Source organism: Sceloporus occidentalis, unplaced genomic scaffold, assembly GCF_023333645.1.
Source record: "Sceloporus occidentalis isolate IW3139 unplaced genomic scaffold, rSceOcc1.0.p SCAF_131, whole genome shotgun sequence".
In the NCBI taxonomy this organism is placed as follows: Eukaryota; Metazoa; Chordata; class Lepidosauria; order Squamata; family Phrynosomatidae; genus Sceloporus; species Sceloporus occidentalis.
Window position 1 is genome coordinate 2,654,452 of NW_028317111.1, and position 144,179 is coordinate 2,798,630.

General features: G+C 42.1%; 6 protein-coding genes and 3 pseudogenes across 6 annotated transcripts; 1 reads left to right on the forward strand and 8 right to left on the reverse strand.

Moving 5' to 3' along the window:
- Positions 1-14,420: 14,420 nt before the first annotated feature.
- LOC149281530 (squalene synthase-like) lies at positions 14,421-22,073 on the reverse strand. The gene is made up of 8 exons (XM_089499248.1): positions 21,975-22,073; positions 20,085-20,182; positions 18,269-18,452; positions 18,014-18,142; positions 17,597-17,788; positions 15,909-16,085; positions 15,520-15,672; positions 14,421-14,636 (listed from the first exon to the last, which is right to left on the reverse strand). Exons 1-8 carry the CDS (start codon positions 22,071-22,073, stop codon positions 14,421-14,423), a joined length of 1,248 nt encoding a protein of 415 aa, XP_089355374.1.
- Positions 22,074-37,915: 15,842 nt separating this feature from the next.
- LOC149281531 (squalene synthase-like) lies at positions 37,916-50,328 on the reverse strand. Its single transcript, XM_089499250.1, has 8 exons — positions 50,230-50,328; positions 48,264-48,361; positions 46,475-46,658; positions 46,237-46,365; positions 45,911-46,102; positions 39,058-39,234; positions 38,669-38,821; positions 37,916-38,104 (listed from the first exon to the last, which is right to left on the reverse strand). Exons 1-8 carry the CDS (start codon positions 50,326-50,328, stop codon positions 37,916-37,918), a joined length of 1,221 nt encoding a protein of 406 aa, XP_089355376.1.
- A 612-nt stretch (positions 50,329-50,940) lies between these two features.
- LOC149281532 (squalene synthase-like) lies at positions 50,941-70,239 on the reverse strand. Its single transcript, XM_089499249.1, has 8 exons — positions 70,141-70,239; positions 64,090-64,187; positions 54,720-54,903; positions 54,439-54,567; positions 54,093-54,284; positions 51,812-51,988; positions 51,425-51,577; positions 50,941-51,156 (listed from the first exon to the last, which is right to left on the reverse strand). The coding sequence occupies exons 1-8, from the start codon at positions 70,237-70,239 to the stop codon at positions 50,941-50,943; spliced, it is 1,248 nt and encodes a 415-aa protein (XP_089355375.1).
- LOC149281533 (5S ribosomal RNA) lies at positions 65,548-65,666 on the forward strand (annotated as a pseudogene).
- A 4,704-nt stretch (positions 70,240-74,943) lies between the features above and the next one.
- Positions 74,944-81,734, reverse strand: LOC149281534 (squalene synthase-like). Its single transcript, XM_089499187.1, has 8 exons — positions 81,636-81,734; positions 80,820-80,917; positions 79,369-79,552; positions 79,075-79,209; positions 77,705-77,896; positions 76,490-76,666; positions 76,262-76,414; positions 74,944-75,159 (listed from the first exon to the last, which is right to left on the reverse strand). Exons 1-8 carry the CDS (start codon positions 81,732-81,734, stop codon positions 74,944-74,946), a joined length of 1,254 nt encoding a protein of 417 aa, XP_089355313.1.
- A 1,264-nt stretch (positions 81,735-82,998) lies between these two features.
- On the reverse strand, positions 82,999-90,673 carry LOC149281535 (squalene synthase-like). Its single transcript, XM_089499188.1, has 8 exons — positions 90,575-90,673; positions 88,682-88,779; positions 85,482-85,665; positions 85,195-85,323; positions 84,894-85,085; positions 84,127-84,303; positions 83,786-83,938; positions 82,999-83,214 (listed from the first exon to the last, which is right to left on the reverse strand). Exons 1-8 carry the CDS (start codon positions 90,671-90,673, stop codon positions 82,999-83,001), a joined length of 1,248 nt encoding a protein of 415 aa, XP_089355314.1.
- A 9,797-nt stretch (positions 90,674-100,470) lies between these two features.
- Positions 100,471-111,923, reverse strand: LOC149281536 (squalene synthase-like; annotated as a pseudogene).
- Positions 111,924-118,073: 6,150 nt separating this feature from the next.
- LOC149281537 (squalene synthase-like) lies at positions 118,074-126,078 on the reverse strand. The gene is made up of 8 exons (XM_089499198.1): positions 125,980-126,078; positions 124,399-124,496; positions 121,595-121,778; positions 121,298-121,426; positions 120,974-121,165; positions 119,599-119,775; positions 119,246-119,398; positions 118,074-118,289 (listed from the first exon to the last, which is right to left on the reverse strand). Exons 1-8 carry the CDS (start codon positions 126,076-126,078, stop codon positions 118,074-118,076), a joined length of 1,248 nt encoding a protein of 415 aa, XP_089355324.1.
- Positions 126,079-133,879: 7,801 nt separating this feature from the next.
- LOC149281538 (squalene synthase-like) lies at positions 133,880-142,349 on the reverse strand (annotated as a pseudogene).
- Between the last annotated feature and the right edge of the window lie 1,830 nt (positions 142,350-144,179).

The following is a 144,179-nucleotide window of genomic DNA, read 5'->3' on the forward strand; positions in this document are numbered from 1 at the left end:
CCCACTTGTCCCCATTAAACCATTCCAAATACCATCCCTCTCCATCTCTCTGCCATGACAGCTATCCCAGTACCTCTACACTAATCTTTATATGTAAAACCTGCCTGTGTTTGCTCTGCTACTTCTGTCCCCCACATATTCCTCCCTATTCCTATCACTCGCAACCACCAAACTTAACCAACATGGTCAACCTAACCAATTTTATTCCTATCATCTCCAACCATAAACTCCCTCCAGTCCTTAACTGTTTCCTAACAAAGGCTCTCCTCCTCACTTATCACCTCTTCCTTTTCCCGTCTACAAGATTTCACTCAAGCTGCCCCCATATCTTATACCCCCCACGCTACCTCTCACCCGTCACTGATACCCCCCGCACTACCTCTCACCCTTTTTCTGTGCCTTATACCCCCCACACTACATCTCACCCGTCACTGATACCCCCCGCACTACCTCTCACCCTTTTTCTGTGCCTTATACCCCCCGCACTACCTCTCACCCTTTCTCTGTGCCTTACGTTTGTCACCCCATTCCCTCAAGATTGTAAGCTTGCGAGCAGGGCTCTCTCCACCTAATGTATCGGTTTGTCTTAGTCTGTCAATTCTCGTCTTGTCATACCCCTTGAACTTATGTATTGTATTAAGCGCTGCGTAAATTGTTGGCGCTATATAAATAAAAGATAATAATAATAATAATAATAATTAATGCCCAGGGCAACCGAATGAAAAGAGATGGATCAAATAGCTGCCAACGGTCTTTACAGTTTTGCTAACTGTAGTGTCTTCTGTGTGTAATATTTAACATGGAGAGCAGCAGCCAGCACTACTTGATAGAAGTTACACAGAGCAGTTCTTTATCCAGCTCAGATGCAAAACATAACATTCAAACTGTCAACTGAACTCAAACTTAAAATGGCTGCCGACCATAGAGTTCCCCACAAACAGTCCAGAGTGTCCTTTCTTAAAGCAACAGTATACCACTGAATATGTCACAGGATGGCTAGGCACTTACAGAGAGCTAATTTTCCTGCAGTTTAGGTCCCTCACTCGATTACTGATGTCCCACAGAGTCTTTGGTTTAAGATGATAACGATCTACTGCGCCAACATCCAACAAAGTCTAACACTCACTAAATCTCCATACACCGTTATAAGCAAGCTGTACACTAACACCCACTAACTGTAACAACGTGCACTAACACCCAACACAGTTTAACACTGACACAACCCAAAAACACACCTACTGACACACATACAGTGGCGTCGCTACAGGGGGCAATTGCCCCCCCAGGTTATTCTAAACAGATAAGTTTTTTCAGTGGTATGATTTAATGGTGGAAATTATTAATGCCCCCCCACCCAGTTTGACAGTGGTATCTTGTGTGCCCCCCCTATATATTGTTTCTAGAGTCGCCACGGTCATACTGCATGTGGTATACAATAGAATGGCTCAGTCTCAATCTCCCAGTCAGGCACTCTGACTAATTAAAGCCAATAGATGGACTTCATTTGCATTATTATAAAGAATAACTCACCAAACTGGACTCTCTGATTAATGAAAGTCTATAAAGGAATGGAATTCATGAGCATCGCCATAAAGCATCAGCTCAGTGGGGTGTTTGAGCCGGGAAAGTCACCCAAAATATCACATGACTGACAGCAACGGCAGCTCCGGGTCTGCAGATAAAGGGAGTTTATTGGAACAAAATAAATTTTCGTCAATGCCAATCAGCATTGCTGGGGGTGATATATTACAGTATACAGAGCTGGAAGGGGTGCTATGTTCATTTAAGCTGTGTGGGGGGCTGAGTGTATATACGGTATGCTGCGTGGGGGGCTGAGTATATATACGGCATGCTGCGCTGGGGAGCTGAGTGTATATACAGTATGCTGCGTGGGGGGCTGAGCGTATAAACGGTATGCTGCGCTGGGGGGCTGAGTGTATAAATAGTATTTTAACTTGCTGTTCTCAGTATCAGCTTCTACGGAGTGAAACGCGCAGCGGGCGGATTTTAAACTTTTAGCGGATGGATTTTAAAACTTCTAACGAATTGGAACAAATATTTATTTATCTTATTAGAGTACGGTCTTTTTCTTCCTTCCTATCACGGAGGTCTGGAGATGTGGAAAGCTGTCCTTTGAAACGGAGCCCGGAGTTCCTGTATCATTTACTGGAGACAAAATCCCCGGAAAAGATCTCTTGAGGAGCCTACTTTGATTATGAAGCATGAGAGTGCAATGGTTGTTTGATCAACATATTGTTTTCTGATTTACTGCACCATTATGTGCTTTTTGTTTTTTCTCTTATTTTAAGATATTATACACCAAGATACCGTTGAGAATCAAAACACACACAGGTTGTGTATATATATAATTTTTATTTTTGTCAATAGATACATGCTAAGCGTACTCTATATACAGTATTTTTTTTATTTTTTTTCTGTTTAAATTTCACATTTGCATGTGTATGGGAAATCACATAAATAAGGTGCTGCTGGGAAGGGGAGAGCGCAGAAACAGTCACTTTTTTTTTCTTTGTGACATTAAACTATAATGCGATGGATATGATGATGGTCTTTGTCTTCCTGTTATTTCTTTGACGTTGGATGAGAAGGTCGCGCCTACAGGAAGGTGATTGTGCCAAAGATGAAATCTTCCATCATCCATGCTATTCAAAGTTCCCAGGATCTGGTGGAGCATCGGAAGAACAGCTTTGAGTTATATGGAGCAGATTTCATGTTTGGAGAGAACTTCAAACCCTGGTTAATTGAGATTAACGCCTGTCCAACCATGGAACCATCAACGGCAGTGACCACCAGGCTTTGTCCTGCTGTTCAGGAGGACACTCTGAAGGTGGTGTTAGATCGGAGACGTGATCCAAAAGCGGATGTGGGGTCATTCGAGCTCATCTATAAACAGGTATTGCCCTAACCGAGCATCCTTTCTATATTTTGTTAACCCAACACTTGGTCTGTGGGTTAATGTGCTTTATAGGACAAACATGTTTTACAACACAAACCCCTTTAACATTCTTTAACCATCTTTTGCTGTATTTTGTTCTTGTAGGCTCCTGTAGATGTTCCCCATTACAAAGGAAGAAATGTACATGTGGTTGGATCCGCTATTAAGATGCCACGTCCCCCTCCTCAGAGACCTTCCCGTGGTGGCGTTAATAATGTGGGGATTGCTCAGAGGATAAGACAGAGTTCTCCAGCGATGGTGCAGGCAAGAGTCCCAACAGCTCCTTCTCAGGCCAGGCAAGAACCTAGAATTAGGTCAACGTCAATTGGGTCATCGAACAGGCCAAAGACATCGGTACTCGGGAGAGAAAACAAAACATTAACTCCGACGCCACCTAAAACACCTAGAATGGACCGTAAACATGAGACAGGACAGGTATACGGTGGTAGATTATACAGGAGAGGAGTATCTGCCTCCCATGGTCATTTACCAATTAACCTAAAACTGCCCCAGTCTGAGAAGCCGCTACGCCTGCATCATTCCACCGGAGATAGAGGCTGCATGGATGCAAAGAACCCCCGCCTTAACTCTAATGTCTTACCGATCCTTGGCAAAGGAGCAACAACAGGTAAGAAGACAGTAGCTTCCGTTATTTGATACATTTGTATCTAGAAGTCTATTCAAGACGTGTTAGAGAATGCTTCTCAATAGTTCAAGTTTCTTTAAAAGAATGAAGTGCTTTCCTAGAAAACGCTTCCTAGTTGCTACCCCCATCGTAACACTTTTTCACGATCTTCACAAACGTCACGTGAAGTGGTCCTGAAATCTTTGGGGTGTAGAGAACAACTTTAGGGCATAATTGTCAAGTATAACCAAATAAAAGTCACATGACTCAAGGTTTTGCTAAAAACATCCTTATTCCTTTTATCCACAGGTCCCGTTTACCAACAAAAGGCTCCACATCCCCCGAAGATCCCGCGTGCATCAGGTCCGAAAAGTGGCAAGCTACCACCTATATCCACCTCTAAAAAGAGCCACGGACGAACACCAGCGTATGCGCGGAATCCAGTGATCCCCGAATCCCTCTTTCTGTAAATGCCATGTTTCCTGATACTGCGGACAAGTCATCTACCGCAGAAAAAATTTGACTTTCCATCATTCATGTTTTCAGGACAAATACCTTATTTTACGGACTTGAATAACTTACTTGGGATATTTTCATGTCAGATACATTTCTATTATCGCTGCCATACAGGTAACCCTGTAATTGATGCCGGTGCTTTAATATCTTCCCCGGCAGAGGGACAAAAAACTCAACAATATATACCTCAGGTTTCTAGAAAATCATTTGTCGACGGGATGTCGGCGAGAAACAAGCATTTATGGGTAAGAATACTTATCGTGATAACCGTGTCTTCTCTGAATTATGATACGTGGGTCAGATCTGGATGTAATTCTAGAGCACCGATACATCGTGTAGATCACAGCCGCGTATATTGCTATTCATTTGTGAAAATCTATTTTTTTCCCCCATTAGACGACTTTTGGATAACTGCTGCCCAGAGTATCCTAAAGCTGGTTTCAGGAGGTCACCACAGGAGCCCCATCAGTCTGACCGGTAAGTGGGGTTTAATAAAATGTATGTTTGGTGGTATGTGATATTTACAATCATACGATACACCGCATCCCAGTGAACAGCGGGGTATCAGGGCGACTGATTTCCCGGTAGGACGATCCGTCCCTGGTCATCGTAATAAGTTGGACCTTTTATTAGACCAGCGTAGAAAAAAAGTAGTTATAAAAGCTTTCTGGAACTCAGTGGTCTCTTCTTCAATCCACGTGAAAAAGAGAGCACTAATGTTTCGAGAGTCTTTTGATTTTAATTGAATATCTAAGACTATTATAATGATGAAAATGCAAAAATCTCCAATTAATTCATTTAATTTTGCATTCCTTCTTCTACCCAGAAAACCGCGTCCCGGCTCAGGTTATCGTCACTGCCCTGCAGGCCTGCGAATCGTATCTCGCTACACTGGAACATCGAGATATCGATACAGAGACTCCCGCCGTCACCGAAGCATCGCGAAACGAGTTTTTACGCAGCTACTATCATATCATCCAGTAAGTGACGCCGCACGGCGCCGATCTATTACCTATTATCATAACCATAATAACATAACGAGCGAACATGTATTATCATAACCATAATAACATAACGAGCGAACATGTAGAGTTAAGACCTGATTCTTGTTTGTTTGTTGACTATGAGCTGTACCCTTTTATTGTTGCAGTGATGGGGCTGCGATTGAAGACTCGGATCTGTTTGTGATTCGGTGCAACGATGTGCTGCAGAAGTTAAAAGCAGTGAATCCACAGCTGGACATTGATGGCGTCCGGAACATCTGGATCGTGAAACCAGAAGCAAAATCCCGTGGCAGAGGTGAGAAGGTTCAGATTTTACTGATACAGAGACAGAGCCTCAGCTATTGCTGAATTATATCCATAAAAAGGGGATATACGTCCCTCTAGACCAGGGAATTCATTAACGGCCCCCATGGTTTTAGGATAGCTCCCCATATAATTGCATCTGAAATGGAACCCCTGCGCATTTCACACGTTCGGTTACATTGACCAGTGTCTGCTTCTACTGTTACTTTGAAGCCCAGCATGTTTCCCATCTGTGATGATTCTAAAGTCTACTGTTTGTCCCTGCGTAGGTATTGTCTGTATGGATCACTTGGAAGACATTCTAGAGCTGGATCAAGGTGATTCAATGACTGCGAAAGAGGAGAAATGGATCATCCAGAAATACATCGAGAGGCCGCTGCTCATTCACGGCACAAAGTTCGATGTGCGCCAGTGGTTTCTGGTGACCGACTGGAACCCTTTAACAATCTGGTTCTACAAAAAGTGTTACATTCGCTTCTCATCGCAGACATTCTCCCTGGAAAATCTCGACAGGTAAGTTAGCGATGGAATCAACGTTATTTAAGTCTTTTATTAACATATAGTTTCTTATAAAAATAGAGCATTTAAGGCATTTTGCTGTGAATGTTAGAGAAAGGTCGTTTCCAACGTCCCGTAACATACAGCCTAAACCTAAACATGTGTTTTTTCATTGACTTCAGCCTAAAAGCTAAATACCATCAAATGTCTTCTCTTGTTACTACAGCTCCATACACCTCTGCAATAACTCCATACAAAAGAACCACGAGAACTCGAGGAGCCGCCACCCGCAGATACCTGCGAGCAACATGTGGTCCTCCTACGAGTTTCAGAAACATCTGGAGAAAACGGGAGAAGGTCGCGCCTACAAGGAGGTGATTGTGCCAGGGATGAAATCTGCCATCATCCATGCTATTCAAAGTTCCCAGGATCTGGTGGAGCATCGGAAGAACAGCTTTGAGTTATATGGGGCAGATTTCATGTTTGGAGAGGACTTCAAACCCTGGTTAATTGAGATTAACGCCAGTCCAACCATGGAACCATCAACGGCAGTGACCACCAGGTTTTGTCCTGCTGTTCAGGAGGACACTCTGAAGGTGGTGTTAGATCGGAGACGTGATCCAAAAGCGGATGTGGGGTCATTCGAGCTCATCTATAAACAGGTATTGCCCTAACTGAGTATCCTTTCTATGTTTTGTTAACCCAACACTTGGTCTGTGGATTAATGTGCTTTATAGGACAAACATGTTTTACAACACAAACCCCTTTCACATTCTTTAACCATGTTTTGCTGTATTTTGTTCTTGTAGGCTCCTGTAGATGTTCCCCATTACAAAGGAAGAAATGTACATGTGGTTGGATCCGCTATTAAGATGCCACGTCCCCCTCCTCAGAGACCTTCCCGTGGCGGCGTTAATGTGGGGATTGCTCAGAGGATAAGACAGAGTTCTCCAGCGATGGTGCAGGCAAGAGTCCCAACAGCTCCTTCTCAGGCCAGGCAAGAACCTAGAATTAGGTCAACGTCAACTGGGTCATCGAACAGGCCAAAGACATCGGTACTCGGGAGAGAAAACAAAACATTAACTCCGACGCCACCTAAAACACCTAGAATGGACCGTAAACATGAGACAGGACAGGTATACGGTGGTAGATTATACAGGAGAGGAGTATCTGCCTCCCATGGTCATTTACCAATTGACCTAAAACTGCCCCAGTCTGAGAAGCCGCTACGCCTGCATCATTCCACCGGACTCAGAGATAGAGGCTACATGGATGCAAAGAACCCCCGCCTTAACTCTAATGTCTTACCGATCCTTGGCAAAGGAGCAACAACAGGTAAGATGACAGTAGCTTCCGTTATTTGATGCATTTGTATCTAGAAGTCTATTCAAGACGTGTTAGAGAATGCTTCTCAATAGTTCAAGTTTCTTTAAAAGAATGAAGTGCTTTCCTAGAAAACGCTTCCTAGTTGCTACCCCCATCGTAACACTTTTTCACGATCTTCACAAACGTCACGTGAAGTGGTCCTGAAATCTTTGGGGTGTAGAGAACAACTTTAGGGCATAATTGTCAAGTATAACCAAATAAAAGTCACATGACTCAAGGTTTTGCTAAAAACATCCTTATTCCTTTTATCCACAGGTCCCGTTTACCAACAAAAGGCTCCACATCCCCCGAAGATCCCGCGTGCATCAGGTCCGAATAGTGGCAAGCTACCACCTATATCCACCTCTAAAAAGAGCCACGGACGAACACCAGCGTATGCGCGGAATCCAGTGATCCCCGAATCCCTCTTTCTGTAAATGCCATGTTTCCTGATACTGCGGACAAGTTATCTACCGCAGAATAAATTAGACTTTCCATCATTCATGTTTTCAGGACAAATACCTTATTTTACAGACTTGAATAACTTACTTGGGGTATTTTCATGTCAGATACATTTTTATAATCGCTGCCATACAGGTAACCCTGTTATCGATGCCGGTGCTTTAATATCTTCAATGGCAGAGGGACAAAAAATTCAACACTATATACCTCAGGTTTCTAGCGAATCATTTTTACAGCCTACATAATGTGAGTAATTAGTGACATGACTTGTAAAATACACATTTTATGAATGTGAATCTTGTGGGTACTAAGTATCATCTATTAACCATTGTATTATCGGCTACATTGGACATTGACTTCTGTGACATGTGATATTATTTGTCTTTTATAAAATATACATTATAATTTACATGATATATTTCATTACATAAGTTATGGTGGGTAATTAAGGGGGTAGTAGAAGCATTTTGGGATAATGGATCTTCTAACATTTTTCAGTGTTGCTGTTTAGCTGTGCGTTTCTCATTTTGTGTACCCACACACATTATATATTGGGGTTTTTTTTTAAGGACAAACAGGCTTTCTTTATTATTTTCATCATATCATTTTAATTTTATCATATCATCTAATTTACTATAAAAATGATAAAATATGGTGATTTTTTTTTAAAAAATGACTTTTTCTCACTTTTCTTTGAAAGATATTTTACTCATCTGCAAAAACCAATAAAAAAACCTGCTAAAAGGATTCTACTATTTTTCCTGAGTTTAGAAATACCCAATGTTTTTATGTTTTTTTTCTGCACCTTATGGGGCAATAAGTACCAGTAGCGTTTTGCTATTTCAAAACCCTTTTTCCCCAGATCTGGTCATTCTGCCCCATGTGCTATTTCGGATATCTTTGAAGCCGGCCAATGCAATTTACTCCATCGAACCATATATTTTTGAATACTAGACACCCCAAGGTATTTCAAATGCTGGTTTTTAACCCTTTCAATGCACTAAGTCTCCTGGTATATGTCCGTGTCAAACAACACCCCAAACAACATCTACTGAGCGCAGTGATACCCAAATGCATGGGTTTGTTGCGTTATTTGGTAAAAGGCCACCTTTGTGAGGTGTGTATTTTTTTCCGTTTAGACATCTGGTCAGTCTGTAACCCCATGTCCAATATTTGGGACATCTTTGAAGCCGGCCAATTCAATTTACCTCATCAAATCATACATTTTTTAAAACTAGGCACCCTATGGGCATTTATAATACCAATATTTTAACTCTTTCCTTGCGGGAATTTTTTGGGAAGATATAGTGCTAATTGTAGGACTTGCTCATAAAAAACATTTTTACATGTTACTATATATATATATATTTTTTATTTTATTTTTTTTTATTTTTTTTTACTATACACTGAGGTTGTGTAGCCCCCTCTGGGGCATTGTAGGTTTGCCTCAATGAAGAGGCATCCTGGAATGCCCCTCACCAGATTTGCATCTGGCTGGGGAGGCGTGATTGACAGACCAGTGATCATGGACGGCTGTTTCATCCTTAATGGGACTCATCAGCATGAGCTTGTGATATTGGCTTAGTAGTTGAGGCTTGGGGTAGCACGATAAATACCATTACATAAGTTATAGTGAGTAAAGGTGATGGAAACCCTTCCACTTAAGGGGGTAGTAGAAGCATTATTACTCATGTACAGACACCAGACAAGCCAGAAGGCTTGTTTTTCCTTTAGAAATCTCATGGTGCTGCCACAACCACAACCACAAGGGATTCTGGGTAGGCACAGAATGGAGCTCCTTGTTCAGCTGCCAGAACCAATAGACACAAAGGTGAGGGACTATCTAGCTATCTATCAACTCCCTTACTCTCCCAGCCACTCCCTCGAGGGTCTGTTTTGACACGCCCCTTCCTTTCCATTCTTGCTTCCTGCTTTTGTATGTGCTGTAGATCCTAGTTCTGCTTAAGGTGAAAGGTAGGGATTGTGTGATGGCGGAATGCGATCGGAGTGAGGTGTAATATGTGTTGTGTAGGAGTAATGAGTGTCATAGGAGTGGTGTGTGAGGTGTGATGGTCTAGGTATGTGAAGGGTATGAGGTGTAATGAGACTCTAGTATGGTAGATATCAAGGAGTGAGTTGTGATGTGTGAAGAAAGAAAAAAGAAATCAGGGGAGATGTGATAAGAGAGAGAAAAGAGATAAAAAAATTAAAGTTACTGAAGAAAATAAGTTAAAATGAAAAATGAGGCAAAGACACAAAATAAATAAAAAGAAAAAGGAAGAAATGAAAAATGAGAGAAAGAGAAATAAGAATAAAAGAGAGAATAAAAAAAGTGTATATACTTGATGGGGACAGAGGACAACAGGAGTGAGGAAAAAAAAGAGAGAGATGGCCTTTTTATTAAATTCCGAAATAAAATTTCGTCACTCACCTTCCCCAGCCATTTTCTCAGCTCCGCTGACTTCTTGGCAGATGCAGAGACCAGAATGACAGGGAGCAGGAAGAAGTCAGTATGTGAGACAGCGTCTTCCTGCAAAGAAAAAAATCTTGTCTGCTTGTCTGTAGAGGTAAATAATGGGGAAAGAGAAAAAATGTCGGTGCGCTAAGCTAGTCTCAGGCTCAAATAATACAAATGTATAATATGAGGCCTACCAAACAGTGTGAGCATGCTGCAAATACAGTGTGTTGGCTGTACAATGTATACAAAAAACAAAATACTGTCTGTGCTTCTCACCCTAATGAAGTTGGCAACAAATATATAAACATAATATAAATGAGAGATTTTGGTTATAGGAATTGGCCAAAGCATAATTAAGCTCACCCGCCACGTCAAGGCACACTCTCAATAGGGTGAGATCCTACTCTCACCTCCTACATAGTGGGCACACAAAGCAGTTTATACTGCTACCAAAACCTTATTAATGTGTTGGGGGAGGTGCAATTAAACCTCCTCCCATTTAACCCCTGGACAGCAAGCTGCAACCAGACTGATGAGGAGCCAACAACCTCAAATATGTGCAAACAGGGAAAAGAAAAAATGTCGGTGCGCTAAGCTAGTCTCAGGCTCAAATAATACAAATGTATAATATGAGGCCTACCAAACAGTGTGAGCATGCTGCAAATACAGTGTGTTGGCTGTACAATGTATACAAAAAACAAAATACTGGTAAATTAATGCACAGCTTTCCTTACAGACATTGAAATGGTTTATTGTCATTTCCATATTAATTACGTTCCTCCTGAGATTTTTACTTCTATGCAATGTAATAAATTCTTCTTAATGTATGGAAGGTTTAGTTTACTGTAGGGGTGGCAGATAAGTGGAATAGCCTCCCAGTAGAAATAGCTTGAGGTCCACAGAATCCCTGAGATCTTTTTTTTGCTTTTCCTTATCTTTGTTCCTCTCTAAGATAACTGGTGTTTTGGTTTTGTGCTTTTAAAGATATTATTAAACTTTAATTTTACAGTGATCTGAGTTAAGATTAAGATTTCTCAGTATACATATATGTATATATATTACATATATAAACATACAATTTGCACCTTATCCCTGATTGTTTCCAGTGGAGCTTGCATTTGCTTATACTTTATAAGCAGGACCTGTTAGATTTATTGGACTCTGAATGCTTGATACATGTACCCACTTTCAACCTTTTCAATCTGAATGCTTGATACATGTACCCACTTTCAACCTTAACCCTTTTCTGGGAATACTGCCAAAAATGCTAAGTTTAGCTTTCTTAAAGCCTGTATGACCCCAGATAAAACGACTGTCCCAAATATATGCTAAGGGGAGAGAGGCATCTGTAGCAGGCAAACAAATTAAATCGAAATTTCATCCGTTTTGCAATTTGTTTTTGTGACTTTCGTCGGGGTTTCCACACGTTTTTGGAGATTCATACGAATGCCAATCTTCTTTAAAACAAGCCTGTACAAATCAGAATGCACAAGTCTAATACACATTATGAAAGACCAATCCCAATGAGCGTCTACTGTATCAAGGATGAGAAGTTCAAATCTTAAAGCCTCCTGCAAACAGGTGGGTTAATGAATACAGCCGTGGGACCCCGTCCCTTTTCTTGCTTGATGCCCCGAAAGTACATTGAGCCTACTGAGAAATACCCTCCATCAAAAATGAGGATCTCACACTATTGGATTGTTCAGGTCGCATATACCTCTGTGCAATGGACTTTTTTTTTTTTTTTTTAAAGTGCTTTAAAGGGGCAAAAATGCCTTTTATTTTTCCTCCTTAATCTGCTCAGTCCTCCAATCCAGAAATGTGGGGATGGGTGCAAAGCCTAAAATTGTGCTTGTCACAGCTTTTATAAATTCAGTCATGTTTACGTCTGGTATGGATGTGTACAACCACTTCCAACGCTGTTGACTATAGTTCAAGCAAAAACTTGGTAAATATTAACAGACAGGATATTCTATGTTCTATGGTATAATTGTGTATATATTTTTTTATCATACTGCCACACTTTAGCATTTTGGAAATCTTGAAATACGAAGAGCCACAATTTAAGATTAACAGTTTTATTTAATAAAAAAAATTAAAAACCACATTGTATAACAATGTCACAATACAGATCATTCTCATCACTCCTAAAACATATAGCGTTGAATGGATATCTGTAGAACTTTCCACGTCTTGAACGTAATCAGCACAAAGTTAACGCGGCACTTTGCAGGCCTCGCTCCCACCCGTTACTTATAATTATTGGAACAGGCTGATGTTGTGGAGAGAAAAAACACAAAACAAAAACAATGGAGATTCTAGAATGATTTATAAATATTTCCAGACATTTATTAAAATAACTTTTTCATTGTAAAAGGGACCTTTATAAGCTATAAGAGGCTAGCCATATTATAAAAATTGTGATGTCTCGATACGGCATTGTTTGTAAATTGTTGGTCATACAGGGTTCCTAAACTGCAATGTATGGTTTAGTGGACATTCCCTGGATCCCATAGAGGGTCCTAAGAATGATATAGTGAAAGTAACCAATTTTTATCAAAAACTAAATGAAAAGTGCCTTTAAAAAGAAAATAAAAAAAATATAATATATATATATATATATAATTAGTTGCTATATAGGGAACAAAGCTGTTTACGTTTGGCTTGCCAGGGAAAGCAAGAGCGTCAGCTCTAATTATTTAGGAAGTAGATAAACCGAAAAGGGTTTTATCTGCTAAACGGTATGGGCACGCATGCTTCTAAGAAGTCAGGAGAGTTGTGGTTCAGCTCCATGATGTCTCTTTTGCCTACATCTTTACAAGCAATGTTATTAGCAGAGTAACTTTCCGAAAAATAACGTCTGCTCTACGTTGCCTTATTTTTTTTTTTTTTCCCTTTCTAAATTTTACAAAAGTACCGAAAAACAACAAAATTACCAAACTTTTTTTTGAATGAACATTCAAACAGTTTGCTTGTCTGATCCCCGTCAAAGTAAAATCGAGCAGCGCTCCATTTTGTTTACATTCTTGGGGACTTCTGAACACGCGTGTGCAGGCATTTCCATCAAGCAGCTGGCTTCAGGAATTGACACGTTAGCCTGCCACGATCGTGCAAAACTCTGCAGGTCACAGGAAAGCTGCGTGTACAGAATACAGGAGCTGGTTTACGAAAGCAGGGACTTAAAAATCTCCAGGGGCGTAAGCAAGTTTCAAAATGAACAGAAATGCAAATTACAATCCAGTTTGTCACCATTCGGCATGGTGTGTGACCCAATTACGCAACAACCCTTAACTAGATCCGATAACAATGGTTTTACGAAGTCACATTTTCCTTTTTACTCATTCCTTCGGAGTATCGAGCTGATGAAAGGCTCAACAGATAGTGAGGTGGGCAGAGCAAACATGGCTCCTCCATCTCGCAGAACCCAAAGTGTCATTTATAAAAGTCTCTAAAAGGCTACTGCTTGTGTTCCAGGACACGGCAATAAAATGACTACATCAGGCTCCATAACAGAATCAGAGACATTTTCTAGTTGGGGAGACAAGAAGCAGGTATACGCCATTATTTGACCACAAATAACCAAGTGCTTCACGGCTGTAATAAATACCGGAGGTATATTACTGCAGACATTTCTGGGTAAGAATCTAGTAACTTTTCTATGAATTTCCCCCAAGCTCTATAGAAGGAGATCCTTATTACTTAACCAACATTGTATTTCTTTGATAATAATAATAAAAAGAAAAGATTTCTAAAAAGGCATTTTTTTTTCTATTTTGACCAAAAATGAGCTTAAGATCACCTGGTGCTATAAGCCTCGCCATTACCTGGCCTGACCAATGCATTCTGATTGACATGGTGCACTGGAATCAGGAGGACAGGAGCTAAACGGACGATAACCCAAATCATTTTGAACGCAACAAAGCGATAAAAGCGACAGTCCCAAAAGCAAACAAACAAACAATATCCTGTTTGATAAGACGCCTCATGCTTGAATCTTGCAGAACTAGTTTGGGATCTATGTGCTTAAAGTGCTGTGATCTTGTTCGAAAACGTTCTCCAGGAGGGAATCTCTAAGGTGTCATGGATCTCGTAGGATAAAGCAGATGGCATTTGGAACGTCCATAAAGAGACACTCAGTGAAGAAACGGAACAAGAAGTATCTGATAATGCCGAGTTCTCCGATACGTCACTAAAATCATCAGTTTACCTCCACCAGACCTGCGCGTCCTTAGATCACTGACTAGTGTGCACTTCTTCAGACACCTGGGACACCGTGCTCAGGTACTGATAACTGAGGGCAGCCAGAAGCATAGCACAGGACAGATAAATGGGGGACAAATGATTACGCGACACCACCGAACCGTTGGGTAAGCTCAGGTTGCGTATGGAGGAAATGATGTGCTGTGTCTTGCCCGACGTGGGGTCTGTCAGAGGGATTTTCTGATAGATCTGCAAACGAAAGAAAAAAATATATATATTTCAACAAATTAGGAAATAACGTTAGGATTTAAAAACATAGAAAGTGACAGCAGAAAAGAACCATTCAACCCATCTAGCATGCCCAACCTCTGAATACTTTCCTTAGCCTCTGCCCTTATCCCATCTCTAGCCCAGTCTCATGCCTATCCCATGCTTGCTTGCATTTAACATCTACCACTTCTATCTATCCCATACATCCACTACCCTTTCAGTAAAGAGATATCTCCTATTACTTTTAAATCTTTGCCCCTCTAGCTTAAGACTATGTCCTCTTGTTGTGGTGGTATTTCTCCTTTTAAATAAACTCTCATCCTTTGTATTTAAATGTTTCTATCATATCCCCCCTGTCACGTCTTTCTTCCAGGCTATATAGGTTAATATCCTTTAACCTTTCCTGCTAAGGTTTATCCTACAATCCATGAACCATTTTAGTAGCCCTTCTCTGCACTTTCTCCAACATTTCTATATCCTTCTGGAGATTCGGTCTCCAGTACTGTACACAACACTCCAAGTGAGGTCTCACCAGTGATCTGTACGACGGCATGAGCTCTTCCCTCTCTCTACTGCTAATACCTCTCGCTATACAACCCAGCATTCTGCTCGCATTACCTGCTGCTCTACTGCATTGTCTGCCTACCTTTAAATCCTCAGAAATAATTACCCCTAAACCCCTTTCCTTGTACATTGAGGTTAGGACAGTACCAAATATTCTATACTTTGCACTTATCCTCATTAGACATCAGTTGCAGCAGCTCTGACCATTTTTCCAGTTTACCTAAGTCATTTGCCAACTGTCTGGAGATGACCGTCTATGTGCTTGATTTTATATACCTAATAAATAAAAAGGTCTTACCTCTTCAATATACTGGTACATGATGGCCCTCACGGCGTCCATGTTGGTGGCGTCCATCATAAGCGTCACAGCCTGTCCCTTGCGGATTTTCACAACTCCTTTGAACACTTGCTGGTTGTTGTAACAGGCAGCCAAAGTGGCTATAGCCATTACCTTAAATACCGTAATAATAAAATTAGATTTTGTTTAAATTAAATAAAAGAATTACTACTTTGAAGACAAAAAGCTCACTAAAAGGGGCAGTAATTTCTATAAACAAACTTAGTGTTTACAGAACCGATTGTGTATTAGGAAGCACAAGGGAAAAATCATTTTAGAAAACCGAGGTATTACGAGAGAGACAACTGATCTTCAATGGTTAAACATCAGACATACAGCTAGGTACCCACCTGGGGGATGGCACAGAAGTTGAAGACGCTTTGGTTTTTAAGCCGTGACAGGTAAAGGAGGACGTCCGGCACATGGTTCAAGGCGTTGGTAATCAACTCGTTCAAACACTGCACAGCCGGGACGATGTTTTCCGGCTTTGCCAAATCTGAGAGCTTCTTTCCATATTTACTCCACGCCTGGTGAGCATACAAAGGGAAGGTTTGATCACTGCTTATAAGATGCATCAACTGAAGCATCTTCTAACCTAAGGATGCTGTTACGCAAACAGATTGCACTAGAGAGTGGTTCTCAGTTGCACCAAATGTGACCCCAGACGTGGCTCATCGTGCCATGCTCGCTGAAGAAAAAACAGGCTTGGCTTTGCCTCACACTCCTCCACTATGGATGGGCCAGGCCAAGCCAGGTGCTTGGCTTACCAAACTATACCAATGCATGTCCAGTGACAGGAACACACTCTACTCTTATGAGGTTACGAGAGTGCTTCTACGTGCCTCCCCAACTATGGTCATGTTTAAACTACAGTGAACATTCAACAGAGGACCAGTTCTATTGACAGGGACTGACTGATCTCATTCGGACTGGAGAAAAGTTGCAGTCTCTAGAGAATTAAGCATTTATTGGGTGTATCGATGAAATCCATGGGTTTACCAAAAATAGAGCTTTACCGTATTTTTCGCTCCATAAGACGCAGTTTTTTTCCTCCCAAAGTAGGATGAAAAATCAGCCGCGTCTTATGGAGCGAAGATGCATGCAGGCAGGCAGGCAGGCAGGCAGGGAGGGAGGGAGGGGGGCAACGATATACCGTATTTATCGGCGTATAACACGCACTTTTTTAACTAAAATCCGGAGCTTAAACCCTACCTGCGTGTTATACGCCGATAAATCCGGGGTCGCAACTGAGGCAGGCGGCGGCGGCCGCCAGCAGAGGAGTCCTGGATTTCTGCCAGTCAGGGGGGCCCAAGGGGTGCCGAGCGGTTGCTGAAGACAACCGCTCGGCAACTCTCGGGCCCCTCTGCCTGACAGATATACAGGAATCCTTTGCTGGCGGCAGCCGCCGCCACCGCCACCGCCGCCTGCCTCAGCGCTTCAACTCCTGTGTTGAAAGCGTTTGTCTCGGGTGCCGGCGCTTTACGCTGGGCGCCGGCATATGACGTCAGACGCCGGCGCTCAGCAGTGAAGCGCCGGCACCCGAGACAAACGCCTCACGCTTCCAACACAGGAGTTTAAGGTAAGTGACCGGGGCGGGGGGGGGGAGATCCTGAGAAGGGGGGGTTAGGGAGTTAGAGGGGAGATCCTGAGAAGGGGGGGTTAGGGAGGGAGGTCTTACTGTGTGTGTCTTACTGTGTTTGTGTGTGTGTGTCTTACTGTGTGTGTGTGTCTCACTGTGTCTGTGTGTGTCTTACTGTGTCTGTGTGTGTCTTACTGTGTGTGTGTGTGTGTGTCTCACTGTGTCTGTGTGTGTCTTACTGTGTTCATAGCTTATTCAGTTATTGTAATAAATATTTTAGCCCATTTTTTAGCTCAAAATATTTTTTCCTTTTTTTTCTCCTCTAAAATCTAGGTGCGTCTTATCAGCAGGTGCGTCTTATAGAGCGAAAAATACGGTACATTCCAGCAAAATATTAATGGCTAAGCATTTCCCTTTAACTCGTTAACTTCACCAAATGAACATGGGTTCTGTGCTGACCTCTCTTGGCCAGAACTCCCGACCTTCCAATTGATCTTCCAGGTAATCACGGATGATGTTGGTTTTCTGGAGAAATAGGCCCATGGAGTTTGCAAGGTGTGTGTCCAGGCCAACAATGGCATCTTCCAGCTCTGATGCCGAAAACAGACGGGACAAGCCAATTCCCACCAGACCGGCAACATAATGACAGTACTAAAAAAAAGTAAAAGTTACAACTGAGTATTTATGTGTACATAACTGCTAGAAACGGTTGGCTCATCAGCAGATGAAGAAAATTATGAAAGATGCTTATCAAAAGGTGGAGAATGTTAGAAGAGGAGACTAGATGGGGCGAACGGGTCATTTCTATGCCTTCCCAAAACAAATATTTGAAACATCTTGGAAGAGCATCTGAAATGTACTGTATGGATCTCTTACTCTGTCCCACTCCTTCAGAGAGTCCACCTTCTTCTCCAGAAAGTCCGCCATCCCCTCTCCCATCTTGGCGCATATGTCTGCAATAACCTCTTGGTAAACAGCTGCTAGATTTCTGAACTCCAGAGAGATCTGATAGGGAAAAAAGAAAAAAAAGACTTGAAATTCATTACTAGGTGTTAAAGATGCACAAACTTGAGCGTAATCTAAATCTCCCCCCCCCCCCCCCGTTTTACAGGCCATACAAAGAGCCTTTACCGTTGGGAAGTGTTCGAGAACCTGTCTGTCCTTCTCTTTGCTCTCGGTGAACTTCCACTTCGGGTCATACAGGTAGGTGTGGAAGTTATGTAGCATTGGGACCTTACTCTCAAGGCTAATGGTCATATCGTCTTCCACGGTGTCCAGAGCACGCAGGACCAGGTAAAATATACAAACGGCATGCCTGAAAACAGGAGAAAAAAAAGCAAAACAAAATAATAAGTCCGCAGCCATATTTAAGAAGGTACGAGGACCATATAGGACAGAGAGAGCTATAACGGCAAATTATAGGAATTTACTAGAAAGCCAACGTGTCACCAGCAAGAGAAGACTACCGGCAATGTGGTGTCCCACTGGGGGAGGCTGGTCCTGGCTCGTTTCCCCCCCACCCCCCCCCCATTACCACAAAGCAAGGAATCTGACCCAAGATCATTACACTGCCCCATCCGATTCTATTAAGAAAAACATAACCCTCTGAGTGGAGTGCCGGGCTTCTTCCCTAGGAGGCCAGACACATTTTCATATTTTTTGTAGCTATACAGGTTCCATAAACAATCTGTTTGTAACATTGTTACCTTATTATATATTATATTCTTTTCCACCAGGAAAAAGGTACCTATGCATAGAGGATAATCTTAAAACAAGCCATGCATCATATAATGGTGCAAAACACCTAAACAAAAAATAAAAACTAAAAAAAAAAAAATGAAAAAATTGTCCACTTTGTTACCGTGTATATAGGAAGCTAAATAATAAAAGCTATTAAATAATTTAATTTAAAAATTATCCAGTATACATGAGTTAAGTTGTGCTTGGATATCTGCCAATATTTCTACAGCGACATAAAGTACATCAATCATATCAGCGCTCTGTCAATAACGCTTGCCACGCATGCGCGAAAAAAAACACAGAAGGTTTTTGAGTTCAGCAAAAGTTAACTCTAGTGAATAAACCTTGATGGCGTTGTGCTCCCCGCTCTAAATCAACAGCTTCAATAAAATAGTAATTCCTATATTAAAATCGAAATGCGCAACTTGGTTTATGGAAGCCGTTGTAGTCGCCTACAGCACTGCCCAGCGCACGGTCAATTACATTTCTTTGGTTCCTTACTTTTTAAATAATTGTATCACTTAAAAAGTGTGATTTTCTGTTCAATAACAAAGATTAGTATTTTGGAAAATACAGACATACAGTGGGTTATTTGTTTTATTAGCTCTGTTATCGTGGCCCAATCTATTTGACACACCGAGTTCTTATTATACTGCCTTGTGCTAAACGCGACCTGAAGAACGCCCTGACTAATTTAATGACTGAAAGCCTATGGAGAGGACTTCATTAGCATAAGTGGTGACTGACCAGGGGAAGTCACACCAAAAATTATAGTGCACCGTAGGCTTTAACACTCAAAAACTATTTCATGATATTTTCTCACTTAAAGGGGAAGTATCATTAGGGAAGTTAAAGGGGCAGTCACTCAAACTGTCTCCTCGCCGTCCCCGTCGTTCTGCAATCTGATCGGTGTATTGAGAAGTTACGTTGTTAGTTACTCCTCCAGCAGCTGCTTCATGATGTCAGTAAGACAGCGCAGCTCAGCGTGCGTCCCCTGGATTCAGCAGCAAACCTACCTGCTGATCACATTCACGGAGTAAACCCCAAACCTGGCAGTTACTGATAATCCCCCACGCTGCCCAATCACATGCTTAGCGCATAAAGAAGCCACCTTACGTTTTTATTTAATCCATGTTTTTTGGGGTAGGATGACTTGTTCCACCAGAGCCGCCTGTTTGGAAAGAGTTAAGTCGTCGTCTTTTCTCACCTTAATTCCCCATCCAAAGCCTGGATGACGGCCGCGAAGCTGCGACTGGTTTCGTTCAGGTATCTGTAGCAGGTCTGCAGGCTGTCGCTCATGGAGTCCTGTCGGGGGAGAGAGACAGGATAAGATCTACATGCTGCCAAGTGCTGGGGGGCGAAGCATTTGTGTACGGTGCGGCCTTCCTTCAGCCCCCGTTCTTGGAGCCTAACGGTGAGCAGTGACCGCTGGCCGCTGGGCTTCTGAGCTGGGCCCAGTGACAAAGTCCTCTTGAACAGAGAGACCGCAGTCTTACAGTTCATGCTGGCCATCAGCCGAACGTGGAGTGAACTTTCCCCAGGGCTGGGGGGCTCCAGCGATCACAAAGAGCAACAAACTTTCCACACGTGCTGCAGGGGACAAAGCGAGCGACCATAGGCACTGCAGTGGCAGAAGAAACCATTGAAGGGGAGGGGGTCCTCAAAACAAACAAGCAACACACCCACTCCGCTCCTCCCGCCCAGCTAGCAATGTTTTCATAACTCTGTGGGCGGGCCCAAGCAAGCTGGAAACATTAACCGTCTGAGTGCCAGAAATCTGTCACTTAATAGAGGAGGAAGTCGGAGCGTGGCATCTGGTAACATGAAGCAGATGACTAGCAATGGTGCCCTTTTGGTGCCCATACCCCTGGCGAACAATACGCAGCCCTATTCTTTGCCCTCCCGCTCTGGATTTTTAGGGGGGGGGCGCCTGCGAATGTATCGTACGAATAAATCCTGAATACTGCATTGAGATTACCCAGATTCTATGTCAGTCTGGCACCTCTAGGACAGGTGTATTGGTCATTGCTACCAGCTCTAATAGAGGTGTTACTAGGACAGGTGTAGTGTGTATGGGTCAGCTGGTGATGGGTGGCGCTCCAGGACAGGTGTGCTGCCTAGTACAGCAGCCTCAGTGAGACATGCAACCTCAAGGGGACACCACTAAGATGTGTATCTGTCCATGCAGTAACTTCAGGACAGGTGTGTTGGCCAGCACTGTATCCTCAGTGCAACATCGCTATCACAGGTGCATGGACCAGTACTGACACCGCTAGGGCTAGTGTATTAACCTGGACTGTCACCTCAATGTGGCACCTCTAAGACAGGTGTCTTAGCCAGGACTGTGACCTCAATGTGGGACCTCAAAGACAGGTGTCTTAGCCAGGACTGTCACTTCAATGTGGCATCTCTAGGACAGGTGTCTTAGCCAGGACTGTCACCTCAATGTGGCACCTCTAAGACAGGTGTCTTAGCCAGGACTGTCACCTCAATGTGGCACCTCTAAGACAGGTGTCTTAGCCAGGACTGTGACCTCAATGTGGGACCTCAAAGACAGGTGTCTTAGCCAGGACTGTCACTTCAATGTGGCATCTCTAGGACAGGTGTCTTAGCCAGGACTGTCACCTCAATGTGGCACCTCTAAGACAGGTGTCTTAGCCAGGACTGTCACCTCAATGTGGCACCTCTAAGACAGGTGTCTTAGCCAGGACTGTCACCTCAATGTGGCACCTCTAAGACAGGTGTCTTAGCCAGGACTGTGACCTCAATGTGGGACCTCAAAGACAGGTGTCTTAGCCAGGACTGTCACCTCAATGTGGCATCATTAAGACACGTACACTAGCTAGTACTGCTAGCCAACTGAAGGACAGATATATTAACTAGTAGTCATCTCAATGTGGCACCTCTAGGACAGGTGCATTAGCCAGCGGCCCCAGCTATCCAGTAAAGGTCGAAGCGGCTATTTCATGGTACAGATGAGATTTATTAGAGATCCCCCTCAGCACAGCCATCCGGAAAATGATGCAGGACACTGAATACCTATAACCACCTGCCAACCTCTAGGACGGGAAGCTGGCATCCCCCCTGGCAGACTCACCCGGTCCAACTTGGGCATCACCGCCCGGCAGCCGCCCATCTTAAACCTGAAAAGGTTATAAATCTCCTCCGGGTGCCCGAGAGACCTGAGGAAGTCCATGTCCGCCAAGTGTTTGCCCGCCGTCTGACCAGCTGAGTACTCCTCGTAATACCGGCAGCTTCACCGGCTACAGCTTCTATCGGCACCGCCCACTCCCACGCAGCATCCAATCCCAGAGCACGCACACGCCCGCAGGCCTATCATCGCCCTCATCCTAGGTGGACTGACGCGCGTCATTGGACTGAGGGCTGTCGAACCAGACATTGCCAACCAATGAAAGAAGACCTGTTGCTGGGGTGACGTTCGGCGCTATAGCCGCTCATTGGCCCGGAAAAATAGCGGTCGGCACTCTGTACCACGGGGGGGGGTGTCTGTTGTTTTTTATCGTAAATTAGCATAGAGAACACGAGGGTTTCGTGACAGACATTACCTCTCGTTGGGTTTTGGAAGCAAAATCTGACTGGTTTACCTGATTTTTTTAATCTCTACATAGCAATACAGCACACAGAGGGTTAATAGCAGACGCACGAAATTACTGTAAACAAACGGTATAGTGAGGGGCCAAACGGCCTCACAGGGGCCACTTTCTATAAAAAAAAGGAACTATATTTCAATGAAATGTACTTACTGTTTAAACAGCAACGTCATAAAATGCAGCGCCTGCAAAAATAACAAACGGACAAAAAGACCCCATAAAACCCAAGTTTAACCCTTTTAATACCATATGTCGGTTTAATCAAGATCCCCCTTTTCCGCACAAATTATACATCCTTGTTTCCAGGACATGTGGGAATTTCTTTTAAAACCATAGGCGCAAACACACACAAAAAAAATAATTACGAGTGCTAAAAGCTACATTTAAATATACTAAAAATCATTTTGTGCGATTTTGCCTAGAATTTCTTCTACGCAGTAAGTGCCGCTGCTGAACAACGACCCCGGCAACATCCTCTGATTATAGAAATACCCTACATATGTAGTTTGGTGGCCACATTGATCCTTTACATATTACCCTAAAGTGTACTTTAGAAAAAAAAATGTTTAATACTACTCTCCTTAGAGGTTTGGGGATAGTGAAGGTTTTTTTTTTTTAATATATACAGTATATATATATATATATATACAATATATATATATATATATATATATATATAAAATAATATATGAAATATGATCAAGGGGGTCTAATGAGCTTGGGGGGGCTAGATGTTTGCAAGAAAATTTAAACTAAGAACGGGGCTAGACAGGATAGAAAGTGAAGGCGATATACTTAGTACCCAGGTGGATCTGGGTGCTTGATTAGTACAAATAATAGGAAGATGCCCATAAACCATTTATTATTATTATCTTTTTTTTATGCAGCACTTTTTTTACAATACATATATTCAGGGGGTCTGAAATGACTAGAATTGACAGACTAAGACAAATCGATATATTAGGTGGAGAGAACCGGCTCGCAAGCTTCCACAAATGGAACATTTGGAACAAAATGGAATGGCAATAATTGTAGACGTGTAAGCTGGTAAAATAGAGGAATTGGAACTCATAGCTGAAAACTGATTTAATTGACATAAAGGAAACATGGGGTGACAGACATGGTCAACCATTGGAGGGCTACGCGTTGTTTAGAAAAGATAGGTAAAACAGAAGAGGTGGAGGGGTCTTTTGCCTCCTTTTTCCAGGAGATACATACATATTTATCAATATATCAATGTGTATATATATATATATATATATATATATATATATATACACACACACGATGACAGTAGTGAACACGTGGAATCCTTGTGGGTTGAAATAGTCTGTGGAGATAGAACTTCCCACAAAATATTACTGAGTTTATTGGTGATCTTGAAGAATCTGATGATGCAAAGGCTTTCATAACTAGGACGACTTTAGTTATGAGGGATTTTAAGTATCCAGAAATATATAGATTGGAAAAATGGAACCTGTAGTTCCTCCGAGGGGGAAGAGATTTTGGGGTATGATGAAAGATAACTGGTTGACTCGGTGGAAGAGCGAACCAGAAGTGAATCATTGCTGGACTTGGTGATGACAACCAATGTAGAAATCCTATCCAACATTCAGGTGAGGGGGGGAGGGGTAGGGAATAACAGTTGTAGGGGAACTAAATCTTTTCATTAAAAAAAAAGGCTGTTTTCGCCTTGTAGGTCTTCACTAAAATGTGATCAAGGGGATCAAGTTTTGTTTCAGGTAGAAAGCTGTTGGAAGAGGCATCAAATAAGTAAATACTTTTAAGAAACAAATAGCGAAGAATTTAAAGTAAACCAATGATGTTTAACAGAGAGGTAAGAAACTGTAAAAAAGCAAAGCAAACTCATTTAAAGTGTTTAGGAACGACGGGATAGAGAAATCATTTTGAAAACTTGAGAATTTGTAAAAAAAACAAAAAAAAAACAACAATCATGTTAACTAAAATCCCAAAAATGTTTTCAAGTGTTTTAATAGCAATAGGATGAAAGCAGAATATGTAGGACAAAGGAGGCACGCTGGTGAAAAATGAAATCAGAGGTTCTCAGTTTGTATTTTTCTTCAGTTTATTCACCAGAGGAGAAACAATTCCATCATACACTCTGAAAGTGTGTAATTCTTGTGTTGCAATCGGTGATATGGAATGTGCTGAGCGATTTCAAGTGCATAAAACAGACTTAATTTACATATTTGTGTATTTTACAGTAAAAAGACTACAGTAATGTGGGTCATAAAGGAACAAGGGGAATTATGGGATGGGCATCATTTTAGAGTAACTCTCCTAGTTAAGTTAACGTTTTCAGTTTCTGAAAGACGCTAACACACGCGATCCAAATGAAGTGTGTTTTCTTTACGACAACGCTTTGTTTGTAAAGGTTTGTTCTAAAGTGGAACTCACCTTTTCCCAAAATTTCAATGCCCAAGCCTTTTTTGACAGGGTCTGGAAGATGCAGTCGAGACTCTAATGCTTCAAGAAAGACTTGGAATCAGATATTCACAAGAAACTTTGCTTGGTCACTTCCAAGAAGTATTGAAAGACATCGAACGTGACACTAACTTGCAGACTAAGAGCTGTGAGGGAGGCTGAGAGAGGACACACGGACTACTGACACGTAAGCTAGGACTCCCTACATACATTGCAATTTTCTCCAAACCCCTACACAGTACATGTTGGTTCTGTCAATGAACTTTAGCTCCCCAGTGCCGGCAGCACTCATGCAGGCCCAGAGCATGACACTCCCACCACCATGCTTGACGGTAGGCAAGACACACTTGTCTTTGTACTCCTCACCTGGTTGCCGCCACACATGCTTGACACCGTCTGAACCAAATAAGTTTATCTTTGTCTCATCGGACCAGAGGACATGGTTCCAGTAATCCATGTCCTTAGTCTGCTTGTCTTCAGCGAACTGTTTGCGGGCTTTCTTGTGCATCATCTTTAGAAGGCTTCCTTCTGGGATGACAGCCATGCAGACCAATTTGATGCAGTGTGCTTCATATGGTCTGAGCACTGACAGGCTGACCCCCTACCCCTTCAACCTCTGCAGCCATGCTGGCAGCACTCATACGTCTATTTCCCAAAGACAACCTCGGGATATGACGCTGAGCACGTGCAGTCAACTTCTTTGGTCGACAATGGTTTCAGGCTCTTGGCAATCTTCTTATAGCCTAGGCCATCTTTATGTAGAGTTCTTTGCCATGAGGTGCCATGAACTTCCAGTGACCAGTATGAGAGAGTGTGAGAGTGAAAACACTGAAAAACAGCCCCTGTAAAGAAAGATGTAGGGGATTGAAAAGATGAACAGATGCAAGTGGCCTGAAGTGTACATACATTTGGTCCCTCTTTTTGACTCAAAATTATTTTCTTCCTCTTTTCTCCCTTAAAGTCACTCATTCCTAGCAGCTGTATGCTGTATATGAGGGTAACTGCAGCCCAAAAACTCAATATAATTTGTATAAAAAAAAAAGCAGAACATGTGCTAATAAATTAGTATGTTAATAAAATTCTTAATTCATCTTCTAATTGAATTACCAAATTACATAATGTGCCAACAATAGTTTATAAAAATTCTTGCTAAAGCCCTGCCCACGTACACACCTCTAATACCGCGTTCCCAGTCTTATTTTGTAGCAGGACACACCAAATAATTGAACAATTCCACGGCACACCTAAAAAAACCCCCACTCATTAATGCCATATTTACTTATTGTATTTATAATGAAGAAATAGCAGATAACGCACTTAAGTGCTAAACTTGTCGAGGCGTGGAGTCTATTAATTTGGGAAAAGTAAGCACTGCCACCTATTGTCCTTTTTATTTGTCAAAAAGGAAAATGCGTGTTGAGAAATTGTTGTATATTGATGACTCACCCCAAACTTGAAATGCGTGGCGGGGGTTTTAAAATGGTTTACCTTTTTAAATTTAAGTGATGATTAGGAAGATAATGGGCTAAATGAGTTCCATACATACCTGATTGCAAGTACAACTGCTTCCGTGTCCCAGTCTCCTCCGCGTTACATGTTATCCAGGCCTTCCAGAGCACTCGTGCAAAAGGGCAGCTCCTCTTTGCACGCTATCCTCCCCGATTAGAAGAATAGGGGAGAGGCTGTCCCCTCTCGCTTTTTCTTTAAGAATCATCAGCCTACAATGCAAACTTCCCACCGGCTTACGTAGTAAGTTAGGTTGGGAAAAAAGACACGGGCCCATCAAGTTCAATCTTGCTGTTGATTCATAACATGTTGATAACAATTGCCAATTTTGCCTCAAAAAGGAGAAAATTTCTCTTTCTTGAGTATGTGGTTAAAGACAGCATATAACAGCCAATGACCTATTTCGCTTTGCAAGCTCCTTTTCCAAGGAGAACAGTTAAAAATGCCAAGCCAAAACTTTCCAAGGTCACAGGTGTAGTTAACCAACACAAATTAAACACCAAAATTCTACGCACATAAAATAAAAAAAGAAAAATATTACCAAATGGATATTTTTATTTATTTTGTGTTATTTTAATTTGCAAGAGCGCCAAGTTCCCATATTAATAACACTTCACGATGGAGCAGGGCTTTAAACCTGTCTCTGCCCTACCCCTGTATAGTCACCCCCTCTAAACCAAAAACCTAAGATGATGGCATTATTTTTCTCCTTGTCTGTACTTATTATTTTTATTGCATATTTATTATTTGAGCAAAATTACCGCACTTTGAATTGCCTTTAGTTTGTCTTTTAAATGGTAGACTAAGACGTAAAGGTACATATTTTTTATAACCGCTCTGTGCAAAACATGGTCAGGATAACCTCTTTGTTTAAACCTCTCAAGCAAACCCTCAATTTCTGCCTGTCTAACATCTGTATCTGTATCATAATTTCTCGACGTGCAAAATGTGGCTCAAAGTGGCGGGAGAATGGCAAGAATTAAAATGGACTAGTGAATTCCTATATAATTGTGTGGATTTATATACAATCATATCGTTAAACTCTATTTCTGTGGGATGGTATTTTAGTGTAAACTTCAAACCCCCAAAGCTCTGATTGATACATTGATGGGAAGATGTTAATAGGTCGATGTGCCACTTCAAAACAATACAAAAACATCTATGACTCTATGCCACCCGAAAATCCAAGACAAAAAAAAGTATTACGGGGGCATACATCACAGACGCCTCATAAGACCCTACAGATTTCCAAAATGTGGAGCCCTGTACCGAGCTTCTGAGCATTATTCACACGTGCCTATGTGTCAGTTCATGTTGATTACTGTGTTGCTCCAGACTGAGTGGAACTCCACTGAACTTTATTCGTTTGCATTATTTATATTGAATAGTGATCCATGATCTACATTTACCGGTCCATAATTTAGGACCTCTACTGTATCTTCCAACACTTATAAATAAAATTAAAATTCTAAAACCTATTCTATAAATGCTTCTTGTTCGCTAGAGGAACCGGTAAATCATGACTTTTTGCAGGGACATCATCATGCCGCTGCACTGGGCTTTCCCAAGAAAGAGTGTTACGGCGCTTGGTGCAAGAGTGCTGGAACCTCATATGCCTGGTCTAAAAAAAATATATATATATTTTTGGAAAGTTGACATCACCAAAGTACTTTACTAGGGAGCAATCAGGCAGCTGGGACACAATTGCGGGTAAACCGGCGATTGTGGGGAGGAGCCTCTATGATCAGTCCTGTAGAAGTAATCAAAGGACCTGAGAAGGTTATAAATCTCCTACGGGTGCCCGAAAGAGCTGAGGAAGTCCATGTCCGCCCGGTGTCTCCCCACCATCTGCCCAGCTGAGGTGTGAGGGATACTCCTCGTAATCCCGGCATCTTCACGCGCTACAGCATCCCCACCGGCACCGCCCACTTCCCCGCAGCATCCAATCACAGAGCTGCCAGCATCCTGGTAGGCTGACGCATGTTTTTGGAAAGCAGTCAATAAAGATATTTCCAACCAGTGATTGATGAATCTCCTCATTCATTTAGTACCCACACAAGTTATATGTTGTTTTTATTCAAGACAAGAAGGGCTTTCTTCAGATACCATTTTTTTATCATATTATCTAATTTCCCATAAAAATAATAATAAAATATGATGAAAAATTCAACAAAAAACACCTTTTATGACTTTTACCCGAAAAATATTTCACTCTTTTACTTTTAGCTAATGAAAAAACCTGCTAAAAAGATTTTTTCCTGAGTTTAGAAATACCCAATATTTTCATGTTTTTTTGCTTTTTTCTGCAAGTTATTAGGCAGTAAGTACAGGTAGCGTTTTGCTATTTTAAAACCATTTTTTTTCCCAAAGCTGGTCATTCTGCCCCATTTGGGGTATCTTTGAAGCCGGCCAATGCAATTTACCCAATCAAACCATATATTTTTTGAAAACTAGATACCTCAAGGTATTTTAAATGCTGGTATTTTAACCCTTTCCGTGCACTAATTCTACTATCACCCTTTGTCAAACTGTTTTTTTTTTTATCACAAAAATTGCGCATTCTGGTACGGATTTACAGATCTGGTATGCATCACTATCAAACAACACCCCAATATGTGTTCAGCAATATCTCTCGAGTACAGTGATACCCCACATGCATGTCTGGTGTTTGGGGTTAAAAGGCCACATTTGGGAAGTGCGCTTTTTTCTCCATTTTGGTCAGTCTGTGCCTATGCCCTATCTTTGAGCCCGGCCACTCCAATTTACCCGATCAAACCATTCATTTTTTTTAAATTAGACACCCCTTGGGTATTTGAAATGCTTTTACTTTAACTCTTTCAATGTCAAGAATTTTGGGAAGATACAGTGCTACTTTTAGCACTTGCTCATAATAATAAACTTCATTTTTTATTCTATTGTTTTTGGACTTGTTTTACATTTAGCTGGAACTGGATGGTTCCTCTGATGCATAATAATTTTTAAATGTTACCATATTTTTTTTTTTAAAGCTTTTTTTTTTTCATTTTTTAAATTTTTGTTTTAAATATTTTACTAATCACATAGTGATTAATAAAGCTGGGCTCCATTGACTTGCATGGTTGAATGCAGTACCTGTATTCAACCTGTAAGTGGATCTAGAGTTCTCTAGAGGGTCTGGCAAAATCACTTGCAGTGGCGGTAGAGTTCGGTGTTGCTCGAGGCATTTCAGCAACACCATTGAAGTTTAGCAGCTGATTGTTGATCGCCTCCTAAACTTTTAAAACGAGTGTCCGCCGCCATACACTGTTGTTAATGCCCATGATGCCGATCTCGGTGTTGCTGAATGCCTCGACAACCATAACTGCCCCTAAATTAACCCTAAACACCCCATTAACCATAACTGTCCCTAAATTAACACTAAAGACCCCATCAACCATACCAATTTATTAGGTAATTTATCTGGAGTACATGCAATTAATTTAGGGGCCGTTATGGTTGATGGGGTCTTTAGGGTTCATTTTAGGGGCCGTTATGGTTGATGGGGTGTTTAGGGTTAATTTAGGGGCAGTTATGGTTAATGGGGTCTTTAGGGTTAATTTCAGGCGCCGTCATGGTTAATGGGGTTTTTAGGGTTAATTTAGGGGCAGTTATGGTTGATGGGGAGTTAGGGTTAATTTAGGGGCAGTTATGGTTAATATGGTCTTTAGGCAGGCCGGCCCAAGACTTAATGCCGCCTGGGGCAAAGTTTTAAATGACGCCCCCCCGCCACCGCCGGGGGGGGGCGGCATTTTAAACTTCACCGACGGCATTATGTACCCTTTCCCTTTGTACTTACCTTTAAACAGTCCTGCGGCGAGTCTCCCTGCTCTGCCACGGTACCGGCTTGTAATGCTGAACGCCGGAAATTGACGTCACTTCCGGCGCTCAGCATTACAAGCCGGCACCGAGACCGAACAGGGAGACTCACCGCAGAGGAGAGAGAGAAGGATGCCGAGCGGGTAAGCGAAAACCACTCGTCGCCCCTCTTTCTCCTCCGCTTAAAAAAAAAAAGCGCTTGGGGCGGCAAAGTGCCCTTCAAAAGTGCCGCCTGGGGCAATTTCCCCACTCGGCTCCATTGTAGGGCCGGCCCTGTCTTTAGGGTTAATTTAATGCTGATGACTGGGGGGCAAACTAAGGGGAATCTAAATCCTGGGGGCAGTGAAGATTATTAATGTATTTATTTATAAAAGTATGGTGTCAGTGATATTCTCTGTAAGATTCGAATCCCTGTAAGATCCAGATCTTTGAATCATTTGAATCTTTGAACGGCTCTCTGACTCTAGGAGTCATCGTTCCTCTGTGAATTAACCCCTTCAATCCCCTATAGACGTACCGGGACGTCCAAAAAACGCCCACAAAGAAACCCCTATGGACGTCCCGGTACGTCCAGCCCTTCGTGCAGCGTCAGGGACACATCCCTGCCGCTGCACGGGAGACCAGGCTGTCGTTTGACAGCCTGGACTCCCCCCTGACAGCAGAAGCCGGCTTTGCCGGCTTTCTGCTGTCCGATCTCCCGCAACAGCTTCCGGCATGAAAGCCGGTAAGCTGTTGCCGGTAAACTGCCCGATCGCGCGATTGCGCAGTTGCAAACGCGCGATCGGGCATTCCCTTCCGGGTTACGTCACTGCTGACGTAACCCGGAAGGTCATCGGAGGACAGGATATCCCCTGCGGGGATATCCTGCCCTCCGATGAGGCACAGAGACGCTGCGATCTCTATGCAGGTCTGTGAGGACCTGCATAGAGATCACAGTGTGATCGGTGCAGGGGGATCGCGGGGAGGGGAGTGAGAAACCATCTCTCTCACTCCCCCTCCCGGCCTGTAACAGAAAAGCAGAAAAAAAAAAAACGTTAGTCCATTTAAAAATAATATTAAAAAAATCATTAAAATAATAATATAAATAATACTAAAAAAAATTATAATATGAGCTGTGATGTCACTGTGACATCACTGGTATGTTCAGGAGGTCCCTAGGAGGACCTCTAACCATTACTGTTTAAAAAAATATATATAAAACATAAAAAAAATGTAAAAAAAATTAATAAAAAAAAATTAAAAAAAAATATATAAAAAAAGATAATAAAAAAAATTCTTAAAAAAACCTTACATCCCATTGCCCTAGCATAACATCTAGCCAGTATAACCCTCCTGCCCCCGTTCACAACCCCCAAACCCGTTAAGCCATAGGCATAAAAATTATACAAAATTGTACACCTAATAGTATGCTCCATGGTGCTGGGAAAGTCTGGAAAATCTATATAAATTAGGTATTTCTGAAATCAGGACAGCTGAATTGATAAACTTGGAGGGGATTTTCCATCACTTTACCTAATTTTGTGAGGATTCAGAGGGAAAATGTAAAAAAAAATTAGTTTATTTTTCTAATCTTCGCTAGTTTTTACTAAATTTCTCATTCTAAATTTTCAGCTAATCATCCAACTATGGTATCAAACGAAAGCTCTATCTCTCCTTGAAAAAACAATATATAGTTTACATGGGTACACCATTCACAGGAAAAGAGAATCATCGCTAAACCGACATACCCCAAAAATGGCAAAATTGCTCTGGGCTTTGAGGTTAGTGATGTCCGGATCATGAACGAATCGTTCATTTGATCCGGTTCTTTTTAGTGATCCGGATGAGTCGGTTCACTAGACTGAACGATTCGTTTGTAGCGGTTCAGTCTGTGAATCATCATGCAGCTGTAACCTGATCCTAGAGCTGTGAGTCATCTGCAGAGCACTCTGGGGTCAGGTTACAGCTCATTAATTCTCACAGGAACGATGACTCATAGAGTCAGAGATTCGTTCAAAGAGTCGAATGATCCGAAGAGTCGAATGAACCGAAGAGTCGAATGAACCGAAGAGTCGAATGAACCGAAGAGTCGAATGAACCGAAGAGTCGAATGAACCGAAGAGTCGAATGATTCGAATCTTACAGGGATCCGGATCTTACAAGGATCCGAATCTTACAGAGATTCGAATCATTCAGAGAAAATCACTGATACCATACTTTTATAAATAAATACATTAATAATGTTCACACTGCCCCCAGGATTTAGATTCCCCTGAGTTTGCCCCCCTTTACCTATAACTGCACCTACAGTTAACTTTATTAAATTAATTAAATTAACCCTCAATCATCAGCATAAAATTAACCCTTATACCCCATCAACCATAACTGCCCCTGAAATTAACCGTAAAGATCCCATTAACCATAACGGCCCCTGAAATTAACCCTAAAGACCCCATTAACCACAACGGCCCCTGAAATTAACCCTAAATACTCCATTAACCATAACTGCCCCTAAATTAATTGCATGTACTCCAGATAAATTACCTAATAAATTGGTATGGTTGATGGGGTCTTTAGTGTTAATTTGGGGGCAGTTATGCTTAATGGGGTGTTTAGGGTTAATTTGGGGGCAGTTATGCTTAACGGGGTGTTTAGGGTTAATTTAGGGGCAGTTATGCTTAATGGGGTGTTTAGGGTTAATTTGGGGGCAGTTATGGTTAATAGGGTGTTAAGGGTTAATTTTAGGGGCAGTCATGGTTGATGGGGTGTTAAGGGTTAATTTTAGGGCAGTCATGGTTGATGGGGTGTTTAGGGTTAATTTAATGGTGAGGGTTAATTTAATTAATTTAATAAAGTTAGCTTAAGGTGCAGTTGCAGGTAAAGGGGAATGTAAATCCTGGGGGCAGTGATTATGAATGTATTATTTATAACAGTATGGTGACATTCTCTGAATGATTACAATGCCAATGAAGGCAGAGAGTCGTTCAAAGATCCGGATCTTACAATGATCCGGATCTTACAATGATCCGGATCTTACAATGATCCGGATCTTACAGTGATCCGGATCACTGTAAGATTCGGATCCCTGTAAGATCCGAATCTTTGAACGACTCTCTGCCTTCATTGACATCACTGGAGGCAGGGGGGAGGATTCATAATGAAAGGGGCGGGGCCAATCGTTAGTGTGCCTGCACGGAGTTACTGGAAAACAGTAACTCCGTGCAGACACACTGAGTGATCCGAAGATCCGGATCATGAATCGGATCATTTCAGTGAACGAATCGAAATGATCCGATTCACTTTAATGATCCGAACTTCCCATCACTATTTGAGGTACCAAAAACCCCTGGGATTGAAGGGGTTAATGAGCTGTAACCTGATCCCAGAGTCTGTGTCTGAGTGCTGTGCAGATGACTCGCTCTAGGATCAGGTTACAACTGCATGATTCACAGACTGAACTGTTACAAATGAATCGTTCAGTCAACTGAACCGATTCATCCGGATCACAGAAAAGAAGAGGATCAAATGAACAAATCGTTCATGATCCGGACATCACTATGTCAGTCCCGGGAAGCAGGCGGGAAAGTCAGAAAAAAGGTAGCTGGCTGGCTGGGGGGCATGAGTACTCAAAGTGATAAGGGCAATAATACACAATAGGGAAAAAGCTGGGGCATTATATAAATCAAGACTAAGGGGCTGGGGGCATACATACACAGTGGGGACACAAGGTTGTGGGGGCATCAATACACAATGGGGGGCTGGCTGTGGGCAACACTCAAGGGGGCATAAAGGGGGGCTGGCAGGGAGCATGGAAACATAATAGAGGCCTGGCTAGGGGCAATACACAAGGTTGTGGGGTCACAATACACAAGAGGGCAGCTGGGGGAGATGCACAAGGGGGCAATAATAATGTGGTATTCTGTTATCGTTAAGGAACAATTTAATATTATTTTAAAAAGAATGGGAGGGAGGCCAACATTAGATTTTTTTTTTGGTAATTCTAAAAAAACAAAATCTCTTCTGCTGTGGATTACTCTTCCAATGATGCTTCGCCAGCATCATCGTGGACACCTGGCTGGCTGAGCATCATGGGAATTGTTGTTCACGGCTAACATCTGCAGCTTTATCAACTGTTAAATGCATTTCCCATGGTGCTCAGCCAGCTATCTGGGGCATTGCCTTGATGGACAATCTGGGGGTATAAGGCATATCAGGGAGGCAGAGTGGCAAGCCTGGGGGGCAGATGTGCATAACTGGGGGGGGCAGGTTGGCAAATAAAAGGAAATAAAAACGAAACAAATATTTTTCTTAATCATAGCTTTTATTAAATATCAAAAGATACTAATAATAAAGCTACTAAGACAATAAATAATATTTACTGGTAAAACTTTTTTCCTATAGGGTCGTCTTATATTCAGGCTTTTTCTTTTTTTCCTAAGTTAATATTCAGATTTTGGGGGGTCGTCTCTCTTTCACATTTTGAAGCTGAAGGAAGCGCCCAGAGAGTAAGAGGCTTCGCTTCCTGAGTGACTGATCACCATGTCAGTAAGATGGAAACCTGTCCGGAAACCATCGGGATCAGGAGGTGATAGCAGCTAAATGCGTAGCTAAAACCCAGTTCATTTTAAACACAAAACTGATAAGAAATAGAGAAAGTTCTAAAATCAACCTTAAGCTTAATAAAGATTCCTTGTGCTTGGATCTTGCAGAGAGCCACAACTAGACATGTGCTTAACGTGTTATGTTCTTGTTTGAAAACTCTTCTCTGGGATAGAATCTCTAGGGTTTCACAGGTCCGGGACGATAAAGCAAATGGCACTTGGAAGGTCCATACAGAACCTCTCAATGAAGCAGCAGGGAATGAGAAGTACCTCAACTGCCGTGTTCCCTGATGAGTCACAAAAATAAATGTTACCTCCGCTGGCCCTGCATGTTCTTAGATCTTTGCCACCTGGGACATAGGGTGACCACATGTCCCGGATTGCCCAGGACAGTCCCGCAATGGGACTTAAGTCCCGGGCAGCCTCAATGTATTGTCCCGGAATTAAAACCTGTCATTTTTTTTTCTGATGCGGAGGAGAGAGAGGGGCACCGAGCAGTAGCTCATGACGTTTTCAGCAACCACTCGGCGCCCCTCAGTCTCCGCCGCAGGGCTTCACATACCATGCCTTATTCAGTTGATCAATACCTGGAGTGCTGTTTCCATGTGTTGTTTATTTGATCTATACCAGGGGCGGACTGGGCAGGGGGGCAATTGCCCCCCAGGCCGCCCTAAATCCGGGCCGGTGGGCCGGACGGACGAGCATTCAATGCGGCTGCGGCCGCAAAGTTAAAAACTAAGCGGCCGCGAGCAGGATTGAATGCGGCCGTCATGCGTACCTGGCGTGGGGGGGAGGGGGGCGGTCCGCCCCGGCTGCCGCTCATCTGAGGGGTGCCACCATGCCGGCACGCCTTCAGAAACGATGCGCGCGGCACAACATTGAAGCCACGCCCACCGTCTTCCTCGCTCAGTGCACCGGAAGGACAGGAAGAAGAGGAGGAGGAGGAAAAGTGAGAGTGAAAGAAGAAAAGGTAGGAAAGAGTGGATTAGTAAGTGTGTGAGAGTGATGGGTGTTATGCTGAATGTAAGTGTGTGAGAGTGATGGGTGTTATGCTGAATGTAAGTGTGTGAGAGTGATGGGTGTTATGCTGAATGTAAGTGTGTGAGAGTGATGGGTGTTATGCTGAATGTAAGTGTGTGAGAGTTATGGGTGTTATGCTGAATGTAAGTGTGTGAGAGTGATGGGTGTTATGCTGAATGTAAGTGTGTGAGAGTGATGGGTGTTATGCTGAATGTAAGTGTGTGAGAGTGATGGGTGTTATGCTGAATGTAAGTGTGTGAGAGTGATGGGTGTTATGCTGAATGTAAGTGTGTGAGAGTTATGGGTGTTATGCTGAATGTAAGTGTGTGAGAGTGATGGGTGTTATGCTGAATGTAAGTGTGTGAGAGTGATGGGTGTTATGCTGAATGTAAGTGTGTGAGAGTGATGGGTGTTATGCTGAATGTTTGTGAATGAGGGTTTCAGATAGCATGGATGTGTAAGTGTTGGGGGATAGCTTGGCATAGGGAGTCCGTAATCACATTCCTTTCATGCCCAGATTCCAGCATGTAGTGGCTGCCTAGGCATGATAGGAGTGTGATTGCTGTTATAAATTATTTTTTGGTCCAACTTCGGTGTGTTAACACTTTTATTGGACAGAATAATTCAATGACAGTATTTATATATATATATATATAATTGCAAACAGCAATCACACTCCTATCATGCTAAGTCAGCCAGCACATGCTAGAACCTGGGCATGATAGGATTGTGATTGTTGTTATATATATGTGTGTTTGTGTGTATATATATGTTAATATTGTTGTTGATTTTTTTGTCTAATTTTGGTGTTACTTTTAATAAAGTATTTTAAAGTTTGTTTGTTTTTTTTTTTTCAGTTTTGGCCAAGTGAATGCTGAATTTTTAGTTTCAGTCCAGAATTTTCATTTCGTTGCATCCCTACTATATACTATGCCAGTCACTAAAGTGGTAAGCCTACACCACATCAATGTTTGGCTTAGTATATAGTGATAGGGGTTGTCAGTGTCTGGCTCAATGTATAGGCACACATTGACGGTGGTACCGCATAATCCCTAAGCATATAATGATAACAGTTATGCTGTACCCCTGTCAATGTTTGCCTAACCATAGAAACTATGCAGTTTTAAAGTGTGTGTGTGTGGGGGGGGTGCCACATACAGGGTCTGCCACAGGTGCCAAATACTCTCGGTACCCCCCTGCATCATGCGGCTGTCAGACCCAATGGCCATGCCTCAGCTCCTCTTCCCACGTCTTAAAAGTGGTGGGATGAAGAGCTGAGGCATGCGGTGCGTGCACGCCGGCCACTTTAATTTCATTAGGCGCTGGTGGAGTGACTGCCGCACGACGGCCGCTTTCAATGTCGCTCGCAGCCGCTTTGATGGTGCAACGGGCCAGTTGACTAGACTTGCCCCCCATGCCTTAGGCTGCCAGCCCTCCCCTGATCTATACCCTCAGTGCTGAGTTTAGATGTGACTTCCAGTTGATCTATACCTGCAATGCTGAGTTTGTGTGTTCTGTTGATCTATAACTGCAGTTCTATGTTTCCATACATTATTATTGTATACCTGCAAATACAGGATTTGTATGTCTGATTCTGATTCAGTGTGGAGGATTTGGTGCAGGAAAAAGGGAGTGATTGCATGATAGGTAGCGTGGAGCAGGGCCCAGTTTTTTTCAATATAAAATGAATTGGCAACAAGGTCTAATATTTTTATATATATTGTCAGCAGGGTCTAATATTTTATATATATTGTCAGCAGGGTCTAATATTTATATATATATATATATATATATATATTAGCAGCAGGGTCTACTATTAAAGAATGAAAACTAACTGCACAGTTCAGCTGTTATTTTGAAATCATATTTCAATCACGGTCTTTACTTTCAAAGAGATAAGTACATATTATGTAGTTAAAAATGCATGTCTAAAGTGTGTATATATATATATATATATATATATATATATATATATATGTGTGTGTGTAATCTCATGCGCTTCATAGTGTGTCCCTGAATGGCAGAAATAAAATGTGGTCACCCTACTGGGACACCGTGCCCAGGTACTGATAACAGAAGGCAGCCAGAAGTACGGCACAGGACAGGTAAATGGGGGACAAATATTTATGGGATACAACCGAAGCGTTGGGTATGCAGAGGCTGCGTATGGAGGAAATTATGTGCTGTGTTTTGCCTGACGTGGGGTCTGACGGAGGAATTTTCTGATAGATCTGTAAACGAAAAAGATATATATTTAGCAACTGGTAAAATTAAAAGCAGTTTGTTTAGGTTTCAGCTAAGTGAATAGTCCATAAACCTGCACATCACATTTTAAACTGTTCTCTTATTTGCAAAAATAGGTTTACAAAGGATCTTGTAAAGTTGTAAGTAATACCCAGGGATAAAGGCTCATGCGCAGTCTGTCGAAACAATACAGGGAGAGTCCAGAAAGTGGGTTACAAATTCCTGTTTGGGCTGACGGTAGGATTCTAATGCAATCCCCGCTTGGGGATCATGGGAAATGCCCTAACAGCCGGAGCGGGTTTTAGTTTTTAGATCCTGTTTATATCTGCGATATCCTGTAATTTTTTTCAGTTTTATGCAAGGACAATTAGTGCGTTCCACTTGCAATAACAACCTGAAATGGCCCTTCATAATGCATAGTGTCTGTGTATTCCTCCTAATATGCGCTCTGTTAATACTAATACAAGTTTACATCAATGAAAGAAAGGAGAACGGAACATTGAATTTCTAGCAGATGTGGGTTGATAAAAACAAAGAGAAAACTTTCTTACCTCTGCAATATACTGGAGCATGATGGCCCTCACAGTGTCCATGTTGGTGGCGTCCATCATTAGAGTGACAGTCTGTCCCTTGCGGATTTTCACAACACCTTTAAATACTTGTTGGTTGTTGTAAAACGCAGCCAAAGTGGCTATAGTCATTGCCTTAAAAATAGTAAAAATAATAATAATAAATAAATTACATAACAAAATTAACACAAGAGGCTGGTTAAGGAGGAACACTATATTTTTGTAATAATGTGTACAGAGCTTGTCATGCATTTTCTTTTAAGCACCAGTGAAAGATGGATTTAGTAAATTATTTTGGATGTATTAAAATCTGTAAACAAAGACAACGGCTCTTCAATGGTTAAACATCAGACATACAGCTAGGTACCCACCAGGTGAATGGCAAAGAATTTGAAGATGCGTTTGTTTTTAAGCCGTGACAGGTATCTGAGGACATCTGGCACATGGTTCAAGGCGTTGGTAATCAACTCGTTCAAACACTGCACAGCTGGGACGATGTTCTCTGGCTTTCCCAAATCTGAGAGCTTCTTTGCATACTTACTCCACACCTGGTGCACAAACAAAAGGTGAATCAAGGAGTCGACAAGAGAACACAATTAACCCCTTCAGTCCCCTATAGACGTACCGGTACGTCCAAAAAATGCATCCCAAGAATCCCCTATAGACGTACTGGTACATCCTGCACTTCTTGCAGCGGCAATGACACAGGGGGGACAGCCTGAACTCCCCCCTGACAGCAGAAGCCAGCATTGCTGGCTTTCCGCTGTCTGATCTGATGTAACCGCTTCCGGCATGAACACTGAAAAACTGTTACATTTTTAAACACCGATTGGGCATTCCCTTCCGGGTCACGTCCAGACCCTGCTGGGATATCCGATCGCTCGGATAAGGCACTCTGTGAGTTCTGCTTGGCTTTTGCAGTTGCATTTAGCTTGGACACACAAGCGAATCCTGAGCTGGGGCGAATCTCCTAAGTGACGTCTCTAAGTGAGGAGTTACAAGCAAAGAAGGAGTTAAAAAGCAAGAAGGAGGGTAAAGTATAAATCCTTGTGATTCCATATATTTATATATATATATTGCACCTTACTGTCTGTTTTTGCCAGTTATTGGAGCTATCCCCATTGCCAAGATGTCCTCCATGTTTGACAATGCGGTCAGGTGTACATCTTGCTCAATGTATGCAATCCTTGATCAGCGCTTCGAGGGTGCATATTGCTGTGCGAGATGTGTGCGGGTTGCTCATTTGGAAGCACAAATCCTGAGTCTAGAAGAGCAACTGGCAACACTGAGATCTATTGACAACTTGGAGAGGAGTCTGCTGCTCACTGAGCAAGCTCTCTCAGGGGTAGAGGTGGGGGAGGATAGCGGGATGGAGGTACAGGACAGTCAGGCAGCTAGCTGGGTTACAGTTAGAAGGCGGGGTAGGGGGAAAAGCGCCAGGGAGGCTAGTCCTGATCTAGCACACCCCAACAAGTTTGCCCGGTTGGCAGATGAGGGGGATGTTAGTTCAGAGTTAGCAGTACTGCAGCAAGTCACTGCCTCTGACCACCAGAGGGGTGTCTGCTCCAGCAAGGAGGGAAGGAGGAGCGCAGGGCAGGCCAGACAGGTGCTGGTAGTGGGGGACTCAATTATTAGGGGGACAGACAGGGCGATCTGTCACAAAGACCAGGATCGCCGAACAGTGTGTTGTCTGCCTGGCGCTCGAGTTCGGCACATCGCGGATCTGGTTGACAGATTACTGGGAGGGGCTGGAGAAGACCCAGCAGTCATGGTGCACATTGGCACCAATGACAAAGTGAGAGGTAGGCGGAGTGTCCTTAAAAATGATTTCAGGGACTTAGGTAGCAAGCTTAAGGCAAGGACCTCCAAGGTAGTATTTTCAGAAATATTACCTGTACCACGTGCCCCACCAGAGAGGCAGCGGGAGATTAGGGAGCTAAACAAGTGGCTCAGAAGCTGGTGTAGGAAGGAGGGGTTTGGGTTCATGGAGAACTGGGCCGACTTCTCTGTCGGATACAGGCTCTACGGTAGGGACGGGCTGCACCTCAATGGGGAGGGTGCAGCTGTGCTCGGGGAGAAGATGGCCAGAAGGGTGGAGGAGTGTTTAAACTAGGGAAAGGGGGGAGGGAAACTACAATATAGAAGGGGAAGATAGTGTAGATAGAAAGCTGGGGCTTATAAATGTACCTGGGGGTGGAGCGGAGGGAGGGGTTAGAATAGTCAATAGGGATAGGCTTCATAGGGAAAAAAACCATACACCTCTAAATTGTATGCTTACTAATGCCAGAAGTCTGACCAATAAAACTGACGAACTGGAGTTAATAATGTCTGAAGAAAACTATGACATAGTGGGTATAACAGAGACATGGTTGGATGATAGCTATGACTGGGCGGTTAACATACAGGGTTATAGTCTATTCAGGAAGGATCGAAAAAAACGAAAAGGGGAGGAGTTTGCCTTTATGTAAAGTCCAGCCTAAAGGCCACACTGCGGGAGAATATATGTGAGGGAAATGATAATGTGGAGTTATTATGGGTAGAAATATATGGAAAGAAAAATAATAATAAAATACTGATCGGGGTTTGCTATAAGCCACCAAATATAATGGAAGCAGCAGAAGATCAATTATTAAAGCAAATAAACAAGGCAGCAAATCACAATGAGGTGGTTATTATGGGGGACTTTAACTATCCCGACATAAACTGGGAAACAGAGACCTGTGAATCTCATAAAGGAAACCGGTTTCTGACTATAAGTAAGGATAATTATCTGTCCCAAATGGTACAGGACCCGACCAGAGGGGGCGCCCTACTGGACTTAATATTAACCAACAGACCTAACAGAGTAACTAATGTGCAGGTCAGGGGGCATCTAGGAAATAGTGATCACAATATGATACATTATAACTTGTCCTTCAATAAGGGAACTCTTAGAGGAGCCACAAGAACTATGAACTTTAGGAAGGCAAAGTTTGATCAACTAAGAGAAGCCCTTAACACTGTAAATTGGGAAAATGTCCTCAAAAACAAGAGTACAGACACTCAATGGGAGATTTTTAAGGATATCTTAAATTCTCACTGTGAAAGGTACATACCGTATGGGAATAAAAGAGTCAGGAACAAGAGAAAACCAATGTGGATAAATAAAAATGTAAAGGGGGTAATAAATGGCAAAAAAAAGGCATTTAAGCTACTAAAACAGGAAGGCAGTGAGGAAGCACTAAAAAGCTATCGGGAAAAAAATAAAATATGTAAAAATCAGATAAAAGCAGCAAAAGTGGAGACAGAAAGACTCATTGCCAAAGAGAGTAAGACAAACCCCAAAATGTTCTTTAACTATATAAATAGTAAAAAGGTTAAAAATGAAAGCGTTGGCCCCTTAAAAAGTAATGAGGGAGAAGTTATAGACGGGGATCAGGAAAAAGCTAATCTATTAAATATATTCTTCTCTGCTGTATTCACAGAGGAAAATGAAATGCCAGGTAATATACAGCAGGATGAGATAACTGCCCCAGTACATGTCGCCTGTCTAACCCAGGAAGAAGTGCAGTGCCGCCTAAAAAAAATCAAAATAGACAAATCACCAGGTCCAGATGGCATTCACCCCCGCGTTCTAAGGGAGTTAAGTAATGTAATAGACAGACCCCTATTTCTAATATTCAAGGACTCTATAGTGACAGGGTCTGTTCCCCAGGACTGGCGCATAGCAAATGTTGTGCCAATATTCAAAAAGGGGACAAAAAGTGACCCGGGGAATTATAGGCCTGTTAGTTTAACTTCTGTTGTGTGTAAACTGTTTGAGGGTTTCCTAAGAGATGCTATTTTGGAGTATCTCAATGAAAATAAGTGTATGACTCCATATCAGCATGGGCTTACAAGGGATCGGTCCTGTCAAACTAACCTGATCAGCTTTTATGAGGAGGTGAGCTCAAGACTGGATCGGGGTGAATCGCTGGATGTCGTATATCTTGATTTTTCCCAAAGCATTTGATACGGTGCCACATAAAAGGCTGGTACATAAAATGAGAATGCTTGGGCTGGGGGAGAATGTGTGTATGTGGGTAAGTAACTGGCTCAGTGATAGGAAACAGAGGGTGGTTATTAATGGTACATACTCTGAGTGGGTTACTGTTGCTAGTGGGGTACCACAGGGGTCAGTTTTGGGTCCTATTCTTTTTAATATATTTATTAATGACCTTGTAGAGGGATTGTATAGTAAAGTATCAATCTTTGCAGACGATACTAAGCTCTGTAACGTGGTTAACACAATAGAGGACAGTGCACGATTACAAATGGATCTGCATAGGTTGGAGGCTTGGGCTGGGATGTGGCAGATGAGGTTCAACACAGATAAATGTAAGGTTATGCACATGGGGAAGAAAAATCCAGGCTGGGAATATGTATTAAATGGGAAAACACTGGGGACGACTGACATGGAAAAGGACTTAGGAGTTTTAGTTAACAGTAAATTTACCTGTAGCGACCAGTGTCAGGCAGCTGCTGCTAAGGCAAATAAAATCATGGGGTGCATCAAAAGGGGCATAGATGCCCACGACAAGGAAATAATTCTACCACTGTACAAGTCACTAGTCAGACCACACATGGAATACTGTGTACAGTACTGGGCACCAATGTACAAGAAAGATATAGTGGAGCTGGAGAGGGTTCAAAGACGGGCAACCAGAGTAATAAGGGGAATGGGAGGACTACAGTACCCAGAAAGATTATCAGAATTAGGGTTATTTAGTTTGGAAAAAAGACGGCTTAGGGGGGATTTAATAACTATGTATAAATATATAAGGGGACAGTACAGAGATCACTCCCAGGACCTATTTATACCCAGGACTGTATCTATAACAAGGGGACATCCTCTACGGTTGGAGGAAAGAAGGTTTCTACACCAGCACAGACGGGGGTTCTTTACAGTAAGAGCGGTGAGATTATGGAACTCTCTGCCAGAGGAAGTGGTAATGGTAAACTCAATAAAAGAGTTCAAAAGGAGCCTGGACGTGTTTCTTGAAAGCAATAATATTACAAGTTATGGATATTAGATTAATAGGGACAGAACGTTGATCCAGGGATTTATTCTGATTGCCATATTTGGAGTCGGGAAGGAATTTTCCCCCTGGTATGGGGCAATTGGCATCTGCTTCATAAGGTTTTTTTTGCCTTCCTCTGGATCAACACAGTAGGGACACAATATGTATATGTTGAACTTGATGGACTTTGGTCTTTTTTCAACCTTATGAACTATGTTACTAAGGCACACACACTGCAATCTCTATGCAAGTCTGTGGGGACTTGCATAGCGATCACAGTGTGATCGGTGCAGGGGGATCGCAGGGAGGAGAGTGAGAAACCATATTTCTCACCGTCCTCACATACTGAAACACAAAACAAAAAAAAAAGATTAGTGATTTAAAAAATAAATCACTAAAATAATACAATAAATAATAATAAAAAAAACCAAAGTGAGCTAAGTGATGTCATTGTGACATCACTGGCATTTATAACATGTTCAAAAGTTCCCTAAGAGGACCTCTAACCATATAAAAAAAAACCAAAAAATAAAATAAAAAAATGAATATATAAAAAAGATAAAATTAATTAAAAAAAAAGAAAACCCTTAAATCCCATTGCCCTAACACAACATCCAAACAATATAACCCTCCTGCCCCCGTTTACAACCCCCAAACCCGTAAGCATAAAAATTATACGAATAATGTACACCTTATAGTATGCTCCCTATAAGTGCTGGGAAAGTATGAAAAATCTATATAAATTAGGTATTTCTTTAAATCAGGACACCTGAATTGATAAACTTGGAGGGGATTTTCCATCACTTTACCTAATTTTGTGAAGATTTAGAGGGAAAATTTATAAAAAATGTGTTTTTTTTCTCATTTCCGCTAGTTTTTACTAAATTTCTCATCCTAAATGTTCAGCTCATCATCTTACTATGGTATCAAAATAAAGCTCTATCCTTGAAAAAAACAATATATAGATATAGTTTACATGGGTACACTATTCACAGGAAAGGAGAATAGTCGCTGAACCGACATAGCGCAAGAATGTCAAAATTGCTCCGGAACTTGAGGTACCAAAAACCCCTGGGATTGAAGGGGTTAAAAAAGCGTTGTTACCAAACAGATGGTACTAGACAGTTCTCAGCTGCACCACCAATTAGAGGCAGGTAAACTGACCCATGTACAGCACTAACCAAACTTGACCACAGACTTTGCTCATTGTGCCGAGCTCTCCCAAATAGGAAAAAAACTCTATACAAGTGTACATGTGGATGCTTGCGAAGACCAAAAAAGTAAATGAAAGGAGTTTTGCTTTTGGCTTACACCATGAATGAGGCAGCTTCAGCAGGAGCCAACATCAGCTTGCCCAGCTAGACTATTAATGGTCCACAATCTAGGGATGACGTATTTTAAATCCAACAGGTAAAGCTAGAACCTTGAGAATATTTTTAGAATCGCTGATTTACAGCCTGTATGTACATCTCCAGTAACTGAGAATCCCAAATCGGTCAGGAATTTTGTGTATCCTTGCCTACAAACAATGTATGTTTACCTTTTCAAAAAAATGAGATGCCTTAGATCAAGAATGGACATCCAAAAATTGTGACCTGTTTGTAGCCTTCGAGGCAGAAGTTGTGCACCACTATTTTACGTAATCTTGGTATTATGTCTAACCTAAAAACATTGCAGGCCTTCCTTCCGAACTGTGCTCATGACTAACTACGGTGGCCATCAGAAGATGGCCGATTCTAATAACAGTCGGAGGGAAAGAATCAGTCACCAGAAAATCAGGAACTTAAAAGGTGCTCCAGTGAAATCCATTAGAAGACCCAAATGTCTGCACTGAAGTCCAGAGTGTCTGCTCTTACATTTTACTAAACCTTTGAGTGCAAGCAAAATGCTAATGGATAAGCATTTCCATTTTACATAAAATAATTATAACTAGAAAAGCTGGCATTTCCTCAACATCACCAACACTAAAACAAACTAAACAGTGGACTTGGGGTCTGTGCTGACCTCTCTTGGCCAGAACTCCCGACCTTCCAATTGATCTTCCAGGTAATCACGGATGATGTTGGTTTTTTGCAAAAACAGGCCTATTGCGTTTCCATTTTACATAAAATAATTATAACTGGAATTTCCTCAACATCACCAACACTAAAACAAACTAAACAGTGGACTTGGGGTCTGTGCTGACCTCTCTTGGCCAGAACTCCCGACCTTCCAATTGATCTTCCAGGTAATCACGGATGATGTTGGTTTTTTGCAAAAACAGGCCTATTGCGTTTGAAAAGTGGATGTCCAGGCCAACGTCTCCATCTTCCAATTCTGATGCCGAAGCCAGATGGCACCAGCCAAGTGCAAGCAGACCACTGGTTGTAATGCAGTACTGAAAATGAAACATAGAAAAACGTAGTACTTAAGCTTACAAGAGATAGTTGGCTGAACAGGAGAAGAGGATGCTTCTTGAAAACAAATAACATCTTGGAAGAGCATCTGCAATTTATTTTGTGTATCTCTTACTTTGTCCCACTGCTTCAAAGAGTCCACTTTATTTTCCTGGAAGTCCGCCATCCCCTCTCCCATCTTGGCGCATATGTCTGCAATCACACCTTGGTAAACAGCAGCAAGATTTCTGAACTCCAGAGAGATCTGATAAGAAAAAAAAGGAGTGAGAAATTATTTACTACATGTTGTTTATACCAGCTAAAACAGTGGTAATGAAATTATTCTATATAATAATGGAAAACGTGTAAATTACCGTTGGGAAGTCCTTGAGAACCTGACTGTATTTGTCTTTGCTCTCAGTGAATTTCCACTCTGGGTCATACAGGTAGGTATGGAAGTTACGTAGCATTGGAATCTTTTTCTCTAAGTTAATGGTCATATCGTCTTCCAAGGTGTCCAGAGCACGCAGAACCAAATAAAATATACAAACTGCATCCCTGCCAACAGGAGAAAAAAAACACAAACACGTCACCAACATGACAAGACCGCAGAGCATAATAACTTTTAACTGATACAGCAGTTTTGATCTATGCAATACGTTGGAGTATGGAGTTGGGTTTCTGGAATACAGGGGCAAGGGTTCTGATACTAAGGCAGCCACCAGAACAGGCAAAGGCATTTTCAATAAACAGTCCAAAGGTCGATATCAGCAGCAAAAGTTCAGGAACGGAAAACACAGGAGTTCAGGGCAGGAGACAATCAGCAGAAACGATAGACAAGCCAGGGGTCCGAAGTCTCGTAAAGACACAGCAAAGATGTGGAGACGGCTGTCCCGCCTATCCTTACCTTTGTTTCGCTTTGCAGGGGCAGAGGTAGGGTGAGGCAAGAGCTTTGCTCACCTCAGGTGCAGCTGCGGGGGGACGCACAGCCGCCCGATCAGCAGCTCAACATTAGGGAGCACGAGTTCTGTCACTTCAGTGTAGCTGCTGTGGCCTCTTCCCGGGTGGACTCTTCATAAGTGGGCAGTTAAGAGTTACACTAGAGTTAAACTGGAGGGAAACTACATACCAAGTACCACTGCAGAAATCTGCCTCATACGCAACTTTCCTTCCCATTACTCCCAACCATCATAATCAAACCATCGGAAAAATCAGCAGCTTCAACACAACATTGGAACTAGATCAACTCATCCCCATCCACGCAGTGCTCTCCTATTGTCTCCCCTCAACCACCCACTAGATTGTAAGCTCACAAGAGCAGGGCTCTCCTCTCCTTTGCACCAGTTTGTTATTGTATGTGTTTATAAATTGTTCTACTGACTGTAACTGCGCTGCGGAATCTGCCTGCGCTTTATAAATAAATGTAATGTCATGTAATGATGTCTCTGAGATTCCATAGAACCCCAAGAAGGTTTTTTTGCTTTATCAAAAGGAGAGTAAGTACACTTAAGGAAATATACTACAATGGCTGTCAAAAGAAAATGGCTTAAATTAATTGTTAATCTAGATAATGAGCACAGCTTGGTTAATGGAATCTGTAGTAGTCACCTACAGCACAGGACGAGTTTGCACTGGAGAAAGAGACTTCATTAACATAAACGGGACTTCATTAGCATTGTCATAAAACCGCAGCTCAGTGTGGTGTTTGAGCCGGGAAAGTCACCTAAAATATCACATGACTGACAATAATGGCGCCTGCAGATAAAGGGAGGTGATTGGAACAATATTAAACAAAACGCACTTCTCTCTGATGTTACACTGTGTTCCAGTATACAACACAGGCCTGGTATGTGCTCCCTGGATCCAGTAGTGAAGCAACCTGTGCAATCGGCTCATTCAAGAGGATCAAACTCCCCATTTATGTGTTAGATTTTTTCCCATTAAATTTGTAGACTGAGTAAACAGGAAAACAGAGAATCCGGTTTATATAAAGCTCGATGACCTGATTTCCTTGTGATCTTGAGATGCTAATGATTTAGTAAATATATAATATATGTGAAAAAGAACAGCTGATAGAACAGAAAAGTATTTTGCTTGCAGGCGTAAAGTGTTAACCGACACGTCTTGGGGCCGCCTGTGTCTAAAGTCATCTTCTTTTCTCACCTCAATTCTCCTTCCAAAACCTGGGTGATGGGCGCAAAGCTCCGACTGGTTTCGTTCAGGTATCTGTAGCAGGTCTGCAGGCTCTCACTCATGGAGTCCTTTTGGGGAGAGATACAGGATAAAATCTACATGCTGCCAAGTGATGGAGAAGCATCTTGTAGCAGATGACTAGTAACTTGTGCAATTGAGGAGAGGACATCTGGCCCAAATATTAATTTTTATATTTACTGTTAGATGAGTTGCTGAACAGTGTGGACGCTATAAGCAAAGGGACGGGGCCAATCATCAGTGTGACTGCAGGAAGGGACTGGGAAGCAGAAAGTTGTTAGCCCCGCCTCCCCCCTCACGTCAGTCACTTGGGAGGGCAGGGAGACTTTGGGCTGGGCGGGGAACTGACGGCTGGGAGCTCTTCCCCTACTTGCACAGCTTGTACTGTGTGAATGGCGATCAAATGTGCGGCTCAGTAGCGTACCTAGCGGGGGCGGTCCGCCCCGGGTGCTGCTCATCAGGGGGGTGCCACCTAGGGTGACCACATGTTCCGGATTGCCTGGGTCCTGGGCAGCCTCGTCAGTTTTTTTTGACACGGAGGAGAGAGAGCGGTGCCTAGCAACCGCTCGGTGCCCCTCAGTCTCCTCCACGAGGCAGTTAGTTACACAATCTAAGATAAATTTTTTCCAATTCGGATTTGGTGATAATTGGACGTCTCACTCAGGGTCGTTCTGTACCCTGAGATAAAACAGTTTTTTTATTCAGAAATGTTGAAAAAATGCTATTGTTTTACTAAAAAATAAAAAAAACAAACAATATGTGGTTTGTGTGGGTGGAATAAAAGCTGAAAAGCCTTCCGTCCTCTAGAGTAAAATAGTGTAAAATACCTGCGCCCCCTAAGGGGTAAAGGAAGGAGCGACTGACACCTCTAGGACAGGTGGTCAATCAGTTTGGTGTAATCCCTGGCCAGAGCTTTGTAATGACTCTGGGGCAGGTGTAGTGTGTCTGGGCCAGCTGTGAGCTTGGTGTGTGCGTGTGATGGCCAGTGCTATAACCTCAGCTGGACACCTCTAGGACAGGTGTGCTGGCTAGTTCTTTATCCCCGGTCTAACATCTCTATGACAGGTACATGGACCATTAGTGACACCGCTAGGGCTGGTGTATCAACCAGGACTGCCACCTCTAGGACAAGTATATTAACCAGTATTGGTTTTGGGGAAAATACATCTGTGTGTACAGCATGAAGGAAAGAAGAGAGGGGGATATGATAAATGTTTCTAACAAAGTACAGGAGGGGAGTTTATTTCAAAGGAGGAGAAACAACAAGAGACCAGATTCTAGCACTAGAGGGTCAGAGGATTAGATGGAATGGAAGGAAGTTCTACTTTATAAAGAAGGTGGTGGATAAACGGAGCAGCTTCCCGGCAGAAGTGGTAGAGGATAATACAGAGAGGGAATTTAAACATGTATGGAATAGGCATATGGCTTCAGAGTCTGTCTTCAGTCTTTATAGCAGGAAGAGACTCTGGGGTAGGTGTACTAGACACTCCTGTCACCTATTGTGGCACCTCTAGGGCAAGTGTATTAGCCAGTGATGTTACCTGAAAGTAGTACCTCTAGGACAAATATATAAGCCACTTCTGTCACCTTATTGCGACACCTCTAGGGCAGTTGTTTTAGCCATTACTGACTTCATCCAGAAGCTCTAGTGAAAGTGTCCTACCCAGTGCTGTCACCTCAAAGCAGTCTCTCTAGAAAATGTATATGAACCAGAACTGTCACTTTTAATGTATCACCTCTAGGACAGGTGTATTAGACAGCCCAGTAGAGGTTTAAGCGGCTATTTCATGTTACAGGTGAGATTTATTAGAGATCCCCCTCAACACAGCCATTTGGAAAATGATGCAGGACACTGAATACCTATAACCACTTGCCAACATCTAGGAAAAGAAGCCGGCATCCCTCCTGGCAGACTCACCCGGTCTAGCTTGGACATCACCGCCCGGCAGCCGCCCATCTTAAACCTGAGAAGGTTATAAATCTCCTCCGGGTGCCCGAGAGACCTGAGGAAGTCCATGTCCGCCCGGTGTCTCCCCGCCGTCTGCCCAGCTGAGGTGTGAGGGATGCTCCTCTTTATCCCAGCAGCTTCACTTGCTACACCATCCCTACCGGCACCGCCCACTCCCCCGCAGCATCCAATCCCAGAGCTGCCAGCATCCTAGTAGGCTGACGCATGTTTTTGGACGGAAAGCAGCCAATAAAGATATTGCCAACAAGTGATGGGTGGAGCTGTCAGTGTGGGCGGGGCTAGATGTTCTATAACTGGCACTGTGCTGTCCTGTATTTACCATAGAGAGCACGTGGGTTGTGTGAAAACAAAATTATATAGTGGAGGCCGATCGTCTTCACAGGGGCCACGTTCTAAATAATAAAAGGAATTGCATCCAAATAAAAATAATTATTTATTGATTTATGTAGCACCCCCTGTGTTACAAGTGTTTGAAAACTCTTTTCTGGGACAGAATCTCTAGGGTTTCACAGGTCTGGGAGGATAAAGGAAAAGGAACTTGGAAGGTCCATACAGAACCTCTCAATGAAGCGGCAGGGAATGAGAAGTACCTCGACTGCCGTGTTCCCTGATGAGTCACAAAAATAAATGTTACCTCCGCTGGCCCTGCATATTCTTAGATCATTGGCTTGCATGCAGTTCTTCAGACGCCTGGGACACCGTGCCCAGGTACTGATAACAGAAGGCAGCCAGAAGTACGGCACAGGACAGATAAATGGGGGATAAATATTTATGTGATACAACCGAAGCGTTGGGTATGCAGAGGCTGCGTATGGAGGAAATTATGTGCTGTGTTTTGCCTGACGTGGGGTCTGACGGAGGAATTTTCTGATAGATCTGTAAACGAAAAAGATATATATTTAGCAACTGGTGAAATTAAAAGCAGTTTCTTTAGGTTTCATCTAAGTGAATATTGAAGGATCTTGTAAAGTTGTAAGTTCCACTTGCAATAACAATCTGAACTGGCCCTTCATAATGCATATTGTCTGTGTATTCTTCCTAATATGTGGTTTATTAATACTAATACAAGTTTATATAAATGAAAGAAAGGAGAACAGAATTTCTAGCAGATGTTGGTTGATAAAAACGATGAGAAAACTCTTACCTCTTCAATATACTGGAGCGTGATGGCCCTCACAGCGTCCATGTTGGTGGCGTCCATCATTAGAGTGACAGTCTGTCCCTTGCGGATTTTCACAACACCTTTAAATACTTGCTGGTTGTTGTAACACGCAGCCAAAGTGGCTATAGTCATTACCTTAAATATTTGAATAATAATAATAAATAAATTACATAACAAAATTAACACAAGAGGCTGGTTTAAGGAGGAACACTATATTTTTGTAATAATGTGTACAGAGCTTGTCATGCATTTTCTTTTAAGCACCAGTGAAAGATGGATTTAGTAAATTATTTTGGATATATTAAAATCTGTAAACAAAGACAACGGCTCTTCAATGGTTAAACATCAGACATACAGCTAGGTACCCACCTGGGGGATGGCAAAGAATTTGAAGATGCGTTGGTTTTTAAGCCGTGACAGGTATCTGAGGACGTCCGGCACATGGTTCAAGGCGTTGGTAATCAACTCGTTCAAACACTGCACAGCCGGGACGATGTTCTCTGGCTTTGCCAAATCTGAGAGCTTCTTTGCATACTTACTCCACACCTGGTGCACAAACAAAGGGGGGGTTAGATTGTTGCTTATAGTATTCAGAGTAAAATCATACACAGAGCCAGACATTAACCCAAAAGGTGAATCAAGGAGTTGACAAGAGAACACAATTAAAGAGCGTTGTTACCAAACAGATGGTACTAGACAGTTCTCAGCTCCACCACCAATTAGAGGCAGGTAAACTGACCCATGTACAGCACTAACCAAACTTGACCACAGACTTTGCTCATTGTGCCGAGCTCTCCCAAAGATGAAAAAAAAAACTCTATACCAGTGTACATGTGGATGCTTGCGAAGACCAAAAAAGTAAATGAAAGGAGTTTTGCTTTTGGCTTACACTCTTCCATCATGAATGAGGCAGCTTCAGCAGGAGCCAGCATCAGCTTGCCCAGCTAGACTATTAATGGTCCACAATCTAGGGATGACGTATTTTAAATCCAACAGGTAAAGCTAGAACCTTGAGAATATTTTTAGAATCGCTGATTCACAGCGATCAGGAATTTTGTGTATCCTTGGCTACAAACAACAAATGTATGGCTTTTAAAAAAAAATGAGATGCCTTAGATTGGACATCCAAAAATTGTGACCTGTTTGTAGCACTCGAAGCAGAAGTTGTGCACCACTATTTTTGTGGTATTATGTCTAACCTAAAAACATTACAGGCCTTCCTTCCGAACTGTGCTCATGACTAACTACGGTGGACATCAGAAGATGGCCGGCAGGGCCGGACTGGGACTGAAAAGCAGCCCTGTAAACATTTGGAGACCAGCCCCCATATAGTTTATCTCGCGGTCGAGCTCTTGTACCCACGCGCACACCTTATACCCGTGTCACACTATTTGCCATACAAATAACTATAAAACATTCTTTTTATCACATTATTTGTATTAAAATGCCTGAAAGCAAAAGTGTTAAAAGGCCCTAATAAATGAAATACATTACACAGAATGGAATCAAAACATTTGCTACTGCAAACATTTTTAGATTAAAAAGTTCCATTTTATTCAGTGGAACAAAACAGAGATCACATTATTCTCCACGATATTCTTGTAAGAAACTTTTTTTTCTTTATTAATTCATGTAAACTATTTTTTCATATTTAAGAAAAGCTTGTGATTGAGATAAATATTTTTTTGTTTTTATTTCCTTTTATTTGTCAACCTGCCCCCCCCCCAGTTATGCACATCTGCCCCCAGGCTTGCCACTCTGCCAGAAATGCCTTATACCCTCCTATATGCCACTCTGCCCCGTGATATGCCTTTTAACCCCCTTCATGCCACTCTGTCTCCAGAAATGCCTTTTGATCCCCTATGTGCCACTCTGCCTCCAGAAATGCCATATACCCCTATATGCCACTCTGGCATATAGGGGTTAAAAGGCATATCATGGGACAGACTGGCATATAGGGGGTTAAAATGCATTTCTAGAGGCAGAGTGGCATGAACGGGGTTAAAAGGCATATCATGGGACACTCCTGAAAAGCCTTAAGCACCCATATAACACCCCCCTCCTCCCCAACTTACCACTGCTTCTGGTGTCTGGTGAGGGCAGTGGGTGGAAGCTGGCATTCATGAAGTTGAAGCACCACGCCGCCCAATGGTCGTGCCTCAGCTCTTCGTCCCACCCCTTTTAACGAAGTGCTGAGGCACTGCAATTGGGTGGCGAGGTGTGTGCACCGGCCCCCTTAACTTCATTAAGCGCCGGGAGGAGGCGGCCTGGGTGCTGCTTTCAATACTGCACGCAGCCGCTTAGGGGCTGTTTTGAAGGTTTGTCTCCCGTGACCGGCCCACGGAGCGACCAGCCCACCAGGAAATTTCCCGGTATCCCGGTGGGCCAGTCCGGCCCTGATGGGCGGTTCTAATAACTGTGACTGACCTTAAAAAGGTGCTCCAGTGAAATCCATTAGAAGACCCAAATGTCTGCAATGAAGTCCAGAGTGTCTGCTCTCACATTTTACTAAATGTTTGCTTGCAAGTAAAATGCTAATGGATAAGCATTTCCATTTTACATAAAATAATTATAACTAGAAAAGCTGGAATTTCCTCAACATCACCAACACTAAAACAAACTAAACAGTGGACTTGGGGTCTGTGCCGACCTCTCTTGGCCAGAACTCCCGACCTTCCAATTGATCTTCCAGGTAATCACGGATGATGTTGTTTTTTTGCAAAAACAGGCCTATTGCGTTTGAAAAGTGGATATCCAGGCCAACGTCTCCATCTTCCAATTCTGATGCCGAAGCCAGATGGCACAAGCCAAGTGCAAACAGACCACTGGTTGTAATGCAGTACTGAAAATGAAACATAGTAAAAAAACTTACAAAAAAATTTATACTTAAGCTTACAACAGGTAGAAATAGTTGGCTGAACAGGAGAAAAGGATGCTTCTCCAAAACAAATAACATCTTGGAAGAGCATCTGCAATTTATTTTGTGTATCTCTTACTTTGTCCCACTGCTTCAAAGAGTCCACTTTATTTTCCTGGAAGTCCACCATCCCCTCTCCCATCTTGGCACATATGTCTGCAATCACACCTTGGTAAACAGCAGCTAGATTTCTGAACTCCAGAGAGATCTGATAAGAAAAAAAAGGTATCATTTACTACATGTTGACAATATACATTCTTGCTCAGAATCTGATTTTTTTGATTTAACGGATCCATTTATACCAGCTAAAACAGTGGTAATGAAATGATTCTGTATAATAATGGAAAAAGTGTAAATTACCGTTGGGAAGTCCTTGATAACCTGACTGTACTTCTCTTTGCTCTCAGTGAATTTCCACTCTGGGTTATACAGGTAGGTGTGGAAGTTATATAACATTGGAATCTTCTTCTCTAAGTTAATGGTCATATCGTCTTCAATGGTGTCCAGAGCCCGAATGACCAAGTAAAGTATACAAAATGCATCCCTGCCAACAGGTGAAAAAAAAACCACAAAAATGTCACCAACATGTCAAGACTGCAGAGCATAATAACTTTTAACTGATACAGCAGTTTTGATCTATGCTATACGTTGGAGTATGGAGTTGGGTTTCTAGAACACAGGGGCAAGGGTTCTGATACTAAGGCAGCCACCAGAACAGGCAAAGGCATTGTCAATAAACAGTCCAAAGGTCGATATCAGAAGCAAAAGTTCAAGAAACGGAAAACACAGGAGTTCAGGGCAGGAGACAATCAGCTGCGCTCCCACCACAGGATGGAGAATGAAGGATTGTGGAAGAGGTAAGAGATGGGGTGTAATGGCAGTGTATATGAATGTATGTGTTTGCAAGAGCAGTATAGGTATTTGTAAGCTATAGGGCAGTGTATGTGTATATGTGTATATATATGTATATGTGTGTGTAAGCACAATGCACATGTATATGTGTGTGTAAGGACAATGCACGTGTATATGTGTGCTTATGGGCAGGTGTGTGTAAAGGCAGTGTGTAAGGGTCCTGGGAGGGAGGCTAACATTAGCCTTTTTTTTTAAAGCCCGCCAGACTTTCCATTAAGTGGCCAGCAGTCTTAAAGCCGCACGACGGCTGCCTTGAACGTGACGTTAGAGGGGGCAGGCTCACAGAAGGTGTTCCTCGTGCCAAGGAGAGGGTCATCACATCAGAAGACAGCAGGAAAAAGGAAAAAACTAAAATGTAAGTATTACCAAAAAATAGCTAGATATTCTAGGGGGTGGCTGGGTTATGGCATTACAAAATAAATACACAAGGGTATGAGGGCATAAATGCACAAAGGGGGGGGGGCAATACACAAGGTTGGGGGGGCATTAATCAATAGTAAAGGGGGCCTGCCTGGGGCATCAGTACACAAGGGGACAAAAATATACAAGGGGCAGTTAATGACAAAGTAGTGTAGAAAATAAATTTTTTATGCTTCAGTGCGGCAGAGCCTGTCCTTGTGTGTGTGTTTAGATGTCTGTGTGGCAGAGCCTGTGTGTGTTTGGGTGTCGGTGTGACAGAGCCTGTCCTGGTGTCTGTGTGTGTTTGGGTGTCGGTGTGGCAGAGCCTGTCCTGGTGTGTGTGTGTGTTTGGGTGCAGTGTGGCAGAGCCTGTCCTGGTGTCGCCAAATAAACCCTGTATTAATAAGCATTATAAAGCTAAAAGGCCATATTTTCTCTCAGTGAAAAATGAGTGCGGCCTACGCACTCCTACATTTCTGATGAAGTGGTCCACTGCAGAAAAAACTTGGACACCCCTGTGCTAGAGCAATTAAAAAAAAAAAAAGTGTCTCTCTTTCACATTTTGAAATGTTGGGAGGTATGGTAACATAATTACAAAAGGGTTTTCTAACAATCAATTATCTTTTTAAACTTATACTTGGATTAGTGAACACAACGTGCCATTGGAACACAGGAGTGATGGGAGTGATAAAAGGCCATTGGAACACAGGAGTGATAAAGGGCCATTGGAACACAGGAGTGATGGGAGTGATAAAGGGCCATTGGAACACAGGAGTGATGGGAGTGATAAAGGGCCTCTGTACGGCTATGAAGAGATTCCATTAAAAATCAGCTGTTTTCCAACTACAATAGTCATTTACAACATTAACCCCGTCTGTTCTGGATTTCTGATCCATTTCATGTTATTTTAATAATTAAAATAAATTTGCTTTTCTTTCAAAAACAAGGACATTTTTAACCCCTTAATGACAAGACTGTTTCTTTCTCGTAGTACATTTTGGTACAATGGCTCTTTTAACATTTTTCAGTGTTGCTGTTTAGCTGTAATTTTAATCTTTCTCATTTTGTGTACCCACACACATTATATATTGTTTCTTTTTCAGGACAAACAGGGCTTTCTTTAGATAGCATTATTTTAATCATATCATCTAATTTACTATAAAAAATATGAAAAAAAATATGGTGATTTTTTGTTGTAAAATGACTTTTTCTCACTTTTCTTTGAAAAATCTTTTACTCATCTGCAAAAACAAATGAAAAAACCTGCTAAATAGATTCTGCTATTCGTCCTGAGTTTAGAAATACCAATGTTTTTATATTTTTTTTTGCTTTTTTCTGCACGTTATGGGGCAATAAGTACCAGTAGCATTTTGCTATTTCAAAACCATTTTTCCCCAGATCTGGTCATTCTGCCCCATGTGCTATTTCGGGTATCTTTGAAGCCGGCCAATGCAATTTACCCCATCAAACCATATATATATTTTTTTAAAAACACCCCAAGGTTGTTCAAATGCTGGTATTTTAACCTTTTCCATGCACTAATTCTACCACTAGCCTTTGTCAAACTTTATGGTAGTCAAAATGTTTTGTATTTTTTTTTTTCACACACGTACTCTGTATGTCTCTGTCAAACAACACCCCAATATGTGTTCAGCAACATCTCCTGAGCATAGCGATACCCCACATGCATGGGTTTGTTGGGTTATTACCACCTTTGTGAGGTGTGTATTTTTTTGCCATTTAGACATCTGGTCAGTCTGTAACCCCATGTCCCATATTTGGGACATCTTTGAAAATTCAATTTACCCCATCAAATCATACATTTTTTTTAAACTAGGCACCCTATGGGCATTTATAATACCAATATTTTAACTTTCTGTGCAGGAATTTTTTGGGAAGATATAGCGCTAATTGTAGGACTTGCTCGTAAAAAAAATATTTTTACATGTAACCATATATATATATATTTTTTTTTTTTAAATGTATTTTTATTTATTTTTACTATACACTGAGGTTGTGTAGCCCCCTCTGGCTGGGGGGGGCATGATTGACAGACCGCACCCCTCCTTTCCGTCCCCGTTCCGTTTAGACTTTCTGCCTCATATGCAAAAACCTCTCTGAAAACCCACCTGTTCAGGGAAGGGTATAACAACATTCCTTCCCAGTACTCCCAACCATCATAATCAAGCCATCTGAACAATCAACAGCTTCAACCAGTGGTGTCGCTACAGGGGGGCAATTGCTAGGTTATTCCTTGCCCCCCCACCGAATTTGGAACCACCCAACGGACACTGTAGGTCAGGATTGCCTGGGACAGTCCGGCAATGGGACTTTAAATCCCGGGCAGCCTCATTGAAAGCGCTGTCTTTTTTTTAATATATATTTTTTTGACGTGAGGGAGAAAGAGGAGTGCTTAGCAACCACTCGGCGCCCCTCATTCTCCTCCGCGAGGCTTCTACCTCCGTTCCGGTGCCAGCATTTGATGCTAAGCGCCGGAATATGACGTCATATACCAGCGCTCAGCAGTGCGCGCCACGGCAGAGCAGGAAGACAGAAGCCTTGTGCTCCCACCGCAGGACTTAAAGGTGAGTGAACTACAAAGGGGCGAAAAGGTAAATAGTGAGTAGGGAAAGGGGAGGGAGAAGGGATAGATAGTGAGAAAGAGGCTAGTAAGAATATTGAAATAAGTAAAGAGTGTGAATGAGTGAGTATGAAATAATGTGTGGATGCATAGTGTGAATGAGTGAGAGTATGAATTAATGTGTGGATGAATTGCCTGAATGAAAGTGTGAATTAGTTAGCGACTGTAAAAGTGTTTGTGTGTATCAGATGTATAAATTGTGGATGGCAAATCCTATGTGTTTTTATGCCATGCCATGTTTTTATGTGAATTCCAATTGATCTATACCTGCAAAGCTGGGTTTTTGTGTTATTCTGTAGATCCATATATTCTATGCTATGTTTCTATACATTATTTATGTATACCTGCAAATACAGGGTTTGTATGTCTTATTCAGTTGATCAATACCTGCAATGCTGTTCCATACATTACTATCATATACCTGCAAATACAGGATTTGTATGTCTGATTCTGATTATTTGATCTATACCTTCAGTGCCGAGTTCACAAGTGAATTTCAGTTGATCTATACATGCAAAGCTGGGTTTGTGTGTTAATCTATATATACCTGCTATCGGCAGCAGGGTCTAATATCTATATATGGCCAACAGGATCTAATATTAAAGAAATTGCCAGTTCAGCTGTTATTTCCAAATCATATTTCAAACATAGTCTTTACTTCGAAGAGAAGAACTTATTATGTAGTTAAAAATGCAGGTCTAACACGTATATGTGATGGGGCCATCACAAAAATCAATAATAAAGGGGCTTGCTGGGGGCATTAATACAAACAGTGGTAGCTGGAGACAACCATACAAGGGTGTGGGGAAAACCACATTAATCAGAACTAAAAAGCTGCTGGCTGAGGAATCAATACACAAGGGGCAAAAACACTAAGGGGGTATAAACGACAATGCAGTGTGGAAAATCTATCCTGATGTAGATGTCTGTGTGGCACTTGAGCTGTGGGGTGATTTGCTTCGCAACAAGAGGGTGAGTTTGCATTGTGACAACATGGGCGTTGTGTCAGCTATTAATAATATCTCTGCCTCCTCGCCCTGGTTTTACGGTTATTGCGACATCTTGTGTTGCGTTGCTTACAATTGAATATGTTATTGACGGCGGCACATATCCCAGGTGTGGATAATGCCTTAGCGGATACTTTGTCTCTGCAGCACTGGTCACGGTTCCGGCAACTGGCTCCAGGAGTGTCGCTGACGGGTCTTGCCTGCCCAGCGTGGCTGAGGACCATGGGGGACGACGTGCATTCACTTTGCTGCAGCGGTCCTTGGCTCCTTCTACCTGGACGGCCTACCAGCGGGCTTGGACAGTTTGGGATGCATTCCTGGCTTCAACAGACGGGAAGGTGTTGGGGATGCTGCGGTATTTGGGTGACGCGTTCGAGAATGGTGTGTCCGTATCTAAGGTTAAATCAGGGCTCGACAAATCTCGGGCGCCAGGTCGCCCGAGGCGTATCTAAGGTATGGCGCTCACTGGCGCCATTTGAAAGGCGGGCGGCAGTGAGCGGCTTTTAAACGCTTTTTTTTTATTTGAAGCAACCGCTTGGCGCCCCTCATTCTCCTCCAAGAGGCCTCTACCTCCGTCGCAGTGCCGGCATTTCATGATGAGCGCCGGAATTGACGTCATATTTCGGCGCTCAGCAGTGAAGCAGCGGGCACCGCAGCAGAACTGGAAGACAGAAGCCTTGTGCTCCCATCGCTGGAACTAAAGGTGAGAGAACTACAAAGAGGGAGAGGGTAGACAGTGAGTAGGGGGAGGCAGAGGGTATAGAAAGTGATAAGGGAGGGAGAAGGGGTAGAAAGTGATAAGGGAGGGAGAGGGGGTAGAAAGTGATAAGGGAGGGAGAGGGGGTAGATAGTAAGAAAGGGGGAGAGGGGTAGATATTGAGGAAGAGGGTAGTAAGAATATTGAAATAAGTAAAGAGTGTGAATTAATGTGTGGATGCATTGAGTGAATGAGGGAGAGCATGAATTAATATGTGGATGAGTTGTCTGAATGAGGGAGAGTATGAGTTAATATGGGGATGAATTGTCTGAATGGGGGAGAGCATGAGTTAATGTGTGGATGAATTGTCTGAATGAGGGAGAGCATGAGTTAATGTGTAGATGAATTGTCTGAATGAGGGAGAGCATGAGTTAATGTGTAGATGAATTGTCTGAATGAAAGTGTGAATTAGTGAGTGACTGTAAAAATGTTTTTGTGCATTATAGATGTATAATTGTGGAAGGGCAAAGATGGCACTAGCAGGATGTTTGAGCCTTGGGGACCAAGATGGCACAGGCCGGGTGTATATGGGACAAAGAAGGCACAGACCGGACTGTTTGGGGACAAAGTTGACTTGTGCTGGGTTATTTGGGGACAAATATGGCAAATCTTCTGTGTGTAATCTGGGTGCTGGTCAGGTTCTATGTGGGCAGAGTGGACACCAGGGGTGGCTTTGGGGTGTGCATTAAGGGGATTAAAAGGCATATCAGGGCAGAGTGGCCTATAGGGGGTATAAGGCATTTCTGGAAGCCGAGTGGCATATAGAGGGTTAAAAGGCATCCCTTGAAGGCAGAGTGGCATAAATGAGGTTCAAAGGCATATCTGGAGGCAGCATGGCATTAAGGGGATTAAAAGGCATATCATGGGGCAGAGTGGCATATAGGGGGGTATAAGGGCATAGGGTATAAGGCATTTCTGGAGGCAGATTGGCATATAGAGGGATACGTGTAAATTTTACATGTAAATTTAAGATCTTTTATTTTTGTTTTTGAAAATAAAACTTTGTTAGTTTAAAAAAAAAATCCTGGCTCCTAACTTTTTTAGCTTGCTCCTAGATTCAAAACAAATTTGTCAAGCCCTGGGTTAAATAATTATCAAAGTGATGATCAGGCGCTAAAAAGTGTATATGTCAATTAGTGCAAACAAAATATTGTGAAAAAGTGTTTTGAACAGTGCTGCAAACACTAGAGGTACAGCCCCCTATAACACAAGCAACATACAGTGAGAAATAAAGTGCTGCGCAAAAAATATATATATTGGAGTGACAATAAAATAAAATAAATTCCACCAAAAACAACACAAAGTGTATCCCACAAAAGAAGCAATTGAACAATACTTATATTTGTCTTAATTGTATAAACAGGACATCCATCCGTTTTGTAGCAGGAACATATTAGCATGTGGAAAATAAAAAACAAACAAAAATCATAGTGCTTTCTGTCTTAAAACAAGTATGTGCCAAATGCTTCCCCCAGGATGGTATCGCACTCACATAGGTTTGAGCAAATCAGCTTGCTCAGACTTGTTCGGACACGCAACAGATAGAAAATCCTGACTTTACAGTCATCAACCGTATTTCTCCGGTATAAGTATTGTTCAATTGCTTCTTTTGTGGGATGCACTTTGTGTTGTTTTTGGTGGAATTTATTTTATTGTCACTCCATAAGTTCAATATATATATTTTTTGCGCAGCACTTTATTTCTCACCGTATCTAAGGTTAACCAACTGATGGCCGCGGTGTCGTTCAGGTGTAAGTTGGTGGGTGAGGTTGATTTCGGTAAGGAATTCCTTGTCCAACAAGCCCTAAAAGCCTTCCTTTGATATTTTGGGTCGGCTTTGTGGTCAAGTCATTTTGGTCTGATCGGATTCATATGAGAGGGTGCTTTTTGGTGCTATTAGTGAGTTGGTCAGTCCGTCTCGGGAGCTGGGGGGGGGGCTACACCTTGATGTTAGGGTGGGTAGCGAGTCAGTCAGGATTGTCGTCAGGCGGTCTAAGACGGATCAGTCTGGGAGGGGGTTTACTGTGCTCCTGCATCGTTTGTCCGGTTCCGACCTTTGCCCGGTTGCATGTGCGTCCTGTTTTTTGCTTCGCAGCTTCCAGGCACCTTTTTGGTCATGCGGATGGCTCCTTTTTGTCCCAATACCAATTTGTGGCAGTATTCCGTAAGGGGCTTTCAGGTTTGGGTTTGGCTCCAGGTGAATTCGCTTCTCATTCTTTTCGGATTGGGGCTGCTACAGAGGCGGCTAGGTGGGGACTGCTGGAGGAAACCATTAAGAGGCTGGGTAGATGGGGTTCTATGCGGTACCGCTCATATGTTAGGCCATCTCTGGTTTAGCTGTTTTCCCCCTTTCTTCTCTATTCTTATTAGTTCTGTCTTTTTTTTGCTGATGTAATTTATTTGATTTCTCTGTTGCAGATTCTGACCGCAGTCGGGTCTGGATTTTAGGGCACTCTTTCGTCTGCTGGGCTGAGAGGCGGGCAGCGGTAGGGGCCCAGGGCTCTCAGCTCGGTCTCTCTGTCGGCGAGGCACAGGTTAGGTGGTTTGGTTTTAGGGGTAAGTCTTGGGTTGAGGTCTTGTCGGGGTTTTACGATCAGGTTGTTGCGGATGATTCCCCTCACGTTTTGGTGTTACACCGCGGGTGCAATGATCTTTGCATGGTTCCATTACAGGTTTTGGTTAGGAATATAAAATGTGATTTACTTTGTTTGTAGACTCATTTCCCTGGTTTAGTGGTGTGTGGTCGCATATCATTCCCCGACTTTTCTGGAGGGGAGCTAAGTCTCTTCAGGAGGTTAAAAGGGCCAGGGTGAAAGTTAACAAGGCAATTTCACGATTTGTGGCCCGTTTTGGGGGTATTGTTGTGCCTCATTTGGACCTCAAGGGCGATAATGCTGGTTTGTTTTGGAAAGATGGGGTGCATCTGACCGATATTGGTTCTGACATCTGGTTATTGGATGTCATGATTGGGGTTGAGAAGGCGGATACGTTGCGGCGGAGCCAAGGCATTCAAGTGGGGTCGAATGCTTTGGCTGTGGCAGGGAACAGAGGTTCCGGTTCAGTGTGTTAGGATAAGTAATCCTTGTACTTGGTGGCAGTTTTGGTGGTTTATCCTCTCATGTATGAAAACCAAGGTTTGTGGCAAGTTGTGTGGGCCTTCTCCCACGGGCACAGTCCCAAGGGAGCAATGGGGGTTGCCCTGCGTATACCACCTGCTAGTGCAGAGTACAGCTCGTGGTAGGGGTACGCGGCCAAAGTTGGTCCAGTTCCCGGAGGAAGGTGGAGCTGTTAGTAAATCAGTTGGTGTGAAGGGTGTGGTGGTAGCCTCCATGGGGTGAAGTATGGTAATCGGCGTGTAGGGACCCTAAGTCATGGAAGCTACAGAGTTTTCACGTTATCATATGTGTGAAGTTTAATAAAGATTTTACGTGTCACAGTGATTTGTTCTGAAATAAAGCTGTGGCCTTTTGCAATCCCAATCCTGTGTCTGTTCTTATTTATTTATGGTTAAGTATTATAAGCTTTAGGAATTATACCAGCAGGACCCACAAGTTGTCAAGTGCTTGGATCAAGGGAGTGGATTAGAACAATATTAAACAAAACGCACTTCTCTCTGATGTTACACTGTGTTCCAGTATACAACACAGACCTGGTATGTGCTCCCTGGATCCAGTAGTGAAGCAACCTGTGCAATCGGCTCATTCAAGAGGATCAAACTCCCCATTTATGTGTTAGATTTTTCCCCATTAAATTTGTATACTGAGTAAACAGGAAAACAGAGAATCCGGTATAAAGCTTGATGACCTGATTTCCTTGTGATCTTGAAATGCTTATGATTTAGTAAATATATAATATATGTTAAAAAGAACAGCTGATAGAATGCAAACAGAAAAGTATTTTCCGTGGTAACTCATGATCTGCACTTTGATTAAATTTTTCAGTATTTTGTTTGTTTAACTGACACGTCTTGTTGCACTGGGGCCATCTGTGTCTAAAGTCATCTTGTTTTCTCACCTCAATTCCCCATCCAAAACCTGGGTGATGGGCGCAAAGCTCCGACTGGTTTCGTTCAGGTATCTGTAGCAGGTCTGCAGGCTCTGTCTCATGGAGTCCTTTTGGGGAGAGAGACAGGATAAAATCTACATGCTGCCAAGTGATGGAGAAACATCTTGTAGCAGATGACTAGTAACTTGTGCCATTGAGGAGAGGATTTCTGGGCCAGATACTTTTGAGTGTTTAAATTGCAACTGCAGGGGGGCACTTGGGACCTTAGCCTCTGAATTAGTTCTTTATACTACATTGTGATAACCCTCATCAGATGTCATTCTGGTTTAGTTAGGACCACAATCTATACGAAAGGTATATTAGACAGCAATGTGGTATTTCTTGCACAGGGATATTAGCACCTCTATTGACCAGTACTTGTTGATCAGGAAAGACTAAGGGGTGTCAATATGTACAGCATATAGGAAATAAGAGAGGGGTGAGGGGATAGAAACATTTGGACACTTAAAGGGATTTAACAAAATACAGAAGTGATTTCTGTTTCAAAGGAGGAGAAATGTTAGAACAAGAGGCCATAATCTAAAACTAGAGGGTCAGAGGCTTAGATGTAATTTAAGGAAGATTTAAGATTTGAGAGGGTAGTTGGAATTTAAGCATGCATGGGATAGACATATGGCTTCGGAATCTAAAACGAACGACTGATTAAGGTTTGAGTCTTTATAGCAGGAAAAACGGACAGATTAGATGAGTTGAATATGTCTTCTCTGTTATCAGATTATTTTCTTATTGCCCAATCAACGTGGCACCGCTATGGAACATGTATTAGTCAGTATTGTAAACTCAATGTTGTATCACTAGGACAGGTATTCCATGGTCCCAGACTGACTTTGACATCCTCTTTTATTCTACTGAGGATATGTATCATCGGCACAGTAGATAATGAGAAGGGAGGAAGAGGGGGTAGATAGTGAGAAGAGAGCAAGATAGTGAGAAGGGAGGGAGAGGTGGGTAGATAGTGAGAATGGGGTAGATAGTATATTGAAATAAATAAACAGTGAGATTGAGTGAGAGAATGAATGAATGTGTGGATGCATTGTGCAAATGAGTGAGAATGAATGAATGTGTGGATTGTGTGAATGAGGGGGATATTTAATGAGTTTGTGAGAATGCATTAATGAATGTGTAAATTATTTGTGTGAATGAGTTAGAGAATAAATGATTGTGTGAATTAATTATGTGAATGAAAGTGTGAATTAGTGAGTGACTGTAAAAGTGTTTGTGTGTATCAAAGATGTATAGTTGATTTGTGGAAAGGCAAAGATGGCACAAGCAGGATGTTACGCTGTACCCCGTCAATGTCTGCCTTAGTATATAATGATAACAGTAATGCTGTACCACCGTCAATGTCTGCCTCAGTATATATAGTGGTAGACAATGGACTCAATAGGGAATTGGACATTTTTGTGAGCCTACGGCCGTACCATCCTAAATACACCCGATCTTGTCTGATCTTGGGAGCTAAGCAAGGTTGGGCCTGGTTAGTACCTGGATGGGAGACTACTTGGGAATGCCAGGTGTCATAGGCTTTTTAATTTGTGTGAAAGTCATGCCCAAATATGAGATATTTAGGATGATTGTGAATTAAATTATTTAGAAAAAAAATGTATTTTTACGTAATGACATTCTTATATACCGTATTGGCTCGGATATAGGCCGCCCCCGTATATAGGCCGCACCCTAAAAGTTTGGTGCTTTTTTAAAGAAAGTTTTTTTCTTTAAAAAAGCACCAAAAAAACATGCTGCCACTCTGCCCCCCCCGAGATATGCTGTCACTGTCCTCCCTCCCCGAGATATGCTACCACTGTCCGTCCCCCCCCCCGAGATATGCTGCCACTGTCCCCCCCCCCGAGATATGCTGCCACTGTCCTCCTCCCTCCCCGAGATATGCTGCCACTGTCCTCCTCTGCCCCCCGACTTACCGGAGCTGACTCCCGGGTGTCTTGCGAGGCCGGCGGGGGACATCTACGCAATACAACTTCCGGTGCCGGCACATCCGGCACCGGAAGTTGTATACGCGTATTGCGTAGATGTCCCCCGCTGGCCCCGCAAGACACCCGGGAGTCTGCTCCGGTAAGTCAGGCGGGGGGCCAGAGGTAAAAAAATGCGCTTAGACAACCTCCCGTGCCGGCACCCACCCCGTGGGAAGTGCTGGCAGGGGAGGCTGTCTGAGCGTATCGGGGAGTAGGATGCAGGTCCCCTGCACCGCTGCGGGGGATCTGTATCCTAACCCCACTGCCTGCCCGGCGCCCGGGACTGCATGTCCCGGGCGTCGGGCGCTAGACCCCGAATATAGGCCGCACCCCCACTTTAAAGACTTAAAGTGGGGGAAAAAAGTGCGGCCTATATCCGAGCCAATACGGTATGTCCCTCAGCATCCAATCAGAGAGCCGCCCACATTCTAGGTATACTAACATGCGTTATTGGACAGAGGGTGGTTGAAAAGTATATAACTAACCAAAGTGTGACACGAGTCTGTGCGCACGCAGTGTTCTAACATATCTCCTCCTTTAAAATAAACTTTTCCTTCCTGAACTGTTTCTGCCACATCTCTCCTCTCTCTTCTTTCCTCCAAGCCATACATAACAATAATTGATTGATAATTGATTATTCTTATCCTGCAAACCATTCACCACTTTAGCTTCCCTCCTCTGAATTCCAATGTGACAATATCTGTCAGGATTGGGCTGGGAGTGTAAGAGAGGAGGATAGTCCAAAGCGATGTCAGTAAACAGTTCAGAGTAAAGTTCTGGAACACTGGAGTAAAGTGTTCATAGTTGGAGTGTTTTTTATAGTGCTGCAGATATCTAGTCCTCCCCTGTGCTGAACAAGCTCCTTACTGGATTGCTTACCAGCATACCTGGGAACTTCTGGGCTCCGGGCTCCTTGCGGGACGCGGCAAGGACTGCACAATGACGTCCCGCTGATGTCGGTGGGCGGTTCCGCTGACGGCAGCGGGAAACACCCCCTGGCTACCAGGCAGGGATGAATCCATAGCACCTGGTTCATTAGTTCTGTATGTGGCCTTTATTGGTGGATAGTTGATGGGGATTACAGGTGTTACCTCCCCTCCACAGGTGTACTGCATTATGTTGATGTTTGGGCAACACCTGGAAGTTCTCCCTGGGGTATGCTGGTTTGCTTCGGCCTACTCCGCTGAGCTTTTGGATGGCTTGCAGTGACGGAGGACAGCTGGGGAGAGCAGGTAAGGGTGAGAGGGGCATGGCAATATCCTTATAGAGATGGGGTCACCAGAACCGCACCCAATACTCTATGTGAGGTCTGACCAGAGATCTAGGAAGGGGCCCCACCCTGCTTGCTTATTGTTTTTTTTACAACGCTTTATTGCATTATTTACTTATTAAGTAATCAAAGTAATTACTCCTAAGTGCATTATTTTCCATTTATCAATATTAAATTGCAGCTGCCGCAAACGTTCTCCTAATTTACTTAAATCTCTTGCTATTTGACATGTTCCACTCGGAATGTCTACCATGTTACAAACTTACCTTACCATTAAGACCTTTTGTAATATTGCCAAGAAAAGTATTAACAAGTATGGGCCTCAATACCGATTCCTGAGGTACTCCACTAGTATCAAGTTTTTCTTGCTGTAATCCCTCTAACAGAGGTGTACTGGCCAGAGCTTTGTAATGATTCTGGGACAGGTGTAGTGTGTATGGGCCAGCTGCTGAGCTCAGTGTGTGTGTGTGTGTGTGTGTGATGAACGGTGCTATAACCTCTGCTGGACACCTCTAGGACAGGTGTGCTGTCTAGTATGGTAGACTCAGTGGGACACCTCTGCAAGGAACACATAACCTCAAGGGGACACCAAAGGTGTATGCAGTAAGTTTAGAAGGATACCTCTAGGACAGGTGTGCTGGCTAGTCCTTTATCCCCGGTCTAACATCTCTATGACAGGTGTGTGGACCATTAGTGACACCGCTAGGGCTGGTGTATTAACCAGGACTGCCACCTCTAGGACAGGTATATTAACTAGGGCTGAAACAACTAATCGATAAAATCCAACCAGAGTGGTGTATGGGAGGGGGGAGGAGGCAGAGTGGAGTATGGGAGGGGGAGGAGCCAAAGTGATGTATGGGAGGGGGAGGAGCCAGAGTGGTGTATGGGTGAGTTATAGTGGTGTATGGGGGGTATTATGAATTTCAGGGCATATAGGGGGTAGATGTGCATAACCGGGGGCAGTTTGGTAAATAAAAAAAATTTAAACAAGGCTTTTGTCTCATAGTTTTTATTAAATATGAAAAATAGTTAACATATGAATTAATATTTACTAATAACTTTGTATTAAAACCTAGTTTGAGAAACACCGTGTTTGGGTTCTTGTAGCTTTTATTATTATGTCAGTAAAATAAGAAGGTGAATAGAGAGGCCATTGTGATAAAGAGATGAAAGTGTAAATTGTACGTTTTTTATTACATTATTTTAAATTGAAAAAAAAATTACATTTTTTTATCCGATTAATCGAAAAAATAATCGGCCAACTAATCGATTATTAAAATAATCGTTAGTTGCAGCCCTAATATTAACCAGTACTGGTTGGGGGGGGGGATCCTAAAATTTATCTGCACACATGAAGGAAAAAAGAGAGGGGGATATGATAAATGTTTCTAACAAAGTACAGGAGGGAAGTTTATGTCAAAGGAGGAGAAACAACAAGAGACCAGAATCTAACACTAGAGGGTCAGAGGATTAGATGGAATGGGAGGAGGTTCTACTTTATAAAGAAGGTGGTGGATAAACAGAGCAGCTTCCCGGCAGAAGTGGTAGAGGTTACTACAGAATAGAAGCAAAAAATACAGCGCTTAATATTACCCAAAAGAAAAAAAAAACAGACGGGGGGGGAATGATCAAGAGCCAAACCCACACACCAATAAGTGAAAAAAAGACGAAATAATCTAAAATAATTACCAGTCTTATGTGTTTAAATCAAATGTGTATATAAACAATAAGCTGGTATCATAACCAATAAATGACAAAGCTTCTGGTCTTGAATAGTACACGTTCTCAACAGGTAGAGAAAGCCTACAAAGACAAACACAAACTGAAAACAAGAGACAGCGCTTGGATAAATGTAAAAACAATATGTTTAATACAAAGACCCCAAAAAATATACAATACTTTAAATAAAAGAAATAGAGACTATATATATATATATATATAAATAAAAGACCTCAATAATTGGGTACAAATATATAAATAAAACAAAAGCAGTGGAGTGATGTTCAGCCTGCCCCACTAGGGGTTAAAACAATGAATATACAGGGAGAACCAAAAAAGAAATAAATATACTATATATATCTAAAAGAAAACCACCTACCACTTGTAACGACTGTGCCTGGCCAGGCTTGCACCAAAAAAAAAAAAAGCAGGACGCGTTTCGTTTGCACTTCCTCAGCTGCAATGGACTCCACTGCTTTTGTTTTATTTATATATTTGTACCCAATTATTGAGGTTATATATATATATATATATATATATATATATATATATATATATATATATATATATAGTCTCTGTATTTCTTTTATTTAATGTATTGTATATTTTTTTGTCCTTGTACTAAACATATTGTTAATACAGATACAGGTTAATACAGAGAGGGGAATTTAAACATGTATCTGAATCTGCCTTCGGTCTTTATAGCAGGAAAATACTCTGGGGTAAGTGTACCAGGCACTCCTGTCTAGGGCAGTTGTATTAGAAGCTCTAGTGAAAGTGTCCTACCCGGTGCTGTCAAAGCAGTCTCTCTAGGAAATGTATTTGAGCCGGAACTGTCACTTTTAATGTGTCACCTCTAGGACTGGTGTATTAGACAGCTCAGTAAAGGTTTAAGCTGCTATTTCATGTTACAGATGAGATTTATTAGAGATCCCCCTCAGCACAGCCATCCGGAAAATGATGCAGGACACTGAATACCTAGGCTATAACCACCTGCCAACCTCTAGGACAGGAAGCCGGCATCCCTCCTGGCAGACTCACCCGGTCCAGCTTGGGCATCACCGCCCGGCAGCCGCCCATCTTAAACCTGAGAAGGTTATAAATCTCCTCCGGGTGCCCGAGAGACCTGAGGAAGTCCATGTCCGCCCGGTGTCTCCCCGCCGTCTGCCCAGCTGAGGTGTGAGGGATACTCCTCGGAATCCCGGCATCTTCAAGCGCTACAGCAGCCTTACCGGCACCGCCCACTCCCCCGCAGCATCCAATCACAGAGCCGCCAGCATATTAGGTACTCTGACGCGCGTTATTGAACTGATAGATATTGCCAACCAGTGAATAGGTGGAGCTGTCAGTGTGGGCGGGGCTACATGTTCTCTAACTTGCACTGTCTTGCCCCGTATTTACCATAGAGAGCACGTGGGTTGTACCGCTAAAGTTATATGGCATACAGAGGGTTAACAGGAATTACATCCCAATCAAAAAAATATTGTAGCGCCATCACATTCCATAGCACCGTAGAAAAATAACACATTCACAAACTGACAAAACAACTTTTTATTTATAAAATTACCTAAGAGATCAGTGATAAGCCCTACGGTGTATGACGTAATCCTCTGTCAAAGTGTGTGCTAGGTTTCTTTTCTGTAATGAAATTACTACAGCAAATTTCACAAAGGCTGGTCGAATTGTTGCATGGAAAGTGTTAAAATATCATTATTTCAAGTACCCTGAGGCGTTCAGTATTCATAAATGTATGGTTTGATGGGGTAAACAGAATTCGGGTGACTTTAACCTATTCAGTCCCAGGGGTTTTTGGTACCTCAAAGCCTGGAGCAATTTTGCCATTTTTGCGCTGTCGGCAGTGGCGTCTCCAGCTTTCATATTTAGGGGGGGCACATGGGGGGCCAGGAACCAAAGTATGGGGGCCAATTATAAAACGGTACATATACACTATATATATATATATATATATATATATATATATACACACACATATACACACACACGTTAGGCAGTTATTTCTCATTCTTTAATATTAGCCCCTGCTGATGACAATATATAGAAATATTACACCCTGCTTCTGATATATATTAATATTAACCCCTGCTGCGGATATATATTGATATTAGCCCCTGCTGCGGATATATACTTATATTATACCCTGCTGCCGATATACATAAAAATTATACCCTGCTGCCGATATATATTAATATTTGACCCTGCTACCAGTATATATTAATATTAGCCCCTACTGCCAATATATATTATTAGTCCCTGCAGCCAATATATATATAAACTTAGCCCCTGCAGCCAATATATATTAATATTAGCCCCTGCTGCCGATATATATATAAATACTAGACCCTGCTGCCAATATGAATATAAATACTAGACCCTGCTGCCAATTAACGTTAATATTAGCCCCTGCTGCCAATATATGTTAATATCTCCCTCTCCCTCCCAAACTATCCTAACTACCCCCTCTCCCTCCCAATCTATCCTAACTACCCCCTCTCCCTCCCAATCTATCCTAACTACCCCCTCTCCCTCCCAATCTATCCTAACTACCCCCTCTCCCTCCCAATCTATCCTATCTACCCCCTCTCTCCCTCCCAATGTATCCCTATCTACCGCTTCTCACTTCCTATCTACCTCTTTTCACTCTCTAACCCCCTCCTAACTTTCTACCCTCCCCCCCCCCCCTTTGAAGTTCACTTACCTTGGGCTTGTAGAAGTCCAGCGGCGGGATCGCGAGGTCTCTGTCTTCCTGGTTCTGCCGCAGTGTGCGCGGCTTCATTGCTGAGCGCCGGATATGACATCATATACCGGCGCTCGGCTTGAAATGCCGGCACTGCGACCAAGGCAGAGGCCTCGCGGTCGCGGAAAAGAGTGAGAGGCGCCGAACGGTCGCTGAGAACTTATTCCTCAGCGACCGCTCGGCGCCTCTCTCTCTCTCCTCCGGATCTATTAAAAAAAAAAAAAAAAAGACGGCGTTTCAATTGGGGGGGCACACCGGGGGGCACAGCATGATTTAGGGGGGGCCATGGCCCCCTCTGGCCCCCCCTGCCGACGCCACTGGCTGTCGGTTCAGCGATTATTCTCTTTTCCTGTGAATAATGTACCCATGTCAACTATATATTGTTTTTTTTCCAAGGAGAGATAGAGCTTTCTTTTGATACCATAGTTAGATGATGAGCTGACGATTTAGGATGAGGAATTAAGTAAAAACAAGCAAAAATAAAAAAAAAACTTTTTTTTTAATATATTTTCCCTCTGAATCATTACAAAATTAGGTAAAATCCCCTCCAAATTTATCAATTCAGGTGTCCTGATTTCAGAAATACCAAATTTATATAGATTTTCCATACGTTCTATAAGTACTATAAGTTGTACATTATTCATAGAATTTTAATGCTTATGGCTTAATGGGTTTGGGGGTTGTGAACGGGGACAGGAGGGTTATACTTCTTAGATGGGATGTAAGGGCTTTTTTCTTTTTTTATTATTATCTTCTTATATATTTTTTTTTAAGCTGGGGGCCCATGGGAGACGCCCATCGAGCCGCATAGATGTGATGCTCATCTGGCCCCCGGACCTGTGAAATCTGCAAGTGCAGGAGACTGAATGGGTGAATGAATGAATGCATGAGTGAGTGTTTAGGGGCAGACATGAAACAGGCAGGCTGTTAAGACACAAGCGAAGGCATATTGTACATACTCTGATCATACGTGACCTCACTTGCTGTTCTGCTCCCAAAATTGTTATTGCATGGGAGGTAAGATATCATGAGGCTTTCCAAATCGTTCATGGAATCCTGGTAACTGGGAGACATTTCGAAAGAGCATACCGTCAGAAACTAAACTCAGTTGTTGTCAGTTGATAATTCAGTTCATTGGGAAGCTACACCTGAACCCTTGTACCAGAAGGCAGATACTGCAAAGCAAGCGTTATTCAACAAAATCATGACCTATTTACCTTTAATGAAGGAACAAGTATCACCCCAGGATATACAAGTCATAAATTAACAATGACACAATGTTGGACCTACCCCTTCAAAAAATACCCCAGCTGTTTACAGGATTGCATAATAAAGACCGAAATCAAACAACCTCCCATGCGTCACACATTTATATTATTATTAATGCTTTTATATGGTTGCGTGAAAACATTATTAATACTTAGGCATAGTATTTCTTTATTAAGTGTTAGAATGCACGATACTGTCACAGTTCCAAGAACAGAATGAAGCGTGCATTAACTGGCATTTTTGTACAGTTGCCAAGATGTCATAAAAAGAAAACACCCAGAGCTTTCAGTGCAATTGGCTTTTCAGAAAAAAAAAATCACCTGAAAAAACAACCTAGCGGGCCTTCTTTCATTCAGACTTCAGAAATAAACTATTCACTTAAGGCAGTGATGGGCAACCTTTTTGGCGTGGTGTGTCAAAAATCGGCAAAAAATCGAGCATAACTCGCGTGGTGTGTCACTTCGACAAAAAACCATGCACCTCTGCCCCCAGGCTTGCCACTCTGCCCCCCTGATATGCCTTCTAACCCCCTATATGCCACTCTGCCATATAGGGGGTTAAAAGGCATATCATGGGACAGAGTGGCATATAGGGGGGTATAAGGCATTTCTGGAGGCAGAGTGGCATATAGGGGGACACACTTACATACACACACATGCCGATTTTTTTTGTTTTTAACAAATACAAAAAACATTATACAGTACAAAAAATACATTATTTTACTCACCTTCTACTTCTCTTGACTTCCTGGTAGCTGCACACTGTTCTCCTCTATGCTGACAGGAAGTCACTGACCTGACATCCGGTGCTGCAGCAGTCTGAGTGCGAGGGGGCGGAGCTTCCACCTCACGCTGCTCCCACACTATGCAGCCATCAGACTGCTGGGAATGTAATCTAAACGGCCGGTGCGTGCTGATGCCGCCGGCCGGAGCTACTTTAACACTTTTTTTTTTATTTATATGGTAAGCTGGATCGGCTTGCCATATAAAGTAAAAAAAAGTATTAAAGCAGAGGCGGCCGGCGGCATCAGCACGCATCGGCCGTTCAGATTACATTCCCAGCAATCTGATGGCCGCATAGTGATGGGAGCAGCGTGAGGGGTGAAAGGTTAGTGTGAGGGGGCGGAGCTTTCACCCCTCACACTGCTCCCATCACTAGACGGCCATCGCACACGGCTGCTGGGTGCACAGATTCTTTCATCCTCGGCGGCCGTGCAGGAGCCGAGGATGAATCGCATGAAATCCTGCGCGTGTCACCCCAAATGGCTACGCGTGTCAGCACTGACACGCGTGTCATAGGTTCGCCATCACTGACTTAAGGGGTGAAGAGTCATCGGTTATTCCTTGAATTATTATTTATTGATTTATACATCGCCATCATATTCTAAAGTGCTGCATCAATGGGTAGACAGGACATAACAAGTAGTATAAAAATAACAATTTGACTAAGACAGGTGAGGAGGGCCCTACTCAAACAAACTTACTAGTGTTCCAGTGCTTGCTGCGAGTGCCATTATGCAAGATCAGTCAGGAGGAGTTCAGGCTATCGATAGACTGATCCAGGCTGTCAATATACGGGAGATAGACTGATCTCCCGTGTAGCGGCAGGACTTAGCTGTATGTCCTAATGGGCTTCTAGCGACACGTTTTTAGGATGTGTAGGTACGTCCTAAGGTGTGTAAAAGTGATGGAATCTCTGGGGTTTCAGAGTGTTGGGAAGATAAAGCAAATGGCACTTGCAAGGTACATACAGAAAATCAGAGAATAAACAGGGGATGAGAAGTATGTGAAATGTAAAATCAGTTTTCCTCTAGTGGCCCATCACTGGCTAGTATGCGCTTCTTTAAACAGCTGGGACACGGCGTTCAGGTACAGATAACCAACGGCAGCCAGTAGAAAAGCACAGAACAGGTAAATAGGGGACAACTGATTACGTGATACAACTGAACTGTTGGGTAAGCACAGGTTGCGTATGGAGGAAATGATGTGCTGTGTCTTGCTTGACGAGGGGTCTGTCACAGGGATTTTCTGATAGATCTGTAAATGAAAGAACATATACATATACCGTATTTGCTCAATTATAAGACAACCCCCCCAAAATTTGAATATTAATTTAGAAAAAAAAGAAAAAGCCTGAATATAAGACTACCCTATAAGAAAAAAGTTTTACTAGTAAATATTAACTCACGTGTAAACTATTTTTTTCATTTTGAATATTCTGTTTAACCCCTGATATTCTGTTTAACCCCTATATGCTACTCTGCCTCCAGAAAGCCCTTTAAAGCCCCCCCCCATATGCCACTCTTACCCTCCCCCACTTACCAGTGCTTCTTTAGGCTTCTCCTCGTGCTCAGACAACCTGAGCTGCTGCTGCTGGGGCTTCTAGGAATGAGCACCGGAAGGTTATGTGATGCCGGTGCTCTGTCATAGAAGCCTGGCAGAAGTGGAGGTTGCAGACACCCACCGGCTGCTGGAGAGGAGGATCCGGGTCCCCTGCAGCACTGCGGGGGATCTGGATCTTAGTCTTGTAGTCAGACCTCTATTTGAGGTCTGATTAGAAGACGACCTTGAATATAAGACGAGGGACATTTTTCAAAGCATTTTCTCTGAAAAAACATTATAATTGAGTAAATACGGTATTTTAGTATGTCAGGAAATTAAAAACAGTATCTTTAAGTTTCAGCTTAGTGAAGATTTCTTATACTTACATGCACATCACATTTTGAACTGCACTTTTGTCTTAAGATATTTGCAATAACAGCTTTACAAAGTAACTTTAAAGTTTAAATAATATCCAAGCATAAAGGCTCATTCCCAATTTGCCGAAACAATGCAGGGAGGGAATGGGAAGAGGATTACTGCTCCCTGTGTGGGCTGTAGAATTCAAACGCAATCTGTACCGATGAAATGCATTAAACCACATTCAGTTCATTTTTTATCTATGATTTTCTGCAATCCTTCTCATTTTTTCGTAAAGCTAATTATTGCATTTTCCTTACAATAACAACCCGAATTGGTCAGCCATCGTATATTGAAGTCTGGGCGCTCATCCTATTATGCTCTCTGTTAATACAAGTACAAGTTTATATCAAGGAAAGAAAGGAGACCGATACATTTCTGTCTGAGAAATCTGTCTTACCTCTTCAATATACTGGAGCGTGATGGCCTTCACAGCTTCCATGTTGGTGGCGTCCATCATTAGAGTGACAGCCTGTCCCTTGCGGATTTTCACAACGCCTTTGAACACTTGCTGGTTGTTGTAACAGGCAGCCAAAGTGGCTATAGTCATTACCTTAAATATAACAGTAATAAAAAATAAATTATAGCCTTTGATGGTTAAACATCAGACATACAGCTAGGTACCCACCTGGATAATAGCAAAGAAGTTGAAGATGCGTTTGTTTTTAAGCCGTGACAGGTAAATTAGGACATCTGGCACATGGTTCAAGGCGTTGGTAATTAACTCGTTCATACACTGCACAGCCGGGACGATGTTCTCCGGCTTTGCCAAATCTGAGAGCTTCTTTGCATACTTACTCCACACCTGGTGCGCAAACAAAGGGAAGGTTAGATTGTTGCACATATTATTGAGAGTAAAATCATACACAAAGGCAAATATTAACCCAAAAAGATTAATCAAAAGGTTGACAAGAGAACACAATTAAAGAAGGTTTTTACCAAACAGATGGTACTAGACAGTTCTCAGCTGCACCACCAATTATAGGCAGTTTAACTGACCTATGTACAGCACAAGCCATACCTGACCACAGGCTTGGCTCATCGTGCCCAGCTCACCCAAAGCTGAAAGAAAGTCCATGAGAATATTCAGATGGATGCTTGCAGTAGGAGTGTACAACTCCAGTCCTTGATGGCCACAAATTGGCCAGGAATTGTGTGTATCCTTGCCTGGAAACAAATGATTTAATAGGAAAAAGAAATAAGATGCCTCAGCCCAAGATGGGACATCTAAAAATTGCGGTCTGTTTGCAGCGCTCAAGACATCGAGTTGTGCACCACTATCTTACAGAATAGTAAGAGTAATGTCTTCTAATGTAGTGTCTTGTAGACCCCACATGATGCTGACCAAAACTAAGCAAAAAGCTCAGAATTTTCGTTCAAAATCCATGGGCCCTTTCACTCACACTCTCACGCCTATTCTGGTTCATTCTCTCACACTCTGACAAAGGTAAAAGACACTGCTCTCTTTTCTTCGTCAACATCTTCGCGGATATAACCTGGTGCGGACCTCATTGGAAGTGCCGCCATTTTGGAGGAAGTTCACCTTAGGACAAAATCGTGGTACTTTTGGTGACGTCCTCTCCCTTGATTGAAGGATAGAGGGGGATAACGTCACTGGAAGCACCGCTATTTTTCCCTAAGGTTAACTTCAGTCAAAATCTGTGATGTCCTCTCCCCTGATTGGAGGATTGGGGATGTCACTGTAAGCACCGCTAAACACTTCCATTTAACACTTCAATTTCACTGTGCAGAACCACCATAAAATGATTACAACTAGAAAAGTTAAAATTTCCTGTACATAACAACTCTAGAACTGAACAGTTAACTTGGGGTCTGTGCAGACCTCTTTTGGCCAGAATTCTCGACCCGCCAATTGATCTTCCAGGTAGTCACGGATGATGTTGATTTTTTGCAAAAATTGTCCAAAGCTGTTTGAAAAGTGTATGTCCTGGCCAATGTCTGCATCTTCCAACTCTGATGCTGAAAACAGACGGGACAAGCCAATTGCCGAAAGGCCAGCAACATGATGGCAGTACTGAAAATATAACAAGAAAAATGTACAATAAGATACCGTATTTGCTCGATCATAAGACGACCCCCAAAAATCTGAATATTAATTTAGGAAAAGAACAAAAAAGCCTGAATATAAAACTGCCCTATAGGAAAAAAGTTTTACTAGTAAATATTGATTCATGTAAACTATTTTTTTATATTTAATAAAGGCTATGATTGAGAAATTTTTTTTTTTGTTTTTATTTCCTTTTATTTACCAACCTGCCCCCCCCAGTTATGCACATCTGCCCCCAGGCTTGCCACTCTGCCCCCAGAAATGCCTTATACCCTCCTATATGCTACTCTGGCATATAGAGGGTTAAAAGGCATATAATGGGACAGAGAGGCATATATTTGACCCCATGATATGTCTTTTAACCCTCTATATGCCACTCTGCGTCCAGAAATGCCTTATACCCCTATATGCTACTCTGGCATATAGAGGGTTAAAAGGCATATAATGGGACAGAGAGGCATATAGGGGGGTATAAGGCATTTCTGGAGGCAGAGTGGCATAAAGGGGGTTAAAAGGCATATCATGGGGCAGAGTGCCTCCAGAAAAGCCGTATGCCCCATATAACACTCTACCCCCCGACTTACCAGTGCTTCTGACTCCCTGGTGTCTGGCGGGGGCAGCGGGTGGAGGCCGGCGTTAGTTCCATCGGGGCTTCTATGACTGAGCACCGGAAGGTCATGTGACGCCGGTGCTCAGTCATAGAAGCCCCGGCGGAAGTGCCAGCGGTAGCGGGGGTTGTCTGCGTCCATTGAGCGGACGTTCGCCGGCTGCCAGAGAAAGGAATTCTCCTCTCTGGCAGCTGGGGAAGGTCTGCGAAATGCGCATAGACAACCTCCACTGCTGCCCGTGCTTTCACCGGCGCTTGGTGATAGAAGCCCCGGTGGAAGTGCCAGCAGCAGCGGAGGTTACCAGACAGGAGGACCCCTCCAGTGCTGCGGGGGATCTGGATCTTAGTCTCATAGTCAGAACTCTATTTGAGGTGTGATTAGAAGACAACCTTGATTATAAGACCTAGTCTTATAATCGAGCAAATACAGTAATATTTATCCAACCACAACAAGTAGAAATGGTTGCCTGAACAGATGAGGATGCTTCTCCAAAACAAATCACTAAAACATTTTAGAAGATAATCTGAAATCTCCTACTTTGTCCAACTCCATCAAAGAGTCCACCTTGTTCTTGTTCTCCTGGAATTCTGCCATTCCCTTTCCCATCTTGGCGCATATGTCCACAATAACCTCTTGGTAAACAACAGCTAGATTTTTGAACTCTAGGGATATCTGATAAGAAAAAAAGAATTGAAATCTATTACTACTTGTTGACGATACACATACTTGAACAGAGTCCGATTTTTTTTTGCCATTTTCTAGGATTGAAGAAACTGCTCGATTTACACCAGATTAAATTGTCTGTCTGTCTATCTATCAATTGGTAAGTACCGTTGGGAAGTCTTCAAGAACCTGCCTGTCCTTCTCTTTGCTCTCAGTGAATTTCCACTCTGGGTCATACAGGTAGGTATGGAAGTTACGTAGCATTGGAACCTTTCTCTCAAGGCTAATGGTCATATCGTCTTCCACGGTGTCCAGAGCACGCAGAACCAAGTAAAATATACAAACTGCATGCCTGCCAACAGGGAAACAATGATTGGCTAATTATAAAGCTTGTCAATAATAAAACTAGATTACAGAACACTATATACTGGATGACAAACAGCGTGTTATCAATACAGTAGGTTTGATCTATGCAATACAAACCAAAATACTAATCCACTCCCTTGCGGTCTTCCAGTCTTTCGCCTTTCACCGCTCCAATCCGTCCTCAACACTGCAGCTCGATTAATCTTTCTCTGTCACCGTTCGTCATCTGCTGCTCCTCTTTGCCAATCGCTCCACTGATTCTACCCTTCAGAGTCAAATTCAAACTCGTGACCCCGACCTACAGAGCCCTTAACAACTCTGCACCCCCTTATAACTCTACAATCCTATTCAGATTAACCCTTAACTGCCCTCTTCATTCCTCTCATGACTGTCGTCTCTCTTGCACCATCATTACCTCTTCTTACTTCTGTGTTCAGGATTTTACCCGTGCTTCCCCGTTCTGTCAGATTTTCCACCCCATATGCAAATTAATAATATACGACCTCTCCTCATAACACTCTCAGCCAGCAACCTGTCCAAGAACCTTGACAGCTCATCCTCATTCGACCAACTCATTCTCACCCAAGCGTTCCTCTCCGACTGTGTCACTTCCTCCTCAACAGACTAGATTGTAAACTCCCAAGAACAGGGCCCTCTTTTTTCTGTTGTACCAGTTTGGTATTGTTCGTGATTTTAAATGTAACTGACTCACAGAATCTGCTGACGCTATATAAATAAATGTTATGTAAATAAAACCCACTTGCCTCCACTGTGTTACAGTATGCAATGCCAGTTTTAACACTCAACATTTTATGAAACTTCTCCTTTAGGTGAGAAGTTAAAATTTGGGGATTTAAAGGGGCACACAAAACCTTCCTCTCGCCGTCCCCGTCGTTCTGCAATCTGATCGGTGTATTGAGAAGTTACGCTGTTAGTTACTCCTCCAGCAGCTGCTTCCTGACGGTTCGGCGTGCGTTCCTTGGATTCAGCAACGACCCATCTGTGCAATCGGCGCCTTTAAGGGTTAATGATCACATTCACTAGTAAACGCCAAACCTGGCCATTACTGATAATTCCTCCGCGCTGCCTAAGAAAATACATGATGCTTTCCTTGTGACCTTGAGATGCTAATGATTTAATAAGCATAGCAAATAACTATAATATATATATATTACAGACAACTGATAGAATACAAATAGGAAAGTAATTTCCATGGCAACTTATGATGCCTGATTTGGCTACGTTTTTCTCACCTCAATTCTACATCCAAAGCCTGGATGGCGGCCGCGAAGCTGCGACTGGTTTCGTTCAGGTATCTGTAGCAGGTCTGCAGGCTGTCGCTCATGGAGTCCTGGTGGGGTAGAGGACAGGGTGAAATCTGCTGCCAAGTGCTGAGAGGGAAAGCCCTTGTGTATGTTGTGGACTCCCTCAGCCCCCTTTCTTGGAGCCTAACGGTGAGTGGTGACAGCTGACCAGTGAGTTTGAACAGAGAGATCAGCTAAATGTGGAGTGAACTTTCTCCACGGCTGGAGGGGAATCAAGTGATCAAGAAAAGAAACAAAGTTAGATGTTATTTCAGAGGCTTCGATGTAATGCAAGGGAGTGTTACTTTACTAAGAGTGTGGAAGATAAATGGAAGAGCCTCCCAGCAGATGTGGTAGGGAATACGGGTCCTGAATCTGAGACGAGGACAAGAACTGATTAAGGTTTGGGTCTTTAGAGCAGGAAAATAGGTGCAGAATGAGGTAGATGGACTGAATGGGCTTTATCTGCCATCAAATTCTATATTACTGACACCTCAGTGTGTACAGGTGTATTAGCTCATGCTGCCACTGTAGTACCTGTAGGACAGGTATATGAGGCAGTTTTGTCACCTCACTGCGGCACATCTAGGACAGGTATCCAGTGGTCTTTGTCATCCAGTAAAGGTCTAAGCGGCTCTTTCATGGTACAGGTGAGATTTATTAAAGATCCCCCTCAGCACAGCCAACCGGAAAGTGACGCTGAATACCTATAACCACCTGCCAACCTCTAGGACAGGAAGCCGGCATCCCTCCTGGCAGACTCACCCGGTCCAGCTTGGACATCACTGCCCAGCAGCCGCCCATCTTAAACCTGAGAAGGTTATAAATCTCCTCTGGGTGCCCGAGAGACCTGAGCAAGTCCATGTCCGCCCGGTGTCTCCCCGCCGTCTGCCCAGCTGAGGTGTGAAGGATACTCCTCCTTATCCCAGCAGCTTCACTTGCTACAGCATCCCCACCGGCACCGCCCACTCCCCCTGCAGCATCCAATCCCAGAGCTGCCAGCATCCTGGTAGGCTGACGCATGTTTTTGGACGGAAAGCAGCCAATAAAGATATTGCCAACCATTAATGGGTGAAGCTGTCAGTGTGGGCGGGGCTAGGTGTTCCATAACTGGCACTGTGCTGTCCTGTATTTACCGTAGAGAGCACGTGGGTTGTGTGAGAGACATTACCATTAAAGTTATATGGCATACAGAGGGTTAATAGCACAGGCTGTGCGGAATTACTGTAAAAATGATATAGTGGAGGCCGATCGTCTTCACGGGGGCCACGTTCTAAATAATAAAAGGAATTGCATAGAAATAAAAATAATTATTTATTGATTTATGTAGCACCCCCTGTGTTACAAGCATCATTCTGTGTATTGCATTGCATGGGTTTATTTTTCCACTTAACACACAACACCCTCAGCCACTCAGATACTGTTTGCTTCATCGCTAGGACTGTGGACAGTGGCCTAGGCAACTCCTGAGCTGAGGTCAGGTGACCTAACTCCATGAGTAGGATGTGAGAGATTCCACGTTGGAGAGAGAGGAAGGAGGACCGGGCTGCAGTACTAAAGCTGTGCAAGGCCCGAGGTTGGATGAGGCCTACCTGGAGGCATGGATCCTGGCAGGCGCAGGCCTGGAGGGAGGCTGAAATATCATCAGTCTGGTTTCCCAGGAGCTGCCAGACTGTGGAGTTTAAGCAGCCGGAGGAGCTGAAGGAAGCGCCCAGAGAGTAAGAGGCTTCGCTTCCTGAGTGACTGATCACCATAGTGGTAAGATGGAAACCTGGCCGGAAACCATCGGGATCAGGTGATAGCAGCTAAACGCATAGCTAAAATCCAGTTCATTTTAAACACAAAACTGATAAGAAATAGAGAAAGTTCTAAAATCAACCTTAAGCTTAACAAAGATTCCTTGTGCTTCAATCTTGCAGAGAGCTGGAACTAGACATGTGCTTAACGTGTTATGTTCTTAGAATCTCTAGGGTTTCACAGGTCTGGGAGGATAAAGGAAAAGGAACTTGGAAGGTCCATACAGAACCTCTCAATGAAGCGGCAGGGAATGAGAAGTACCTCAACTGCCGTGTTCCCTGATGAGTCACAAAAATAAATGTTACCTCCGCTGGCCCTGCATATTCTTAGATCATTGGCTTGCATGCAGTTCTTCAGACGCCTGGGACACCGTGCCCAGGTACTGATAACAGAAGGCAGCCAGAAGTACGGCACAGGACAGATAAATGGGGGATAAATATTTATGGGATACAACCGAAGCGTTGGGTACGCAGAGGCTGCGTATGGAGGAAATTATGTGCTGTGTTTTGCCTGACGTGGGGTCTGACGGAGGAATTTTCTGATAGATCTGTAAACGAAAAAGATATATATTTAGCAACCGGTGAAATTACAAGCAGTTTCTTTAGGTTTCAGCTAAGTGAATAGTCCATAAACCTGCACATCACATTTTAAACTGTTCTCTCTTATTTGCAAAAATAGGTTTACAAAGGATCTTGTAAAGTTGTAAGTAATACCCAGGGATAAAGGCTCATGCGCAGTCTGTCGAAACAACACAGGGAGAGTCCAGAAAGTGGGTTAAAAATTCCTGTTTGGGCTGACGGTAGGATTCTAATGCAATCCCCGCTTGGGGATCATGGGAAATGCCCTAACAGCCGGAGGGGGTTTTAGTTGTGTTTTTAGATCCTGTTTATATCTGCGATATCCTGTAATTTTTTTCAGTTTTATGCAAGGTCAATTAGTGCGTTCCACTTGCAATAACAACCTGAAATGGCCCTTCATAATGCATAGTGTCTGTGTATTCCTCCTAATATGCGCTCTGTTAATACTAATACAAGTTTACATCAATGAAAGAAAGGAGAACGGAACATTATTTTTATCAACCAACATCTGCTACAAATTCAATGAGAAAACGTTCTTACCTCTTCAATATACTGGAGCGTGATGGCCCTCACAGCGTCCATGTTGGTGGCGTCCATCATTAGAGTGACAGCCTGTCCCTTGCGGATTTTCACAACGCCTTTAAATACTTGCTGGTTGTTGTAAAACGCAGCCAAAGTGGCTATAGCCATTGCCTTAAAAATAGTAATAATAATAATAATAAATTACATTAAAAAAATTAACACAAGAGGCTTGTCATACATTTTCTTTTAAGCACCAGTGAAAGATGGATTTAGTAAATTATTTTGGATATATTAAAATCTATAAACAAAGACAACGGCTCTTCAGTGGTTAAGCATCAGACATACAGCTAGGTACCCACATGGGGGATGGCAAAGAATTTGAAGATGCGTTTGTTTTTAAGCCGTGACAGGTATCTGAGGACGTCCGGCACATGGTTCAAGGCGTTGGTAATCAACTCGTTCAAACACTGCACAGCCGGGACGATGTTCTCTGGCTTTGCCAAATCTGAGAGCTTCTTTGCATACTTACTCCACACCTGGTGCGCAAACAAAGGGAAGGTTAGATTGTTGCTTATAGTATTCAGAGTAAAATCATACACAGAGGCAGACATTACCCTAAATGATGAATTAAGGGGTTGACAAGAGAACACAATTAAAGAGCGTTGTTACCAAACAGATGGTACTAGACAGTTCTCAGCTGCACCACCAATTACAGGCAGGTGAACTGACCCATGTACAGCACTAACCTCGAGGCAGAAGTTGTGCACCTCTATATTGCATAATCTTGGTATTATGTCTAACCTAAAAACATTGCATGCCTTCCTTCCGAACTGTGCTCATGACTAACTATGTTGGACATCAGACCAAGCTCATTCAAACGGAGGGAAAGTATCAGTCTCTAGAAAATCAGGAACTTAAAAGCTGCTCCAGTGAAACCCATTAGAAGAACCAAATGTCTGCACTGAAGTCCAGAGTGTCTGCTCTCACATTTTACTAAACCTTTGAGTGCAAGCAAAAAGCTAATGGCTAAGCATTTCCATTTTACATAAAATAATTATAACTGGAATTTCCTCAACATCACCAACACTAAAACAAACTAAACAGTGGACTTGGTGTCTGTGCCGACCTCTCTTGGCCAGAACTCCCGACCTTCCAATTGATCTTCCAGGTAATCACGGATGATGTTGGTTTTTTGCAAAAATAGGCCCATTGTGTTTGAAAAGTGGATGTCCAGGCCAACGTCTCCATCTTCCAATTCTGATGCCGAAACCAGATGGCACAAGCCAAGTGCAAACAGACCAGTGGCTGTAATGCAGTACTGAAAATAAACAGGTAGAAATAGTTGTCTGAACAGGAGAAAAGGATGCTTCTCCAAAACAAATAACATCTTGGAAGAGCATCTGCAATTTATTTTGTGTATCTCTTACTTCGTCCCACTGCTTCAAAGAGTCCACTTTATTTTCCTTGAAGTCCGCCATTCCCTCTCCCATCTTGGCGCATATGTCTGCAATAACATCTTGGTAAACAACAGCTAGATTTCTGAACTCCAGAGAGATCTGATAAGAAAAAAAGAAGTGAGAAATCATTTACTACATGTTGACAATATACATTCTTGATCAGAATCAGATTTTTTTAATTAAATGGATTCATTTATACTAGCTAAAATAGTGGTAATGAAATTATTTATTATAATAATGGAAAAAGTGGAAAGTACCGTTGGGAAGTGCTTGAGAACCTGTCGGTGCTGCTCTTTGCTCTCGGTGAATTTGAACTCTGGGTCATACAGGTAGGTATGGAAGTTACGTAGCATTGGAACCTTACTCTCAAGGCTAATGGTCATATCGTCTTCCAAGGTGTCCAGAGCACGCAGGACCAAGTAAAGTATGCAAGCTGCATCCCTGCCAACAGGAGAAAAAACCCCACAAACACTTCACCAACGTGACAAGACTGCAGAGCATAATAACTTTTAACTGATCGAGCAGTTTTGATCTATGCAATACGTTGGAGTATGGAGTTGGGTTTCTAGAACACGGGGTCAAGGGTTCTGATACTGAGACAGTCCAAAGGTCGGTATCAGCAGAAACGAAAGACAAGCCAGGGGTCCGAAGTCTCGTAAAGACACAGCAAAGACTGCTGGAAAGCAGAAGCAAGGGCAGCAATCAACTGAGCAACTGGAGCGTTTGATGGGAATATATATATATATATATATATATATATATATATATATATATATATATATAGGTAATTAACACTCATCTGTAGCATATGAGAGATCATTTTCAGGAGCTGGCTGACCAAGAGCAGAAGGTCCACCTGTCCAACGTCATGTTTCACTAATTGGACTCCATTAGCATTGTCATGCCTCCCAGTGCTAGACAGAATGTGACAAAGGCCTGTTCATCGTGCACGTGGGTTTTTGCGATTCAGTGATCGCGGGAAGATGAGCCTGCTGCAGGATGGTGCCGTTTCCTACCCCACGACCAAGCAACGGAGCTCTGTCAGCAACAGCTGTGGAGACGGCATGTAGGAGACCTCTGTGCCATGGTACAGAAGTACCAGGCACCTTACAAGCATACATTAGCTACTGATCCAAATTGTTTGGGAGTGATAAGTAAAAGTGAACATTCCGCCTGGAACCCAAAACGTATTCTACTAACCCACTCCTAACTCTACTAGCTCTGAAACGACAACGTGGTGACCCAAACTACTGTTTAAAAGTTTGGGCTCTCTTAGCTGTTTTCATGGAAAACGAGGAAATTTCTGGCTGTAACATAATTGCAAAAGAGTTTTCTAAGCATCAATTATATTTTTAAACTTAAACCTGGATTAGCGAACACAACGTGCCATTGGAACACAGGAGTGATGGGAGTGATAAAGGGCCATTGGAACACAGGAGTGATTTGAGTGATAAAGGGCCATTGGAACACAGGAGTGATGGGAGTGATAAAGGGCCATTGGAACACAGGAGTGATGGGAGTGATAAAGGGCCATTGGGACACAGGAGTGATGGGAGTGATAAAGGGCCATTGGAACACAGGAGTGATGGGAGTGATAAAGGGCCATTGGAACACAGGAGTGATGGGAGTGATAAAGGGCCATTGGAACACAGGAGTGATGGGAGTGATAAAGGGCCTCTGTATGCCTATGAAGAAATTCCATTAAAAATCATCCGCTTCCAACTACAATAGTCATTTACAATATTAACACCATCTGTGCTGTATTTCTAATTCATTTCATGTTATTTTGATAATTAAATACATTTGCTTTTCTTTCAAAAACAAGGACATTTTAAGGGACCCCAAACAGTTCAATGGTGGTAGTATATATACTTTATCAAGACCCCCTTTGAAAAAAATTCAACCAACATATGTGAATGTGAGTCATGGTGTTTTAGTGGGTATTTACCAAAGCAACAAAAAGCACGTCAATAACTGCCATAAATGTGTGAACAATGGCTGCACGAAATAGGAGCGCTGACTGATGTCTCTGAGCTTCCACATAGCCCAAGGAAGGTTTTTTTTATTTTTTATTTATTAGCTGGGAAAGTCACATAAAATATCACAAGACTGACAATAATGGCGCCTGCAGATAAAGGGAGTTGATTGGAACAATATTAACCCCTTAAGGACAATGGGCGGTCTATGCATTGAAAACTATGCATTTTGAGCCCGTACATGTACGGGCTTTGTCATTAAGGGGTTAAACAAAACCCCCTTCTCTTTGATGTTACATTGTGTTCCAGTATACAACACAGGCTTTAACACTCAAAAAATATTTGGGGGCTTAAAGGAGCAGTGACTCAAACCATCTTCAGCCTGGTATGTGCTCCCTGGATCCAGTAGGGAAGCCACCTGTGCAATCGGCTCGTTCAAGAGGACCAAACTCCCGATTTATGTGTTCGATTTTTTTGCCCATTACATTTGTAGACTGAGTAAACAGGAAAACAGAATCTGGTATAAAGCTCGATGACCTGATTTCCTTGTGATCTTGAGATGCTAATGATTTAGTAAATATATAATATATGTTAAAAAGAACAGCTGATAGAACGCAAACAGAAAAATATTTTCCGTGGTAACTCATGATCTGCACTTTGACTACATTTTTTCAGTATTTTGTTTGCAGGCTTAAAGCGATAACTGACACGTTTTGTTTTACTGGGGCCGCTTGTTGTTGTATATACTTCTCCTCTCTCAAACCAATACCACCAATTGATATGCGTGGAGAATAATCCGCTCTGCGTTGTGTATTAATGATAAATGTAATACCCTTGTTACCTCCTCCAAGAACTAACATATAACCGTATCCCCTTTTCCAGATAATATATATGTCTAGTTCTACTAAGGTTTTCTACCTGATATTACAATAAAACAGCCAACCCAAGATTCTTACCAGAGAGAGAGCTTTAATTAGAATCTACCCAGATTAATGTTACAGCAAAGACAAAACCAGAGTTACAGTGATATACAGATGACAATCATTCATACAGACCACAAACATCCCATCTATCTAATATCTGCTGCTAAGTGTGTATGCTGTGTGGGTGATGTGCCAAAGGTGAGACTCACCAATCCAGTCTTTTTCTATGTGTTTCTACAATGTCTTTTTAAGGGATTTCTCTATTGATGTGTAAATGAGATCCCTGTCCTCTGTTCCCAAGACCCCACCGTGTGATGTTATTGACTTGCTATGTTTCCCATGCCTCTCCAGGTGATGCATTTCCTTCCTTCTCTACATAGTATGCAGGTGTGATATCTTCTTACAGCTGTCTTTCCTGTTACTTCCCCCCTAAGTGGCTTGCAGCTATCATACATACATATATACACACATAAACTTAATCAAGCACATATTAATTACAAATATACATACTTTGTATTTACCCCAACACTTGTGTCTAAAGTCATCTTCTTTTCTCACCTCAATTCCCCATCCAAAACCTGGATGACGGCTGCAAAGCTCCGGCTGGTTTCGTTCAGGTATCTGTAGCAGGTCTGCAGGCTCTGGCTCATGGAGTCCTTTTGGGGAGAGATACAGGATAAAATCTACATGCTGCCAAGTGATGGAGAAACATCTTGTAGCAGATGACTAGTAACTTGTGCCATTGAGGAGAGGACTTCTGGGCCAGATAATCACATGATCCGAGCACTTGCCAGCTTGTGGGTCATGCTAACGGGTTTAAAACATAATGTATTGTACCATAAAATAAATGAGACGGACAACCAAATGGATTTTGAAAAGGCCACAGCTTTATTTATTGTAAAATCACTGTGACACATAAAACTTTATTTGAATTTTAAAACGTACACAACTTTGTAACATTGTAACCTCCATGACTTAGGGTCCCTCCACCCCTACTACCACACTTCACCCCATGGAGGTTACTACCACACCCCTTAAGGATAAACCGACATCCTTTCCAGACAGCTCCACCTCCGCCGGGAGCTGCCACCAACTTTTGCCGTGCACCCCAACCACGAGCCGTAAACCGCACCAGCACGTGGCATAAGCACAACGGCCCCCTCATTCCCTTGGGACCGTGCCCGTGGGAAACGCCCACAAAACGTGACAAATAAACACGGTTCCCATACCTCGGATGAGAAACCACCCAATTATAACCAGGTACCACGAATAAGTATCCTAAAAACAGCCAACCGGAACCTCAGTTCCCCGCCAATGAAGTCAAGCTGCCCCACGTGCCCCCACCACAAGGACACAAACCGGAAACAACACACCAACAGTAGGGCGGGCGGGAGGGAAAAACTTCTTCACTGCTTCCAAAATTTTTAAAAGTGGAAGGCCACGACCCCTGGCCTTCCTTAAATAGCCAAGTGGCCACACGCCCACTTGATCTGCCTAGGGCCAATCTGAGGTCAAGCCTGACCCTTACAATAATCAAGGCCGGATCATGGGGCCCCTCCTGCTATTTTGTGGTGTCTCCGGGGCCTACTGTCTAAGTACTTTTGAGTGTTTAAATTGCAACTGCAGGGGGGACACTTGGGACTTTAGTTCTTTATACTACATTGTGATAACCATCATCAGATGTCATTCTGGTTTAGTTAGGACCACAATCTATATGACAGGTATATTAGACAGCAATGTGGTATTTCTTGCACAGGGATATTAGCACCTCTATTGATCAGTACTTGTTGATCAGGACTAAGGGGTGTCAATATGTACAGCATATAGGAAATAAGAGAGGGATGGGGGCTAGAAACATTTGGACACTTAAAGGGATTTAAAGGGACAAAATACAGAAGTGATTTCTGTTTCAAAGGAGGAGAAATGTTAGAAAAAGAGGTCATAATCTAAAACTAGAGGGTCAGAGGCTTAGATGTAATTTAAAGAAGGTTTATTTTACTGAGAGAGTGGTAGATAAGTGAAATAGCCAGTCACCAGTAATGGTAGAGGCTAATACAACTTGGAATTTAAGCATGCATGGGATAGACATGTGGTTTCGGAATCTAAAACAAGAAGACCGGCTGATTACGGTTTGAGTCTTTATAGCAGGAAGACAGATTCGATGAGTTGAATATGTCTTCTCTGTCATCAGATTATTTTCTTATTGCCGAAAAACGTGGCACCGCTATGGAACGTGTATTAGCCAGTATTATAAACTCAATGTTTTACCACTAGGGCAGGTATTCCATGGTCCCAGTCACCCAGTAACGTGCTTTGACATCCTGTTTTATTCCACGGGGGATATGTATCATGGGCACAGTCATATATATATAATAATGCAGGACAGCAAATACCTATTAACACCTTCCGACCTCTAGGACAGGAAACCAGAATCTCTCCTGGTAGACTTACCCAGTCCAGGTCAGGCATCACTGCCCGGTAACCACCCAACTTGAACCTAAGAAGTTTGTAAATCTCTTTTGGGTACCCGAGAGACCTGATGAAGTCCATGTCTGCCCGGCGGATGCCTCCTCTGTGTCTGTTTGGGATGCAACTTGTACTCTCAGGAATCTGGCAGCTTCACCTGCTACAGCATCCCCACCTGCACCGCCCACTCCTCCCTCAGCATCCAATCAGAGAGCTTTCCAGGTAGACTGGCTTGCGTTACTGGACAGAGGGTGGTTGAATAATATATAACTAACCAAAGTGTGACATGAGGCTGTGCGCACGCAGTGTTCTGACATATCTCCTGCTTTAAAATAAACTTCCTTCCTGAATTGTTTCTGTCACATCTCTCCTCTCTCTTGTTTCCTCCAAGCCATACGTATCAATAATAATTGATTGATAATTGATCGTTCTTATCCTGCAAACCATTCACCACTTTAGCCTCCCTCCTCTGAATTCCAATGTGACAATATCTGTCAGGATTGGGCTGGGAGCATAAGAGCAGAGGATACTCCAACAGTGTCAGTAAACAGTTCAATAGGTCAAGGACAGGCAGCAATCAGAGTAAAGTTCTGGAACACTGGAGTAAAGTGTTCATAGTTGGAGGGGTTTTTATAGTGCTGCAGGTATCTACTCCTCCCCTGTGCTGAACAAGCTCCTTACTGGATTGGTTACCAGGCAGGGGTGAATCCATAGCACCTGGTTCATTAGTTCTGTATGTGAGCTTTATTGGTGGATAGTTGATGGGGATTACAGGTGTTACCTCCCCTCCATGTACTGCATTATGTTGATGTTTGGGGTTTGCTGGAACTTTAGGCCACAGTTTTGGCCTTTTGCGATCGCGGGTAGACGGTGCTACTACAGACCATGGCTTTGGCCTACTTCGCGATTGTGGAGATTTTGGACGGCTTGCAGTGACAGAGGACAGCTGGGGAGAGCAGGTAAGGGTGAGAGGGGCATGACAATATCCTTATGGAGATGGGGTCACCAGAACTGCAACCAATATTCTATGTGAGGTCTGACCAGAGAACTAGGAAGGGGCCCCACCCTGCTTGCTTATTTTTGTACAACGCTTTATTGCATTATCTACTTATCTTTAACCATTTACCTACCTTACCATTAAGACCTTTTGTAATATTGGTAATAAAAGTATTAAAAAATACGGGCCCCAATACTGATTTCTGAGGTACTCCACTAGTATCAAGTTTTTCTATTAAATATTATGTAACCCCCCTCAGTGATTGCTGCTGTCACTGACTCACCTGCAGTTCTTATGGAGAGACCAGCAGATGGTGAACGGCAAAGCACCTGGCATGAGGTGAAAAAGGGGCCAATGGAGTTTTGGGGAGAGGAGTTCAGAGTTGGATGTCAGAGGTGAAGGACCCTTGCTGAGAGAAAGGGAGAGTTACAGAGGCCTAGGAACAGAGGCCTGCTTGAAATCCATGCTCAGAGGAGAGTAGCAGCATCCGGGCAGAATCTTCCAGCAGACAGTACAAGATACAGAGCTATTTGCAGTGAAGAGGTTAAAAGCTGAAGTGACCTGATTCCAGACTGTGGAGTGGTATGCCTAAAACCTCTCCCCCTGTCTCGACAACAGGGCACCCTGAACTTAGTCACACAAATAAAAGACTTTAATCTCCAGTTCCAGTTCAATTAAAGGTACCCAGTGGCCGGTAGGGTGAAGATTAGGGTGGTCCATTCAGCTTTTTTACCATCCAAATCCAAACACCGCAATTTATAACTCTTCTGCGGTGACAATTTATAACTCTTCTGCGGTGTTCTGAGGGACAGTGTTAAACACCTGTCAGGCTCCAGTCAGGCTGCGGAGCTGCTTATCTCTTGTTTCCCCCCGTCTTGCTAGAGTTGGCCCCGTCTCACTAGAGTTTCCCCTCTGCTGCAACCCTAGATGCCCACCCGGGAGCCCTGCACCAGGCCCTGTCCAACTCCGCTACTGCGCAATAACTCCTGAACACCATCTTTGAGCGATCTTGGTCATTACAGTCATCTGTATGGACCCAGTCCCTGACAACACCTTTCTGAAATCCAGATAGGGGAAATGTTCCCTGCTCTATTCGTTTAGATACCAAGTCAAAAATCTGAAGTTAGTTTGACAAGATCTCCCTGCAGTAATCCTGTGCTGTTTCTGATCTTGCAAACCATTTAAATCCAGATGTTTAACAATCCTTTTCCTTATCATGTTTTCGATTAATTTCCCAACTACTGACATAAGACTTACTGGTCTGAATCTTCCCTGCTGCCTTTTTTGGGAAGTGGTACTGCAACTGCTGACTACAGACTGCAGGTACAGAGCAACTAAATAACACACAAACCCAGCCCTACAAGTACAGATCAACTGAAAAATCACAAGCAAACTTGACGGTATAGCTCAAATAAATAATGCATGGAAAACATAAATTGCAGACATAGATCACAAACCCCAAAGGCCAACCCTGGCACCCAGATTGCATCCACAGGTCCTGCCCAGCACCTAAATTGGACACATAGGACTTGCAATCTTTGCCCCCAAACAGCCTCCCTGTGCTGTCTTTGACCCCAAACAGCCTCCCTGTGCAGTCTTTGCCCCCAAACAGCCTCCCTGTGCCACGCTTGCCCCCGCTTACACTTCTATGATATCACATGCTTATTCATTCACTCATTCACAAATACGCTTTCATTCACAGATACTGCAAATATTCATTCACTCCATCAGACATACTCATTCATACATTTATTCATTTATTCACACATTTATTCATTCATACTCATGCATTCACTCACTCTCACATACTCATTCATACAACCTCTCCGACCTCGTTAACTCAACTGCAAATTTCTCTGTGGCACTCGTACGCTTCTGCATGGGTCCACTACTTATCAGTGCGTGGCTCGCACACTGCGTGAACCACTTCTCTTTAACCACCCAGGGGAAGCAGAGACACAGCAGGATGTGACCCTGCCGCGTCTCTGCTTCTCCCAGGCAATTCAGAGAGGTTGCTTGCAAAAGTAAGTGATCGCCCTTAGAGTTGCAGGCCCAGTCACAATTGCAAAACCAAATGAACTTCTGTGTATCAAACATTTATATGAATTTAAGATAATTTAAAAAAACAAACACATTACAAGGTAGGATCCTAGTAGGAAACTGGCTCACTCACACAGGATAAAATATCTCTTAGGGTGGTGAAGGACCATCAGTAATGGTGGAATAGCTATTGTTAGTGGTGGAAGGACCAATATAAATGGTTGATCTTTCTGTGGTGGGAGGACGATTTGTAATGGTGATTCTTCCTAGTGGAAAGATAATTAGTGATCAATCATCCTATGGTGAAAGGACCATCATTAATTGTGGGTGTTCCTATGGCGGAAGAGCCATTGCTACTGGTGAATATTTATATGGTGGGAGAACCATCATTTTGTGGTGAATCTTTGTGTGATGGGAATACTTCTTTAGTGGTGGCATGTACTCAGCTGAAACTAGCAGACCCATCCTTATGAAACAACCAACTAATAGGAAACAAACAAGTACCAGAAGTCTCTCATGCTTGGCTCATCCACAAGATGGGGGTATGAGAATTATTAATGGTAGATCTTTTTGCAACAAGATGGCCATCATTAATGTCTAATCTTCATGTGGTGGTAGTGCCAATATTAATCATGGATCTTCCTATGATGGGAATGTCGACCATTGTATCGGTGGATCTTCTGATGTAGGAGGACCATCATTAATGTGCGAGTGCCAATATGATGGCTTAATAACTTCTTTGATTACATTATGGCCCTTAATATTTCAGGTAGACATGGTAGTCCTTCAGTCATTTCCCTGCATGCTGATTCTCAGTCTATCAGAGGTGAAGTAATGCATGGTCCAGACAAGATTGGTGGATTTGAGCCAGAAAAGGATCTCGTTCTTAATTATGTTCCCTGTAACGAAAGATGTAGGGGCACTTAGCTTTTTAATATGTTCACTTCAGGTTATCAGAATAAAAGGCATAATTTTAGCAGAAAATCTAAAATTATCAATTAGCATAGTCATTTAATTTGGGGGAAATAGATCAGACACAAGTATAGTTCAGCTGATAAGCGCTTCAGCCTATTGTTCTATGTCATGTGGTTCCTTTTTGTGGTGTCCCCCTTGCAAATGCATAGAAGGATTCTGCAGACACCCCATATGCATCTGCTTCTTTTCCCACCCCAGTAAGCTGTTCATGTAATTGTCCCTGCCTTTGAGGTTGCACACAGCACAGAAGAGAGACACACCACTCCTGCAAGTAAGTTGTTTAGGCAGGCACAGGTAGGCTGTTGGGGGGGGGGGGGCAAATTTGGCACAGGCAGGCTGTTTGGGAGCACCAACAAACTGTTTAGTGGCAAACATGGCACAGAAAGCTGTTTGGGGACTAAGATGGCACTGACAAGCTGTTTGGGAGCAAAGATAGCAAAGGCAGGCTGTTTGAGTGCAAAGATGTCACAGACAGGCTGAGGTAAATATGGCAGAGACAAAGTTTGGGGACAAAGATGACACTGATAAGCTGTTTGGGGGCACTATGCTTGGTGTCTGGGTCCTTGTGGTTTCTAGTTATGTCAAGGGGCAGCTAAATAGGATAGTGTCTGAATGTCAGGAAAACTGGAAGACTTGGAAGGTATTAGATAATATTAAATAAAATATACATGAGTTTTTTGATTGAATATTACCCTGCTTTAATAGGGAGCAAATGACAAATTATATGCAATTCATGGGGAAAAAAATAACCATCTTATAGTGCAAATATTATGTACATATTGTGCCAGCAGGTGTTCCAACCACAGGTTGTTTTGCCACAAATATTTTGACCGTTAAAGTAGAAATAAGAACACAAATGGCTGCTGGGTGTGTACATAGACATCTCTGCATTGCATACACACACAAACATTATGTTAAAAACACGGGTTATCCTTGGCAGCAGATGCCCATTGCTTGAAGAAACTCCTGACCAGGTAACGAGCGCTTTACAAAACTGTGCCAGTAGTAGTGGTTCTTAAAGGGGTTGTGTCCGCTTAATTTATGTTACCTGGAAGGCTTGATTTGCTGTATTTAAGCAACTTGCACTTTTGTCAGGCTGCACAGTTGTTGTTTGACTACTCCTGCTGCAACTTGGCGTCAGAGATCCTACCCTGCTCCCGAATCTGAACCTGTCCTTGCTCCCAGTCGTCTTACTCGTACCCTGATCCTGTAACCCTGCCTTGATCCTTTGGTACTGACCTCAGACTCATTCTTGACTATGATTTTGCATTGTCCTTTCGGTCTCCTGGCTTTGACCTTGGTTTGTCTCCTACCACCAGCCTCTTGCCTTCACCAATAATTGATCCCAGAGCTAGTGGCTTTTTTATGGACATTGATCTAGTGAAATGTATCGCTGTAGTTACCTGTTCCAAATCTAGACCTTCCTTTGTTAAGGTCAGGGGCGTCCAACCTGCGGCCCTCCAGCTGCTACAGGACTACATCTCCCATCCTCCTCAGCCAGCCCCTTAGCTGAAAGAGCATTATGGGAGATGTAGTCCTGCAGCAGCTGGAGGGCCGCAGGTGGGACACCCCTGGTTTATGTGGTAGATGGAAGTCCCCTGTCCTCAGGTCACTTTGTGATGGAGGCTGTTCTTCTTTTAGTCAAGATAGGTTCAAAGCATCACAAGACTTTTTGACCCAATTTGCTCTCGTCTGTTTCTTCTGATCCTTGGAATTACATGGTTCTGGTACATAACACATGTATTGGTCCTTATGCCAAACTGGACAAATTTATTTTTGAGATTCAGATGATTTAATTTTTAGGTTTCATTTTGTCTCCAATGGGTCCCAAGAAAGTTTTAGCGATTAAGAAGTGGCCCATTCCTTCTTCCAATAGAGGTTTATTAGGTTCACCAATTTCTGTTGTAAGTTTATGACTTATCCTGCCCCTAACTCCGCTAACAAGATGTCCACTTTACTTGGTCTACTCAGGATCAGGAAGCTTTTCACTTTTTGAAGAAAAAGCTTACCTCTACTCCTTATTTTAATACATCAAACTGCGTATTACTCAAGCAAATTGTCCCATGCAGAAGTCAACTATGATGTTTTAGTGACAAGTAATTCCTGGCCATAAAATCAGCTCTTAAAGAATGTTCTCATCTGTTAAAGGCAACATTGCATCCTATTACGTTTTATACTGACCACTGAGTATTTACAGTCTGCTCATCATTTTAATCCTTTCCAAGCTAGAGGGGCTGTTTTTCTCACCAGTTTAAGTTTAACAATCACTCGGGCCCAAGAATACTAAAGCAGACGCTCTTCCTCGTCTGGGACCAGAAGACTTGGATTCTCCAGTGGATTCTCATGGATTTTGCCAGCCACCTATTTTTTTACCAGTCGTCCTTTCCTGGAGTTTCTCATAACTGTAAATGCCTCCCTGCCACGAATTCAGGGACTATTAATCTGACCTAAAGGCATGGGCTCCTTTAAAAAAAAAAGGATAAAATCTATGTTCCTCTTACTGCTCAATTTGAAGTCCTTACATTCATGACTTACCTATCGATGTGCACAGGGGTGTACAAAAGACTAGATACCTTCTAACAAGAACCTTCTGGTGGCCTTCTGTCTCTCACAACGTTTACTGATATGTATCAGCCTGTTCTGTTTGATCTAAGGATACTCATCTTCACCCAGCTAGCCTATTACAACTACTAATAGTCTTATCTCAGCCCTGGGAAGACATTGCTGTAGACTATAATACCATCTTGGTAGTGGTTGGTAGGTTTTCTAAGCTGGCACATTTGGTTCCTACTAAAGGTATCATGTCTACAGCTACTACTGCGTTGTTGTTGTTGGCTTTTTGTCATGAGCAACACTTGTCAACTGCCTTTCATCCTCAAACTAATAATCAGACAGAAACAACCAACCAGACCTTGGAGCAGTACATGAGGTTCTATACTTCCTATGAATTCTTCATTATTCGCCACATATGGTTTTCACCCTTCTTGATCATCCCAGAAGTTTAAAGACTACAGTCCTTATTGAAACAGTTAGCCCTGATTAAGGACACTCTCATGCAGGCACTGTCAGGGTTTTCACCCTTCCCCCGTGCTTCTCACACTCAAGTCTCTCCTCAGCTGAAGTAATTTGCTCCTAATTACTTCTCTGGTTTCCTGCTGATTAGCCCATCACTCCCTGCTAGAGTCTGGCTATTTAAACAGTATATAATTATAGCAGTTATGCTGTACCACCGTCAATGAGTGCTTCAGTAAATAATAACAGTTATGCTGCACCACTGTCAATATTTGCCTCAGTATATAATGATAGCAGTTATGCTGCAACACCGTCAATGTCTGCCTCAGTATATAGTGATAGGTGTTATGCTGTACCCCTGTCAATGGTTGCCTAACGACAGAAGCTATGCAGTTTTTCCCAATAAAAAAAATTATATAGATCCTTTATGCAGCCCGGAGCCCCCGCTCGTGATTCGCTCATAATTAACTTTTGCAGTGAGAATTTCACCTTTAAAATAGTCAAAAGGGTTGGAAATATATAGCTCCACCCCCCCTTGCAATGTGATTTTTTTTTTTTTCAGCTCCACCAACTTCGCTTTTAATGGACTGTAGAAGCATATTATGCGCACAAAATTTTGGCTCTGGGAAAAATTTTGCACAACAGAAATTTTCTGCGCACACCACCCAAGAAAAAATAGAGGGAACATTGCCCACCAGGTGGATGGCAAAGAAGTTGAAGATGTGTTTGTTTGTAAGCCGTGACAGGTATGTGAGGACATCTGGCACATGGTTCAAGGCTTGGAAATCAACTCGTTCAAACACTGCACAGCCGGGATGATGTTCTCTGGCTTTCCCAAATCTAAGAGCTTCTTTCCATACTTACTCCACACCTGGTGCACAAACAAAGGGGAGGTTAAATTGTTGCTTATAGTATTCAGAGTGAAATCATACACAGAGGCAGACATTAACCCAAAAGGTGAATCAATGACATCACAAGGAGATCACTCCTCTTTGTTCTTCGTCTTGGCTCTTCTTCTTTTGTGTCCTTCCGGTGCAGTGAGTGCGGATGGCGTGGCTTCAGTGTTGTGTACCGGGATATGACATCAAATCCCAAAACCAAATGAACTTCTGTGCATCAAACATTTATATTAATGTGTTTATATGAGTGTAAGATAATACATTGCAAGGTAGGAACCTTGCAAAACTGTCTCACTCACACAGGATAAAATATCTCCTGGAGTGGTGAAGGACCATCAATAATGGTGGAATAGCTATTGTTAGTGGTGGAAGGCCCATCGCTAATGGTTGATCCCTCTGTTGTGGTAGGATGATTTGCAATGGGGGATCTTCCTATGGTAGTAGAGAGATAATTAGTGACCATTCTATGGTGAAAGAACCATCATCAATGGTGGGTGTTCCTATGGTGGGAGAGACATTACTACTGGTGAATATGTTTATGGTGGGAGAACCATCATTTGTGGTGAATCTTTGTGTGATGGGAATTCTTCATTAGTGGTGGCATGTACTGTGTGGTGAATGGTAGGTGTGGTGAATGGTAGACCAGAAGTCTCTCATGCTTGGCTCACCCACAAGAGGGGGGGTATGATAATTATTAATGGCAGATCCTTTTGCAACAAGATGACCATCATTAATGGCTAATCATCATGTGGTGGTAGTGCCAACATTAACAGTGGATCTTCTTATAGTGGGAGTGCCAATATTAATGGTGGATCTTTCTATGGTGGGAGTGTCAACATTATGGGTGGATCTTCCGTTGTAGGAGGATCATCATTAATGGTGGTTCTTCTGATGGTGCGAGTGCCAATATGATGGCTGAATGACTTTGATGACTTTATGGCCCTCAATATTTCAGGTAGACATGGTAGTCCTTCAGTCCTTTCCCTTGCATGCTGATTCTCAGTCTATCAGAGACCATCAGAGAGTTCTAACTGCTGCAGAGCCAATGAGGAGTGGGCTGGTGAGGATTGGATCTCAAAGAAAAAAGTTGCCCAAATCCAACCTTTTAACTGCCAGAAACTGGGATAATCCTTTGGATAGACTAATATGCAATGCGTATTTAACTTAAGATAAGAACTATGTTCTAATTAACCGTGTGGTACTGCGCCAGACTCATATACAACAGACAATCCAATCGTTTTAGACACCTTAGCTATTTCAAAGTTATCTGTCTGCCACCCCTTATCCACCTAAGCTTTTTGAGACATGACTCTACCCTACTGTAAGATATTTTTATAAAATTGGAGCTTAATGGTAAATTTATATCATCATATTCTCCCATTTGCCCCCAGACACGGAGACGGAGGCAACTCTTTCCTTTCAGTTCAGTTTCTTTATTTTTTTTTTTGTTTTCATTTTCATATTTCGTATCTGCTAGAGGGCTAAGTGTGAAGTTTGACATTGATCTTATTTGACGATTTCTTTTGGTCCTCATGTCTTCGTCCTGTTACTCTACAAAAAATGGAAAATTTTAAAGTTAACTCTGCTTTAAAGATCACAGTGTGCTCACCATAACCGCAAATTATTATTTATTATCCTTCTACTATGTGGTTTGCCTTTCTATACACACTTGTTTTTTTTTATAAATCTCTTGGCGATGCAGGTATTTCACAGCAGCAGGTACATGTCCGGGCTTTGCATTGCATCGTGAGGCCGTACATGTACGGGCTTTGTCGTGAAGGGGTTAAAAAGGATTAGGTTTCAGTGGGACCACCAACGTCATTAGCGGGACCGTTCATTGGTGTCAGCGGGACAGCCTACCTACTTCCCGAAAACAAAGAGATCTGGATAACCAGAGCCTGGAAGTTCCCAGGAATGCTGATGGGTCACCACCTCGATCAGACCTGCATGTCCTTAAATCACTGCCTAGTGTGCACTTGAGACACCTAGAACAGGTACCTAGAACAGATTCAGCCAGAAATATAGAACAGGGCCGGTAAATGGGGGATAAATTATTGTGTGATACCGTTGAACTTTTTGGCAAGCACAGGTTGCGTATGGAGGAAATGATGTGCTGCGTCTTGCCCGACGTGGGGTCTGTCAGAGGGATTTTTTGATAAATCTGTAAATGAAAGAAAATATATATATTTTCAGCAACTCAGGAAATGAAAAACAGTAGTGAAAATCACATTTTAAACTGCTCCCTTGGCCTAAGATATTTGCAATGATATCTTTACAAAGGACACAAAACAGAGCAGTGAATATTATTAAAAAACCCTCTTATCTGCGGCATAAATATTGGATTCCTTCACACTATATGGCCATATATTGCTTAGCCTGCCACTACGTCAAAATTTTGGGAGCCCTATCTAATTTTTCATGGCTATCTTGCTTACAAATGAATCGAATCAGTGTGAATGCTTTGCATTTTATCCCAGAGACTCTCACCTAATTTAAAGCCCTCTCTGGACACCATTAATAAGGAGCCTGTGTGGCAGGTGGGGTGTCAAACCCTAAGGTTTGCCCAAATAGCATAAAAGACATAAACATGGCCAAGCTTAACAACTTAAAATTGTAAATAATATCCATTTGGGCTAATCAGGGCCGGCCCGACAATGGAGCCAAGTGGGGCAACCGCTCCAGGCGGCACTTTTGAAGGGGCGGCACTTCACCTCCCCAAGCCTTTTTTTTTTTTTTTTTTTTTTTTTAAAGCGAAAGAAAGGGGCGCCGAGTGGTTTTCGCTTACCAAGCTGTCAGTACCCGCTCGGCGCCCCTCTCTCTCTCCTCTGCGGCGAGTCTCCCTGTTCGGTCTCGGTGCCGGCTTGTAATGCTGAGTGCCGGAAGATTTCCTCATAGGCGGCACCGAGACCGAACAGGGAGACTCGCCGCAGGACTGCTGAAAGGTAAGTACAAGGGGGGGGGCGGCGGGGGGGGAGAGAGGAAAGGTAGATAAGGGGGGGGGCGGCATTTTAAAATTCGCCCCAGGCGGTATTTTGCCTTGGGCCGGCCCTGGGGCTAATGGTAGGATTTCAATGCGATCTGCACCGAGGGACACGGCCAGGACTGCCCACTGATGCCGCAGGCGTGCCCGCTGATGTCGGTGGGCAGTACTGCCGCCGTCAGTGGGCGTTCGCGCTAACATCAGTGGGGTGTTGCCACTGAGATGGCGTGAAACACCCCCATTTAAAGGGGAAATGGGAGGGGAGTGGGTCATGTCAGGGCTGGAGAAGCAGCGCTTCTCCCGGAGTTCTCCGGGCGAAGCCAGGAGAGTTTTCAGGTATGATCATGGGGAAGGACGACAACATTGGACGACTCAGATGAATTTTTATTCAATTAGGGGGTTTCAGTTCCATTTTTTTAAATTTCCTACAATTCTTCTCACTTTTATGTAAGGCTAATTAGTGAATTTCCTTGGCCCAACAACCTGAAACTGGTCCTTAGTAATGTATAGTGAAGTCTGTGCATGCTTCCTAAAATGCTCTGCATTAATACACATACAAGATTATATGAGAGAAAGAAAGGAGAAGAAAACATTGAATTTCTAGCAGACGTGAGTTGATAATAACAAAGAGAAATCTGTCTTACCTCTTCAATATACTGGAGCGTGATGGCCCTCACAGCGTCCATGTTGGTGGCATCCATCATTAGAGTGACAGCCTGTCCCTTGCGGATTTTCACAACACCTTTAAATACTTGCTGGTTGTTGTAACACGCAGCCAAAGTGGCTATAGCCATTACCTTAAATATATTAATAAATTATAGAAAATAATTGAAGACATGTGGCACATTGAAGAGGAACAGCAAAGTTCTGTACAATAAATAGTTATGTTTACAGAAGCGATCAGGCATTTTAATTAGTTTATTTTTCCCTTCAATGGTTAAACATCAGACATACAGCTAGGTACCCACCTGGGGGATGGCGCAGAAGTTGAAGACGCTTTGATTTTTAAGCCGTGACAGGTAGGTGAGGACGTCCGGCACATGGTTCAAGGCGTTGGTAATCAACTCGTTCAAACACTGCACAGCCGGGACGATGTTCTCCGGCTTTGCAAAATCTGAGAGGTTATTTCCGTACTTACTCCACACCTGGTGCACAAACAAAGGGGAGGTTAGAATGCTGGTTATAGTATGTAGTTTGCTGAGAAAATCATATACAGACGCAAATACTATCCCAAAAGAGGAATTAAAGGGTTGAGAAGAGAACACAATTAACCCCTTAATGACAAGACTGTTTCTTACTCGTAGTACATTTTGGGACAAAGGCTCTTAACATTTTTCAGTGTTGCTGTTTAGCTGTATTTTTCTTCTTTCTCATTTCGGCAGTTGGCACTGCCATCTTAACATAGTAACATAGTAACATAGTTCATAAGGTTGAAAAAAGACCAAAGTCCATCAAGTTCAACCTATATACATATTGTGTCCCTACTGTGTTGATCCAGAGGAAGGCAAAAAACCCTTATGAAGCAGATGCCAATTGCCCCATACCAGGGGGAAAATTCCTTCCGACTCCAAATATCAGAATAAATCCCTGGATCAACGTTCTGTCCCTATTAATCTAATATCCATAACTTGTAATATTATTGCTTTCAAGAAACACGTCCAGGCTCCTTTTGAACTCTTTTATTGAGTTTGCCATTACCACTTCCTCTGGCAGAGAGTTCCATAATCTCACCGCTCTTACTGTAAAGAACCCCCGTCTGTGCTGGTGTAGAAACCTTCTTTCCTCCAACCGTAGAGGATGTCCCCTTGTTATAGATACAGTCCTGGGTATAATTAGGTCCTGGGAGTGATCTCTGTACTGCCCCCTTATATATTTATACATAGTTATTAAGTCCCCCCTAATCCGTCTTTTTTCCAAACTAAATAACCCTAATTCTGATAATCTTTCTGGGTACTGTAGTCCTCCCATTCCCCTTATTACTCTGGTTGCCTGTCTTTGAACCCTCTCCAGCTCCACTATATCTTTCTTGTACACTGGTGCCCAGTACTGTACACAGTATTCCATGTGTGGTCTGACTAGTGACTTGTACAGTTGTAGAATTATTTCCTTGTCGTGGGCATCTATGCCCCTTTTGATGCACCCCATGATTTTATTTGCCTTAGCAGCAGCTGCCTGACACTGGTCGCTACAGGTAAATTTACTGTTAACTAAAACTCCTAAGTCCTTTTCCATGTCAGTCGTCCCCAGTGTTTTCCCATTTAATACATATTCCCAGCCTGGATTTTTCTTCCCCATGTGCATAACCTTACATTTATCTGTGTTGAACCTCATCTGCCACATCCCAGCCCAAGCCTCCAACCTATGCAGATCCATTTGTAATCGTGCACTGTCCTCTATTGTGTTAACCATGTTACAGAGCTTAGTATCCTCTGCAAAAATTGATACTTTACTATACAATCCCTCTACTAGGTCATTAATAAATATATTAAAAAGAATAGGACCCAAAACTAACCCATGTGGTACCCCACTAGTAACAGTCACCCACTCAGAGTATGTACCATTAATAACCACCCTCTGTTTCCTATCACTGAGCCAGTTACTTACCCACATACACACATTCTCCCCCAGCCCAAGCATTCTCATTTTATGTACCAGCCTTTTATGTGGCACTGTATCAAATGCTTTGGAAAAATCAAGATATACGACATCCAGCGATTCACCCCGATCCAGTCGCTTACCTCCTCATACAAGGATACTCCAAAATAGCATCTCTTCTGAGTGTCGGCAATGCCATTTACTGATGGCGCTTGTGGTTGCTTGTCTGTTACTGACATGCTTCGATATTGCTGGCTTTGATGATCGGTTTTGCGGCGTCCATTTGTTTTCGGGGGAGGGCATTCCTTCCGTGGATGCTGCAAAACTGACGATTACGGCGATGCAGGTATTTAACAGCAGCCCATACATTTGTCGTGAAGGGGTTAAAACTCTGTTACCAAACAGATTACCTCTACTATTTAGGTCCTTCAAGAAAAACTGCCTGTCCCAAGTCAGGGTAAAGGATGAAGGTTGGGTGTGGTGGCTAGCAACCCCATTCTCAAAAAAATCAGCTTGCTAACATCAACAAGCGCTTACATCAGAGATAACAGGGACTTTTAGCCTGAAAGAAGAAGGAAATGTATGAAGCTGGGTGGTGAAAGGAAGTCACTAAGTTGACTACCCTTCATTCAACCAGGAGGATCGACATCAGCACATAGAACATGAGGACCATGTATGAGTCAGGAAAGTTGGTGCAAGTTGCAGCAGAGATGATAAGCAAAAACCTAACCCTGCTAGGCATTACCCAGACAAGATGAACACAAATTGTACAGAGACGACTGATGACAGAACTGTTGGTGTACTCTGGACATGAAGAGAGTATTGCACCAACACACGCATTGAGTAGGCTTAATGCTGTTCAAACAGGCAGAGAGAGCACTGATAGGATGGGAGGTGCATGGCCCAAGGATCATCACAGCATCCTTTAGAACCAAGAAGAAGATCAAGATGAACCTTGTCCAGTGATACTCTCTAACCAATAGCAATGAGGAAGAGAATAAAGACCACTTTTATGACATGCTTCAGACAAAGACCACTTTTCCAGAAAAATGTATAACCATTCTTATGGGAGACTTCAACACCAAGATTGGGCATGACAAAATAGGATCCAAACACGTTACAGGCACCCATGCACTGGGAGAAATTAGTGAGAAAGGAAAGATGTCTGCAGATGTGTGTATACTCAACAACCTGATCATCAGGAGCATGTTTCCTCACAAGTGGATCCACAAGAGTACCTGGGTATTGCCAGACAAAGCAACAGAGATCCATGTCGACAATGTCTGCATTAGCAAGAAATTAAGAAGATACCTGCAGGACGTTATTGGCCAGACTGAAGCTGAAGAAGAAATGGCTATACACGTCAGACAGAAGAACGAAGTAAAATGTCAGCTTTCTGAAGGACTCCATGACCAAAGAAGACTTTGGGCTGAAGAAAAGGTTTTCAGTACTACAGCAGCTGTTCAAGGAAGAGGAAGACAGTGCTCTTAACAGCTGGCAGAAAGTGAAAGAGACACTTAGAACATCATGCCAGGGAGTGCTCGGAGTCCAAAAAAACACCAGTAGAAAAAGCAGATCACAGCAGAGACTCTTTCCAAGATAGAAGGCAGAAAGAAGAAGGTAGCAGTCAACAACAGTAGGACTAGAGCAGCAAGGGCCAAAGAAGACCACAGAGTGGTGAAGAGAAACATCAGGAAGGTCAAGAGAGACTATGTGGATGGACTGGCATCATTCAACGGCAACAGCCAAGAGGACCTCCAGATCAACTGAAACAAGCTAATCAGAGATGAAATCGCGACAACCATCACGCCGATGAAGAAGGCACTAAAAGCAGACCTAGATGCTTCAGTGGAGATGCTGTACCCCCTCTTTAAGAAGATATGCAAAGCAGATATTCCGGCAAACTGGATTAAAGGATACCTTATCAGGATCCCCAAGAAAGGGGACCTCAGCAACCGCCGATCCACAGTTTCAAGATATACAGACAGGCTTCCAGGCAGAACATATCATGCACAGACCAGATATCATCACGACGCATCATAGTCAAGCAGTCCTTGGAGTGGAACGCCTCTTTGTACATCAACTTTTTCAACTATAAGAAGGCGTATGACAGCATCGAGAGATGCTCTGGAAGCTCCTTTGACACTATGACATTATTTTACAGAAAGGACGCATGTCTAGTGAGAGAAATCTATCCCTATCTCCTACGTAGGGTAACTTTTTTCAAGCTGGAATTATCACCTGTGTTCCTTCTCAACTGAGCTCATGTTTAAGCTACAGTCAAGGTTAAGCTCTCACATTTTATCAAAAAAACCATACCTTTCATTTAACACTTTAATATCACTGTGCACAACCACCATATAAAACATAACTAGAAATGGTGGAATTCCCCTATATCACCAACACTAGAACTGAACAGAACGCAATGTCTGTGCTGACCTCTCTTGGCCAGAACTCCCGACCTTCCAATTGATCTTTCAGGTAGTCACGGATGATGTTGGCTTTTTGTAGAGATAGACCCATGGAGTTGGAAAAGTGTGTGTCCAGACCAATCGCTGCATCTTCCAACTGTGATGCCGAAAACAGACGGGAAAAGCCATTTCCACCGATAGCATAATGGCAGTACTGAAAATAAACACACAAATGTTACAAAATGTAATACCTATGAGCAAACAATTAATTGAAGCATCTTGGAAGAGCTTCTGAAATGTATTGTGTGTATCTACTTCGTCCCACTCCATTAAAGAGTCCATCTTCTTCTCCTGGAAACTCGCCAACCCATCTCCCCCCTTTGCGCATATGTCTGCAATAATATCTTGGTAAACAACAGCTAGATTTCTGAACTCCAGCGAAATCTGATGAGGAAAAAAAAAAACAATAAGAATTGAAATGAATTATTACACTGAATGACCAAAAGAATGTGGACACCTGACCATCACACACATATGAGCTTATTAAACATCCCATTCCAAAACCATGGGAACGTATATTGAGTTGGCCCCCGCTTTGCAGATATAACATCTTCCGCTCTTCTGTCGAGGCTTTCCACAAGATTTTGGCGTTTTGGAATTTGTGCCAATGCAGTGTGGATGAATCACCTAAACTCAATAATTAGGAGGGGCGTCCACTCAGTTTTGGTCATATTGTGTAGGTATTGATGAAACACATACTTGAGCAAAACCCCAATTATTTTAATGTTGCCGACCATACCAATAGAGACTTTAGGTTTACATAACTAATCCATCTATACTAGATTAATAAGTACCGTTGGGAAGTCTTCAAGAACCTGTCTGTCCTTATCTTTGCTGTCGGTAAATTTCCACTCCGGGTCATACAGGTAGGTATGGAAGTTACGTAGAATTGGGATCTTTGTCTCAAGGTTAATGGTCATATCATCTTCCACCGTGTCCAGAGCACGCAGGACCAAGTAAAATATACAAACTGCATCCCTGTTAAAATAAATAAATATGTCTTAAAAGCCCTGCATACATTCACAAACATTAATCCAATATATGTGAATGTAAATCATGGGGTTGACTATGAAGAGCTATAAAGAGAAATGAGAGATAAAGTAAGGGCAACCATGAGTGTGTATGTATGTGTGTTACTATACAATGCTAGACTGTGTGGGGTGTAGGGATGAGCATGTGTGTGGGGTGTCAGTGTATAGTGTTAGGCTGTGTGTGTTTTTGGGATGTGTCATTGGGTGTTAGTGCACGTTGTTAGTGTGTGTTAGTGGACAGCTTTGTTTTTTAACAGTGTATGGAGATTTAGTGAGTGTTAGACTTTGTTGGATGTTGGCCCAGTATCATCTTAAACCAAAGACTCTGTGGGACATCAGTAATCAAGTGAGGGACCTAAACTGCAGGAAAATTATCTCTCTGTAATTCGGTCTTGTTAGCAAAACTGTTAATTGGCAGCTATTTGATCCATCTCTTTTCATTCGGTTGCTCTGGGCATTAATTTAGCTGGTACTTCATATGGAGGCATCCTGGCCAACGTCTAGTGGTTAAGTCAAATAAAGCTCCAGTTTAATTGGTTAATTATTTTATTTTGAATGATAGAAAAACAATGATTAATATATTAAGGCATTTCTGCTGACGTCAGTGGGCAGTCCTGGCCGCGTCCCGCAAGGGACCATGTATGGTTATTATACATGTAATACACGATGTCACACAAATTTGAAACATAATTTTTTTGGGTTTGACAACAAATACTTCTTGCAGAAAAAAGGCTCAGCTATGGGGGCCAAGTTTCATGTCGAAATGAGAAGATCAATTTATTTGGAGCAAACGCAAGTGGAGGGCAAATATAATTTATTTTTACAGATATATTGATGATCTGTTTTTCATTTGGAAAGGAAAAGAGGAGGATCTTTTTTTTAAATAATATAAATAACAATGGAATGAACATAATTTTAAATTCCGTATATAGTACACAATATATACAATTTTTGGACCTAGAAATATATATAGAGGAATAGAATATTAAAACAAAAACGTACTTCAAGGAAGTTGATGCAAATAATTTTATAGATCAAAAGAGTCGCCACTACAGTCCGTGGTTGAAAGGGGTACCAAAAAGTCACTTGCTACGTATAAGACATAACTGTACTGAGGTAGATGTGTACAAGGAACAAACTATTATTTTCAAACAAAGGTTTCTAGAAAAAGGTTATAAAGAAGATTTATATTGATAGAACTAGACTCCAAATAGAAAATGGGAACAGGTTAGATTTATTGGAATAGAAATGAATTTTGAATGCCCCCCAATTATTTTAAATTTCAATAACAAGTCAAAAACAGATATGAAAATTATTTAAAAAAAAAAAAACATAGGCACATTCTATTTTTGGATGATGTATTTATTTTTAGGGGTACTCCAAATTTAAAACAAAAATGATCTAAAAGTCATATAAGAGACACAAAAAAAAAAAGCTCTCAAACACATTCTACAACAGTAAAAAAAAAAGTGGGTTTCTACGGCTGTAAATGCTGCAATGCATGTAAGGTAACGAAACAACGAAAATTTCCTGTGGAGAATTTTATATCACGCAGTAATGGAAATAAATATGATCTAAAAATATTACGAACATGTCATTCTACTAATGTGATATATTTATTAGCTTGTCCATGTGGGCCGTACGTCACATAGAATAAATGAACACCTTCGCAATATAAAAAAAACATTCAGTATCGAAACATTTTTTAGACAATCATAATAAAAATCCAGAAGGCTTCATTTTTTATGCTATAGAGGAAGTACAGAGATATTGGAGAGGTGATAACTGCATAAAAAATATGGGACAACGAGAAATGAAACAGGTGTTTGAATTGGGGACATTAAATCCAGAAGTGTTAAATACGGAGTTTGATCTTTACAACGTTTTATAATCCTCTCGTTTGATGTGGTAGAGTGTAATATAAATATAAAGATATTAGAAATTTTTATATATTTCTATACATCTTTTGTAGCTTTTTCATTTACATTTATCCTCCCCGTTATGTGGGTCTTTTGCGTATATAATTTGTATGGAAGAATGTTACACTTACTATGTTACATCAAACTACAACTAATGAGAGGTTAAAAGGTTTTATATGCATACAGACAATTATATCCCTTACGTTATGTACCTCGTCTGTAATATATATGAATTCCTTTTTGGGTTGATATTTATATATAATACATCTCCCATCGTTTTGAGAATACTTCTACGTCCTGAGAAAAGGTTAAGAAGGGGTTAATATCTTCCAAGGAGTAGAGAGTAATACAGGGATATGGACTTGATATGCCAGACTGTGACATATACAGAAGAAGGAAGAGAACGGTGCATATAAGGAACACTGAGAAACAACGTCCAGATGAAGCTTTGATTGAGCGAAACGCGTAGCGATTTTGTATGACAGCAACGTTTCACTTGTTTTTACTTCATTGTAACAGTTTTACTTTGTCATCGAGGACCGTTCTCTTCTTTTTCAGCAAATCTTTGGTACTTGCATGCCTGAAGATATTTGGAGACGGAACTTTTGGTGAGCCTATATTACCTCCCTGTTTGTGAGTGAATCCAGCATTGAGGGGGGGGGGGGTGTATCTGTACTGTATTACACTATTGGCTGTGTTTTTATTATTATTTATTGTTTTATATAGCGCCATCAAATTCCGTAGCGCTGTACAATGGGTAGACAGGACATAACAAGTAGCATGTAACATAACAAATTGACTTACAGAGACAACAGGTGAGGAGGGCCCCCTTTAAGATATCTGTTTGCAAGATCGTTTGAACCAGGAATTTCCAGATATTCCAAGTTCTGTTTTATCTTATTAGATACATCACTGAGCGCACTTTATCACACTTTTTGCATTTAGTTATAATACATACTAAAGACAGCTAAGAGAACGCAAATAAAAAAGTATTTTCCGTGGTCTCATGATCTGCAGGCCTAGGGCGTTAACTGACACGTCTTGTTGTGCCTGTGTCAGCTCGCAAGAGCAGGGCCCTCTTCTCATTTTGTACCAGTTTGTTATTGTTCGTGATTTTAATTTATTCAACGGCCTTATGGAATCTGCTTGCACTATATAAATGTAATGTAATACATGTAATGTGAAGAGTTATGTCTTCTTTGCTCACCTTAATTCACCATCCAAAGTCTGGACCACGACTGAGAAGCTCCGGCCGGTTTCATCCAGGTACCTGTAGCAGGTCTGCAGGGTCTTACTCATGGAGTCCTTGGGGTTAGAGAGACAGGATGGAGTCTACATGCTGTCAAGTACAGGCAGGAAAATAACTTGTGTACGGTGCAGCCTTCCTTTAGCCCCTTTTCTAACCGCTGATCTCTGGGTTACTGAGTTGGCCCAGTGTCCACAATCTCCAGCCCATGAAGACCATCAGCCAAACATGGAGTAAACTTTCTGTCTCCAGCATACGTTACATGAGCGTATGATAGCCTATGATTAAGCACCTCTGTAAAAGGGTGTAGGGTAGTCGCCATGTCTGCTAAGTCAAACCCACTTTGTTGATATGTATTAGTTTATTTTTTATGTCTGGCCAATGAAGTCGCACCTCCAGGATATGTATATTAAACAGTACTGGTTTGCAGGATAAAAAAATATCAGGGAAAACCAAAAAGAGAGAGAGAGAGAGAGAGAAGGGATATAAATTAAGTACATAAAGGGATTTAACAAAATACAGGAAGGAAGGTGGAGAAATGTTAGAGCAAGAGATTATAATCTCAAACTAGGTGATCAGAGGTTTACATGTAATGTAAGGATGTTTTACTTTACCAAGAGGACGGCAAAAAAATGGAACAGCCTCTCAGGTGGTAGGTGTTAACAAATTCAGGGAATTTAGGTATGGGGTAAGCATATGAATCTTAAAGGTCAAAGAATGTTTAAGCCCTTACAGCAGGAAAAAGGTGCAGACTAGATGTGGCTGAATGGGGCTGATCTGTTGTCAGATTCCTTTGTTATACCAAATCAATGTGGAAACCCTAGGGCAGGTATAATAGCCCTGATTGTGACCTCAATGTAGTACATTTAGGCAGGTATGTAATCTATTGCACCTCTCGGACAACTATCTCTTGGTCCATTCTTCCAGTAAAGGGCTTTAACGTTGTATCTTATGCTACCGATGTATTATTGATCTTCACAGTCATTCAAAAAAATGATGCAGGCTAAATACCCATAAACCACCTCCCAACCTCTAGGACAGGAAGCTGGCATCCCTCCTGGCAGACTCACCCGGTCCATTTTGGGCACCACCGCCCTGTAGCCTCCCAGTTTGTACCTGAGAAGATTATAAATCTCCTCCGGGTGCCCGAGAGACCTGAGGAAGTCCATGTCCGCCCGGTGCTTGCCTGCTCTGTGTCCGTCTTGTATGGAACTGGTTCTCCCTATAATCCTGGCACCTTCATTTGCTAGAGCACTGACACACCCACTCCCCCAAGGCATCCAATCACAGTCCACTGATTTCTCTGTTTTCACTTTGGAGAAAAGCAGATAGTGAAGCTGCCAGCGTGTACTGAATTATATATTGGAGGCCGTAGCCAAAAGGGCTTAGGGAGTCTCTTGGCACCCACTGGACTGGGTTGTTTGGTTCAGAAGCTAAACTCAGTTGTCAGGACTGTGCTGATTTACTTGTGTTTTAATGAAGGACCAAGTATCAATCCAAGATATATGTCATAAATTAGCAATGACGAAATAGGCCAACCCAAAATAGCTTCCGGCTACTCACAGGACGGTAAAATCGAAATGAAAGAAACTTTGGTGCACAAATTTATAAAATAGTATTCATATTGTGACATATTATTAAAATAATGTTTGAATGTATGATGCTTAAAAAATACCCAGAACAAAATGTTCTGTGCATTAACTAACATTTTTGTACAGTTGCCAAGACATGTGCACAAAACAAAATCATACCGTACCGTCTTAAAAGAAATCAGAAAAGAAATCCAGAATATTAAGTTCAACAATAATAACAAAGTAACGTAACATCAATATTCTCTTGGAATTTTCCATTCTTATTATACTGGATGTATATGTACATTTATCAGTCTAATGTAGGGATTTTTTGTTTCTGTATCTTTTTTTTTTTTCAATTTTTTTTTTGTGTAGACATGTTTTATCTAGGTTGGAACATTCAGAAAGTTTGGCATCCTGAAACCCAGTAGCTTAGTGAAACCCAGGAACTTAAAGTCTTAAGTTATGTTGGAATTCATAAAACTAACTCAACAAACAACAGGAAACAAAAGAGATACTGGGAAACTTGCAAAGCTGACTCACACGGGATAAAATATCTCTCTAGGAATAGGACCATCAATAATGGTGGAAAAACAATTATTAGTGGCGTATCTTCCGATAGTAGGGGGACCATAATTAAGTGATGGATCTTCATGTGTCAGGAAGACCAACATTAAGGGTGGCTCTTCTTGGGATGGGAGGGCCATCATTAATGATGGATCTTCCTGGGGCGGGAGGACCATCATTAATTGTGAATATGTCTCTGGTGAGGGGGCAATCATTTGTGGTGATTCTTTGTGTGGTAGGAGTAGTTCATTATTGGTGACATGTACTGTGTGGTGTTTACAACAGGAGATAACTAGATCCTTCCTGTGGCAAATGGTTGATGGTTGATCTTCGCGTGGTGGGAGGAATAATATTAATGGTGGATCTTATTATTGCACAGGATCTCCACTTTTCAAAGGCTGCTGTAATTCTTGATGGTACCGGTTTTATCCCATACGGTGGTCCAATGGCTCCTTTATGTCCCTTAGTGCAGTACTCCTTCTAGTACACTTTCCTGCATTTTGCTTCTCAGCCAATTAGAGATGACGTTTATGGTATGGACCAGAAGCAATTGGAGCACCTCTCTAGTGGCAAGCGTGACCTAAATGAAAGGGGGTGGATTTGAGCCAAACCAGATTTTGTTATTAATTATGTATACATTTATAGGTTAACATAAAGGATGAAGAGATCCAGTTGGCATAAACGTGTACTTTCATACATTTGATTTCCCTTCATGACCGTACAGTGATGCTGGAGGGGGGATACTTGGGCATATGTTGACTTAACATTTAGAGCAATAACAGTGAACTATAATTCTTTTATAATTTTTATTTGATGCATTGTACAGCCAGACACTTTAACTGTTCAACAAGTTATCTACCATGTTATCAGGGGTGGGCTGATCCAAGTCAGACTGGCCTATTGTGAACAATTTAGGACCGGCACGGGTAGCAGGAGGGTCACATAACGTAAGGTTATATCACCCCGTGGTAAAAGTGTGTCTTAGCATGAATGTATACGTGTTAGAGTTTCTGTGTTAGCATAGATGTGGATGTGCAAGTGTTTTTGTTCTAGCATGAGTGTGTAAGTGTGTGAGCATAAATATGTAAGTGATGTGAGAAGTGTGTGTATGTAAGTGTGTGTTGTGTAGTAGTATGTGTAAGGATGTGTATGTGCATAAACACTGTATAACACCTCACACCAGTGAGACCTGAGAGGCAATCCAGGTTAAAACACACATTATTATTATTATAACAATTTTAACCTCACAAAACATTGATGGAGTACAGAAAAATAAGAAAATTACTTATTTGGAAAAATAAAGACCAAAACGAATTTAGTGAGACGGTCAATCAATCTGCTTGTTCATTTCCTGTATTTAACCCCTTAAGGACCGGGCTTATTTTTTATTTTTGTACCCTGTGGGACCGAGGCTGTTTTGACACTTTTGTGGTGCTTGTGTTCAGCTGTAATTTTCTCCTCACCCATTTAGTGTACCCACATAAGTTATATATTGTTTTTTCAGGACAAGATGGGCTTTCTTCAGATGGTGAAAAACATGGTGAAAAATTGAAAAAAAATACACATTTTATGACTTTTATTTGAAAAATCTTTTACTCACCTAAAAAAACAAGTAAAAAAACTAGCTAAATAGATTCTACTACTTGTCCTGAGTTTAGAAATACCCAATGTTTTTATGTTTTTTTGCTGTTTTTTGTAAGTTATAGGGCAATAAGTACAAGCAGCGTTTTATGATTTCCAAACCTTTTTTAACAAATCTGGTCAGTCTGCCTCCATCTCCTCTTTGGAACATCTTTGAAGCCGGTTAACTCAATTTAACCCCATCAAACCATATATTTTTGAAAACTAGACACCCCAGGGTATTTCAACCCTTTCCATTCAACCCTTTCCATACAACCACACTTTGTAATAGTAATTCTTTTTTCACATAAATGGTAATTTAAACACCAATAGGTGTTTAGGTGTTCTATGTATGGTGGATGTTGACGCCCCGGGGAGGGGCCAGACATAGCCCCCGATGCCGATCTCGGCGTCACTGAATGCCTCGACATCGAGGCATTACAGCAACGCCGTTTAAGCGAAGAAAGTGATCTTTCTAAATACATAGACATTAATATGAAGTTGGTCCCCCCTTTGCAGCTATAACAGCCCCCCACTCTTCTGGGAAGGCTTTGCACAAGCTTGTTTTTTATTTTATGTATCCAGAAGCCTTCTCTTTGAGATAGCTTTCTTGACACATCTTCCCCTGATAATATTATTAACAACATGTTCTATCCCGAAGAAACACTAGCTATCCCATTAAAGTCAGAGAAACAGGATATTTATTAGATTTTGTTTTAATGTTGTTTATATATATATTTATATATATATATATATATATATATATATATATATATATACATATATATAAAATATAAATTTACGACTAGTTTCACCTATAACCTTACTCAAAAAGTTCACTATCTTTAGGCATTTTGCTACTTATTTTTGTACAATTGCTACTGTGAAAACATTTAAAGAAACCACCGTCCTTTAGATCCTTATTATTTTGGGTTTTTTTGTTACCTAACTTGGAGAATGTTTTTAAAATGTCTGTCTTTTTCGTAAAATTGATTCAAAAGACTTCCGTCTAGGGGCACTTGTAACGACCAATCTCAGTAACTCAAAAAAACTAAAATGACATATACGGAATGATAGTGTAGTATGATCAATAACCCGAGAAATTTAAAAGAAACGTCCAACAGGATGTTTCTTTTAACTCTTTCCATATCTTTTACATTTTACTGGAACTGGATGGTTCCCCTGATGGTAACATCACTGCGTAATTATTTTTAAAAGTTACCACATTTTTATAAATTTTTTTCCCATTTTTTTTTTATTATTTTTAAATATTTTACTTATGTTTCGAAAGCTGGGCTCCATTGACTTGCATGGTTGCATGCGGTACCAGTATTCAACCCCCGATCTTGGTATTGCTGAATGGCTTGACATCGAGGCATTGCAGCACTACAGTTTAAGCAGAGGAGCTTGTTGAAAGATTATAGAGGGTGGTTTTTAATGGCACACTTCATCTGGACAAAGGTCTTAATTGGAATGCCTCAAGGTTCTGTCCTTGGGCTGATTCTTTTAAACCCTTGTTCCATGCTGTCATGAAAAAAAGTAGGCTAAAAACTTATCATTACAAAATACCCAAATAACTGAGAAGGGCAGCATGCAATGATGCAGATTACAAACAAACAGAGTTAATGCAAAGTAGATTACCTGTAGATGAGAGAAGAGAGATGACAAATCAGTTCCTGGTGATTAGTATGAGTATGCAGTGGAACAAATCCCTTGGTAAACTTCTAATTATTGGTGCTTAGGAAAACTGGCACTTTGATGGAAAGTCAGTCCGGATATGTCAGTAAGCTATAAAGTTAGAGGAAAAAACCCTCATAGAATAACATATAAAGAAAAAAGCAAGCTAAAATGACTAAAATATAAGTTTTATTAATATTATTAAAATTGTAATTCCCTCTTGCAAACACTTCCCTGCAGCAGATAAAAATAATACAACAAAAAAAACACATACACACAAATATTTGTTCAGACCTCCAGCACTCAAAGTTACGACCAGCATATGTTTTACACCATATGTAAACCACAATATGCAGATCACATGCAAATTAGTTATAACAAAACCCCACCAACTTACACAATACTGCCATCAGCAGAACCAATAATATTGGTCAGACAGGCAGCAGGAAACTGGGATCTAGTTCTTGCTCTCTCACTGTTGCCACCTTGTACCTCTGATCATGAATCCAAGCAAGGGGACTAGATATAGCACTGGAATTAGTGTCCACTGTCGCCTGCTGGAAGTATGTAATGCAATCCAGGGGTCCACTGTCTATAATGGGAAATACAGCCTCCAGGCGCCTCGCAAGTCACCGAAGCCTCCGTGACAAATATAAATCTACATCTAGCTCACCCAGGGAGAGATACAGGTTAAAACTTTTTTTACAAAAAATCCCACATTATGTATTTTGATTCAAATGATTCACATCTCATACAAATACTATGACATATAGAGGAATAAGGAACGCATTACATATTTGGTTAATATAAAAACAGTACCGTTTTAAAAGGAAGGTCGAACAGCTTGCTTGCCTGATCCTTGTCTTATGTAAAAATGAGTAGCGTTTCATGTACAAATGCAGTTTTATTTTGCGTAAGAATTTGGTAACCTTTCCCAAAGTTTTGTAGAGAATTCTCATTACTTAAATATCTTTCTACATCTAAACCCCCTAAGGGCCAGGCTGATCAGGACAAGAAGGGCTTTCTTTAGATGTGATTGTATCATATAGCTTACTATTAAAAAAAAAAAGTATAAAATATAGTGAAAAATTAAGAAAAACTATTCTGACTTTTTTTTGAAAAATCTTTTACTCATCTATAAAAGCTAATGAAATAAACTGCTAAATAGATTCTACTATTTGTCCTGAGTTTAGAAATACCTAATGGTTTTATGGTTTTTTTGCTATTAAGTCACGTTTTGCTATTTCAAAAATTTTTTTTCCAAATTTGGTCATTCTGCCCTAATGTGCTATTTGGGACATCTTTGAAGACAGTGTGTCCTTGGTGGGGGAGGTGTCTTCCGTGTCCCTGAATGCCTCGCTATCGATCGTTGATCGCCTCTTAAGCGCTTTGAAATCAGGTGTCCACCACCATATTTCAACGCGGAGGTATTACACCAACACCATTTAAGCAAAGAAAGCGATCTTTCATCGCTTTCTAAGATTTTTTTTAATGCCATGACATGCCAGGCACATTATCAGTCATTAACTGACCGTCTTTCCGTGATGTGCACATCATTGGTCGTTAAGGGGTTAAAGTATACCTCCCAACTTCTACCCCACAGTGGTGTTTGGGAGGTAGAATGTCAGTGCTAGCACAAAATTCACAGTATACATTAACCAGGGTCCCAGACACTAGATGAGGATGTACGTGCTTTGTTCTTGTTTGAATACTTTTCCCCAGGAAAGAATTTCTAGGTCTAGCTTCCAGAAGGTCCATACAAAAGCTCTCAGTGAAGCAGCATGTTTTTAGGCTTGCATAGAACAAGAAGTATTGAGCTGCCATGTCATCTGATGAATCACTAAAAACACCACTTTACCTCCATGAGCCCTGCGCATGCTTAGATCACTGGCTAGTGTGCTCTTCTTCGGACACCTGGGACACCGTGCTCAGGTACTGATAACTGAGGGCAGCCAGAAGCATAACACAGGACAGGTAAATGGGGGGTAAATGATTACGTGACACCGCTGAACCACTGGGCGAGCACAGGCTGCGTATGGAAGAAATCAGGTGCTGTGTCTTGCCTGACGTGGGGTCTGTCAGGGGGATTTTCTGATAGATCTGTAAACGAAATACAATTATATATATAAGGTATTTAGGAAATTCTGTTTCAGCTTAGTGAAGATTACTTGTACCTTCATACACATCACGTGAACAACTGACACCTTGCCCTAAGATATTTAACCTTATGAATGCCTTAGAAAGGAACTTCAAAGTAATAAAACGGTCGTTACGGCAAAAAGGTGCACTTGATAACATTTCAAGACTTTACATGTACCCATCTTTCAAGCCCAATACCCAGGTTAAGTCTGCCTTTAGTCTAGTCGCTGCAGCGCTCTTTGTACATTTGTTTACTGCCTCAGTGTATGTCATGTTCATCCGTTTGGGCATGGTGTGGTGTACTAATGTTTGGGGTGATCCTAATTTGTGTCTAATAGCCTTTTTCAGGCTAGTAGTAACTGTGTATTCCACCACTTAGATCCATACTGTTAATTTAATGAACCGCAGGTGCAAGGCTTGGCAAAATGTTAACGTTAACGCTTTGTATATTTGGTATTTGGTCACTGTGTCTCATATCTTTTGTTTAGTCCACCATGTGATTTCAGATTTTCAGGGTTTCGTATAAGGGACGCATTTGCTCTCATGGACAGAGGCATGGCTGTTAAGTTTAAGCATTATAGGCAAACTTAGAAGCAAGGCTGGTGGGGGTGCCAATATGCGCAAGGCATCACACACATTGGATCCCCAAGGCCTGGCATTAGTGCAGAACTTAGCTGTCTGAGGTACAGCTCGTTTGGGTTATATATTTAATGCACCAGTCATGTTCATGTATGTGATTTCCTGCATTCCATTTCACTTTTATGGAAGGCCAATAAGTCCATTTGCCTTGCAGCAACAACCTGAATGGGCCCTTTCTCATATGCTCTGTAATTATACAAATACACCTTTATATCAAGGAAAGAAACAATGCATTTCTAACAGATGTGGGTTGATTAACAATGCGAAAACGGTCTTACCTCTTCAATATACTGGAGCATGATGGCCCTCACAGCGTCCATGTTGGTGGCCTCCATCATTACAGTGACAGCCTGTCCCTTGCGGATTTTCACAACACCTTTGAACACTTGCTGGTTGTTGTAACACGCAGCCAAAGTGGCTACAGCCAATACCTTAAATATATCAATAATAAATAAATAAGAAAAAATGAAGAAGAATAAGAAGAAATGTATGCAATTGTGTTTACAGCAGCAACCATGCATTTTATTTAAGCACAAGGGAAATAGTTTAATAAATTTAGATATGCAAAAAGGTGAAACATCGACAGTTGCTCTTCGATGGTTAAATATTACACATAAATCTAGGTACCCACCAGGGGGATGGCGCAGAAGTTGAAGACGCTTTGGTTTTTAAGCCGTGACAGGTATGTGAGGACGTCCGGCACATGGTTCAAGGCGTTGGTAATCAACTCGTTCAAACACTGCACAGCCGGGACGATGTTCTCTGGCTTTGCCAAATCTGAGAGCTTCTTTCCATACTTACTCCACACCTGGTGCACAAACAAAGGGGAGGTTAGAATGCTGGTTATAATATGCAGGGAAAATCATACACTAAAGTACATACATGCAGAGAACGCCGTTACTAAACATGTCACTAGACAGTGGCTCCCAGTTGCACCACTGATTAGAGGCAGGAGCTGACATATGTACAGCACACGACCCCAGAATCAGCTTGTCATGGTGTGATCACACAAAGCTGAAAGTGTTCATATGGGTGCTTGCAAGGGCCAAAAATAGAGTGAAATGAGTAGTTTGAGGTGGCTTACAGTATGCATGTGCTCCCAACTGTCTGGCTTCGTGCGGAACAGTCCCGCTTTTGCTATCCTATCCTGCTGAATGCTACCTCTGTCCCATATTTCAGGAGAGAGGTAGAGCTCTGCGGGATATGGGCCGCGTGTGCTGACACTCTATCTCCCAAGTAACACTCCCCCCCCCAGCGCCCTGATTAGTGAATGATAGAAGTTAGGAGGCATGAGTTTACAGCTCCAGTCCGTGAGGTTCATAAATTGGACAGGAATGATGTGTATTCTCGCCTGGAAACAACTACTTTATTGACTTGGAAAAATAAAATGAGACACCTGAGCTCAGGGTGGGACAGCCAAAAAAGTGGCCTGTTTGCAGTGCTTGAGGCATGGAATTGTGCACCAAGCTCTTCATGGTCTAACACCTTCTACGAAAAGACCATTACAGGTCTTTCTGGGGAGAAAACTTCTAACTAAAATCATTATGTGAAAAAAAAGTACCGTATCTGCTCGATTATAAGACAACCCCCCAAAATCTGAATATTAATTTAGAAAAAAAAAAGAAAAAGCCTGATTAAAAGACAAGCCTATAGGAAAAAAAGTTTTACTAGTAAATATTAATTTATGTAAACTATTTTCATATTTAATAAAAACTATGATTGAGGAAATATTTTTTTAGTTTTTTATTCTGCCCCCAGAAATGCCTTATACCCCCTATATGCCACTCTGCCCCATGATATGCCTTTTAACCACCTATGACAGGGGCGCAAACAGGTTATGCATTTATAAGGCGCACCAATAAAAAGCACAAGTTTATGGTCACTAAAGTCCAAAATGTCTGCTCTCACATTTTACAAGAAAACCACCACACAAAACTAGAAATACCGGTATTCCCTCCACCTCACCAACAGTAGAACTGAAAAGTGAACTTGGTGTCTGTGCCGACCTCTCTAGGCCAGAACTCCCGACCTTCCAGTTGATCTTCCAGGTAGTCACGGATGATGTTAGTTTTTTGCAGAAATAGGCCCAAGCTGTTTGCAAGTTTTTTATCCAGGCCAACAATGGCATCTTCCAACTCTGATGCCGAAAACAGCCAAGACAAGCCAATCGCCACCAGACCGTTAACAGAATGGCAGTACTGAAAATATCAAAAACAAGTTATAAAAACATAATCGCTACACAACAGGTAGAAATGATAACAATGCTTCAAGAAATATTACATTAAAATGTATTGGAAGAGCATCTGCAATTTATTTTATGTTCCTCTCACTCTATCCCACTCCTTCAAAGAGTCCATCTTCTTCTCCAGGAACTCGACCATCCCCTCTCCCATCTTGGCGCATATGTCTGCAATAACATCTTGGTAAACAGCAGCTAGATTTCTGAACTCCAGAGAGATCTGAAAAAAAATATTGAAGTCTATAACTAGGTCTTGATGATACACAGACTTTAGTGGAAACTGATCCATTTATGCTAGATTAAATTGTGGATATATATACACACACATACACACAGTGTGTATATATTATAAGTATATAAATATATGTAATAGATAAGTTATAAGTACCGTTGGGAAGTGTTCGAGAACCTGTCGGTGCTTATCTTTGCTCTCGGTGAATTTCCACTTCGGGTCATACAGGTAGGTGTGGAAGTTACGTAGCATTGGGATCTTTCTCTGAAGGCTAATGGTCATATCGTCTTCCACGGTGTCCAGAGCACGCATGACCAAGTAAAGTATGCACACGGCATGCCTGCAAACAGGAGGGAAAAAAATGTCTGCATCTCTGTTTAAAGGCAGGAAAAAAGATCATATTGTACAGAGGGAGTTTGGTTAGTTTTAGGACTTCACTAAAAAGCGAACATGTCATCAGCAAGATTGCAGAGTGCACTACACTGTAAACGAAGTACATTTTTGACAGATACAGTAGGTTTGATAAAAGCAATATTAAGTAGAAGGTGCATTATGTTTTTACGTCATTTTAGCTGGAGCCCATGAGGTGTCATTTGAGTCGCCCAACTCCCCAGTCCCACTGAGCTCTTCTTCAGTCCCAATAAGCAGGACAGAGGTAGAGCTTGGCGGGACAGCAGGATAATCTAGCAAAATTGGGACTGTCCTGTGCAAAGCAGGACAGTTGGGAGGCATGGTTTTCACTCTGCTAACACTTCCCACCCCAGATACTATAGGTCTACCCGGAGGGTTATCTTTTTTTTTGTGTACTTTAGCACGACAGAGTGTTGCTATCTGCCTGGATTTTGATGAAGGAGGAAACTAAACTCTTTCAGTAATCAGATTGCCCAATACTGCTGTGTTGAGAAGATCTAACTCCAGTAAGAAATCTATTTATTTACAGCTCCTGTATTTGTCACTGACACCCCAATAGGTGTTATACCACTCATGCATAAGTTTGCCGAGTTATTTAAGAGCTAAAAGGCCACATTTGGGAGGTGCGCATGGTTTTTTCCATTTTAACATCTGGTCAGTCTGCGCTCATGTCCTATTCGGGACATATTTGACCCCGTCCAATTCTATTTACACCATCAAATCATAAATGTTCTTAAACTAGAAAACCCATGGGTATTTCAAGTGCTAATATTTTAACCGTTTCCTTGTCAGGATTCTTGGGAAGATACAGAGCAGATTTTAGCACCTGCTCATAAAAATAAACTTTTTTAAAAAACTATTTTTTTTTTACATTTTGTTGGAACTGAATGGATCACCAGATAATTATTTTTACATGTTACCACATTTTAATTTTGTAACTATTTTTATTTAGTTTTTTCTTACATATTTTACTAATCTCATTATGATTAGAAAGTTGGGCTCTATCAACTGCATTCTAAATCTAGGAATGGCAGTAGATGTGATCCATTTGGATTCTACTAAGGCATTTGATACGAGTCGACACAACGGTTACTATACAAATTGGGGCAAATGTATTTACTTGGATTAAAAATTGGCTAAAAGATAGAATGCAAAGAGTAATGGAGTAAATGGGGAAAAAAGTAAATGGAAAATGTCAAACTGGACCAAGGTATTGAGCGCCGTAGCTCAGTGGTATACCTGGGCCCTCTTATTTTTTATTTGTTTATTAATGATCTCCCATGTTGCATTGAGAGACATGTTTCAGTGTTTGCTGATGACACAAATAAGTGGAATAATACAGTTTAACCTTGAGGTTTTTTTCTCTGCAGGATTATTTAGACAAAGTAGGGGACTGGGCAGAGAAGTGGCAAATGAAGTTCAATGCAGACAAAAGTAAAGTTATGCATTGGGGGGGGACAATGCAACATATAAATGGGGGGCATAAGAACAATGCAACATATACTTTAAATTGTATCTGTCATGGAAGCCTTTGTGTCCTGGGCTCCTGGAGGGGCTTGAGGGCCAGCCTGCTTCCTACAGACTATGGGGTCTGGCCTTGGAAGGAGTTCTAGGAAGGAGGTTACCATATTGCCTCTTTAAAAGTCAATGGCGGGCCTCACCTTGAATATGCGGTGCAATTCTAGGCATTGGCCCTTAAAACGGACATTATACAACTAGAAACAATGCAAAGGAAGGTTCCAAGATGAATAAGGGGATTGGAAGTTTTTCATTATGAGTAAATTGCATTTATATGGAGATGCATTGGAGCTATATAGAAGAAGTTCTATCAGAATCAACAGATGTCTTCAATAAGGTAAAAAGCAGAATATACATGGCTATAAATGACAAAATAAACATTCCTGTTTTAGAGGTTTTTGATCAAATGAGAAATCTAATTGCCTTTTGGAGCAAAGAAGGATTTTTTCTCTCCCCTGAAACGGCAAAAATCAGAAAACAGCGTAATTGGGGTTTTTGCCTTCTTTTGGATTAAAAGCAGGTTAGGTAGAAGGGTTGAATTTGATGGACTTTCACAGAGGTTTCAAGTTCATTAAGTCATCTTATAGTTTTTTTTTGCCCCTTTTGCTAGCTAGATGTCCCCCGCCTGAAATTCCCCTCCTCGTTGGAGGTTGAGTCCCTCAAATTAGTTGTTCATTAAACTTTGAACCATTAGCTAGGCTAATACACCGTTTGGTGTACTGGCAATAAATTCTTGTTTCGCTAACCATGTGTCTTCTTTTCGCTCTCTTCTAGACCCACCTGGTATCTCGGTTTTGGCACACTTCAGAGTGAATTTGCCTATATCTCTGTCCTCCTTCTCTCCATTCCCACTCATTTGTCCCTACCAAAAATAATAAAGACAACAGCTGATAGAATGCAAACTGTGGTAACTTAAGGATGTGCACTTTGGCTACATTTTAGAGTATTTTGCTTGCAGCCGAAAAGCCTGATACCTCTTATTGCAACGGAGCCACCTATCTGTAAAGAGTTACGCGTTTTTCTTTGCTCACCTCAATTCCCCATCCAAAGCCTGGATGGCGGCCGCGAAGCTGCGACTGGTTTCCTTCAGGTACCTGTAGCAGGTCTGCAGACTGTCGCTCATGAAGTCCTGTCGGGTAGGGAGAGACAGGATAAGATCTACATGTGGCCATCGCTTGAACAAGGAGAACAGTTCATGCTGGTCTTCAGCTAAATGTGGAGTAAACTTTCTCCTGGGCTGGGGGGACTCCAGCGATCATGAGCAGGAACGAACTATGAACATGAGCAATTGTAGGTCAACCTCCCCTCTCCCTTCTGTCTTCTAAGGTTCCACCATATAATTTAATATATATATATATTTTATAGTGTTAGCTTAGTTTGGTGGGTGGTTAGAGGGAATTGGTTAGGAAGTGTAGATTTTAGAGGTTTTGTTTCTCTCTCATAAAAATGGAACATGTCTACAATGCTGTACAAGCGTACTGCATTCTGGCGAAGCCACTCTTGACAGCTACTACCTGACGTGTTTAGTGTCAGATATGGAGCCAATATCTAATAGGTTAGATGTTGATGCCCAGGTTCCGGCTGGTAAATTGAGGTGTACAGAACCTGTGCTTGACCAATGTTGGGTGCCCCCAAATATGTGAGACACAGAAGCCCCCTCTTATTGTGACTCCTGGCATCAGATGTGACATTGCTAATTAAATATGAATAAATGAAATATAGCCGTGAATATATATGTGATAAATATTTAACCTTATTAAATTATATTAATTTCATATGAAAATGCATGGATAAATATTTTATAATAAATAAATACAGGGGATAAATATATATAAATATAGTAAATAAAACTGGAAATTATTTTTGCGGCTGAGTTTGGCGGCCAAACAGCTGCATTAAAGTTCTCCGAAACGCTCCTGATGACAGACTCTGGGTCATCTGCTTTACAGAAATATATATTTTTGCGGGTATTTTTTTTTAATTATTTCTTTTGTTTAAAATTAGACAAAATCCAGTATCCTAAATGAAAAAAATCCACAGTTTTGAATCCATAATGTACACCTTATGACGTGTTTCCTATAACTGCTGGGAAAGTCTGGAAATTCTATAAGAGTATGGGTATTTCAGAAATCAGGACACCTGAATTGATACATATTGGGGGCATTTTCTGTCGGAGTGGAAACAATGAAATTTTTTATTTAGTTTTTCTCTATTTTTTACTGAATGACCAATGTTTTCAGATAATCGCATAAACATGGTATGAAAAGAAAAGTAGTACCTCTAGGACAGGAAGAAAAGCCACTTCTGTCACCTTATTGTGACACCTCTAGGGCAGAAGCTCTAGTGAAGGTGTCTTGCTCAGTGCTGCCACCTCAAAGCAGTACCTCTAGGACATGTACATTAGTCACTTCTGTCCCTTTATTGTGTGACCTTTAGGACAGGTGTATTAGCCAGCCCAGTAAAGGTTTAAGCTGCTATTTCTTGTTACAGGTGAGATTTATTAGAGATCCCCCTCAGCACAGCCATCCGGAAAATGATTCAGGACACGGAATACCTATAACCACCTGCCAAGCTCTAGGACAGGAAGCCGGCATCCCTCCTGGCAGACTTACCCGGTCCCGCTTCGGCATCACCGCCCGGCAGCCGCCCATCTTAAACCTGAGAAGGTTATAAATCTCCTCCGGGTGCCCGAGAGACCTGAGGAAGTCCATGTCCGCCCGGTGTCTCCCCGCCGTCTGCCCAGCTGAGGTGTGAGGGATACTCCTCGGAATCCCGGCATCTTCAAGCGCTACTAGTGATGTCCGGATCATGAACGAATCGTTCATTTGATCCGGTTCTTTTTAGTGATCCGGATGAGTCGGTTCACTAGACTGAACGATTCGTTTGTAGCGGTTCAGTCTGTGAATCATCATGCAGCTGTAACCTGATCCTAGAGCTGTGAGTCATCTGCAGAGCACTCAGACACAGACTCTGGGGTCAGGTTACAGCTCATTAATTCTCACAGGAACGATGACTCATAGAGTCAGAGATTCGTTCAAAGAGTCGAATGATCCGAAGAGTCGAATGAACCGAAGAGTCGAATGAACCGAAGAGTCGAATGAACCGAAGAGTCGAATGAACCGAAGAGTCGAATGAACCGAAGAGTCGAATGATTCGAATCTTACAGGGATCCGGATCTTACAAGGATCCGAATCTTACAGAGATTCGAATCATTCAGAGAAAATCACTGATACCATACTTTTATAAATAAATACATTAATAATGTTCACACTGCCCCCAGGATTTAGATTCCCCTGAGTTTGCCCCCCTTTACCTATAACTGCACCTACAGTTAACTTTATTAAATTAATTAAATTAACCCTCAATCATCAGCATAAAATTAACCCTTATACCCCATCAACCATAACTGCCCCTGAAATTAACCGTAAAGATCCCATTAACCATAACGGCCCCTGAAATTAACCCTAAAGACCCCATTAACCACAACGGCCCCTGAAATTAACCCTAAATACTCCATTAACCATAACTGCCCCTAAATTAATTGCATGTACTCCAGATAAATTACCTAATAAATTGGTATGGTTGATGGGGTCTTTAGTGTTAATTTGGGGGCAGTTATGCTTAATGGGGTGTTTAAGGATAATTTAGGGGCAGTTATGCTTAATGGGGTCTTTAGTGTTAATTTAGGGGCAGTTATGCTTAATGGGGTGTTTAAGGATAATTTAGGGGCAGTTATGCTTAATGGGGTCTTTAGTGTTAATTTAGGGGCAGTTATGCTTAATGAGGTGTTTAGGGTTAATTTGGGGGCAGTTATGCTTAATGGGTCTTTAGTGTTAATTTAGGGGCAGTTATGCTTAATGAGGTGTTTAGGGTTAATTTGGGGGCAGTTATGCTTAATGGGGTTTTTAGTGTTAATTTAGGGGCATTTATGCTTAATGAGGTGTTTAGGGTTAATTTGGGGGCAGTTATGCTTAATGGGGTGTTTAGGGTTAATTTGGGGGCAGTTATGCTTAATGGGGTCTTTAGTGTTAATTTGGGGGCAGTTATGCTTAAAGGGGTCTTTAGTGTTAATTTGGGGGCAGTTATGCTTAATGGGGTCTTTAGTGTTTATTTGGGGGCAGTTATGCTTAATGGGGTGTTTAGGGTTAATTTGGGGGCAGTTATGGTTAATAGGGTGTTAAGGGTTAATTTTAGGGGCAGTCATGGTTGATGGGGTGTTAAGGGTTAATTTTAGGGCAGTCATGGTTGATGGGGTGTTTAGGGTTAATTTAATGGTGAGGGTTAATTTAATTAATTTAATAAAGTTAGCTTAAGGTGCAGTTGCAGGTAAAGGGGAATGTAAATCCTGGGGGCAGTGATTATGAATGTATTATTTATAACAGTATGGTGACATTCTCTGAATGATTACAATGCCAATGAAGGCAGAGAGTCGTTCAAAGATCCGGATCTTACAATGATCCGGATCTTACAATGATCCGGATCTTACAATGATCCGGATCTTACAGTGATCCGGATCACTGTAAGATTCGGATCCCTGTAAGATCCGAATCTTTGAACGACTCTCTGCCTTCATTGACATCACTGGAGGCAGGGGGGAGGATTCATAATGAAAGGGGCGGGGCCAATCGTTAGTGTGCCTGCACGGAGTTACTGGAAAACAGTAACTCCGTGCAGACACACTGAGTGATCCGAAGATCCGGATCATGAATCGGATCATTTCAGTGAACGAATCGAAATGATCCGATTCACTTTAATGATCCGAACTTCCCATCACTAAGCGCTACAGCATCCTTACCGGCACCGCCCACTCCCCCGCAGCATCCAATCACAGAACCGCCAGCATATTAGGTACTCTGACGCGCGTTATTGAACTGAGAGATATTGCCAACCAATGATGGGTATGGGCGGGGCTACATGTTATATAACTTATACTTTCTTCTTGCCCTGTATTTACCATAGAGAGCACGTGCGTTGTACCGCTAAAGGTATATGGCATACAGAGGGTTAATAGCTGAGGCTGCGCAGAATTACTTTAAAAAAAAAAACAAAAACAGAAATGACATCCAAATTAAAAAAAAATAATTGGGCTATATAGCGCCATCACATTCCATAGCACTGTACAAAAATAACATTCACAATGGAATGCAATGGAGCCCTGTAAATATAAAATATAAAAATGTAAAAATTGTTCAAGAATAAATACAAATGTAATAACAAAATAAAATGACCCCAGTGATGCCACCAGTTCTGAGAAAATGTCAAAAAATGAAAAAGTAAATGAAAAACCAGATTAACACAAACACAGCCATTGTCTCGAAGGGTACACAATTTGAAAGAAACAGGCAGGACATTTACGTTTCACAGGGCCGCCTTTCACTAAATACCCCCCCCCTACATGAAAAAGACAAGTGAGGGGATAATAAAGGTAGACTTCGTACAAGTGACCTCACTGGCGAAGGCATATTGTACATACTCTGATCATACGTGACCTCACTTGCTGTTCTGCCCCCAAAATTGTTATTGCATGGGAGGTAAGATATCATGAGGCTTTCCAAATCGTTCATGAAATCCTGGTAACTGAGACACATTTGGAAAGAGCATGCGGTCAGAAACTAAATTCAGTTGTCAGGACTGTGCTGATAATTCGGGACATAGGGAAGCTACGCCTACACTGTTCCAGAAAGCAGACACTTAAACACTGCATTTTTCAAGAAAACAACAATCATGGTTACTGGTGTTTTAATGAAGGAACAAGTATCACTCCAGGATATATATATACACCAACCCAAAAATTCTTTAAGCTACTCGTAGGATTGCGTCACACATTTACATTAATGCTTTTATATTGATGTGAGAAAATGTTTGCACAAATTATACTCGGGTGTAGCATTTCTTAGTGAAACGTTACAACGTCGGACGCTGTCATAATTCCTAGAACAGAATGAACTGTGCATTAACTGACATTTTTGTACCACTAAATATCAATATTCTCTTGGAATTCTCCATAAAAAAATGAAAATAAAATAAACATTTTAAAGTTTACCAGTCCAATGCAGGGACTTTTTGAATGTCTGTTTCTGTATCTTGGTGATTTTTTTTTTTGTGTCTGGAAAGCTGATCATATTGACGCAGTGCCTTTTGGAGATTACCAGTAGAATCTTGGTATCTGGAATGTTTTTAGTAACATTTTAAGTGGAATCCTGTGTTTTTTGTCATCTACACTCATTGGCCACTTTATTAGGTACACTGTGCTAGTACCGGGTAGGATCCCCTTTTGCCTTCAGAACTGCCGTCATTCTTCGTGGCAGACTTTCTAGAAGGTGCTGGAAACATTCCTCGGAGATTTCGGTCCATATGGATATGATGGTGTCACGCAGTCGCTGCAGATTTGTCGGCTGCACGTCCATGATGCGAATCTCCCGTTTCACCGCATCCCGAAGGTGCTCCATTGGATTGAGATCTGGTGACTGTGGAGGCCGTTGGATTTCCGTGACCTCATTGTCATGTTCAAGAAACCAGTTTGAGATGATGTGTACACTGTGGTCATAAAGGGATGGACATGGTCAGAAACAATACTCAGCTAGGCTGTCGTGTTTATACGAAGCTCAATTGGTATTAAGGGGCCCAAAGTGTGCCAAGAAAATGTCCCCCCACACCATTACACCAGCAGCCTGAACCGTTGATACGAGGCAGGTTGGATCCATGCTTTCATGTTGTTTACTCCAAAGTCTGACCATCTGAATGTCACAGCTGGAATCGAGAATCATCATACCAGGCAACATTCTTCCCGTCTTCCATTGTCCAATCTTGGTGAGCCTATGCGAATTGTAGCCTCAGTTTCTGTTCTTAGCTGACAGGAGCGGCCCCCGGTGGGGTCTTCTGCTGCTGTAGCCCATCTGCTTAAAGGTTTGACGTGTTGTACGAGTTGGTATTCTGCATACCTTGGGTGTAACGAGGGGGTAATTTGAGTTACTGTCGCCTTTGTGTCACCTCAAACCAGTCTGCCCATTCTCCTCTGACCTCTGACACCAACAAGATATTTTTATCCCCACAACTGCCGCTCCCTGGATATTTTCTCTTTTTCGGACCGTTCTCTGTAAACCCTAGAGATGGTTTGGGTGAAAATCCCAGTAGATCAGCAGTTTCTGAAATACTCAGACCAGCCCGACTGGCACCAACAACCCCCATGGAGCGTTCAGAGTCACTGAAATCCTCTTTCTTCCCCATTTTTATTTTTTTGTTATGGGTAAATATGCCAGTCTGGATCTGTATGTGTATGTGTGGGTGATCATGGATGTGTATGGGTAAATTATTATTATTATACTTATAAAGCGCCAACAGATTCCGCTGCGCTGTAGAAGATGAAAATTTAACTCTAACATTTAACATACTAACAGAGGTCTGTAGAGTCTGAGATTTAACTCTTGCTTTTTTGCAAGATCTGACCTTGGGTGAATTTGCTGCAACGTCCACTCCTGGGGCAACTGTTTTTTGTTTTCCACTTTTGAATAATCTTTCTCAATACTTTGAATAACTATACATCATCTCCATTTTCTATATTAATACGGCCTAAGCAATACATGGTAATATAGCGTGATGGAATTCCTAAAACGTATGCCTTTAGTGTTTTTTGAATGGTATTCTCTGGGTATGCGCTGAATTCTTGCTCTGTTTTGTCCCTTCAATTTATTGTCCATCTTGTGGAGCTTTGCAGGGGTGGAAAATGACAGTAGCCCAAGATGCTCACAACAGTGGCTTCTGGCTGGCTTCCACAATTTCAGGCTCCAGTTTGTGTGTATGATCTGTCCTTAAGAGTCCCAGAGGTTTCATCAGCTAAGCTAAATACACATTAAGCCCGCAGTCATTTGGCAGCCGTTGGGTTGTAGGTGCTAATTTCATTTCGCTTGATTTAGCACCGTAATCAAGCTGACAGGCTTAATATGTAAATCGTCGCTTCTTTAGATCACACAGTGCCAACGCGCTCGCTGCCGTAACTCACTTCAAAGGCGTGTGTGGATCTTCCTCGTCTGAAGATGTGACCTCCAAACTGTGCAGCTTCCTTGTGGACGATAATAAACAGAATGATAACGACAGGGCCGGCCCAAGGCAAAATGCCGCCTGGGGCGAATTTTAAAATGCCGCCCCCCCCCTTATCTACCCTTCCTCTCCCTCCGTCCCTGCCGCCCCCCCCATTATCTACCCTTCCTCTCCCTCCGTGCCCCCCCCCTTGTACTTACCTTTCAGCAGTCCTGCGGCGAGCCTCCCTGTTCGGTCTCGGTGCCGGCTATGAGGAAATCTTCCGGCACTCAGCATTACAAGCCGGCACCGAGACCGAACAGGGAGACTCGCCGCAGAGGAGAGAGAGAGGGGTGCCGAGCGGGTACTGACAGCTTGGTAACCGAAAACCACTCGGTGCCCCTTTCTCTCTTTCGCTTTAAAAAAAAAAAAAAAAAGGGCTTGCCGCCCCTTCAAAAGTGCCGCCTGGAGCGGTTGCCCCACTTGGCTCCATTGTCGGGCCAGCCCTGGATAACGATAGAACAATTAGTAGAGCGGGCGAGTTATTCTAGTGGCGGCTAATAATCCTGAACAGGATTGATATTTCTACGAGGTTGCATTAGAACTGAAGCGTCAGGAATCCATGGGCGGCAATATGAGATAAGCCGCAGAAAAATCTGTAATTGATGTGGAGTTTCTGGCGGGGCCCAGTCTAGGATAGCCTTCCTTCGTGCCATCGTGAGATGTTTGCGGCCTTTGGTGATACAATGTCCCAGAAAAACAACTTTTTGAAGACATAGCTGTAGCTTTGATTTGGATATTTTCTATCTCTCCTCCTGCTCCACCTCAAAACTAGGACACTTTGAAGATATGAGATACTATTAAAAAAATCCTCAAGAGCCTATTTCTTTTATTAAGTATTACGATAGAATATGGATAAAAAGACAAACTTTATAATGTAAAGATTATGTATACATGGTTACCAGCAGGTAATTCAGGCAAGGGGAAAGATTGCCCAGTTGAGCTGTGCGCCCCTTTGCTGTTTATTATGCCATATTTTGGCAGAAATTTGTGGCAAGATGGTTGCATGCAAGCATTTCCTTTATAGGGAAACACCCAGGATTCTCTGGTAATCAATTTTTGCGGATATTTCCTGAATACATTGCTCATAATTAATGTTACAAATCCAGTAGCTAATAACTAATATCTACCCCCTAGTTGCCGGAAGTATATGAAAACTATATGTAAATGAGGTATCTTGATAATTGAGGCATTACATTTTGGGGGTGTTGAACATAAACTACAGTGAAACTATACATTTTTTTTTAATAATTTTACAATATATGTTGCATTGTAGTATGCCACGGGATCAAAAGAAAGCCCTGTCTCCCATATATACAGTAAATAACTTGAGTGCATTAAACGCGAACAAGAATCTTGATTGAACAAAAGATACGGTAATAATGGGAAAAAGGCTCTTGTTACCAAAACCCCCTCATTTCACTTCAGCATATAGAAACTTTTATAATATCTCGACATCAATCTTATAAGGAACTTGAACAGGCTACTGTTCTATCTTAGTACACTGCAATAAGTGACTTTGTTAGGCTCAATTTTGTATTACCATTTATTAATCACCAATAAATTATTCACCACACAATTTTTATGGAGTAGTTAACACATAAAAAATACACGCAGGCACGACAGGAGCGGAGAAGCCTTCCTGTGAGCTGCCATCTAGACTTATGCTACTTTTAAACAAAGTTCCTGGCAAGAATGGCGGGCTTATGCGGCTCACAAGTTTACAATCTAAAGTAATAGTATGGGTGATTACCCATAAGAAAAGGAGGCGTGAGAAGAGGGAGTAGTAGCTCTTGTAGCAGTAATTAAGGGTACATGTTTTAAGGATGTAAAATTAACATAGGGGTTGGTGCTTGGCTCAAGATGGCATTCAGATGGATTCATTAAAGCTGCAAGCGGGGAAACGAATAAGGATTTTTTTATGGTGGCTGCAGGGGGCCAAGAGATATTTTTAACAATGTTAGAGAGAAAATGCAGGTATATCCTAATATTCAAAGACCGACAACCAAGTGCTCCAAGGTTGTAATATATCCGTGTACTGCAGTCGATGGTGGCTAAGAATTAAGAATTTCCCCAAGCTCAATAGGGGATTCTCATTAGGTAATTTGTATTTGTTTTAAATAAAAATCACAATTTGCCAAAAATACGCTTAAAGTTACCTTGCAAATTTGCCGATAACTAACCTGATCAATGAATCAGAATCAGGGAGATAGAAGCTCAATTTATAGTAAACTAAAATAACTGGAAATCCTAAAAACGATCCTAATGTGATTACATTTTGCATAGAAGCAGAACTAGATTTGGATGTATGTTCTCGATTTATCTAGGTTTTCATGGTGTTGGAGAGATCATGAAAATGACACCTGAAAGGTCCGTACAGAACCTCTCAGCGAAGCAGCAGGGAGCGAGCAGTATCTGAGATGCCATGTGCTGAGATCATTGGCTTGCGCGCTCTTCTTCAGACACCTGGGACACCTTGCTCAGGTACTGATAACCGAGGGCAGCCTGAAGCATAGACCAGGACAGGTAAATGGGGGATAAATTATTACGATAGGAGTGAGCTGTTTGGAAAACACAGGTTTCGTATGGAGGAAAGGATGCGCTTTGTCTTGTCTGATGAGGGGTCTGTTGGAGGAATTTTCTGATAGATCTGTAAATAAAAAAATATTTTAGCAACTCAGGAAATTAAAAAGTTTTAGATTTTAGCTTCGTGAAGAGTCCCTCAATACACATCACATTCTAAGCAGTTCCCTTAGCCCTAGATATTTGCAATAAGTGATTTACACTGATGCCCATCTTCCGTAGCTCACTTTTCCTAGCCCCTCTACTGTCTCTGGACAATACTTATACTAACCTGGCTGTTCCCCATTGTACAGCGCTATGGAATATGATGACACTATATTGTAAATATTATACAGGGATAAAGGCTCATTCCCAGTTTGCCAAAAGAACTGAAGGAGGACGGGAAGTGGATTACGATTGGGCTGACGGTACGATTCAAATACAATCTGCACTGATGAAAATTGCATGAAATGCATGAAGCTACATGTGCAATGTCAAAATGCCATTACTCTATCTTTAATAAAGATTATAATGGATTATAATGGCTACAGTGTGTGATCCATGGAGGGTCCTGCGTGATCCATGGAGGGTCCTGCGTGATCCATGGAGGGTCCTGCACTTAGCTGGACCTCGGACAGATAACTCCTGCACAGATGGGAGACCTCACAGGACCCCCACCACAGCCAATATGTGTGCCACCTTGCTTATAATTGGCAGCCCACCCTATTCTTAGCCAGCCAAACTGGTTATATTCCACAAATAGAGGCCTTTGCGCCAGTCAATATCATAAGCTTGCACTGAACAGCAGTGCCTCTGTAATTTTAGCTTACCTCACTTCTCTAATCTTTGTGGGTATGCCCTGCGGTTATCTTAGTAATGTTGTGAAATTACTGCACACTGCTTTTCCAGGTAATAGCGTCTACTGACACCCAAAATTACTAAATTATTAAGAATTATTAATCAGTCCCTAGTGTGAACTACTAGCTTGAAACCTTTAATCTAACCATGTATAGACAAAAGTACCCATGAAAGAACAAGTTATGTGAAAGCGTGGGGACATCCATTGGCCCCATATTAAGTGACTATGACCAAGACCAATTAAACTTTTGAGTGCCCAAATGAGTGCCCTAGCAATAGTTCACACCATGCCCAGCTCAAAATTATTAAACAGATAAACATAACATGGTATTCAAATAAATATTATAGTCATGGCAGCAGCCTAGGTGAAGGCCAAAGGAAGGTTTTATATAACCTAAATAAGGCAGTTCTTGTCAGAACGCCAATATAAAGAAGGTATAATTATACTTCTTTCCAATAAACATTGGCTGAATGGCAGTAATGGGCCTCTTTTCTGTAAGTAAAAGTGAACAAAAATGAATCCATGTATGTGGAAGACCAAGGTGAGCAATTTAAGAGGTAGACACGTGGGCGAACCAACACAATTAAAGGTACAGGGAATTATTAGTCGAGCACAACAATCCCCACCTGTACTCCATCGATAAGGTTGTAAATCTGATATACCTATACTTATTATGCATTTATAAAGTGTGATACTTCTGTTTAGGTATAGACCCAGGCCGTCCACCTTTACTCAAGTACATATGCACCATGAACAGAACAGGAATATAAAAAAAAAAAAGTACCAGCTAAACAATAGAAAATATTTACAAGAGACCTGGTGAGCTCCATAGCTTGTGACCCGAGTTAACCCTACCTCGGAGGAAGCAACCAGATAAAAAAAATCCTAGCTTACAAGGAGAGGGCCCTGGGAATACCGACACAGGAGTAACCAATGAGACGGTGCTTCTTCCTGGCAGTAGCAAAACCAATACATGCACCCCAGGGCCAGATCATGGGGTTTCCTGCATGTACCCACCCGGCTAACACCACTCTAGTTGGTCATACCTCAGATGGCCAACTCCCGCACTGATGTCAGATGAAAACAAATTAACCCATTCCCCACAATATAGGACCGAGCGGACTAATCCCTCCTTGGCGTGGCACACATTAGGCCTAGCAATGCTTTCCAAAGCCCACATGGAGGTAATGTGCATTGGTCTTTGTAAGACTTCCCGCCGATGAGCAAATAGCAGTTTACTCCTGGATATTTACCACAAAGTAGCCATCCATATACCCAGATATCTAGCGTAGGCCCGAGATAGTTACAGCAGGTTATCTGGCACACAAATAGATGCCGGGGTCAGTACTAATACTCCTATATTATATAAATCAATCTGCATCAGAGTACTCCTAACCCAGCCATTTGCAGCAGATATATATAAACACACAGTACACATAACATTAAGTTGGTTTATCCCCAGACCTAAAACCAGCATTCGCATAGGGCCGGCAGTATACAGCAGTATTTCATTCATGCTGCACAGAGACAGGTTCAATTCTTTGCTGACCAATCTCCTCAGAAACAGTATACCTGGACACTGAGGTATTTACTGCCATTAAACAGTTGGGGACATGATAAAGTGTTGTATGGCTGATACGACATTGCTCTTGTCGGGACTCGCAAACAATTCCTTGCGGCAAATGATCCAAAAAGGGCTGGCCCCTTGCTAGTGCTTCCTTTTATAACCTAGCATGACCTCACTCACAAGCCCCTCCCTCTCATGTGCCACTCAAGCCCACATTTAAAGCAACCTAAACCTGTATTCTGTTCGTTAATGCCTTTTCTATACTCAGTAAGGCAATTGGTTTAATCAATGCTTACTGCCAGGGCGGTCAGTAAATAATAAATATGCAACTAACCTCTGTGATAATGAGGATTCTTAGCCAGTCTTAAATAACCTAAACCCTGTGCTCTGTGTGTTTAATACTCCATAAAGCAGCCGGGTTATGACTGTTTACTACCAGGGCTTTTCTAAAATGAGCAATGTTTAACTACCACTCCTATCACTGAGGACTCCTGCACTTTTTATAGATTAATGCCTATCCATACTCAGCCATGTAACCCCTTTCAGCGATGATTAATTGCAGAGTTTTTTCTATCAATTTAATTAGAGCTTTCAGGTCCTTTATATAATTTCCCCCACAGTAAGCCCTTGCAATAAACCCTGAATTGGCCATTTTGAATATATAGTGAAATTTGTGCGTTCTTCCTTATATGCTCTGTATTAATACAACTAAAAGTGTTTCTATCAGATGTTGGTTGATAATAACAAAGAAATCTGTCTTACCTCTTCAATATACTGGAGCGTGATGGCCTTCACGGCGTCCATGTTGGTGGCCTCCATCACTAGAGTGACAGTCTGTCCCTTGCGGATTTCCACAAAATCTTTGAACACTTGCTGGTTGTTGTAACACGCAGCCAAAGTGGCTATAGACCTTACCTTAAATATAGTAGTAATACAAAATAAATTATAGCCCTTAATGGTTAAATATCAGACATACAGCTAGGTACTCACATGGATGATGGCACAGACGTTGAAGATGCGTTGATTTTTAAGCCATGACAGGTATGTGAGGACATCTGGCACATGGTTCAAGGCGTTGGTAATCAACTCGTTCAAACACTGCACAGCCGGGACGATGTTCTCCGGCTTTGCCAAATCTGAGAGCTTCTTTGCATACTTACTCCACACCTGGTGCACAAATAAAGGGAAGATTAGATTGCTTATAGTATTCCGAGTAAAATCATACACAGAGGCAAATATTAACCCAAAAGGTGAATCAAAGGGTTCAGAAGAAAATTATTTAAAGAAGGCTGTTACCAAACATATGGCAGTAGACAGTTCTCAGTTGCATCACCAATTAGAAACAGGTAATCTGACCAGTTCCAGCCAAACTCAACCATAGACTTGGCTGTTTATGCCAAGCTCACCAAAAACTGAAAGAAGGTCCATACAAGTATTCGCATGGAAATACCAAAAAAGTGAATGAAAGTATTTTGGGGCCCAGGGGCTGGGCTTCAGCAGATTGCCCAACTATACGATTAACGGCTCTCAATCTACAGATGACCCATTCGACATTTAACAGATGTTTGTAGTGCTTGGGGCACAGAGTTGTGCCCCACTATCTTACAGAATATTCTTGGTGGTCAGTGAGGCAGGGCCGAGAATAAGGTCACTAGGTGCAGGCATTTTTTGGTGCCGTCACAGGGTTGGTGTGAGTATTTTTATACCATGTAACACGTAACTCACTTCCCACAGTGCCAGCTTTGCCCTTGAACAGCTTGTCAGTGCCATCTTTGTCCTCCAAACTTACCAGTGCCATCTCTGTCCCCAGCTTGTCAGGGCCATGCTTGTCCCCAAACAGCTTATCAGTGCCGTCCTTGCTCCCAAACATCTTGTCAGTGCCATTTTTGGGCCTAAACAGGTCATCACTGACATCTTTGCCCCCCAAACCGCATTACTCTGTATGTGTCAGTGACTTCCGGCGCCCTAACTTTAAAGAACTAGAACTGAACAGTGAAATGAAGGTGCTGACCTCTCTTGGCCAGAACTCTCGACCTTCCAATTGATCTTCCAGGTAGTCAACAATGATGTCGACTTTTTGCAATAATACACCTGTGGAGTTTGAAAAGTATGTGTCCTGGCCAATGTTTGCATCTTCCAACTCCGATGCAGAAAACAGACGGGACAAGCCAATTCCAAACAGACCGGAAGTATAATGGCAATACTAAAAATATAACAAGAAAAAAGTTACAAAAAATGCCAGTAATACTTATGCATACACCATAGGTAGAAATGGTTGGCTAAACAGATAAGCATAATGAAACATCTTGGAAGAGAATCTGAAATGTATATCTCTAACCTTGTCCAGCTGTATCACAGAGTCCACCTTTTTCTCCTGGAATTCTGCCATCCCCTTTCCCATCTTGGCGCATATGTCTACAATAATCTCTTGGTAAACAACAGCTAGATTTCTGAACTCCAGAGAGATCTGTTAAGAAAAAAGAAGAATTTCAATTTATAATTATGTGTTGATAATACACATACTTCTCAATTTCTTCTGTTTTTGCATATTTTTTACACTTAAATGTTCCAGATCATCAGACTCATTTTAATATTTGAGAAAGGAACTGAATAGACACAAAATGTAGTTTTTAAAATATGATTCCATGTATAGAAGGAAAAAACCTATCCAGCCCTACCTGGCTATTTGTGAAAAAGTAATTGCCCCCTTAGTTACTAAATCAACCAAATAACCAGATTTACTAACAGTCACACACGGCGGCGGTAGTGTGATGGTCTGAAGCTGCTACAGGACCTAGGTGGCTTGCCATAATTGATGGAACCATTAATTCTGCTCTCTACCAGAAAATCAGAAAAGTTAAGTTATACAGTAGGACAATGGAAGGTTTTAGAGTGGCTTACTCTAACTTGAATCTGCTTGAGATGCTATGGCATGAATAAAGGACATGATGACTTCATTTATTTTGTTTACTCACATTATCTTTGTCTTATATAAAAATTAGTGTAATGATCTTAAACATTTAATTGTGACGAATAAACAAAATAGAAGAAACTGGGATACATATATATATATATATATATATAAAGTGGTAAGTACCGTTGGGAAGTCTATGACAACCTGTCGGTGCTTCTCTTTGCTCTCAGTGAATTTCCACTCCGGGTCATACAGGTAGGTATGGAAGTTATGTAGCATTGGGATCTTTCTTTCAAGGCTAATGGTATAATCATCTTCCACGGTGTCCAGAGCACGCAAGACCAAGTAATATATGCAAACTGCATGCCTGAAAACAGAGAAACAATGTTAAGTATAGGATCTCATCAACAAGACAAGATTACAGAACACAATATACTGTATAAGTGTATTAACATCATTCAAACAGGAGTTTTGATCCCTGCAAAGTATGAGGAACTCATCCAAATTGTTTCTGAATGATAAATAAAAGTGGACATTCACGTCTCAAGTGTCATTTCGGTTTCCACTCTACTAACCCAAGTCCAAAAGGAATACGTGGTGACCCACTAGAAGAGGATGGTTTAGGCTTGCATTCTGCCTCCATCATTGCAGAGCTAGGCATCTGATTCAAGACCGCATTGGCCCTGACCTGACTTTTCTGCCCCTTGGGCAGTTATGAATATGTGAATATGTAACTTAGCTCAGCAGAAGAAGGGGTCCTGCAACGAGCTTTCTGCCGGGAACTTCTCCCACATCTGGGGCACTGCCACTATAGAGGAGACAAGGCTCAAAAAACCGATAGGGATTTGCATGAGGCTGTTTTTCTGGTTTTGAGGCTATTTGCGCAGTTAACCATTGCAATGTTATACTTTGTGCCTGGAGCTTGTCAAACAGGTCAGTTTACATTTAGGTCCTCATGATTGTTTTGGCTCATTCATTTTCGAACAACAAATTCTTCTCATATCCTTTCATTTCAAACAAATTCAGAGGACTTTTTAAATTTGGATTAAAATTACCGTATGTCCCTTAGTGCCCCTCTCCTTTGCACCAGTCCTGTATATGCTCCCTTTCTCTCCATTGTTCTCTCTATGCACCCTGCGCTTATGGTCCTCTCTCTACCCATTCCCCACAGCTTTCTCTGCATGAAATGGGGAGTGAGTGAGTGTATGAGAGAGTGTGAAGTGGCAGAGATGAAACTAACATGAGAGATGGGAGGGGGGATACAGGGGAGAGAGTTAGTGTGTAAGAGAGTGTGCAGTGGCAGAGAAGAAACTGATAGGGGAGATGGGAGGGGGAGAGACATGAAGCTACTAGCTTTGAAATTTTAGTTTGCACTACTGCTGTGGGAGCAGCACAAGATTCCCCAAAACTACGAAACATTGAATAGAAAACTAATGTTGCCTCACTCAGCTGCCCTAAAATAGGATCCTTGTTTGATCACAGAGGTTAAAGTATGGGGTGGAAGATGCCTTCAGGTCTGCAGATAACGGTTAAACGTTAATAGGAAAGAATATTAAGCAAAACTTCTCTTCAGTGTTACAATGCGCTCCAGTACACAACACAGATTTAAAACTCAAAAAATGTGTATTAATTTTAAGTGAGAAATCATCATCATCTGGGCACTTAAAGGGGCAGTCACGCAAAACTTCTCGCTGTCCCTGTCGTTACTCTCCTCAGCAGCTCCTACCTGATGTCAGGAAGACAGCGCGGTTCGGCGTGAGTTCCCTGGATTCAGCAACGACCCATCTGTGCAATCGGCGCCTTTAAGTGCCAATAATCAGATTCACGGAGTAAACACTAAACCTGGCCGTTACTGATAATTCCTCCACGCTGCCTAAAAAAATACATGATGCTTTCCTTGTGACCTTGAGATGCAATGTAATAAGCATTGCAAATAATTATCATATATATATTACAGTCAGCTGACAGAATGCAAACAGAAAAGATTACAACAAGGTTACGAAATTTTTTGTAGTAACTCATGATCTGCACTTGGACTACATTTTATAGTTTTTTGCTTGCAGGCGTAAAGCGCTAACTGAAAAGTTGCACTGGAGCCGCCGATCTGTAAAGACTCAAGTTCTTTTCTCACCCTAATTCCCCTTCCAAAATCTGTATCATGGGGCCAAAGCTTGGGTCGGTTTCGTTCAGGTATCTGTAGCAGGTCTGCAGGCTGTCGCTCATGGAGTCCTGTCGGGGGAGAGAGACAGCATAAGATCTACATGCTGCCAAGCGCTGGGGGGGGCGAAGCATTTTTGTGTGGTGTAGCCTTCCTTTAGCCCTCTTTCTTGGAGCCTAACTGTGAGTGGGTTTACTAGGTTTAAGCAAAGGGCCATCAGCCAAACGTGGAGTAAACTTTCTCCAGGGCTGGGGGGGGGGGTAGACTCCAGTGATCATGAACAGGAGCAAACTTTGCACATGTGACAGGGGAGAAAGCGAGCAATAATACGCACCGGAGTCCCAGCAGACTGGAGGAGAGGTACAACAAAAAAGAAAGAGGTCACACTCAAAAACTAGGGTGTCAGAGGCTTAGATGTTATGTAAGTAAGTTTTAATTTACTGAAAGGATGTAAGATAAATGGAACAGTTGGGCTAGATGGGGTACTAGGTCTTATCTGCCAGCAACTTCTATTTTACTGACACCTTAATGTGGCACCTCTATGGCAGGTGCATTAGCTAGTGCTGCCATTTCAATGTAGTACCTCTAGGACATTTATATGATCCGGTACTGTCACCTCACTCTAGGACAGGTATACAGTGGTCCTTGTCATCCAGTAAAGGTTTAAGCTGCTATTTCAGGATACTGAATACCTATAACCACCTGCCAACCTCTAGGACAGGAAGCTGGCATCCCTCCTGGCAGACTCACCCGGTCCTTGAGCATCACCACCCGGCACCCACCCAGTTTGAACCTGAGAAGGTTATAAATCTCCTCTGGGTGCCCGAGAGACCTGAGGAAGTCCATATCTGCCCGTCGTCTGCCCAGCTGAGATAAACCTACTACTACCTGTAATCCCGGCGGCTACACCTGCTATAATATCCCCACTGGCACCGCCACTCCCCCCACAGCATCCAATCACAAAGACACCCACATCCTATTAACACATTATTATTGGCCCACTTCAGGAGGCGAGATGGCAGTGGGGTCACATACTGTGATGTTACAGAACCCCTCGATAATATCCCACACTCTGCGAGCAGCAATAAAGAAAGGTTTTCTGAAAAAGTAAGGCTGTGGAGGTGCGATGATAGAGTGAGCATATTTTAGTGAGTGCTCACTAGTGCGAGGGTGTATGTGTATTTGCACTGGTATAGGTGGATCTGGTCCCCCAGCTTGTTGGCTCACAAAATCCACCTACAGAGTCAATCAGGAGTGGGGTGATGATGATCAGATCACTCTTGACCTTTATGAGTTATCTGATCATTATGATGGCTACTGGATGATCCCTCCCATAATTGGCAGGTTTCGTACAAAAAAACCCATATTATTAAAAAAACAATAAATGTTTTATTTTTATTGTTATATATTATATATTGCCCGTTTAAAAAAGAAAACAAATTGGTCTGTTTAGCATATTTCCACCAGGCTGCCTGATCTCATACTAAGCACATAATAAACATTTTGTTTTGGCTACGTATAAAAGTTAAACAATCCAACAACTTCAATCCATCAACAGTCAAGGGAATCGGCATCCTGTTGAAAGTGAATGTGTATCCGGGAAACAGAGAGGCCAGTAAACAGATCTAAGATGTGCTTTCCTCGTGACCTTGAGATGCTACTGATTTAGAAAACATTGTGATTAAATATAATAAATATGATATACAGCTGATAGAATGCAAACAGAAACTGGGGTGGTGGAAGAAAACATCACGGGAGGGTCCTCAAAACAAATAGGCAGCACTCCCGCTCCACTCATCCCAAGTACTGGAAAACATTGTCATTTGGTAGCAGATGACTTCTGGAGAAGGGTCATAAAGTCACAATCTAAGTACTTTCATCTCTTTAAATTGCAACACATGCAAGGATTTAAAGGTCTGTAAGAACGACTGTATTGGTCGGCGGCAAGGGGCTCATCTGGCATCAACCAAAGAAGAGCAGCTGCCTTTACCCATTCACACTAAAGAATGAATGGGAAAGAGGTTTGTGCCCTGTAACATCCAAATATCATTTAAAAATATGTTATGATTTGTGGCCTGTATCCTGCCACAAACGTTTGTAAAAAAAAAAGTGCAGAAAGTTATTACGCCAGATTTTGGCAGACATTTGTGGCAAGTGGTTGCATGGTAAGCATTTCCTATAAAGGGAAACACCCAGGATTGTCTGGTAATCAAAATTATACATTTTTTGGATATTCACTGCATACGTTGCTCACAATTAATGTTACAAATCCAGTATACTGAGGGTAAAAATCATAACTCTAGCCTTTATTTGTCTGAAGTATACGCAATTTATATGTAAAGGAGATCTTTTGAAAATTGAGGCATTACCTTTTGGGGTGTTTTTGTCAACATGAACTACGGTGAAACGATTTTTTTTAATATAATTTTACAATATATGTTGTGCTATAGTATGCAATGGCATCAAAAGAAAGCCCTTCCTTTTCTGTATATATACAGTATATAATTTGTGTGGGGGCACCAAACATTATTAGGGCAGGGTGACTTGGGGTTGTGGGGGCAAGTAGAGTTTTTATATATATATATATATACATTTATATATAGATATATATAAAAGTAAGAGGTTATGTAACTTAAGAAAGTTCTGGTTGTGCTCACACTTACACTTGCCATGCGG

What these genes read in the sequence shown, in the direction of transcription:
- LOC149281530 (XM_089499248.1), bottom strand. Translation starts at nt 22,073, where the DNA reads ATGGACTTCCTCAGGTCTCTCGGGCACCCGGAGGAGATTTATAACCTT. An exon ending in ACTTCTGTGCCATCCCCCAG is followed by an intron (nt 15,673 to 15,908) that starts GTGGGTACCTAG and finishes ACGGTATTTAAG; the next exon opens with GTAATGGCTATAGCCACTTT. An exon ending in TGTACCAGTATATTGAAGAG is followed by an intron (nt 14,637 to 15,519) that starts GTAAGACCTTTT and finishes TTTCGTTTGCAG; the next exon opens with ATCTATCAGAAAATCCCTCT.
- LOC149281531 (XM_089499250.1), bottom strand. Translation starts at nt 50,328, where the DNA reads ATGGACTTCCTCAGGTCTCTCGGGCACCCGGAGGAGATTTATAACCTT. An exon ending in TGATGTCCAAGCTAGACCGG is followed by an intron (nt 48,362 to 50,229) that starts GTGAGTCTGCCA and finishes TCTCCCCAAAAG; the next exon opens with GACTCCATGAGTGAGAGCCT. An exon ending in CTTTGAAGCAGTGGGACAAA is followed by an intron (nt 46,103 to 46,236) that starts GTAAGAGATACA and finishes TTTCATTTTCAG; the next exon opens with TACTGCATTACAACCAGTGG.
- LOC149281532 (XM_089499249.1), bottom strand. Translation starts at nt 70,239, where the DNA reads ATGGACTTCCTCAGGTCTCTCGGGCACCCGGAGGAGATTTATAACCTT. An exon ending in TTATCAAGGACTTCCCAACG is followed by an intron (nt 54,568 to 54,719) that starts GTAATTTACACT and finishes TTTTCTTATCAG; the next exon opens with ATCTCTCTGGAGTTCAGAAA. An exon ending in GGGAGTTCTGGCCAAGAGAG is followed by an intron (nt 51,989 to 54,092) that starts GTCGGCACAGAC and finishes TTTGTGCACCAG; the next exon opens with GTGTGGAGTAAGTATGCAAA.
- LOC149281534 (XM_089499187.1), bottom strand. Translation starts at nt 81,734, where the DNA reads ATGGACTTGCTCAGGTCTCTCGGGCACCCAGAGGAGATTTATAACCTT. An exon ending in GCTTTGGATGTAGAATTGAG is followed by an intron (nt 79,553 to 80,819) that starts GTGAGAAAAACG and finishes CCCTGTTGGCAG; the next exon opens with GCATGCAGTTTGTATATTTT. An exon ending in TTCTTGAAGACTTCCCAACG is followed by an intron (nt 79,210 to 79,368) that starts GTACTTACCAAT and finishes TTTTCTTATCAG; the next exon opens with ATATCCCTAGAGTTCAAAAA.
- LOC149281535 (XM_089499188.1), bottom strand. Translation starts at nt 90,673, where the DNA reads ATGGACTTCATCAGGTCTCTCGGGTACCCAAAAGAGATTTACAAACTT. An exon ending in TTCTCAAGCACTTCCCAACG is followed by an intron (nt 85,324 to 85,481) that starts GTACTTTCCACT and finishes TTTTCTTATCAG; the next exon opens with ATCTCTCTGGAGTTCAGAAA. An exon ending in AATTCTTTGCCATCCCCCAT is followed by an intron (nt 83,939 to 84,126) that starts GTGGGTACCTAG and finishes ACTATTTTTAAG; the next exon opens with GCAATGGCTATAGCCACTTT.
- LOC149281537 (XM_089499198.1), bottom strand. Translation starts at nt 126,078, where the DNA reads ATGGACTTCCTCAGGTCTCTCGGGCACCCGGAGGAGATTTATAACCTT. An exon ending in CTTTGAAGGAGTGGGATAGA is followed by an intron (nt 121,166 to 121,297) that starts GTGAGAGGAACA and finishes TGATATTTTCAG; the next exon opens with TACTGCCATTCTGTTAACGG. An exon ending in TGCTCCAGTATATTGAAGAG is followed by an intron (nt 118,290 to 119,245) that starts GTAAGACCGTTT and finishes TTTCGTTTACAG; the next exon opens with ATCTATCAGAAAATCCCCCT.